Below are 112,981 nucleotides of genomic sequence, written 5' to 3'. Positions count from 1 at the left end.
GGCAATATGTTTTAGGGCATACTTGATCTAAGGTGATTTATGTTATCAAAACATATGCCGGGAGGCGCGGGTTTACACGCCTCATCTGGAGAAAGGAAGCTCATTACCATTTTTATTGTGTCGGAGGACACTGGCCGCCTAAACAACTTGCAGTGATGCGGGAAAATTATGTTATTTCATTGTATTTTTCAGGTGTTTAACACCACGCAGCTTGATTAAAAACTTGGTCAAGCTATAAATATTTACTCGCCCTGTGCTTTCGAGCAAAACCTTATGCCATAACATTACTTTGCATAATCTTGAAGTACATTGAGCTTAAAATATTGCCATTATTCTGCTTAAAAGCCTTGAAAACTGAATACAGACGTCAGGTTTACAGTGATTCTCTCTCCAATTCAAAAGTTTTCTCCAAACACTATTTGTATTCCCTGCGCTTTGTGTTCTTCTGGCCCCCGTCCCGCGCAGGTCTGCCTCATACGCCAATTAGCGTGACCAGGGCATCTGACCACTGCACTGTGCTTAGCATACAGCCGCCCATATCCCACTGTCTGACCCCACCGGTGACCTGATGTCATACAGAAGCCGGGAGGAACTTCTTCCCTCTGCATAATTCTGCGTTCTGCTTACTACAGGATTTAAGCTGCTGTTGTGTTGGTTGCACACGAGGTCACCATTTAGCCTGTATACAGTAGCTGTATGCATAATCAAGATGCTTCCTTGTGTCGTATGGGAAGGATAGATGGTTATCGCTGATTTTGTTTTCCCTCTTTGACTCCCCACAGCTTTCCACACTCTCACAGTTTCGCATTTTCGCAAATCATAAATTGACTCCACGGCTTTTCAGCCTGTAACAAGTAGTCATCTGTAAAGTGGCGCGCTGGAGAGCGTTCACACAGACATTCGCCATCTCATTGGTGAATTCGTCGTGTTTGTGTGTGTTTGTGCATGTGCGAGCATGTTGTTTTTTTTTTTTTTAAGGAGGAGTGTGGTGCAGTTGCCCTAATTCTGTTCCCTGCTTGCTTCCACTCCCACATGTCACGGTGCAGTCTGCCACCGCCGGCGTGGTATCTATCATCCAGCACAACCGTCATCGTGCCGGACAAAAGGCGGGCTGGAGTGGGCTCAAAGCCATTTGCATTTTTGCATCTCATTTTGCTCATAATTACGTGGCAGTGTAAGCAGCTCTCCCCCATTATCTCGCCTAACATTATCAGTGACGTCTGAAACGCACGTTTAAATGTCAATTATTGACTACAAAGAAGGACTGACCTTTGAAAGAGCACGTTCTCTCTCGCTCTCTTTCCCTCTCTTTCTCGCTCCAGGTTTGTGTCTGCTTTTCTTTATTGCTGGTGCTAATGATACCGTGCTTTCTTTTTTCTCTTTTAAACCCCAGTTATTATTGCCACACAAGTTTTTAATCACATGATTAGTGAACCCAAACACTGTGGTTGGTCCTTCTCTTAAATTAGTCATTCTCTTAAATTACAGCTGATCTCCACCAAAGTGCACTAAAAGTGGCAAAGTGTAACCACTGAATGTCTTGTTGCACTAAGATATTCTTTTTTTTTTTTTACAGTATTACAGCCTACAATACCTTGTATCTGACTATGTTCTTATAAAGAATATAAATAAAACATATATTTTCTGACTTGAATGGTTAAGTCATTTCAACTTAAATTACATTAAACTGACTTAAAAAAATGAGTTGAATCTAGTAGAACTTATGAAAAGGTTGAGAATTGCTTAACTTATTTTGATGAGTTAAAGCAATGTAAAAACAAATGGTGTCATAACTTATCATATATCATATTTGTTACAGTGTATCAATTAAAAATATATAATATGCCTGGTTTCATAGACAGGGCTTAGACTAAGATTAGGCCTTATTTAAATTAGGACATTTAAGTAAATTGTTTAACCTTGCCTTAAAAAAACAAACAACAACAACAAAAAAAAACCTTTCCTGGTGTGCATCTTGAGACAAAACAATGGTTTTGAAACAAGTTGCTTTCAGTTAAAAGAGCTCAAAACATGCATTTTAATCTGGGACAAATTTAAGTCTTGGCTGCGGAACCAGGGGTATGATTTCTACATTATTTATATATAAACCATTTAGAAATGATATATGTATACAGTCATGTGAAAAAGAAACCACACCCTATTGAATTGAATTTCTCTCACATTAACATGATACGCAATGGAAAACCAAGTGCATACACGCCACAGGACATGTTTTTTTTTACCATTAAAAGGTTCATATAGCGGTACCTTAATGGTTCATATTATTATAAAGTACTAGTAAATGTACCTTTTAGGGGTAGAAAGTTTTCCATTTGAGAATACTGACCACATGACAGCTCTTTTACCCTTACTTTTTTTTTTTTTTTCGTTCTGATTTTGTAAGATATGATTCGTTACTGTTAAGGTCACAGTTATACACATATCAATGTTCCATAGAAATTGTATAAAGACAAAAGAATAATACTTTGCAGTCATATCTAGAGTGACAAGTCAAGAGGTATGCACCGCAGTTTTCAAATGGGTCTATACTGTAGATAACATCCAGCAGCCTGTCTATTCCAGTTCTGCTTGGTTTTCCGTTGCATATCATGTTAATGTGAGAGAAATTCAATGAGTTTCCAGTATCTCCATCTTCATTAAATATTTAGTATTTTTGCTATGTTTATGTCAGTGTTACAGACCAACAAGGAATGTTTCATCTGCAGTTTCCTGCTGAAACTACAACGTGCCTATCATTTTATTTATTGAATTTTATTTATCTTAATGCATATTTGTGTCATGACACTCAAGATTAAGCAAAAGTTTTTGCTCATTATAAGTAAACCATAGGAGAAAAATTATATGGTAGTCTAAATGACATATTTCTGATGATAATGATAATTCTGTTCAATTTAACGAAGAGTGCAATGATTCTCTTTCACATTGTCAACTGCAGAGCAGGCACACCTCGGAAATGTGCCCTATAGCCATGCTAACACGTGTTTATTATACCATTTTATCTCTATTACAGAGGTGCTTTCACCTAGGTTTGTTATTAACAGGCTAAAATGTTACAAAATGGGCACCACTGTGCCGGAATCAGGAGTAAATTAGCTAAGAAGTGACAGCCAGTGGTGCTAAAGGAGTTTAACAAACAACTAGCTCATTCTAATTAATGGAGACACAACCTGACAGAATACATTTACATTTGATTGGACCTGTTGCGAAATGAGAGGCTCCTTATTAGTCTTCCTCTTACCGAGGATGACATTAATTGCGGTTTTATTCCAGGGCTGAATTCTTCGCACTTTTCCGGTGCATTATTACTGCAACATCCAGACATGGAAAATCAAATAAATCACTTAAGCCATCTTATTAATTAAGTCAAAATAAGAATGCTGGAGTTAATATATTCCGTGGAAATACCTTGGGACCGACAACTCCAACTGATGCTTTACTGTCTAAAGATACATACGTGTACCTTTTTAATCACATCCATGTTTTCTTCAGTCAAGACTTAGATTTCTTACCTTCAGCTAAATATATCAGAGTGCCATAACAACTCTTTTTTTTTTTTTTTTACCTGTTTGCAGGTATGTTTTGACTTTTCTTATGGCAAAGTCTGATATAAAAACATGAGATTATAAAAATAGTGATGCATTAACTAATGCACCTCTTAACCTTAATTTTAAAATCTTAATAAGCACACAAAGTCAAATACATGGTACCTCATAGTGTTATAATGAAAACATTGGATGCAAATGTCTTTTGCTGCTAAAGATGCTATGATGAACCAAATGCATCAGTGCAAAAATGATAATTTGCAACTAGCACCCAAAACGTAAGAAAACAACAGCTAGCTACACATTTTCAAATTAGCATCCTGTGTCTTTAAACCCTGACCCTGAGAATCGCTACTCTGAAGCTTCACAGATGACAGCAAATGCCCCCACCCAGTCTCCGAGGACCAACACTTGATCCACAGTTCCTGCAATCTTTCCCTCCCCTTTTTGGCCTTTGGGCATGTGAAGACCCCAAGCCAGCCGTGCTTATCTGACCCTAACCTTGGCGTATGGCAACCTTGACCTGCACCTCACCCCTTTCCCATCCTTAAAGCTACATCTGTTCATGCCTCCCTGGGACACCCAAGTGGTTAGCTGGATTGAAACATCACCTTGAGGTTCCATTTGTTTTCTCTGGAGAGGTCAGCTCTGGGTCGTCATTAGGACTGAACTTGATCCTCCTCAACACGAAGAGAGATCAGTGGGTCGGTACAGAGCGGACACAGTGAGTCACGGGGCTAATCAGTGGTTATAGTGTACTGTTGTGCTGAAAGGGGGGAAAAAACAGCAAATTAATTGTGAAATGTATATATTAACATACAAAAAACAGTAGAGTAAACATTGCTTTTTGATACTGTGCAAAAATGTAGTATAAAAGAAGCGTGATTGTGTTTCCCGCTAGCCATGTGGCTACCCAAACCAAAGCCATTTAAATCATAATTGTCAAGATGCAAATCTTTTCCAATTATCCTCATTGTCACCGTTTTTTTTATCAAACCATTAAAATGTCATAGAGTACCTACAGCCTACAGCAACAACAATACTTTTCATGAGAAATAATGCATACATTATTCCAGGCTTTTCAATGCAGTTGAGCTTGCTGTCATTTTGCCACCGGTGGCTTGTCCCGATACGATAGCTTGATTGTGATGCCCTTTATTATTTTGTCGAGTGTTGCAGCAGTTCTGTGATTCCTCTGACCTTTTCATGAGTTTCATCCCCCCCTTTTTTTCCCCAGGAACAGAAACCTAAGTCCATGCCACATGGTAATACCACAGAGTTAATATTAATGAGCAACACAAGGAATGTCAGCCTGTAATGGATATTAAATTAGAGAGACTGGCCATTGATTGTTAACTGTGCATGTTCAGAAACCACTGCCTCAGGCGGGATGCCATCCATTCTGTGACTGGTATTTTGATAAATCATAAAAGACTGAGTACAGGTCATCCCCCCACAACCCTCTGCCCCCAAACCCCTGCCAAGCAGATCAAATTCAAGCCAAAGCATTGCTAAAGAAAGATGGCTTTCTTTCACACACAGCGTGCTTGCATGGGAAATGAATAAATACACAGAAAGGCCTAAAGCGGTATCATGTTCACTAAGTACTTTTAAATGTACTTTCGTTCTCTATTTCAATCCCATGGTAGCATGTAGCCTCCAAGGGAAGGGACAGGGTAAAGGTTAGAACTATGGAGCATCAGAACTTGACACAGGGCATCGCTCTCTTTTTCATTGTCTCATCGTCTTTCCCATCTTTGCTTTCTCACTTTAAAGGGAAAGTTCACCCAGTAATTAAAATTCTGTCACCCTCATGTCATTCCAAACCAGAACACAGATGATGTTGTTTTTGGACACCATTGAGTTTCATTGTGTGGATAAAAGCAGTTGAAACATTTTTTTCAAAACATTTTCTTTTGTGTTCCACTGAACAAAGAAATTCATACAGGTTTGGAAGCAACATGAAGCTGAGTAAATAATGAAAGAATATTTGCTGTAATATTTTCCTTTGCATTATGATTTACATAGTGTCAAGTCATAATGAAAAATATGTGGTTATGCTTGAAACATTATCGTCTTATATTTTGGTTATTTTATATAGAATATTGAGAACTGCATCCTTTGTATATAACAATACCAGAATGGACATAAAAAAGAATAATAATATAATAACAGGCTTCTGATAATGGCTACTCACACAAGATTAGCTTTCATATACATCAAGCACGCATATATTTCTTGTAATAATAATCTTTACCAATGGCGACACGGGCTCCTTCGTCGTGCATCTACCTCAAAGCCGTATATGAAACTCCGATGCTTTATGCATTCTATAATCCTACACCTTAAAAGGTCCACTGCATTTTTTTTCAGAGGGATTGAATATGCTCTCCCCCTCTCCATAGAGGGGCCTTGGTATTTGTACGGCCGATGCGACCTTTCTCTCTGGCCTCTTAGATTAGGTGCACAACATGGAAAATTGTGCTTCTGCTGCAGTCCATAAATCATACTGGCCATCTTTTCCTTTCCCTTTAAAGAGGTATGTAAATACCAGTGTACTGGCTAGGTAAACAAGACTAACCCCTGCACAAATGGCTCGAAAATTGAAGAAAAGCACCTTATTTTTCAGCTGAAATTGCTTTTGAAGCCCCGCACTGGCGCATGGGATGGAGCAGGCCGGGAATGATTTGTGCTTGCTGTTTGTGTGTGTGTGTGTATGTGCTTGTGGAGAAGGGGGGATAGAAAATGGGCTGATGATAACCACACTCAACACAGCTCCTGGGCTGCCGGACTTCTTACAATGATCAAAGATATCATTGTTGTATATTATTTCCCCCATGAGGACCCCAAATATGAGTTCCAGTATGCCACAAAAACAGCACATGCTTAAATCTATACACAGTGCAAAGATTTTGCTCACAAAGAACCTAAAAGACAAACCAGCTTTGAATTTGGCTTTATCACAGATCATCATATGAACGTGTTTACCTCTGCAAATAGTCTGAGCAAATAACATTTTCATCTATTCATTTATAAGACAACAGTAAACACAATTTAAAGGAATACTCTTGGTTCAGTTAAGTTCAGTTTAATCGACATGATTTGTGGCATTATGCGGTAATATCACTTAAGTTGTAAAATTACTTTACATAGAAAGGGGTAGGAAGTGATTGGCCCCATTCACTTTGATTCCAAATATTCCAACAAAAAAAAAAGAATACTTTGTGACACAAGTGACAAGTGCTATCAATTGAAATTAAGATTAATAAACTGCTTATTTCGTAAATAACTGCTACAAGAAAACATTCATGCATTTGTGAGCTAGGGTGAAAAGTCCTTCCTTCAAGTTCATGAAATGCATTTGAATTTGTAAACTTCTTGTAGAGTCCAATTCTTGAAAAATCAACACATAACAACAACAACAACGGTTAAACCTAGAACATGAAAATAAAGAAGGAAAGAAGAAGGGGGAATGTCTATATCTAAGAGAAGGGAAGAATGACTGTAGCTCCTGGCGATTAGACAAACAAATTAAGCTTTCTTACATTTTGTCCTATTGTTTGCACAGCTGAATGTTGTGGCCAGAGCAACTTTGTTTCTGGCCAGAAGCATGGTTCACATACTTTCTGAATTCACACAGCCTGTTCTACAAAAATCATTGTGCCCCTCCATCACGCCTCATTCAGCGCCTGATACTAATTTGATCGGTTTCACTAAATTCATCAAGACGATTCTCCTCTCTATCCAATAATGCCTTTCTATAGATTCGAATCAGTGTCAATATTCTTTATTGTCTTCTAGTAGTGAATGGACTTCTTCTGGCAACAAAAGGGCACAGAGGGGGTCTTGATCTGGTCAACATGTTAACCGAGTATAATGAGCAAGCCAGGCGGCGTCCTTTGGGCCACTCAGCATTATCGAAGCCAATAATAGCTCCGACAGAGCCACAGTTTCAAACGTGAAACAGAGAAAGAGGCAAAAGCCAGATAGGAAGAAAGTATGCTGAAGATGGTCTGAATAAAGCATACTGGCTTCCCCAGCAACACCGAGCAATCTGTCCCAAGAAGAGAGAGGTGCTCACAAGCTCTGATTGTCACAGGGACCGACTAATTCCCAGCATCTGGTGCAAGCTGCTGCCTTTGCATGGAATCGGCAGAGCCACGCCAGCTTGGCAGCGCAGTGTGTCAGACGGGCAAGCGGTTCCCCCATCATGCTATAGGCTGACTGGACGGCGACCGCTGGGTGAACCATTTCATTTCAGCATGGTGGACCATTGATGCCGTCAGAAGTAGGTCCTGTTATCTAATCAAACAGCACTGGTCAGCAAGGATGCCAACTCCCTAAATCCAGGACCGTCTGTAGAACTGTGGGGGAGATTAACTGTCACAAGCTGCGGTGTACTACATTCAAAGACTTCATTGGTTTTAAGAACCACTTCTTTTTTTCCCACCTAAGATGTATACTTGCAGCAAACGGGCATCAGAGCGGCCTTCTTGTGGAGTCGGAAGGTATCAAAAGAGACCTCACCAGGCTGGCTTTGAAAGATAGCCGTTTTTCTTTGATACGCACTTTGCTTGCCGGAAACGGCAGCGTTTCTGACATCGGCGGCAGAGTGCGAGATAGAGGCACGGGGGAAGCCACTTGTCCATGATCAAGGTGTGAGAGGCTAGAGATGGCTCTTTGTCTGGACTCTCTGTGGAGCACAAAGGAGAATCTGTGAGAGCATAACAAACAAAGACAGTCCGAGACATCTCCCTCTCTGCCTGTCTCTCTTTCTCGCTCGCTCTCTCCCCTCCCTCTCCCATTGAACAGAACCTAATAAGAGCATGGCGTCTAGAATTACACCGCTGTGTATGTGCACCTCATTACGCCATGAGAAGCAGAGGCCTTCCCGGAGCCCAAGAAAGAGCTCTGGGCACTTTTTTAATATTAATATCCCACTCTGCCGCCATAGTAATGATATTAGGGAGCTGGCGGAATTCTCCACCCAGCTGGACATGTTAATTGAGAAGGCAGGATTTAAAGGCAAAGTTCACGTCGGTGCAGATGGTGGGACAATACAGGATGGCAGACCTAGGTCAGTGTCATTCCCAAGCCATACCTTAATGGCTCGGGCTGGGTTTTCTTTGTTCGCCTGAAGTTTTGACACAGGCCGGTCCCTGAGATACCGAGAGGTCTTTAGGGTTTGTGCTGCTAGCTTTGTGTCCTTGACAGAGGACTACATCCTCAACTGGATGTATAATAGCACCAATTATCATAACTTCCCTCCATGCCATGTCACTAACAATTGCAAACAGCCTGACTTTTATAACCGGATGAGGTCTTAAGGGTAAACTGTAAATGAGGGATGCAGATTCCTAATGCACTCCACAATCCTCAACACATAGGCTGTGAAATGCGATAATGACACTATGACTTTAGAATGTCCGCCATGTTTTATTGCTTTCAGTACATCCTTCACTAAGATTCTGAGATATTTTAATCCAAATGTCCAGAGAGAGGTCACAGCAGTTTATTTATACTGTACATGGACACAATGTGTCCTCTAATGTTAACTCCCTGGGCACAAAAGTGACAAATTGCACCAACAAATGGCACTAAATCCTGTCTGAATTGTTTTACGCACTGCAGTCAGAAGCCACTAGGAGCTGCTTTAATACAGAGTGGATCTTTGCCCTGCAGACACACACCTGGGCGTCCTCTCCTGCCATTGCATTTACTTTTCACTGCACATTAGATAGGGCAGGTAGTAATGCCCTTGGAGTCCATAGCCAAGAGGACACAGTTTATCTCATATAACTACCTGTCCCCAAGACCGTAGAGCTGTCCGAGCAAATAAAATGTCACAGTAAAGGAATACGTGTGTGTGTGTGTGTGTGTGTGTGTGTGTAATGGATATAGTCTGTAGATGTTGGTGGTTCATATCCTACACACACACACACACACAAATAATAATAATAATAATAATAATAATAATAATGATAAAATTGTGGACAGTGGTTTTACATGTTAGAAATAGATTTTCTTATCTTTAGATTTATATATAAACTCTATTCAAATACCTTGAGAAGCAGAATTTAGCAAACCACAATAAATATATAAATTATATAATCAAAAAATGATATCATTTAATTATTTTTAATTTTTTACAATTTTATAATTTGTGTAAACTCTTTGCGAATACTATATGTAGCACAAATATTTTGCAGTTAGTTATTAATTTGGTAATTCACAGCTCGTTTTTAATAAAAATGGGCTGTCTATGCAGTAGAAAGGCAAAACATTTCTGAAGTCATTGCTCCTTTTCTCTTTTCTATAGTCATGTAGCGATGACATTCCCTTTTGCCAAAAACTTCAAAACCCATAACTCACTTTCGATTTTGGTGCCACCCCTCTGTTGATCCGACTGCCCACCCATGGGCGAGAATTCAAAAATGTTTTATCCAAAGCCCTGAAGCAATCAAATGTATTTTGCTTCATCTGGCAGACGTCTGCTGACAACTAAAAAGGGATATCTGGGTGCAGGTAACACAGAGAAAGAGTACACAATGTTCATTTCCATACACTACAGAGACTTTAACGATTCAAAATCAGTGATTCTTTAACTAACAATAGCCCACACTAGCATGATCAATATGCCTTCTTCCTTTTTTCAACATTCTGTAGGAAGAAATTGTCGTGACTAATTACGACTCTGGCATAAACAGTAACTGCTTTTTGAAAGATGCAACATTAAATTGTACTATCCTGACCTCAACTTATGCATGCATTAAGCTTCACCACAATGACAATATATTTTAGCTATTTTAGATACCATATAACTCCTTTAAATACCAAGATACACACTTAAACATCAACAATTATACCTCATCTTGATAACAAAATGCATGAAATAACACTTTATTACTGCATCTAGTATCCCTATCTTCTACCCAGTTCATCAATTCTAAACACCACAAAGTAGCCTAAAATGAAATGAAGTAAATTAATTGAATGCAATTGAAATAAGTAAATGACAAAAAATAAGGTTAAATTTTTGAGTGTACAGTATGTTGTTGATGTCTGTCCTCATAATCACAAGCTCCACTCTGCACTATAAGCTCCAAAACAAAACATTGAACTCTAACATATCTTCCCGGTTTTTATCTTGCAAACACAATACTTAATTTTAACATTTTGGCTCCCTGTCTAGTCTCAAGCAAAGCATGCATGCTGGAAACCCAGTAGCAGTACTTCTCTCCTCATTGGACACAATTAATTTAGTCCCAACATAAATGGATTAATTCAACTTTAATTGGTAACACTTTAGATTAGGGAACACATTCACTATAGAAGTTTTTTTTTTCTCTCGATAAACTCCTATTTCTTCTTATTGATAGTAAGTAAGGTAGTTGTTAAGTTTAGTTATGGGGAAGGGTTAAAGGATGTAAAATAATATGGTCATGTAGAATAAGGCATTGATATGTGATTTATAAGTACTAATAATCAGCCAATATGGTAATATGCATGCTAATAACCAACTAGTTGAATAGTGTTCCCTAATCTAAAGTGTAGCCTTTTATTTCAAAACTGTAAGTGGATTGCACTGAATGACACTAAGAATCGTGATCCATTTGCTCATTTTATTAAACAGTAATCTGCTAAATACATTTTAGGCTGAATGGAAACAGACATAGGGAGGCCCAAAGTAAAGCTAATCAACGCATATTATCAGCATATTTTTACTTCCACGTTATGTTTTGACCTCCCCGAGCACTACTGTTGTCAAAGCAGTACTAGGCCCTCAGATCAGAGTTCACTGACTTCAGGGCATATGAGGAGAGAAGAGCAGCTCTCTGCTGTAAAGACAGTAAATAATCTATACTGTTGCACAGATGGAATCCCTCTAGTCGGAAGGATACTGTCACACCAAACATTTACATCAAATTAAAGACATTCTCCTCCCTTTACAGCCACACCGGAAAGCAGGTGTCTGCTTAATAAGTTGGTCAAAGATCAGCAAGTTAAAGGTTGAGGCCGGGACCGGTGAGGGAAGGAGGTCATGCTGCTGGTTGGAAGCTAGTGAGATCTGATCTCCTTGAGTCTGGAGCAGCCTAGCCACAAGGTCATCCATTAGTGCTCCAGCTCCAATGTTGCAGTAGCATCCACTATAAATTTATGGCCCACCCTTAACCTCTTCAATACAGTCACTGACCCGCATAGTGAAGATGCACCCCCTTGAGGAAGAGGGAGCATATTGTATTATTAACATGCCATTGACGGCTTGTCAACTTTATCGAGTTCACTTGTTCTGCATGGTTGGTTTGGAGCCTGAGCTTTTAATTCAAGATATAGAAATTCCCATTTTTATTAGATTAAAAAAAAAACAAAAAAAACCCATCAACTAGCCTACAACTTCTAATTTCAAAGGGGCATGTCATCTGGCTAAATGATGATATCATCCTTGATGCAAATCTTGTGATGCATCGGTTCTAAATTTTTAGAGACGTTTGTCAGTTTCTCTAGTCAAGTCATGGTTCATTTCTTGTAAAACACTGTAAAAACGCTAGTTTAAACCTGTTAATTAGTTGTTGTTGTTGTTTTTTTGTTATTTTGGTGTCATGTTACCATGATTTTTTTTTTTTTTTTTTTTCAACGAATGTCCACTGCTGGCAAGTTTGAAGAACCCATGTGCAGTTTATTAACAAAAACATCGACAAAATGTACAAAAAAAACATTTAGCATGACTTGACTTGAACCATGAACTAAACTTGAACAGAAACATGAACTCACCAACAGCGTGTTACATGAACAAAAAAAAAGACACAACAGAAACATTAGGGCTGTTTAAATACAAGGACTAAATATTAACAAGAAACACCTGTGAACAATAAAGACGATCAACCAATAAGAACATGACAATATTAACACTAGGGAAGCACAATACATGATCACATGACGGGATAAGGGAATCACATGACAAAACTAGGAAGCAAAGGAACCATGACTACAAAATAAAAGACATGAACCAAAAATTATGTTATTATGGTGGATGTCAACTTGCCAGTCAATGTTAAAGGTTCAAAACACATTTTAGATGCAATGTGGCCTTACTAATTAAGGGCTGTTGGATTTACCAGTTTAAAAAGTATTTTAAAATGTATAGGTTGTTCAGTTAATATATTTGTATTGTATTTTTACAGCAACCACAGCTGCCAGTATTTTGTGCACAGTGTAGTGTGCCTTTTCTTGGCATTTTCATTTAAACTGAAAATAATCAGACCCACTCATATCTGCAACATTAAAATGGCTTAGAGTTTTCAATTAACATGCTTCAGTACAGTCTATGTTGAAGGAAATATGGCAAAGGGTTCAAAATTATGATAAAATAGAAAGATTGTCCTCAGAGTCTAACCAAAAACAATGCATTGCTTTACTGTCGGTAGGGCAGTATCTGAAAAATCACGCCTTAAACTGTGACACATTTCACTTCTTAATAAGGAAAGGATGAAAAAGCTGAGACAAAAGAAGAGGAAATGTCATCTGTGTCAAGCACTGCCTTTAAATAGGACCTTCCCATAATCCTGGTCTACTCCTCTTGTCTCATAGCATTCCCAGGTGTCAAAGTCGAGCGTCAGAAAAGAAATTAAAGTGACAAGGTGCTGGCAGGAGTGAAAGAGATTTCGCTTCTCACCCCTCTCAGGACAAGTGAAGAGCCATCACCTCACCTGAAAACAGGGCTCTAATGAAGCCAGTCACACCAGAAGTTCTCCCGCGCTGCTGGCTTCTGACTGCACCCAGGTCTGCCTGTGTCATTTATAATGGGATCTGCTATTGCACAAGTCCTGATTCGACGGCTCTCTCAACGTTTCCACAGGCTTATCAAGTTGACACAGGTTAATTTTGCCTTGTGCTTGTAAAAACAGAGACTTCTAGGTGTTGTGGCAATGTAAGGCCACTGTCTTTTTTCTTTTCTTTCTTTGTCTTTTGTCTCTTATTTAAAACGAGCAATAAGTCGAGATGAAAAGGTGTCATATCAGAGACAGCTCAGTTTCTTTTATTGTAAGGGTCGAGGTAATAGATAGATAGATAGATAGATAGATAGATAGATAGATAGATAGATAGATAGATAGATAGATAGATAGATAGATAGATAGATAGATAGATAGATAGATAGATAGATAGATAGATAGATAGATAGATAGATAGATTTCACAGATTTCTTTTTTTTTTACAGTGGATGGATGGATGGACGGACGGACGGACAGACTGACAAATAGATAGATAGATAGATAGATAGATAGATAGATAGATAGATAGATAGATAGATAGATAGATAGATAGATAGATAGATAGATAGATAGATAGATAGATAGATAGATAGATAGATAGATAGATAGATGATGGATGGATAGATAGATGGATTGATTCACATATTAATGTAGGCCTACTTGATAAAAATACCCTGCAATTGTACTTTTGGTATAATAAACTGGTAAAGTGTGCTAAATTGTAACAACTAATTTTGTACTAAATGCACTTTATTTGTGATTAGTAGTGCTGAAGTACAACTAAACATATACTAATGTATACTTGATTGTGCTAAAGTGGAACTATTGCAAGTATACTTAAGGTACATTTTAAATATCATGCATTTAAAGACTGATATCATACAATCCTTATTAATAATGATATTAAAACATTTTAGGCGTAATATTAAGAAATGTGCATAGTGCAATAAAGAAATACTCCAAATAAAGCTTAATTATACATTTTATGTCAATTTAATGTATATGAAATAGATTTCGGCACTTTTTTTTTACGAGGGTAGATATAGACATTATAACTCATCCGCACTCATACATAATCTATCGCATCACACTTTCTCTCTGAAGTCTGTGGGGAGGATACATTCCCACACACTTGTAGTCCCCTCTCCTCTGCAGAGCTAGACCTTTCGGGCAGTCTTTCTTCAGGACCCACCCCCTGTGAGCATGGCTGGTGCTCCCTTTGTGCAAGCTGCTCTCTCCCCGCTTCAGCCCTATATCACACCGCCAGCCATTCACTGCAACAATCCCTCCTCACGCCTCAAAGAGGACTCCCTCTCTGCTTTTGCCAACCAATTAAGAGCCATCTGGGCCAGGACAAATTGGCATAAATTTCCCAGAATTATTGCACTCATGATAACAAAGTCATGATAATAATTGTCAGTCAATGGCTAGGTAGAGGTTGAATCGTTTTTGGGGCTGTAAAATTCTTAGGACTGCAAAGATTTAAACATCATCCTGTACTGTATGTACATGACAGCATGGCAGGGTTGGCTTGATATGGCCCTGTTACTGATGCTCTAGAGGGTCAGGCAATCCCAGTGCTGACGTTGAACAGGGAGTTGAGAACAGCAGGGTTCAGTCCTCGGGTCACTGCAGCTTCAGAAGTGGCCGGCCAACTTTGTCCTTCAGGGGAGGGGAGATGGTGACAGATTCTGCTGGTGTTTTCTCAAGGTCCACTGAACCCTGCAGCAAAGATTGCAAGCCGAGTCACACAAAAGGGAGACGGCAGCGAGAGAGGGAGCGTTCGCTCAGCTCCACTTCACAGAACTCTAAAAGAGTGGAAAAAGAAGGGAGGAGAGAAGGGCTGGAAGGGCTCCAGTTTGCCTCAAGACAAATAAAATCCAGCCCCAACCTCGTGGTGGCACTGCCAAACCTAATTTTCCTCCACTGGATACAATATGTGCTTGGCGGTGTGGGGGAAGGGAGGGACAATGCACTATACACTATCTCTTCTATTTTTTATTCTTTTGAAAATCCAATAGCGCAAAGCACAATTGCCTCATTTTATTCTCAATTAAATACAGAAGGTTAAACTCAGCAGTAATCAAGATGGCCATGCCATGGCACATCCCAGCTGTGGTCTTGGAGTGACTGGACAGTGATCCTCTCCAACTGAACCCCAACAAGCAACTGACCACCTGCAAACAGAGCTACAAATAATGACACAGACGATTAATTCTGGACATGGTCATGGATGAATTTTCAAACTGAATCACTCTTGCTATTTTATTTTAATTCAAACTATTCAAAGAATAAAACAACACTCTAAAAATGTTGGGTTGTTTCAACCTATGTTTGGGTCAAATATGGATAAAACAAAAATGTAATCTGAAAAGATATTATACATTTTTTAGACAAAATAATGAATAAATCTAACATTATAAAAATGTGTATCACATGCATTATTTAATTTTATTTAATTTTATTTATTCATTTAAAAAAAACATGTTTGGCTAAAAAAAAGTCTTATTATTAAAAAAGTCTCAAGTTGAAATGTTTTAACTTAGTAGTCATTAACAATAAATCAGTAAGATTACTGTCAAATTTAACTTAACTATGATATGAAAATGACTCTGAACAATATTAAATGAAATAGTATTTTATATAAGGATTTATATTTATATTTAATTACAAAAGCAAAACAACAATGCCTTAGCATTCCTAGTGCCTAGTGTAGTTCCTCTCTGTGGAATAAAACTGAGCAGGAGTCTGATGGTCTTTTGTTGTTGTTGTATTTCTTTCCCATTGTCTACTTAATTTTATACACAGCTGTGGTCTTTTTAATACATCAGCCTAAATATCTTTCAAGGCATTGTATTTCACGTTCTGGTAATACTTCCTTTGCCATGTCAACCACATGGAGCTTTCCTTTACGGTATTCTTTGGAATATACAAAATTTCTGAAAAGACATCATCTTTCTCCCCCCCCCCCCTCAAAAATCCCTAACACACACATTGAATACAAATACATCCCCCCCCCCACCCCACCATACCTCCCACCTTTTAAAACTGGCTCTCTCCGTTAGTAATTTTTGTCAAAAGTTGAAAATGTCTTGATTTAGTTGTCTGGCTGTTCCGGACGCTTTGCTTCCCTGCTGGGCTAATGTGAACAGGACGTCCTGCTGGGAACCAAAGAATACCACTTCACGGCAAGCCGCATAGCTGGCTGCTTTTATTTATGGGGCTCCCTGAAATGAATGGGTATTAGTGTCCAAACATTTCACCATGCTCCTGCAGCCACACACAAAAGCCTCTGATTTCCAGCAAATCTGCACTTATTTCATTCAAGCAGACTAAGCCAAAAATGAAAAAAGGAGAAAAAAATTCATAATGACTTAAAAGACCTTAGAGAAGGGGAAAAAAGAATAGACTTCTCTCACTCAAAATGATTGAGTTGAGAGAAATCGAACACAAAACACCACTTCATTTCACTGCAACACAGTTCACGTTCAGATGGAGAGCACTGGCAGATTGTTGAGCTTACGGTCTGAGGAAAACCAAAGAATCTCTGCCCTGTGGAGCTCCGCCAAGTAAAAGTAGTCAAACAGGCTAGGAATATTATGACAGCAGGACATGAATTTTTGCTGTAACTTAACACTGCTCAATCACCAGTTTTTCCAAAAACACACATGCAAAATACAGCATACACTTCTGAAGAAACTGTAAACAGGGGTGTGATGACATGAATCTAAATTCACTGAACATTGCATCTTATTGCTGTACTTGGATTTCTAGCGTCAGGTTTGGGTGAATCCCTGAAGCCTTCAATGTTCCCAGCTTGGACTCATACACCTCATCAGGCTCAAATACTCTGCTCGGTTTACACACCTCATCTGTCATCGCTGCCCTTCTGCAAATACGCCGCTGACATTTGGAAAAAAACTATGGCATTCACCCATGTTATGGATTTTTGTTGATTATAGCTTTCTGTCCCCCCAGATTGCAAGAATTATTGACTGCGTGCGCCGGTGACTATTTACACAGCTTTGCTGCCCCTCTGCACCACACGATGGCTTGTAATGTCCACCGGGGTCTCATTTTTATTTTCTCATCCGTTTTTCGGTATTTTCTGCCAGCTTACATCATGTAGACCTTATTTTCTCCCTTGTTTTTTCTCTCTGTCTTGTGCGCTGCCACCAGAGATCAGCGTTAGAGCAAGGAGGTGGTCAGCCATGTCACTTAGATTGCGATGTGATACTCTCGCAGCCCGTTGGGTAAATGCCCTCAGCCTGAACCTCCTCATTGTCCTTTAATTTCGAACGGCAGCTCGGTTTCACTCGCCCGCGTAATAGCCCATAGGTTAAAGTTCTGCTCCTTTTCCTTTCAATTTACATCTTTTGCGGGCCCTGTCTCCCTGCTACATGCCGGCTGGTTGGTCCATAGCTGTGGGCATGAGAGGGGCTGCTATGTGTGGGGAGTCTGGAGCTTGTCGGCCGCCCACTTCCCATCTTTTTGGAGGGTCAGTGGAGAGCAACTCGACTTAATGGGTCAACGCGAGCAGGCCCCTCCCTTCTCTGGAGGGTTCGCCATGGAGCCCTCCATTACAGACTGACCTCTTATCCACATCGCACAGCCACAGCTGGGCTCTACTGAGCTGGAGACAGAGCTCTGCCTGATGCCTCATTAGATCACCAGAGCCTAATAGAGGATTAGTACTCCTTACTACTTCCTCACACACTGCTGTCTTCTCTCTCATTTGTTTGATTCCCTTTTTGCCTTCTCCCAAGCCCAGACTTACTCACATTTTCACTCAACTCTCCCTTTCTCTGCAGCTTTGTTTGCAAAGAATTTGCCCTGTTCCTCAAACCCTGATGTATGTACTTAGAATAGAATAGAATAGAATAGAATAGAATAGAATAGAATAGAATAGAATAGAATAGAATAGAATAGAATAGAATAGAATAGAATAGAATAGCTTTCCTAACTCAAAGAGTAGAGTGTTGGCGCTTGCAACATCAAGGTCATGGGTTTGATTCCCAGGGAAAGCAAGAACTGATAAGAATGTACTCTGAAATGCAATGTAAGTCGCTTTGGATAAAAGCGTCTGCCAAACGCATAAACGTAAATAGAATTGAATTGAATAGAAAAAACAGAATAGAGTAGAATCGAATAGTCATCACATTGTTTGTTTGTCAATGCTTCGAGGTGATTTAATTTAAATTTTTCAATTTAGTAATAGAATCAGTAATAGAATTGAAAAGAACAGAATGCACTGCAATTCAAGTAACAGATTAAAAAATAATCCGAAAGTGTGCCAATGATTTGAGCTTATTTTTTTAAGGAACATATTGGGTTCAGCAGAGCTCAGTTGACGGCACTGGTGGAATAAGTAATTTCAACTCACCAAGATATGGTAACACTTTATTTTAAGGTGACATACAGTAGTTACTATATGTAAACAGTAATTTATGCTTAATTACAAATAACAGTTACACTTTATTTTAAGGTGTCTTTGTTACACTGTAATTATACATTTAAGTACTGAGTAATATTAAGTAACTATAGGGTTGGATTTGGTTTAGGGTTAGTTTAATGTAATTATGCATAATTTATAGTTATTACTATAGTAACTACATGTAACATATGTAACAATGACACTGTAAAAATAAAGTGTTACCCAAATAACTAACTCTAAACCAATCCCAAACCCTAATCATAACTCTATAATTAGTAGTTAACTAATATTACTCAGCATTTATTTAAGCAAGTACAATGTAACTACATCACCTTAAAATAAAGTGCAACCAATAATAATAATAATAATATTCTGGTTTGGTGCTGTTCACTAAAAGTAAAACTAAAACTATTTAAAAAAAATGTTAATTGAAATAAAGATGAAACAAATTAAAATGTAAATATAAAAAAAAAAAAATTAATACATTTTAAATAAAAACTGAAAACTGAAAATGTGAAAATAAAAGCAAATTCTAAATATTAATTAAAATATAAGAGTATATAAATAACACTGAAGTGATTTGGGGTGAAACCGTATATGCTAAAATGCTCACTGTTGAAAAAGTGTAATTTATGACAATGACATGACAACGTAATGACTAAAACCCTAAAACAACTTTACAGCTCAAATAATACTTGAGTATTACCATAAGTATAAATCCTCCAAAATTAACTTTTTTTTTTTTTTTCACTTTAAAAAAGTACTTCCACAAGAAAATGATGGACAGGCCAAAATGATATTCTTTTAAAAATCAACAACTTGCCACGAATGCTGTTGATTAAGCTTGACTTGTATTGAACCCAGAATATTATTTTAAGTTGTCATTCCTGCATAGAGAGAGCAATTGAATAGAACACAATCTATACATTAGGAAGAGTCTCACACACATCTGAGGTTCTGCCCTCAGCCCTTTGAGCGTCCCTGAGTTTCCTTACATTTATCCAAGCTTTGACTGTGGTTAATACACAGTGGCGTGACCCATTTGCTTGTGTCCCAACGTTTTGAAAGAGAAACCCCATTTACCACAGTGACCCCGGCCACCTTCATCCCAGTCATGGCTGAGCAGAGGTGTGTTGGTTGGTGAGCTCTGTGAAAGAGAGGAGACCGCGGCCACACACAACCACACACAGGTAAACAGACAAAACACACACATAAAGCAGGGAACAGGCCATCTACATTCTAAACTGATTCCCCCATCACGCTGCAATTTGTGCGTCACCTTGGGGATTTAATTCATATTTTATGTGCTATCATGACTTGAAAGAGGAAATTGTGTCCCAGGGCTGCTGATGGAATAGCGCTTTCTCAATAGAGCTGACCCTGTGTCATTGAGGTTTGCTGCTTTCCTGCATGCTGGTGATTTATTTTCTCTCATCTTTCTTAAAATCAAGACAACGCAGAATGAAACCCTACAGATTTATTTTGATCATTGATTTCTACTTCTCCTTCTCAACTGTTCTCAGATAACAATGGAAAAGTGGAATCAATGATCCATAGGAATTTATATGAAGAGATACATTTTAACACCTTACATTTTTTGTCTTTAGTACCATAATGAATGTCTAATTATAAGTGTAAGAACACCATAAGTATTTGCATCACTAAGTAATCTACATAACAAAGTCAGGTATTGTTATGCTTAAAGAGTAAAAGGTGTTAACATACCAATAAAATGGTGCTGTGATTTACTGTACACATTATCCCACATCACATCAACAGGTGTGGCTGTCCGAGTCGATCATTAATCTGGTGTTTTGTTGCTTGACAGAAACATAGAAGGACACTTTTTTTTGGTAACTATAATAACTAATCAGCCAGGCACAACAACAGCTTCTGACTGCTGAACCAACTGATGCTCAACCATTCAGAACTACCAGATGAGAACAGAATGGTGAGAAAGATAAACACAGTTAGTGTCTCTGAACTTGCTATAAATATCTCAAAATTATATCTCATTTAATCTTGTGAGTGATACTGATGGCTATGTGAGTATTTAAAAAAAATCTTATAGCAGAAAACATATTTTATTCATGCTGCAACGCATGCCTGACGACAGGAGGTTAAATGAAATGAAAATCTAGTGTTTCTTGTCATTGGTTTCCTGTACTCTTCCTATTGTGTCCATGTGAGTTTTCTTTGCTAATTGGTTTTTAGATTATATTCCCTAGTGTTTTGGGTGTTGAGTACATCTCTGTGTTAATGCTGGTGTTGTGCTAGTCTCTATCACAATTACTCCTCGTAGTCTTTTCATTGGCTGAGGAAACTTTTTTATGGGTATTCTATTCAAAGTGGGATTAGAACTAATAGAAAATAGCTTTACAGTGTATTTATCATTCATTAATTTCACATAGTAGCCTATTCACTGCTAAAATTGATCAAATTAAACATTTCCCTATTTTGTGTTTTGAGTTAGCCTTCGGTTAGCAGGCTAACAGCTTAGCCTACTAGCTTAGTTAAGTTAAAGTTAAAGTTAAAGTTAAAGTTAGTTTAGTTAGTTAAAACCATTTAAGATTAGCTAGAACAAGATATCGTGATAACATATGTTTTGATCAGGCATTAAGAAGGTGGGTTAGGCTCTTGCTTCACACAGCCTAGTCCTAGTAGTCCTCGGATCTTATATTGAACATTTGTTCCTTTTAAAATAAACTGCACTTGGGTTCAACATTGTCTTGCTATCTTCAGTGCTACAAATGGCTGATATATTGTCAAATGATTTTGAATTATTAATAATTATTTTAAATTTGTAAAATATAACATATTGATTTCTTTTGTTGTTGTTGGTAAAATGACGTGCATGGCAAGGTTTTTGCCTTACATTATGAATAAAGACATATTAGCGATGCTTTTTCTGTGTGTTGTTTATGCCTTCTGCAAGTTAGATTATTATTATTTTTTCAGTGGCAGGGACAAAATCGATATTTGACGCCTACGTACATTATATGTATTAAGTACCATAAACATGTAATATGGAATTGTGACATGGCTTAAATGAATAAATTTTTAGCTAACTGTGTGATTTGTATATGTACATTTCTGAAATACATATCGTAGACAGTTACCTCTGATAACATATTGTAAATTGTAATGCGGACTCTGTAAAACTGCTTTGAAATTATGTGTATTGTGAAAAGCGCTATACAAATAAATATAACATCTACAGTATTTATTGATTTTTTTTTGTTGTTGTTGTTAAAACGCCATGTGCATGGCAAGATTTGTGCCTTACATTATGAATAATGCCAGATAGGAGATGCTTTTTCTGTGTGTTGTATATGCCTTCTGCAAATTCGGGGATGGAGACAAAATCAACATGTCCCACATGCAAATGGCGCCTATGTACATCATGCATTATATGTCTAAAGTTCCCCAACTGAGATGGAATTGTGACATTGTTTAAAAGTCACTCAATCGTCCGATATACTCTTGTAATGACAGCGATTGCATTGTCTAACAGCGTAAAAACACAAGGCATAAAGAAAGAAATAATTTGCTTTCAAAACAAGCAAGGACATGCTTTTAGAGAGCTGTCAGATGCAGGCTGAGGAAGAAACGGTGAGGAAGAAAGAAAGCAATTGGGAGAGGCAAGAGAGAAAGAAAAAGTGAAACTGTGTAACAATCCAATTAAACTCTGGTAATGAGGTCAGACATCATCTCCAGTGCAAGCGATATCATTACATGGGCTGAGCAAACTGCTCCAGCTGCCATGCCAGCACCGAGGGATTACGAATCTTCCACCCCGGAACCTCCCTCCGTGACTTTTACCCCCATCCGAAGAGAGGATGTTCCCCTGGCCTGACCCTGGCAGGCTCCAAGGGGCCTTAGCTTCCCCCCTACGCACCCACCTCTGCAACCCTGGTGCCAGTGGCACCCACAGCCCTGGCGGTGGGACGGAGGAGGGGGGCAGGGGCCACCATGTGGGAAGAGCCTGGGCTACGCTCTCACAGAGACAGGCCGGCACCACAACCCAGTCGCCCAGCCAGGCCATCTCCGCACAGCTCTATACTGCTTCAGACAGCTCGCCTCTGGAGAACAATGACAAACTGTGACGGCTTATGAAAGAAAAAAAGTCGACAAAAAACAATAGTCTGCACAAGAAGAATACGGAATTTGAGCAAAAATATAGTTTTTCTGAATCGCTTCTAAACAGGACGGATGTGAAATGGCCAGTCAGATGTTTGTTTAATGCTCTTTCCTTTTGTGTCACATCGAGTTTGTTGGGTCACTTGCAGGAGTCAGCCTAATTTGTCCTTTTTTGGGGGTCTGCGTGTGGGTTTTGTGCTGTTCACCTTCTTGTCCTGCAATTACTTTGAGGATATCATTTTGACATTTTGCCAGCAAACAAGAATTCTTCTGTTCTAATTTATATCAATTAGTCGGGGGACAGTAATTCAAGCTGACAGTTCACTGTATCTTGAAAGGCTTGCAACCATGTACTGGTGGCAGTGCTGCAATGCAGCCAAAAGGCATCCGTTCCCCCTCCAACTCTGTTTGTCATTCCACTACGAAGAGTTCCAGGGCTAAAGCGGACAACGGCAGCTAGAGCCAGTACTTTGATAATTAGTTATTGATTGAGAACAATGCCACAGCGCACTCTAGCATATTAGCCAGGCGCCAGCGGGTCGCGACATCGGGGGCACGCATCAGGAAACAAAGGCTAAAACATATCTGACTCTTCGATATTTTCTTTTTCTTTCCTTTTCCCCAAGCATGTCACTGTTCGGCCAGTATAAGGTCAAGAGTATTAATAATGAAGCATTAACAAGTATCCAGTGAAGAGTGACTGAGTGAAAAACAAGTCACTTTCAGAATTTGCTATGGGCATTTGGGCCACCGTCGAGATTATTTTTAAAAATCACAAAAAACACAGGCCTTAATAGCACTATTTGGACGGAAATTGTGACATCTATAAACATTTAGCATGACTCCATTGATAATAAATTAATTAATACATTTTTAACACGGTTACATGTTTAAGTCATTTCAACTTAAATTACATGAATTAAACTGACCTTAAAAATGAGCTGAATCTTGTTGAATTGAAAATTGCTTAACTTATTTTGGTGAGTTTAAGCAATGTAAAAACATATGTTTGCATAACTTACTGTATAAATGTAAATAAAATGTGTTTATATTAGAATGGCATATGTTTCATTTTCATTGCATACCTGTTGCTGTCATTGTGGTATAGTTTATGCAATTTAGAGCTGCAATGGACCTTTATGTGAATAATGTCTGTGATACAAGCCTTCACACTTCAGAGCTCAGTGCAACTGTACAGCACTTGGCAGTGGTCAAAAAGTTGTAGATTGATTTTTGTCGATTAATTCCTGCTTCCTACATGACACAGGAATTAAATTGCCACACAACCCTGGCGTTTGTCAAAAAAAAAACATCAGGTAATTCGACCAGAAATTTTCTTGCAGGTGGTGACAGAAAAACACAGATGTGTCCAATATAGATGCCAATAAAATAACTTACTACCCCCTGAAAATTACCATCTGAATAGGGCTTTAGACTTTTTAACTGGAAAGATAACAAAAACAATTAAATTGAATTTAATGTAAATATAATTGTGAATTGTTTTCTTTATCCTTGCACAAAATTATGCAAAATAAACAAATTTGTGTCACACTTTAGATTAGGGTCCAATTCTCACTATTAATTAATAGCTATGACTTTTCCCTCAATAAACTCCTAATTACTGCGTATTAAGGTAGTTGTTAAGTTAGGTATAGGGTAGGAATTGGGTAGGATTAAGGATGTAGAATATGGTCATGCAGAATAAGGCATTAATATGTGCTTTATAAGCACTAATAAACAGCCAAAATCATAGTAATATGCATGCTGAGAATTGGACCCTAAACTAAAGTGTTACCCACATTTTAAAAGATTCAAAGGTATTGTGTATATGTTTCAATGCCACTATAAAATAACTGCTTATGCTTTGTCAATTGGCATCTAATAGGCGAGGGGCCGTTGTGTCCACCCCACAACACCCCACCCCACCCACGCCCTGTACAGACGCACCTGGCATTAAACTGGTGGGGCGTTGGTGCTGGCTGAACAATGGAAGACTGTCAGCGTCGACAGCAGGGCACGGCTTGAGCCTCACCGCACTGACAGCCCAGGCCTCAGAGGCTAAACTGCTTTGCTGGAACTAATTAAACAGATGAAATTACGACATGAATATGCAGATGTTGTTTACATTTTACCATATGGCATTATCTCAGGTAATAGCGGATGGGATAGAGAGGTGTCTTCCTCGTCAAGGCGAGAGGGGACAGACTGAGAGAGCGCAGTCCATCAAGACATTCTGTGCAGGGACGAGACAGAAAAAAGCTAATTAGTAAGCTGAGGCACAAACGCAATTGCACTGAAATACTTTGCTGTCGGAGCAGTTGTGCAGAGGGTAGCATGTCGTGCATGACATGTCTAAGCGTTAGGCGGACCTTCCTTTAAGAACCAAAACTATTCTGCCTCTCCTCTATGCTTTAGAGAGCCTCCATATAGCCTCTGTACTGTAATATAATATATTATCTATAATATATCCCATCTGTTGTTGTTTTTTTTTTTTTTTTTTTTTTTTGCCTAATTATTATATATGGAAAAAGCTAATAAATACAATTTATATTATATTTAAATTCATTTTAGATTTTAACATTCTAGTCATTTTTTTTATTTAATTATATTATTATTATTATCATTATTATTATATTTAGATTTCTAACCCTTAATATAATATATAATCTATAGTTTCTTTTATTCAATTTGTTTTAATATTTTCTCTTTTCATTTTAACTTTGTATCTTTTGGTGTGTGTGTTTTTGTCATTTTTATTAGTTTTAGTTTTTTCCCCTATGTCTATATAGCTTTTATTAATTTTTATTTTAGTTTTACTTTTTGTTATTTTAGTACATCATGAAAATGTTTCTTTAGTAAATAGTTGAAATAAAATTTCAACTATTTCAACTATAAAAAAAAAAAAAAAGTTTTTTTTTTTCATGTTATTTTAATTTCAATTAAGTGTTTATTATGGTTTTGGTTTTAGTTAACTAACACTTTACAATAAGGTTTCGATTATTAACATTAGTTAACTACATTACTTAACATGAACTAAAAATAGAATAGTACTTCTACAACATTTATTAATCAATGTTAATATCAACATTTACTAATACATTAAAATCAAAAGTTGTATTTGTTAAAATTAGTTAATGCACTGGGATGAACAGTTATATTTTATGTTAATATAAATAATTATATTATATTATATTATATTATATTATATTATATTATATTATATTATATTATATTATATTATTATAATATATTATATTATAAAATAATTATATTATGTATTGCTTATTGTTAGTTAATTTTAGTTAATACATTAACCAGTGTTGACAATCGAGACCTTCTTGTAAAGTTTCACCAGTATAAACCCTGCTTCACTGAGGACTTTTTTGAACTTACTGCCATCACCAAGAGTTAGATGCTGACAGTATACACAGGAATGATGTTGGTCTTATTAGCTTTTAAAAACAGTGCATTTTCATATAAAAAGGTGAACCAAAAGATGCAGCACTTATGCTCTCATCTCTATGGAGATTGTCCACATTTTTAAATGCAGAGCTCATAAACATCACACCCTTTTGACTTGCATACCTGGCAACACAAAACCCACAGCAAAAAAAGTATTTTGAATAATGCAAAACACAGCACTAGTATGAGAATAGTTGACCCTTTGTTCACAGACCTGGTATTTAGAATTAAACTGGCTCTCTCAGTCTCACAGTGTTTGTTGAGCCTAATGCTGGCTCCCTGGGAGAGACTGGCAGGAGGTTAAGAGGGAGAGGGCCAGGCGAGGTGAGCAGGCTGAGGAGAGCGGGATCATGGGGGCCAGCTGGAGAGGTGATAGGGAGCGTAATTGTGCCCGCTGTGTGGCTGGGGCGGGGGCGAGGGACTGGGTTGAGGAGCTCACTAGAAAACGAAAGGGAGGGGACTACTCAATTACCTGTGCTCCCACTGACCTCTCTCTCTCTCTCTCTCTCTCTCTCTCTCTCTCTCTCTCTCGATGGGCAGTCTGAGCAACAATTTGAGTGTAATTTATTAACTTTTCTTGGCAAATACTATTTGTGCATATAGTGTTCTTATTGTAAAACTTTTTTAAATGTTTGTTTTATTAAATGGTATAAAATAGTAAGACTACAGTGTAAAAAATATTTTTTGATGTTGTAAATAAAACAAAGATTTGAGTATATTATACAAGAAAAAATAAGTATAGACTACTTCAAGTAAATTTCATTAAGAATACTTAATGTAGTAAGTAATATCAATATACTAGAAGTACTTGTTAGTGTGCTATTTCAATACTAAATTGCCACACTTTAGAAGAATACTTTTAAGTATACTTTAAGTGTAACAGTATAGGAAACTTTGACTACACAACTAGTTTACAACTACGTTTTCTTTTCATTTGTATTGCAACTATATTACAAGTGAACTTGGTTACAGTAACACTTTATTTTACAGTGTCCTTGTTACATGTTACATGCACTTACCATAGTAATAACATCACATTATGCATAATTATATGCAACTAACCCTCAACCAAATCTTAATCCTACCCTAACCCTATAGTAAGTGCATATTATAATGTGTCCCCATTACAATGTAATTATACATGTAAGTACTGAGTAATAGTAATTAACTACATACTTACTATAGGTTTTTTTTAAGTATACTCTTAGTAAACTACTAGTTTAGTAGTTTTATACTGCAAGTATACTTGTGAACTTAACATCATACTTATAGTTTACTATTTATATATTATTTGTGCATTTTAAGTACACTACTATGCTCCTATTTAGATATTAATTTTATACTTGAAATATACCTTTAACTGTTCTTCAAGTAGATTTGAAGTAAATTCCTATGTACACTACCAGTGCACTACACAAAAATTAAGATACTCAGAATTCTTTTTATAAATCAATATTTTCAAACAATGTAAGTTTATAAGACAGTATGTCAAACTATGTGTAAAAAGTATTAAATAGACCACTCAATCAAAATAATCAACACAACTACAAGCCACTTAGAATACTTGATTATGCTTTTAGGTATCTCGATCAAAAGAATGAGTACAAGTATAGGCCAAATATAGACTTTTCTCAGTATAAATCAAGTATACTTAAGTTTATTTCTGAGAAGTACAAAAGTAGACTGCAAGTATACTTGATAATTTTCAGTTTAAAAGAAGTATACAAGCACACTTGAATAAACTTTTTTCTTGTGTATGGGATTCTACTTTAAAATGTTACCTTTAATTCAGTGTGTTAATTGTCGTTTCCTACAAAGTAAATCCTACACCAACTTTTTCATATTTTCAATTTGATCTTGATCAAATGATCCTGATTAGCTGCAGTCACTCTCAAATTGATTTTTTTTTTTTTATTGAAAATATTTTTTTATATATAAGCACAATCCTCTCACTATCACATGTAACGTGACGTCTTGGTTTTCTAGCCTTTAAATTATTTTAAATAAGTGTCTTCGAAAGGACTCCTGCCGTTCGGGTCGCACTCGGGTGTTAAGTCAATACTTCACGGCTGCGTGATGTCTTAATACACTGCCTGTGTTGTTCAGACAGGAAGGCCATGCGTGTTGGAGGAAGGCTACAGCTCCAGCTATTGTGAAGCTGTCATGCCTGCCCCTCAAAAGCAGATGAAGCCGTCAGATTATTAATATATGTATGGTGACAGGCCCCTTCACCCACCCCCTCCGAAACATCCCACCCTCACCTCTTTCGGAGTCCCTCAACCCAAACCCAATCAAAAAAAAAAAAAAAAAAAATGCTCACATTCAAAGCGAAGGGGCGAGAGGGTGGACTCCGAGGGTCATAGGCCAAATAAATTTTGAAAGCAAATTCTTTTTCCCTTGCAACCTGTTTTTTGCTGCTGTCCACTCCCCTTCTCCTGTGTCCATTCAGCCACGACTTAAAGCTGAATTGGCAGCCGCTTTGAAAGTGTCTGGCAGCGGGGTGATCTCAGGGAGTTGTGGGGCTGACATCTCTCTGAGCGTGTGTATATGGCAGGGTCAGCCATCGCCGTGACTCCTAGGCCTTCGCTCACTCAGCCGCTACCACCAGTCAGTTCTGGGGAACTGAAATTACAATGTGAAAAGCTGGCGGACTGCAGGCATTCTTCACCCCCCATGGCATTTCTCCTTTCTCATGACAGTTCCTCTGAGACTGCTTTTTTCTTTCATGTTTCATTTTCTTTCTCTTTCTCTCGCTCTGATTATTTAACAACATAGAAACAGGACTGCCAGGGAGCGAGACGCTTGATTGACAGCCGGAGGGAATACTGCAGTCAGCACAGGGTTAAATTCGATTTTCTGCATGTTCACTACTGTTGTCTGGAGGCATTTAATGCCTGTTGTGAGTCTTTTTTTTTTTCTTCTTCTTCTTCTTTTTTTTTTGATGGATCAATTATCCGTTTTAACATGAAGTGTAGCTAGAAACCAAACAGATGAAATGTGAGACACCTGTCAACATTTGCTATTAGCAGGAGGAAATTGAACTGATCCAATGACAGCTAATTCATTCTCTGTTCCAGTCTGTAATAGAAGCATTAGCGAGTTTGAACGTCTAAAAAAAATGCAATAGATCGGAATTAAAAAGCAGAACTTGGATAATGACCCAGGATGAAAATCTTGTTCATCTGGAAATTGAACCAAACAAACAAATAAAGATGATTTTAGGTTGGTTTTATAAAAAAAAGGAACTTTTATAATATAATATAATATAATATACTTGTAAAACAAAATATTTTGTTGTGTAATTTAATATGTGTGTGTGTGTGCATACTTTCTATTTAGCTAATTCATTTTAAAAAAATTATTTAGGTAATAATTTACTATATATAATAATAACTTCATTTATTTATAAACACTGTAAAAAGTGAATAGTTGGATCAACTTAAAACAATTACTTCAATTGGTAACACCTAAATAAATTAAGTTTTCTCAACTTAAATTATCACGTTTTATCGTGAAAAACGTGATCATTTAAGTTGAGAAAACTTAATTTCTTTAGGTGTTACCAATTGAAGTAATTTTTTTAGGTTGATCAACTGTTCACTTTTTACAGTGAACTGAATACAAATCAAAATATGAATTTCTTATAATAAATATATTTATGAAATGATTTAAAATGACAGAAACCACAAAATCATCTTTGTTTACCTGCATTAAAAGTTATAAGTGCAAACTCCAGATTGAAGTGCATGCCATGTGTTTGTGTATAAGCCGCGTGGGAGAATCTTAGCGGGATAAGCGTGTATGAGCCTCCATATGACGAGAGAGAGAGATTCATTGTGATTACGGATGGCATAAATTTACTTACTCTCATCGGGAGAATAAGAGGGAGGAGATGCTTCTTAATTTCATCCCAGGAATACACAGCGCTGTCCCTCGAAGCCTTTGAAACAGATCCGCCTGTGTCAGGGCCCCTAGTTCTATGCGACAATCTCAGACTTAATTTAAAGATCAGTTCAGGGTCCAGAATGTGCGTGTATGGAACGTGTGTAATAGATAGAGCCGTCATCCCTCAGATGTTTGGAGGTAATCTTCAGCAAGGCTTGGTCTAGCAGGCCTCTACTCTAAAGGGATTGATGCAATGTCAGCACCTTTGGCTCAGGGGTCACCTTCTCCTCTAGCCTCCTCACTCTGACAAAAGCGCATTTCTCTCGTACTCTATCTCCCCCCATTCGCTCCTCTCCCCGCTTTTTATTCCTCTCTATTGAATTCATCGGCCGTGGAGGCAGCAGGCACCTTCATTTGAGACGTGAATGAAACATTTTCATTAAAAGAGGCTGGAGCATTCCGAGCTCGGAGACAAGGCCAAAGCCCGAACCAAGACAATGACGATTCCCGAAGATTATTTCTCTCTCGCTCTCTCCCGTCTCTCGTACTTCTCAATTTTGCCTGCTGTCACTCCGTCTGCCGAGTGGAAGGCTGATTGAAATCAGCACTGTGTCAGGGCCGTCATATCTCGCGCAGACATAAAACATGCAGGACCATAAATAAGCAACAGGCTACTGTCAGATCTTCCAACCCCGGGGGCCGAGGAGAGAGAGACACGGGAAGGTTAGGGCTCTGGGGGGTTTGCAGAAATGCCTAACCACTGAAGAGTGTTGCGCAGGCTTCCCAGAGAAGACAAGATAACGTCTATCGGGTTATCGCCCGGTTCAAGTCGCTCCTCGGACAGCAAGGCCGTTGGGACGGGTTGTCAGGGAATTTGCGTCCTTGTTCTCTTTCTCTCTCACGTTGGGCGGCATTTGTGCTTTGTTCAGGCAATAAAAATGAAACAAACACAACGTAAAAGATATTGATCTTCAGCGGATAACCTCTGTCAAGCTAATTAGCAAAACCAAAAAGAAATCCATATCGAAATTCATCTCCAAAGAGAAAAGTCGCCATACACACACACACACACCCTTTTCAGCCAATGAACGCTCTCCACTTGTTAATGTAATAGAATACCACTGCTCTGAAGGGTGTGAAAGAATAAAATTACTCGCCCACACAACCTCTCGCGAATTCTACCTCGCGCCCGTACTCGCAGGCACAAGAAAGCTGTAAGTGGGATTTTCTCACTTCAGCAATGTGATATAATTGCTGAGCAAAACATCCAGTTCGCTCAGGTAGCTAATGGTCAAGAGACGGCGGCGATAACGTGATGAAGTGCAAAGTCATAATCACGTCCGCTTGCCTGTCTCAGACGCTGGCTTTAAGACACTAATAGGACTCAAGAGGGACTGAGCGTTCCCTCACAACCTGACTCAAACCTGTTAGCACAGTTAATGAGCAAAGTTAGCAAAGCTCGGACCGAGGGGGCCGAGTCGCACTTCCTCCGGCCTAATAAAGCGCTTCCTCTTTAGCGTGACTGACAGCAAAAGTAATCAGTTGGGGCAGAACATTTTTCTACAATGTCTAACAGTGACAGCACCGGGCTTAATGCAATTTAAGAACGATTACAGACAAATTGCGACGGTACACAGAGATTTGGGCATTTAACATAGCTTAGCCACAGATGGCGGAAAGTTTCCTCTGCGGCAGCCCATTGTTTACTTGCGGCAGTGAGAGTAAACTTTTCTTTGTGGATGTGAGCCCATCTGCCTGTCACGGAGGACTGGTGTAGGCTACGTAGTGCTTCTCGCTGCTCTCCCTCTCCCTTCCCTTTCGCTCACAGGCCCGTTCTCCTCCATCTGCTTGCTGTCCATTGATCTGCCTACTCAGGCATCAGTCTGTTTAACATCTGCTACAAGTAGCTCGAGCTCAGGTAACTAGCTCTCCGCTCGGCACCGCTCATTGATCTGTGTGTCCACCTGCGTTAACATCTGTTCCTCCATGTCTTTTGTCAAACAAACATCCACTTTTTTGCACCGACAACTCTCCCACCACCTCGGCTCGCCGAAAGTTTCGCTCCTCGGATTGCGCGAGACGATGGATTGGGAAGGTCAAGCACCTGCTTGAAGGAGAAAAATGGCTGATGTCTTTGTTTGGGGAAGTATTGCTCACATGGTTGATCATTTATTCGCAAACTAAAAAATATTGAAAAAATCAGCATGGTTCGTGATTAGTCTGAATGAATGTATTAGCAAAATAACCTTTTGCCTATATGTAAAATAATTTTGAATATGCTAGTGAAGAGTCACAGGTGCCTTTCTTCAAATCTGTTTTTATTTAGAGATCAAAGACGTCATGCATATTTCACTCACAACTGAATTCATTTCAGTGTCATGTAAATTCTGGGATTTCAGTTGCGGCGTAGCAGTTTTCAATGAAAAGATCCACCCTCTCAATGCAGCGCAGGTGTGTGTGCCGCGTGCAAAGATAAAGCCATTTTGTGTGTGTGAGGGAGTAAGCCAGGCGTGCAAGCGGGGCATCTTAAAATCTATTTAGAAATTTACCTTGGCAGGCGTACACTGCCAATAGGAAACACTGTTGCAATTTTAATTTGCTCTTTTGTAATGACGGGGCGTAGGTTAGTTAATTTCAATTTCTGATTTCAAAAGCTATCAAATAGCGCTCAGATGAGAAATCAATTTTCTCAGCTGCTCAGGCTTTGTGGCAAAAAAGCCTCCTGCCATTGGAGGACAGACTATCACATGACCCAGCCAGGGATTAGTTCAGTAGGCCCATGTTGCAGCCACCTCAATTACAGCCTGCCTCTTGTAATTTACCTTTATAACATCTAATTCCCAGACAGAACTCATATTTAATTCATGAAAGCCTCCGCAAGAGTAATTGTAAAATAAATTGCCATAGAAAATATCAATTTGTGACTACAATTTTTATTAGGTATGCTAGAGGCATTCAGCGCCCCTTCATTTTGTGGTAAACAAAGAGAGGAGAAATGCAACCCTTGTGCCAGTTGCCGGCAAGAATAGTTTTTTTCTTTTCTTTTTTTTTTGTTGAGCCGAAAATGATTTCAAACAGTGTACTTGAGTCACAATCATGCTCTCGTTCTACTTGTTTGAGAGCAGATTGGTCATTTGTGCTGCATGTGCGCGAATTGATTTATTGTCATATAAATTGCTGCGTTCTTGATGGATCGAAGATAAGATGTTAATGCAATGACAATGAAAACAATATATTCAAAGTGCACAGTGAATTTTTTGGAATCTACGGCAGAGTGAAATCAAAGTTTCCCGTTCACATTAGTAATTACATAAATGCTTTATTCCTTGCTCAAATAATGTACTGCTGGACATATGTTATTTGCACCTGAATGGTTTTATGACATGCTACTGTAAGTCAATGAAAAGAAAGTACAAAAAAGTTTGGTCATTAACAGAGGTGTAAAAAGAAAGCATTTTTTTTTTTTGCATAAAGAGCTTGTTAGATTCATTGTATGTGGCAGATGTCTTTATGCATGTGCATTACTAAACCTCTACTATCCTTAGGTTTTATCAGCTTGCCTCCCCCATGTATAATTATTTGACTGTAAGGTTACTCCATATTGTTACCATGACAACTGTTTGGGTGAGGCCTCTTCCTCTTTCAACCTCAGCTGTCATCTCTTTACCTAAAAGCTTTGTAATTGCTCTCATTTGCATACTGCAATTAAGTGTGTTAGCTCACAGCAAGACAAATCAACCTCTCCTCTTAGATGTGTGGATAGTATAATTATATTATCATAGGACATCAAAAAACACATAATGTGAAGATTCCTAGCCATTCATTCCTTCATTCCTCTATTCATTTATTCATTCATGCCTTCATTTGTCCAGTCATCATTTATCCAATCATTTTTTACAGCTCTCTTTCTGAACGTCCTTCAAGCTAAATAAGGTCTAAACATACAATACAGTAGCAGATCATTTAACAACTTAAATACCAAATGTACTGCGTTGGCTAAAATTTTATATATATATAGAGATATATATATATATATATATATATATATATATATATATATATATATATGCAGTTTCATGTTTTATATTAAAATACACACTAAAAATAAACTTATTTAAAAGTATATTTTTTAATAATATACATATATATATATATTTATATATATATATATTTTTAAATAAATATATATTCAAATAAGCTTTTTAGTATGCATTTTAATATCAAATATGAAATTGCACACATTAATGAACCATCAAGCATGTGTCGGTCTTTATTGTGATTGTAAGGCAGAAACATTTAGTTGACCCACAAAACACTCAATAAACTCATGCTCACAAGACCCTCTGACATGCCTGTCAGTTATGATACGAGATCATAATGAAGGTTCTCTACAACTAACATGAACCCCCCACCCCGGTTTCATGTATATTACCGACTTGAATTCACAAAATAATTTATTCTAAGTACAGATTTCAGCCACAACTGCGTAAGAAAAAAAAAAATACAGAGAATGTTATTTCTATAAGACATTTTAGATGAGTTTCTTTACAGGAGAGTTGCAGTTTGATCCCCATTACACCCAATTATGAAGCTTCAAATAAAACACAAAGAGCCGAGTTAATTTCTTTAAATAGCATGCGATTCATTTCTAAATGACAACAGGAAATTTACATTTACAATTTATCTCATAAAACATACTTTGAATGTTTTATTTTGTTGTGAAATGTAAAAATGAATTAAATGCTATTATTTTGCATTTCATTCTGATCAAAATTAAACGCATCGGATAAAATGACAAATATCGTCTGTAAAATGTTGGGAATTAATTGCACTAAAAAGGAAAGGAAAACAAATGGCAGGAAACATGCCATAGCTTGATATCCTTTTATAATTGTCCCCAGTGCTATTGAGGTAAATAACTCCAGGCAATTGCTGAGATGTGTTATTATTTTTTAATAATAGTGCACAGAAAGCCCACACTGGCAGTCAGAGGTGAGGTGAGCTGGAATCCCCGGATGCTCGCCTCATTTGCAGTGTGCAGGGAAGAGGTCACTGGAGCAGCTCTGCAACTCAGACTGCAGGATTCATTTGCCTTTTGTTCAGGTCTCAGTGCTTGATTAAAACGCTACTGTATTTTCTCTTTATATACTTGACAGAGACAGAGTGAATGATATGAGTCTCGGAGAAAAAAGAAAAGAAAAGATGATGTCCTGTAGATGTTATCATTTCTGTCTCTGTCTGTCTCTCTCTTTCTCTAACACACTTTTTTCTTACATTTATCAAAGCAGCCGAAGTGCATTGGCATGTTAATTTCTGCAATGCGACATTTATTGGAAACAGATTTAAGTGGTGGTGTCTTTGAAATAGAGGAGAAAAAAAGTCTGTCGATATTAAAGGTGAAATTCATCTACGAATAATAACACTAATAATAATAAGGTAACATTTTAGTGTAGGGTGCAATTCTCACAATTAACTAGTTGCTTATTAGCACATATTAATGCCTTATTCTGCATTCCACAGTTTACATCCCTTAATCCCAATACCTAAACTTAACAACTACCTTACTAACTATTAATAATAGTGCTGGGCAAAATAAAAGTTTGTGTTTACATAATATATGTGTGTATGTGTACTGTCAATAATTATTTTGTATATATAAATACACACATATGCATGTATATATTTAAGAAATATTTGCATGTATATATTTTTATAAATAATTTATATTATATATAAATATTTTATATATAAATAAAAAAAAATCTTAAATATATACATGTGTATTTATATACAAAATTATTATACACAATACACACACACACATATATTATGTAAACAAACTTTTACTTTGGATGTGATAAATCGCCATTAATCGTTGCCCAGCACTAATTAATAAGCAGTAATTAGGAGTTTATTGAGGCAAAAGCCATAATTAATAGTTAGTTAATAGTGAGAATTGGACATTAAACTAAAGTGTGACCATAAAAGGAAATAATAAAAAAATACAATAAAAACACAATTATGTATTCGGCGAGAAAACAATCAAGCAGTTGAATTAATATCTGATTTGCACACAGTACTTTAATTGAAAAAACGACTAGTTTAATAGCAAATTACAGAAAATACTGGATGTGCTGTTCGCCTCTTCATGGCAGGTTCCTTGCGTTTGTGGAAAGCATCTGTTTATGTAAATACACAACGCATTAAATGAGCGGCTGATATTTTCTTCAACAAGCAACAACATGCGACGGTATACGCGTTACGGAATGTGTTGCTGATAAAATGTGTGCTAATGGAGCTGTAAAAGAGACCTAAAGCTCCTTGTGTGCCAGTGTGACACAGAGAGAGACGTGTTAGCCCGGTCAGACAGGAGCTTGTTTGCCTAGGAGTCTCAGCAGAGCCTTGGAAACCAGCTCCCACGGTGGGGAGAGACAATGCAGTTTGAAGCGGTGATTAAATGGGAAGGTTACAGGTCCTGGGCCAACCACATTGTTTTTCTTTGCCGTAGACCCAGCGGGATTCTAATGAAGAGCTCTTGAACTGCCAGTCAGGCGAGCTGTGACAGTGTTTCAGGCGGGACGGTCCTCTCCGGGCCTTTTTAGAGAACACACACACACCTATGCGTAAGGGCAACGCACACAAGACTCGCATATCTTCATCTATGTATGCACACGCACACACTCGCAAAACACACAGGCTTCTATTCAGTGATGTTCTTCGTCAAAATGAAGATGTCACTCATGTGACCTCACACAAATCAGCAGCTGTTCATTTCTGGACTTCACCGACTGGAACGAGACGAAGCCACTGAACGACAGCACAGAAAAGAAAAAGCAGAGGGAAGAAAAACATCTGATATTTGCAATATGTGTTTTGACTTTCAAAATTGGTGTATCACAAAGGTCATATTTTTTCTTCTAAAACTTGTTTAGTTCTGAGAGCTAACATATGGTACATCTAACTTACACAACTTAAAGATCCTTCAGAACAAAGCCAGGAAACTGATATAGGTCAGGTAATGCAACAAATGTTTGTGTATTTCGAAATTTTACGTTTTAAAAAAGCAACGTTTACTAAGCTTGTACCAAATATCAGAAAATAAAATAACTTTTAAATTTCACTTTTTATGAAAAAAAAAAAAAACAAGAGTAGAGTAGGCCGTTTACTCTAACTAAAAATGGAAAACTTTACGCGATTTGGCCGATCATTTACTGACACCGTTTTGGGGGCCTGAAAATGCAAACTTTTGAAAACAGGTTTCAGAGTGCACGTTTTTGAAAAAAGTCTCTGTGTAAATCACAAAAACATGAATTTGTGAAAAAGGTGATAGGTGATAGTGTTTCTTTACAAAGTGACATTGCCAACTACTGGCCTGGCAGCGTAATACACCGTTTTTTAGTCGTTTTTCTGGATCCATGTAAACGGGATCGTTTTGACAATGTTGCCATCTGTACATGAAAAATGCAAAGGAAAAACTTTTCCATTTTTTTTTGTTGTCGTGTAAATTTACACTTAAAGCGACAGTTCATTCATAAAAGGAAATTCTGACACCATTCACGCATGTCGTTCCAAACCTGAGAGTGATAAAATGAGGAAATATGGTATCTTATTGTTATTGGTTTGTGAACACCAAAAACATGATCTCTAAAATATACAGTTAGAAATAAAACAATAAAATACAATTTCTAAATGTCTAGCTTTCAAAGAAAATAATTCTTTAAGTTTTGTATTATACTTTTATTATTCAAATTACAAAAAAATGGAGAATCAATTTCTGAAAAGATATTCATTTGAATAATTTAAAGACATATATCACAACATATTATTCCAAAACAATATATGATATTTTATAATATATTATAATGTAACTAATAATAATAATTAAAGTTTTATTATAAGCTTTATTTTTAATAATAATTTCTTCTGTGGAAATGAACCGTTTTTGTCTATTAAGTGAAAGTCAATACAACATTAGCCCTCACTGACTTTCAAAATACTTTCTATTGTGTTTCACAGAAAAGTCACTCAGGTTTTGGGACAACATGAGGGTGAGTATCCCTTTAAACACTGCAGAGTAAATGCCATCAGATGCCACAGATTCTTCTGCAACACTTTTATTGGCTCTTTTTCCCATTTAACATTTTACTTCAGATTTCAGAGGGTGCGTAAAAGGGGTATGTGACAGCCACACCAAGATGGTCCCCTGCCTCTCTCTCTCTCTCTCTCTCTCTCTCTCTCTCTCTCTCTCTCAGGCTCCCCAGGCAGGCTGGTCAAGCAGAAATGAGCCCCACATCAATTTCCATTTGTATTTATCCAGCCCATGACCCTGGTCTTTTCACAATGCTGCAGGAGCCACAAATTACACCCATCATAACTCGCAGTCTGACTGCCTGCCGCTCCCGCTATCAGAAAATTAACATGCTTATGTATCAGCCAGGGGTTCAGAGTGTCACGGCACAATTATACAGTCATGCTACCTGCCTGGCTGACTGGATAGGGCCTGGGGCTTGGCACATGACACACACACATTCCTCACTAGAGGAATCCTGGAGGGCTGTAGTGTCTATCACAGAGCTAGTTAAGATAACTTTGGTTCAGATGGCTGTGCAACACTATCAAACATCACAGGAATCTGCAGAGTGCTTGCAGCAATGCTCATGTAACAGCAAACATTCACGCGTGCTTATCGCATTATTGCATTGGGAGGGGGCGGTGGGCATCAAAGAGAGACAGGAAGAAAAAAAAAAAAGTGATGCTAAACAATCAATTTGTGAGAAATGACAGTTAAAAGATGTGTTATAGAGCCTTCAAATAGTCATCTGGATAATAAAGCTAGACCGAGATACAAAAAGATACTCAAATTCTGTGATCACCTCTCATAAGCTATCGGCTTGCTTTCGGGCCCCCCCCCCCCCCCCATCATCCCCACCCGAACGAAAAAAAAAAAAAAAAAAACAACACAGAGAAAGCTTCCGTGCTTGGTACCCCGGTGTGCTCCGAATGTCATGCCATTAGAGGCTGTGAAATGAGGTGCCACTCATGAGTGATTATGCTGCTGGGAGAGGAGAACATATAGACCCTCACTGTCTGGAGCTACCACTGCCTAAGCCTCGCATAAAGCCCCTCTGATAAAGGGACACACACCCGCTCACACTCACACATCTTCATCTCACGCTGATAATGTAGGAAGAGCGCTTTCTTTCTGAAAACTTCACTCTAATCCCTTTCAGGGCAGCTTTAAGTTTAATGGAAAAGTTAAAGTGTGTGTGTGTGTGTGCATATGTGAGGAAAACTGAGGTGTGAGTGATAAAATGTATTGGGAAAAAACTGATGAAATATGGTAGATAGATCTTACTGTTATAGGAAATATGAGTGAGCAGAGAACATTGTTTGAAGTCTTGGTTTGTGAACACGAAAATATGAGCTCTATACAGTTACAACTACAATATAAAAACAAATTTTTTCTCAGAAAATTTGTGTTATGGATGTTTGTTATTTGAGCACAACTTGGGCTTTGGAAAGGCGCTATAAAATGATTATTATTATTATTACTAAAAGTGGTTCTAAAATAAAATACAAAATTTGAATGTCCAGTTTTTAAAGAAAATAATTAAGTTTATACTTTTATTATACTTTTATTATTCCATAACACAATTGAAATTGTTAATAAAAATGAAGAGAACCAATTTCTGAAAAGACATTCATTAGAATAATTTAATGGCATATCATAACATATTATTCGAAACATATAAAACAATATATGATATTTTATTATTATTTTTAATGTAAATAATAATGATAATAATATGGTAACACTTTACAATAAGGTTTAACATTAGTTAACTACATTAGTTAAAGTAAGAATGAACAATGCTTTTACATTTACAAATCTTAGTTAATTTCAACATTCCTAATACATTATTAAAAAAAATCGAAACTAATGTCAACCTGTGAACTAACATGTATTTGAATCAACTAACATTAACAAAGATTAATAAATACTGTAACAAATGTATAGCTCATTGTTAGTTCATGTTAATTAATACATAAACTAATGTTAGCAAATGAAATGAAGCGTTACCAATAATGTTTATTGTTATTATTTTGTTTTTAATAAAACGTTACTATTATTATACATTTTACCAGGTTCGTTCACTTTTTTATGCTTCTAAGCACAAACACGGACAATGTGATTTTTATCTGGCAACATATTGCTTTTGAGTCAGTCAGATTGATTTCATTGTTATGTTGGCAGACAGGACGCCGTCCCCTTAAGCACTGATGATAATAATAAGCTGTTCACAGATATGAGTTTATTTATGTTAATATCTTTCAAGAGAAGATAAATAAGAATGAGATATCATGAGACAAGATTTTGGCTCAAATATACTCTTGTAAAAATGCTGCATGTCATTTAACAAAAGCATATAAATGAATGCATTTTTTTTTTTTTAACTTAACTTATGATCAAGGGAATCTATAATCTGGAATCACATTTAAAGGACAATCACATTAAAACATTGAATGGAACACTTGATTTGAACTGATCTGAAGAAAATCTATACTTTGCCTGGCTAGTTAAGCACAAAAAAAAAGTTAAACAGCCTCAAAATGTCATCATGCCATGCTGTTAGCTGGTTCTGATGAAAGACCGTCACCATGCTCATCTCATTCCGGTCTTATCTTTCACTCCGAGTCTGCTGCCCGGCACAAGCCGAGTGTTGTGTCTCCTTTTATCCCTGCAGAGGGAATACGCACAACCCTCACACTCTATTGGGTATTGCAGTGTTGTGCAAAACATTGTAATGTTTCAGCACAATAACATATTGCAAGCAGCCATTGTCCATACAATCTGCGAGATCCGCTTGCCCGCATTGTGCTTATTACTCGGATCGTGAGGTATGAACTTGGCGTGACTTACAACGTAATTTGCAGTCTACACTGTACCATGCACATCTCCTCACTCCCCTCTGCTCTGGCTCCCCTGACAGAGTCAATAGGGGGCATCCCTCATCTGTCCAAAAGACAAACAGTAGAATACTAATTAGATCTATATTTGTCACCACTGCTAGCACTTGCCCACACACTCACAGAGCTTTCTTTGTCCTCTGAGGTTGTAACTAGTCGTGGTCTGGCAAACCCCTTGAAGACCAAACGCCCTTTACGTCGACTGGATTTCACTACTTTGCTGTGTGTGTGTGTGTGTGTGTGTGTCCTCCACGAGCTCCAGAGAGAAGGAGCAGACCCTCTGCTGACGCTCGCTGAGTGCAGCTCTGCTCAATCTGGGGTCCAGATGGCTTCAGGCTTTGGACAGGTAGCGGAGGCAGTGAGTCTGAGAGTCGAGTAGTCAGGCAGAGCAGATTCCCTCGGCTCATCTTAATACCCTCTTGTGCCACAGCCATGGGCAAAGGCCACAGACAGGCCAGCGGCCCCTAACCGAGTCTCCTCTCAGTCTCTGAGTCCGGCCCACTAATTCTGTTGCTTTTTCTTCTTTTTCCCTATCTCAAAAAAATTTGGGAAAAATCAACGCACTCATTCAGTGATGCTCATGTGTGCATTAAAAAAAACTAAATCAACCAAATTCAACCAATTTAGGGGGGAAAAACTATAAAATAATCTACATCCAATACAGGGTAACACGTTATAACAGCATTAATAATCATTATCAAATGTTATAATGTTTAGTTAATTATTAGTTAACATACAATCAGAAATGTCATATGTATACAAGAAAAGCATATAAATATATTCATTCATAATTATAATAAAAGAAAAAGCATTTAAAGCACTTATTTGTTAAGCAGAATTCAATTTATTATTTGTTAACATAAGACAGCAATTTAAAAATTATCTTTATATTTTATATTTTTAGTTATTAATGATTTTGAATGAATAGTCGAAAATATTTACGACTGTGTTACCCAATGCATTATATTATATTATATTATATTATATTATATTATATTATATTATATTATATTATATTATATTATATTATACAGTAGTCAACATTTGAAGTGGATCATAAGGATACATGAATTTTGAACAATACCCATTCTTGTCTTAGGACAACTTTGATGAACTTTTTTGATCCACTTCAAATGTTGACTACTGTATTGTATTGTATTGTATTATACTATATTATATTATATTATATTAAAAAGAATGCAACAGACTGTATATAATATCATATCAGATTACTTAAGTTTGACTTTTTCTTTAATTGAATAACAATAATTATTAGAATCTTTAATAAAAGTAAATAACAAAAACAAACAAAATGAAAAACTAATTTTGTCCAAGTATAATTTAAAAATACAAAATGAAATAGAAGTACATTTTGACTATAAAGCAAGCTAAACTTAGTTAAAGTCTGTAAAAACAAATGTGATACAAGCATTAGCCCTCCCAAAGGCTCGATTTACATGAAAGCAAGTGGATGCGTCATGGGCCCTAATAGAATATTTTGCTTTTGGCTGGGCTTGTGTATCCGTGTGGCGTGCATGTGTATGTTTCTATGGCGGGCTTTAATGGGTATGACTGGCAGGGAGACTCCTGCAGGATGTGCTCAGCGAGGTGAGACTGGCGCCACCCTTCCACGCACTCCACGCTCTCTTGCCTCCTTCTCCTTGCTCTCCATCCTCGTATTATATAAAGAGTGGCAGCAGGCAGAGTGACAGACTGCCCCCAGAGATGACACCTGTCACAGAGGGGAGCGCTGCTAATCTACAAGCCTCATTTTGTTTGAACTCTCTGTCACCTCACTGTCAAATCCTCATCTTCTCAGTCACTGCCAGCGTCCCTCCCCTCGGCCTCTCTCTCTATTGCTCCAGCAACCAACCCTCCCCCACAGCCAACACCCCCAGGCTTCATCGCCCATGCTACCGGTACTCTGACCAACATCACCCTGTGTAGACACACACGCACACACACCGATCACTCCTCACCGAATGCACAGCAATATGCACGCCATCATATGTGCACACATTCGTGTATTACATGCATCAGGATGGATTGCTATTTTAGTTGACGTTTTTTCTGCACATGTCTGGTACGGTGTTGATGGGGTCAGGATTGTCTTGTCAGTCACAATAAGCAAGCATCAATGCACAGAATACTAATTTACCGGCGGTATCAATGCAGATTTACAACTACAGAGCTTTTTCTGTTCCAGCAGTGTAGGCACAATTACAGAATTGATCATTTTCAGCATGATCAAAACAACGACAAATGATAACACTGATTGAAAAATGATTTAAATAGAACTGGCGGTCTGTGTAGCGATCATCCCAACGCACTTGCATTAAACAGGCTGAAGTGCTGTGCATACTGCGAGATAAAGCCCATTCATGGTAGCGAAAGCTAGTGTGCAATTGCGTTAAAGAGTGTGAATGACCGTGCTCTGAGGCCGAAGTCTCAGTGGAACAAACCTCTCCACCCCCTGCTCAAATATCTGTTTTGTCCCTTTTGCGTCCAGCCTGTATTATAATTATAATGTAATTCATTATGTCTCCGCAGCACATGGCACAAAGGGGGGAGTGCTCCCCCAAAGTCCCTCCTTGCTGTTCAGGCTGACCCAACACGTCCCACCTCACCCTTCCCAGGCATAAATGTAGCCTCACCCCCCCCCCACAACTGAATCATGTGTCCCTCCCTGTGTTGATTAAGATATCAACACCCTGGGTGACAGCTGTGTGTGCAGGCCCATCTCATAAGGCTCGCTTTGAGGTCCGGACCAACGGTAGGTGCATCGCGGATGTCCTCGGATCTGTTAGAGAGAAACAACAGAGTCAAACCAACTGTGAACCACTGGAGAACAAATAAGAATAAAGAACAATTTATGGTCACACTTCAGATTAGGGTCCACTTCTCACTATTAACTCTTGCCTCAATAAACTCCTAATTGCTGCTTATAAATAGTTAGTAAGGTAGTTGTTAAGTTTAGGTATTGGGAAGGGTTAAGGGATGTAGAATATGGTCATGCGCTAATATGTGCTTTGATAAACAGAAAATATCCTAGTAATATGCATGCTAATATGCAACTAGTGAATAGTGCGAATTGGATCCTTAACTAAAGTGTTACCTAAAAAAATATAACAATAATAAAATAAAGCAACCATCTTCAGAAAGGTTTTACTTTTGGAATTAGCGCAAGCAACATTACAAAACACAATGTATATAATCTGTATTGACAGGATCCAATCACTGTGAATGCACAAAAAAAAAAATATATATACACATACATATCATACTAAGGTCCAGTTTGGGCTCCAGTCAACGTATTCAAAAGCCACCCATTAAGAGGAATTATCTTTTCGAGACACATGATTGTGTCCCGAAATTACTTTCTTTTGGAATGTGTTGGGCTTAATTAAATCCTTTTTGCTGAACAGGATGCTGCATTTTCGACAATGGTGAGGCCGTTCCCCATTGAACATAATGGTTCTGAGGTTAAATTGAAGGTTGTGTGAATTCTGAAGAGAGCAGCTTTTGCTGTACCCGGGAGGGTGCATTCATATTCAAATGGTTGAAGATGGACATGTACCCGGACTAGAGTACATGTATGCTGTGACATTAAAAAGATCATAATGCAACAAATGAAATTATAACTGCCTTGCAGTCACTGAATGCACCACGGTGTCTACAGAAGGACACAGCAATGCATGAAATGAATGCGTGATTTATTCACAGTACATGAGATATAAGCAACAAACGTGTAGGTAAGCACAAATGTCAGACTTTACATGTTACATCTCTCACGCAAGCATGCACACGCAAAAAAAAAAAAAAAAATGTAAATAAGCCATTATATAGGATCACAACCTGTCGTAGCACTATTAAAACTGAAATCAGTACAGGTCGTATAACACGTAACAACATGTCTCGGCAGCATAATAAGTCTGTTTAAGATGGGAGCAATGACTTATGGGAGAGTCGCTCTTTCCTCCAACATCAATCCACCATTGCACCTTCCCAATTAACACCTCGCCTGGCAATCGTTCGTAGGGCATGAGGCTGACTCCCCTGGCACCCGCTACCTGTCTCAGCTCCTCTCAACACGTGCCCACCTTCAATATGGAATTAACAGTGCAACTCACCCCTCTCGGACCCAGCGTGCCTCAGATTAAGCCTGTGCGGGTCTGAGATACGCCAGCCCTTCTGAATGAAGGTTCCTGGGGGTTAAGATTCCGAGTGCAACGGGCGCCAGTGCCAGCTATTGTGCCGCCATTCTTTTAATAATAATTAAACTCCTGTATGAATAAGTTCTTAACTAGAACCCTCCATCCTAATTCCACTTCCAATGAACACCTGATAAGAGAATCATTTTTATGGCCACCTGGGTCCTCGAGCATATCACACTTGATAAGACCTTAATAAATCTAATAAGTTGTTGGAGCTTAGCAAGGGGCCTTTGTGTGACAAGGGAAGTGCTTTTCCATTGCTTCAATTGAAAATAATGCATTTCCATAAACACAAAGATGGTGCATTTTATCAACAAGGATCCAGCAGAGATCTTATCATTGAATCCCCATTTTGTATCAACACACACACACACACACACAAAAGCTTTTAAGATTTGATTAATTGCAGGGCATTGTGTTAATATCAGAGGCAGATAGATTTACCTTCACCTTACCTTTACCTTCAAACATCTTCCCTCCATCAGACAGATAAGGATTAAGATTCAGGTCAGAATTCAGAGCTTGCAGTCATTTGGACTAAAAAGAAAATCCCTTGCACTTTACACAATATAATTATTTTCAATAACATCGTTTACAACAAATAGTAATAAAATAGTATTATTAGTAATACAGTAGTGACATTGTGGCACTTTCTTAAGGTTACCCATTTTACTCGAATAAAACGTGTCTGTTCATTAAATATGTGATATGCTGAAATTTAAAGCGGTCTTCTCTGTGATTTCCTGCTTTATGTTTTTTTCACATGACAACAAAACGTTTAACTGCATGTTGGTTATGCCACATTGCCGGATTCTGCAGACAAAAGATTTCTAATAATACAGTATTTTAAATCAAAATCGTTTCATTGCTTTTTTTAATAATAAAAAAAGAGAGATTATGCCAAATTACTTATGTCAATATGATTTTTTTTTAATGTACAGTTTTTTATTTTCAATTTAAGAGCCACAAAAATTGATTTGAATTCAGAAATGATAGTGTATTCAGGTCATTCTTTTTACACAAATTGAAATAACTTAATAGATCCCGAAAAATAATACTAATAGCATCACATGACCCATATATAAATTGCTTTTGATATCACCATAATTCTTGTAAATTGACTAATGAAACATTAAAAGATGCTCACTGCACCAGTGCTTCCCGTAACCTTTACAAGAGCACTGGCCCTGCTGGATGCCGATTAAGAATTTCAGCGATTATATGACAGTTGAGATGTCACAACTTGAAAAAATTTATAGCGACTTAATACCTGAAAAAAAAAAAAAAAAAAAAAGTCTTGTACCTGCCGGAAATTGATTCACTTACTTGTTGTATACTTGTATTAGAACATGTAATTATTTTTCTACCTCACTCATGCTCATAAAATGGTAAATGAGAATTTTTCCTGATATGGGTTTAATAAAAGCACACTTATTAAAATGGTAATTTTTTTATCTAATGTTTAACTGCACATATTGTGGATGGTATTATGATTGCATTCTCTTTTACTTTGGGTTTGACATCATTAATCCATCTACTTTCAGAGATATTATGAAGTGAGGATCTGACACATGCAGCTCCCTGCTGGAAGACACCATCATAAATTCAATTTCTAACCACACTAAATAGGCAGGTGAACAGCGGTCAATTACAATCTGTGATCATCTACATTCATAATTCATTTCAGCCACATTATAACAGTTTTTCAATTTAGTGCTTTTGTGAGTTGCAGCAGCAATTAGCAAAGCAACTGATATAAACTCAATCACTGCAGCTTGATGACTGACGACTTAAATTAGATTCATATCTGCGCGTCAGTCATACAAGTTCCATTGGCTTACTATTTGTAAACTTCAATTATCTGATCATCTGGCATGAATCAAAAGAATTGAAATATGTTATAGGTCAGGAGAAACATTTCTCCAGCCAACCTGTAGGCTAAATAAACTCAAGACTAAATTGCAAAATAAAGCGATATAAAAATAAATAAATTAAATAGGCTATCAACATTTCTGCAACCAGCCTGAAAATAAACTCAAGACTAAATTGCAAATAAAATGATATAAAAATAAATAAATATCAAAATTGCTCTAGCCAGCCTGAAAATAAACTCAAGGCTAAATTGCAAATAAAACCAAAGAACATTAGAAAACTATGTAAAACTACAATTAAATGCATGGCAAAATAATATCATGAAACTGTGAAATCCCTTGCATGGTCCATAAGGCTCTTGAAGCGCAGGTCATATAGCATGAGAACTAAGTGTCCCTTTACCCTTGTGAAATAACAATAAAGTGTACAGTAGCCATGTTTCTGCTGGTTAAATCTGCTGCACACACACTGTGCACTGTTCAAGCTTGATTGACAGGAACACATAGTGAGCTATTAGCTGATTATAAGTACAGGCTAATCCCACATTTGTCAGTTTCCAGCTGATGTCTGTTTATGGAACAATGAGGCCCAACTCTCCCCTTCTTTTCTAAAAAAAGAGCGGACCGCAATCTCACACACCTGTAACACGAGCGAACACAAGCCACACGCTGGCATACGCTCTCACACGCCGCACGACACACATATCGAATAAAGCCATCATGTACTTATTAGAGGATGGGTTTGGCACAGCGTGACAGCCTTTATACAGCACTGTCTATTAAATACTCCCACAAACGCTACACGCGAACTTTGAGAGCTGCGCAAAAGCCCTCTCACGCACCTCTGCTTAAGAGATGTTTTCGGGTGTTCAATTCAGATTCGAGACATTTAAAAAAACATTGCAGGAAGAAAAATTAGGTAATATGCCCTTGACATAGTGACTGTGGGTTATATGAGGAAGTTTGTTTGGATATGCGTTTAGGATTCACTAAGTCAATTCTCATTTATAAATATGACAAGATGGATGACCCTGTCATCTATGATGGCAGTTTGTATATTCTTATTCTTGTTCAGTCTTCGACACTGAGATGAGCGCTGGCCTTGGATGTTTCACCTCTGTATATTCTTTTTAAAGATGCATCGCAAGGAAGGATGTTCTGGTGTTGCTTTTCTTTGTGCAAAACCACATAGCATTCAGATTGAATCTTGCCCTAATTCTTAATCTTTGATTCTGGACATCGAAGCTATAAATAATGCATTTACGATGTGCATTAAGAGGCCCATCGCTGAACCGCCAGAGACAACAAGACACACAAAGGTTTACCAACAAAAAGAATCAGATCTACTTTGACGTTAAAGTTCTAATACATTCCAACATATAATTAGGTTGACCTAAGATTATTTGCTGTGATTTTTTTCTTTCTTTTTCACTCTAAGATGGCTTATTATTTTTGCAGAGAGGTGTTTCAGGCCTACTGGGACCACTTAAAAGTTTATGCAGAGCACCGGCCAAGTAACACAGAAAAAGCCTTGAAGTATACACACATAGCGCCTTTTCTCTGAGCCTCTCAGGCCTGGCCAGGGGGAGTGTTGTTGGTTTATGAGAGGGAAAATAGCCTGAGCTTCAGCAAAAGTGAAACAGGATTAAGGCCTTTGTGACACACACAATGGTTAGGGGAATTAGCAATAGTTGTAGGCACTTAGAGGGGCTCTCACACTGAAGCTTATCCCAGATTTTGCACAATAATCATTTGAATATCAACAGTGTTTTGCAACTACAGCGCTAATGTATAAACTTCTCTCTTTTGCGTTAGTCCAAATCCCCCAGCTGATGAAGCCGTTGCAAACTCTTGGTCGAAATATCTCCAAAAATCAATGTTTGATTTGATTCACATTTGAAACTACTTTACTTTACAAGCCCATATTTTATATCCATCTCATGTTTGTGATCCTATTTTCTATATAAACATTTAAAACTAAATAGAAACTTTCTGCAGGTTGTCCGTACCGTTCCAAAGATTTTTTTTTTTTTTTTTTTTGGCTTATAGATAATAAATCATTAGGTTGGTGTGTGGAAAGTATCAGTGGGACATAGTGTGGAGTCTGTTGGCATCTGCTTATCTGCCTCATTAGACTGTCTTTTACGGGGGCTGGGAGGGAGGCAGCCATTGCTGTTAGCAGGGAGCTCACAGAGGGGAGTAATCCTGCACTGCTACCTCTCTACAATCACACTGCCATGCCTGGAGGAGTGTGATGGTTTCAGATTTTTTTTTTCTGAGAAGAGAGAGAGAAGTTGGAGTGAGTGAGAAAGAGAGCGAGGGAGAAAAAAAAAGTATTGTCTATATCACAAAACATTGAGTGAGATCAGCGGACTTGTCAAGAGGCCTTGGCTTGAATATGAATGATGAGAGAAGAGCAGGGTGGTCCGGGTGGCTTGGGCGGAGGCGGGCGAGAGAATAAGCCCAACTGTCCCTGCCAGCCTCACAGCAGGCAAATCAAACACAGTTGAGACACCTCCGCTCAAACTCTCTGATGACAAAATAAGAGAGGAATGCAGCCGGATTTCACACAGGCGGAGGGAAAGCCGGCGTTCACAGCTATCCGTATCGTCCTCTGCGGTGATAATGGCGTTGAGGAAAAGTGAGCGTTCGATATTTTAGAAAAAGTTTTATGGTTTTGTCAGAAACAGTCAAGTGTTACTCAATGGCGACAAGTAGCTAACAAAATGTGGTTTTGTTTAATCCGTCAAGTAAATCAGTTGGGTCAGCTACAAGTGAGACGTGACGTTTTCTCGGCCCGTTCTAAATGAAGACATTAAGACACCCCACACACACCCCCCCCCCCCCCATTCGCGCAACCTCCCCGGCCTTTCCCAATCCCCGCAGACTTGTTCAATTCACTAGAGTGTCTGCATAGTTCCCTCATTCAACTGGATACAATGATCCGCAAGATGAATAAAGTTATCTCTGGGGTGAATGGGATGTTGCTGAAGGGAGGAGACAGGGAGGACCCAGCGGGGGCCTGAAAGAAGCCCCGTTTGAGGGGCAGATCTGAGGGGTCGGGACCCAGCTGCCTGGCCGGGTGAAAAGGACACCAGCGGGCTGGACAGGCCCAAGGAAACAACAAAACAAATCCCCTTCCAATAAAGACATCCCACGCCGAACTAAACCCGGGTCCTACCGCAAAAAAGTTGCTGATCACTCACATTTCACACATTGAAACTTTGCTCTTTAGGTTGAGTGCTATACATTTAAGTCGCAGTCAGCTAGTTTTTCCCTCCACTTTTGCGAGGGGGGGGGGGGGGGGGGGAGGTACCACAGCCAGACTAGTCCTAGTTAATTTGATGAGAACAACAGGGCTACAAAGGTAGGAGCTGTTTCGAATTCTCCATTTTTTTTGGCATTTGGATAACTTTGGCTGACTATCAGTTGTTGTCACCGTTCTGGCAATGTCTAATGTCTTTTGTACTCCGCTCAATGTTTTTGCAGCAACAGAATGTCAGGTGTCTTGTAGAACTTTCCCTCGTTATTTGGGGGGGAAATAAAAAATGTTTTCGAAATTTCTCTAAAACGTAAAAAAGAGCTGATAGTTGCTAACATTAGCGATAAATCTACCTTTTTGTGACCCACGCTAGCTTTAATGCCAACAGTTGTGTTAAAGTTGTTTATTTATGTTTGAAAAAAAATCCTAGACCTACACTATATGTCTCCTATTGGTTAAAAAGCGCATCAATTGAAGGGGGTCACATCTTTTCTGGGGTTACACTATTTCCTTGATGGCACCGAATAGCTCTAAGTTGGAATTTGCAGGGGGTAAGTAGGATGATAATCAGGCCATATTATAAGGAATTGATGGTTCATTTTCCCTGTCAGCAGTAGCACTGCCTCGCCCAAAGATGTGTCGACCTGTGCAGATGGGGTTCAAAGCCAATTTCCATGTTAAAAACTCCACACGCTCCAAAAATCCCCTCTGAGTGAGGGCTTGCTGATAGGAGCATGTGACCGCGCTATCTGTTCTAGCGTGCATCTGTGTCAGCCACTACTCAGAAACCCACCACCCCGAAGTCTGCGAGTTTGCATGATAAGACGTGGTAATACTACAGATATTTTATGCATACGTCGCAACAGAGTAAATTAGCAGGTAATATTTTTTTTTTGCGTTCGCGTTGGACTGTCAGATCACAAAGACTGGCTTTGTGTGCGTCGCTTGAGTAATAGACTAGGGCTGTCTCAGCTATTGCTTCAAGATTTTTTTCTTATTACATCTCATTTATTTCTTTTCTGTTTTAACTGCCCACATCAAATGTGAGCCAGGAGTCCTCTCGCAGTGATCCGGCTGCCAGAAAATCAGCTTTTTCTCATTCATCATCTCCAACATTAAAACCCAATTGCCTTCAGGCTGCTGTATTTTTTTGTACGTGTGCAGTTTAGATGCAGAATAAAACCTGAGGAAAGAGAATAAAGGCTCTGTGTGGACAGCACAAATTGTTTGATGAGTTATGAGATGAACAGCAGAAAGAAATGATAGTGCCAAGTAGCATTGCCTGTATCCCGAGGACAGGACAATCTTGCTTTTTTTTATCCTGGTGTCTGCCAGATCATTTGTTTTCATGTGATTGAGGGAGGGTATTTTAAAGCTAAGCTCTGTATGTAATTATCCGAAACCCAGATTCCACTAATTTTCGCATTGTGTTAGAACTCGTATCTTAATTGCAATCACACATTCCTGTACGAAAAAAAAAAAAAAAAAGAACCAGACCAGATTTTTTTTTTTTTTTTTTACAGACTTTGTCAAGATTATTAATATCAGAGAGAGTGGCATAATGGTGTCAGTGCAAAGGCTCCTGTCTGGCTCCTCAAGCTTTACGGGAGATATTCCGGGAAGATAACATTATCCCAAAACAGACAAAAGTTTGTCAGTGTACACTGCAATGCTTCGCCTTTCTCACCAGACACGCTGCAGGTAATGAGATAGCGGTGTGATGACTTATTAAATAGAGCAAACCTGCTGCTTGGCTTTTTCTCATTACCTTTTCACTCTTTTTTTGTCCCCTTCTCATCATCAACCCTTGGAGCCAATGAGACTTGTGACAAAGCACCCACCATGCAATTCTCTTTCCTTGCCTGCTTTCATCAGGCGATTTGGTGGCGAAATATGAAGCCGATTTTATCTCGCTTTATAAATTCACAAAAGGCCCCTGGAGTGCCCCCGTGGAAGACACAGCGCATCCCAACCATGTGCCATCACTATCGCTGATCCCCTGCAATTGATAATGCCACCTCTCCTATTTAATGATTTGACAGGCATCAGACGCCAGTCCAGCAGCCACGCTGGGTTTTTTTTAATATACTTTTCTTCGTGTCATTGCCTGTTTACACAGAGTGGGTCAGAAGAAAGAAGGTATCTGCTCCATCTCCCTCTCTGAATGTGAGATTTATATTAAAACTGGGCTTCTGTGCACCCACTCTGATGCCAGTGTGATGCTATTCTTTGTCCTAAGGATCATTTTTTTCTCCAAAATTCTAGGAAAATCCCTCGTTTACCTTACTCACCTCTGCTTTAAAAAAAAGTCATTCAAACATATTTTTAATATGCCTGCAACTAATGATGATAATAATTAAAAAATAAAAGAAATAATGTTTGGGTAAAATATTGAAATTAGTATCACTAAAATGTGTGTTTATCCGAAAAACGATAAAATCCGAATCTTTACTTTCTAGTGCAAATACAAGAACCCTTAATTATTTTAAATATAATCTGTACTGTACTATATCTACCACCCTTTATGAAAATAGCAAAGGATATTAGTGTTGTTAAGCTGGAAGATAATGAAGTGAAAGATGAGTCGTAATTAATCATAATAGAAATAAAATGAAATGTTATATAAAGATGAATGTAAATTGAAATCTGATGTGAATTGTATCAATGATACACTGTACCGTAATATATATTTATATTTTGATATACATCAAATTTTATTTTATTTTATTTTTAAATGCTGGGGTGGGGAAATTATATTCTGCAATTGTATACAGTTTTAATTCTGTATTGTTCTTGGGAGATTTATTACAAAATGAATAAACCACAGAGTTGGAAGAAAATTATACTAATGCACAGGCAATAATTATGCAGCATGTTTTAAAATGCTAATTCCTTTTTTACATTAAAAGTATGTTGAAATCTCACATTAAAGTTCAACATTCTGACTTTTCACTTTAATTATTCACTAAGATGAATCAGTCCAAGTATCAATCATCTGTACAGTATAATATCATGAATATTTACACACACACAAAATATACGTGGGCGGTGTGGATAGGTGTTTCCAGTCTTCTCTATCTTACATTATTTGATCTACTTTTGTCCCTTTTATATTTCTTTCACAATAATAGATTTCAATGTACTTTTGATGTCAAAATCTCAGAATTTGAAAAGCTGTCATGACAACTAAGCAGGTGGCACAATAATCTAAAATAAACCATGACAACCTGTTATCACAGTAAAAGTTGGCTCTGACAACAATCATCTCTGTTGATCAATAATGTAAAGGCTTACAAAATTGATATGCAGCAACAATTTTGAATTCATTTCATTTTGGGCACTTAGGTAATGAGAATTTTTAACATCAGCACAACAAAGTCTCCAGGATACTAATAAATCATTCATCACCTAATAAGTGATGTATTATTTATTGGTATTCAATTTTTCATGTTTTGGCTTTATTTTAGGAAATTCAGAAATACATTATTTATTTTTGACAGCTTTTGTGAATGTTACTCCTCTTTAAATGTTATTGATTATTATTATTATTATCATTATATAAAAACATGGGCTTATAGGAAGAGGTGGATTATTGAGTTGTAGCAGTGAACACATGGCTGTGCAAATTAACTTTTCCCCCCTGTGCTTTCTAGTAAAAGCCAGGCAGCCTCCCCCCGGGGAAGGAAGTCAGCAAGCTCCTTTGCAACACAATCTCTGGTTCACAGGGTTCCAGTTTGATCAGCCTTCCATGTAAGCACACTACTCTTGATACTCATTAGGTTTCCTTCATTAAAAAAGTTTGATGTTTTTCACAATTCCACGTCTTTTATCAACACGTTGAAACGGTTAACTCTTTCGCTGTTAAAAAAAAAAGAAAAAGAAAAAGCCCTATGAGCCTATATATCTAACATCAGGGAGAAAAAAAGCAATAATCATTGTCATTATCACAAATCTGCTCTTGGTCTGTTGGTCCTAAATAACTAATTTAGCTGCAAAACAGCTTCATCTATTTTGCCTATTCATTATTCTTCCCTATCATATATCTAAATACAGATCTTCAGTTTATAACTGACAGCTTATTACCTCTGAACACATGCTGATAAATTTAATTCCAATGAGTTAGCTTCAATTTTCCTATCCTATTACCACCTAATATTGCACCATGAGGGAAAACACTGAGCTGATAGAAAATCGGTGGAAGAAAAAAGCAACAAGGAGAGTGAAAATAACAACATGTTTTGATGGCTAATATTACATTGATTTGTTCTTTAGTTTGATGATCAAATTATTATTATTTACCTATTTTAATTCATTTATAAAAAATTCCTTATTTTAATCAATTGAATAAAATTAAAATGATTTTTTTTTTTCTTTATTTCTGTTCAATCTGATGTCTGGTAAGCTAGCAGTTGGATCTCTCTCTCATAGACAGAGCTGTCATTCTAATTTAGATATCATAATATATATACTCACATTGTTTTTTGCTTATAATATATAAAAATAAAAGAAACTGTCCAGCCTTATTGTTTCACACAAGCATCCTTTCGTGACACTTTGTTGTAGAGAAATGCCCTCATGAGGAGCCACCCTCTCTGCTTTGTGACAAAGGACAAGAGACTTCTTTAAAGAAGTAGAAATGCAACTGAAACGCATGCCATCAGAAGAGAAAATATTATTGTGCTTAATGTTTGAAACATAATGGCACACAATGCACTACAAAACTAATAAGCCTCCTTCAGCATATACCCCCCACGAAAGCTGCATTTAGAGCGCTGTCGGGTCTCTTATTTGCCAAAAATAAATAAAGGAGCTGCATACTCTTCTTTCTTTCTTTCTTTCTTTTTTTTTATTATTGCTTTGATGTTGCCCTGAATAGCACTCAATTAACAATGTGGCTAATGAGCCCATTAAGGATGAAAGAGTTCTCAACAGGTATGAGAGGAGGATGCTGTTCTTGGAGTCTCGGGGCTCAGTGCTCAGTGCAGCAGGAGTTGCACACTGCTCCTTTACACAGGCTCTAGAAGCAAAGCCCTTGTGCTAATATCAAACAGAGAGAGGAATTACAGGCGTCTTTTCTCAGCACACTTCAACGACAGAGTAAAATAATCTTATATCCGGGCAAATATAAGTCGAAGCCGCGGGATTTCTACATTTATTTTGCGCGCGTCGTAATATGTCTGAAATAATTAGAAGTTGTTTTTAAAATAAAATAAAAGTATTTGCGAATAGTTTAACCCGATAAACGACCGAATCAGGAAAATAATGATTTACGCAGTTAAGCTATAGCCTGCGTAATTTGCAAATAAAGAATGGCTTGCGATTGAATATTAAGATACAATTTGTTTATTAAAATAGCGGGAAAACATCGTGCCAAAACTGTCTGCTGTGTGAAATGACACTTTATTAGCTCGGCGCAGACTACGTTTGTTTTCTTGCTGTGATAATATCATGTTCATTTTATTTTCTCCAAATAAACATAGCCTACGTGCTTGTATATTTACGACCTTTAAATTTGTGTCTCAATGTGTGAATGTAACCTATTTATTCAGCCCACGTGAACTTAAAGACATAAATAGCCAACGGATGTTAGTTATCTCTTGAGCGCAGATATGATTCTTTAAATAGAGGCGCGTCTGTCTGCCTGAAATTTGAAAACAAAAATATATATCTAAATCAAATTGGTTTCATCAAATGTACTAAAATAACATATGATCTTGCTGACGTTGATGAACCACCCGCTGGATTTTGGTATAATCTAATTTGTGATGGTGTGGATGTTTGATGATGTGTGTGATGGTAATGACATTTGATGGATATATATATATATATATATATATATATATATATATATATATATATATATATATATATATATATATATATATATATATATATATATATATATATATATACTATTACTTTTTGAAGAAAAGCTTGACGAGCCTTGGACTGTCGTTCTGTTGTCCCTGTCCATCAATCAGATATTATTATTATTATACTATTTTATTTATTTTTTAAACTTAAAAAAAAACTTTTTTTATATAAAAGGAGCAAAGTGATGATAATGATACTTGTATTGGGCACATCGATGCTTTGTTGTAGTAGCCTAGTAGTAGTAGTAATAATAATAATAATAATAATGATAATAATAATATACACATAAATGCCAAATTAATTTAAAATAGACAATTGGAAATTGTTTAGTTATTTTCAAAAAAAAGGGCAAAACACAATTTTACTTGTTTAAACACATTTTATAAGTTTATTATATTGGGGTAAATTCTGGGAGAGGAAACTAAATTAGCTTCTAAATTATTAACAGGAAAAATTAATTAAAGACACAATAAATTAAAAAAATTAAAAAAATAGTGATTCTCCTAAACAATCCCAAAAATCACATAGCCTTAAACAACTTTCTTACAAATCTCAATTACCCGTTTCAACACACCACTGCCACCCTGTTTTGTTCTTTCCTTTGATACCGTTAATAATTTGTACATTATAAAAGTGACATCACATAAGTTAGTATTTAGGTTTGTTAATAATGAACCTTTACCTTCACCTGCATCAGATCTCTAAAATAAATGACGGAATAGTTCGCGTTTGGAGAACACTTAGGAATAAATATTATTATCTTTTTATTTATTTATTTTTTTCTACAAAATCCGCGTTTCATTCTATTTTCAGATTTTGCGTCCATGATGACCCTAATTAGTATCGTTTAAAAGTTTCAATTCTCAAAGGCGGGAATGTTAGAATGAAGTTGTTTTAGACGAGAGTTCAACGGTTGTTTCTATTACGATGCTTACCGCAGTTGTCCATGTTACTGCATCTAAAGTAGGTTCTTCAGATTTGAAAAGATATGGTACTCTCCTCCCCATCCATCAATGATGTTACAACCTAAATGTTTATATTAAAAAAGAAAAAAAATGATATAACGAGCAATCAAATCAAATTATAAAGATATCAACCGACTAATTGCATTTTTATTAGCTTGTGAATAAGATGGTGCTGTGCCAAACATTGTGTGGTGACAAATGGACTGATGCAAAGGATGGGGCCGGTGTCTGACCGAATGGGGGGCCCCAGTAAACTGATTATGAAAATGTGCAGGGCAGCACTCTGTTTTAAACTCCCAACCTCAGCACTTCAGCTTGAACACATCTCTCTCTGAATGATTTTCCACCATGGTGCATCTGCAGGCGTTCTCCTGGATGCTTTCCAGCTTTTGTTGAGCTGATGTGCTTTATTATTAACGGAGTTTATTGTATTTAACTACATGTTTTGAGTTAATCTCGCTTGAATATGTATTCAGTTTGGTCTGCAACATATTGAATTGTTGCTTTTTTGTGTTTAGTGGGTGTTGTGTTTATCAAATCATTGCACAGTTTACATTTCATGGATTGTTTACAGATGGATTGTTTAAACTTGTGGGTGTGCCTGTTTACTGCCATATTTTGCATTGTTCTGATTAGTCCATGTACTAGTTTTTTTTATTATTAAGGAATCTTTTGTAAAAACAGATTCTACTAGATTAAGCCTGCATGCTTTGAATGCAACGCTATGCATTACACAGACATTCACCACCAGCATGCAATTTTCAGATTCAGCCTGCCACTTACTGTACATTATCGTGTTCCCTGCTTTCTGAATAGACTGAATGGAAAAGGTACAAGAGAAAACCAAATAGCAGCATTTTGCTTTCAAAATAAATACACCCATCTGGAGGAGTAACAACGCAAATTATATGGAATTCGCTGACATTGAGAAGCTAATAAATAAACAAACTGCTCGAATGTGGAATAAAGTTATTGAGATGTTAAACCGGCACGTCCTACGGAAGTTTCCGAACGTTATCTGTCGCTTCAGCTCGATGATGGCTCGAGGTGTTTGGAGTGTGAATCTGCTTAAAGCCGCCAATGCAGACATACGTGGCATATGCTAAATACAGATAAGAGTGTTATTTAATAGATCTGGAGAAAAGACCCGTCCACATGGCTCAATGAATGTGCTTTGAATGTGCTTGATAAGTTGGCTTAAGCTGAATGAAGTATCCAGTGCAACACTGAGTTGCTGTTTGAGCTTGTGACAAACTTGCTGTTTAGTTAAGCCTGCATCCAGGGGAGGGATTAGAGAAAAGCCGTCAGGATCAGCCTCTGTCTCCAAAAAAATTCTCATCACTAGTAATTGCATACTCCCAAACAGGGCCAAATCAGCTACTTAAAGAACGGAAATAATAACGAACGTCTTTTCGTGGGTCAGCGGTACTATGGTCGAATCTTTATAAAACAGCATGGCTTGTGTGCGTGAAGATTTCCATTTTCCACTTCCATTACGGCTGTCTTACTTTGCATTTTCAATTGCATATTCATATAAACCACACCAGAACGTAGAAATATTCCTCTCTCTTCATGAAACATGCAATAGGCTGAATGTCACATATTAATTAGTCTTATTTTTACCCTCTAGTTTGCTCACTGATATTCTCTCTAACAATTGAGTTCCCTAATAACTTTTGACTGAAAATTCAATTTCAGAATTGGAAAGTGTTTGGGGCAAATGAAACATATACAAGAGCGTTTTCTCTTTGAGGTCTTTAACGGCTATGGAGTAAAGAGGTGATGAGAAGGGCAGCTAAGCCTCTTTTAAGCTTCTCAAACCTCTTAGAGGACTGAAGCTTCTGAGGTTTGAGCAGCTATAACGGGAAAGACTAGCAAGTCCTCCAACGACATAAGATTGTTGAATTTTGTTCATTTCAAATTCCTTCTGATGGTCAAACTATGAACATTTGAATTCCTAGTTTGCACCGATATAAAGTAAATTAAAAAAAGATATACCATTGCAAAATATTAACTTTAATTTATATATTACTTTGTGCCACTTAGGAACTTTAAAAAAGTATTCAACAACTTGGCTACCAGAACTTCCCATTAATCAGGCCAAATTGGCTCTAAGGTATACACGTTTTTGGGGGGTGTAGAGAGCCATATCTCTGAAGCAATGCTGCACATTTCTGCAGAGTTTCTGGCATATGAGCTGTCTTGTCAAATCAGCCTGTCTCAGCTTAGCTTCTTTAAAGTCACACTATTTCAAATGGAGCCTTATAAAAAAGGAAAGAGCAGTCTGATTTGCAGGAAGCCTCGGGCGATGGTTTTGAGGAGAGCATGATAAGCAGGGGGTGGGCGCACACACTGATCCATTTCTAAAAGATGACTCTGTGAGCGGTTCTGGTAGAGCTGTTTTTTCTTTTTTTTGGATACAGGCACCCTGTTCTCTTTGAAGTCACTGTCACTCATGGGAAGGCGGTGAAGGTGATGCACTGGACTCTTGCATAATTCTTCAGTCTTTCTTACCAGAGGGGCTGTGCAGGCTGACTGGAGCATATGTCACAGCGGAAAGCAGCAACATCTAGTAACGGACAATGAGATATCAGAGGTTTGAACCTGATTAAAGGCTTCAGAAATATTTGCCGTCCAGCCTTTTAGTTCCAGCAGCTATATCATGTCCTTTCCTCGCTCAGTCTTTCTCTATTTGCCTGCCGAGTTTCGGAGAGTTTTTTCCATGCAATATTCACACTAGCGACTAAAATAGTATATGGGAAATGATACATATTCCTTTTTCCATGCAATATTCACACTAGCGTCTAGAATAGTATATGGAAAATGATAAATATTCCTCAACAATTAAACAGCGAAGTAAATAAAGTATAAAAATGCTGGGTTGTTTCAACCCATGTTTGGGTGGAATGTGGACAAACCCAATTGTTGGGTTTAAAATTTAATAAAAAAAATTTAAACCAACGGTTGGGTTAGTCCATATTTGACCCAAACATGGGTTGGAACAAACCCAGCATTTTTAAGAGTGTTCAATATAAAATTCAATACATAAATAGATTCTACGGTCAATAAACCAAATCTCTGTTTTGAAACAACAATTAAGACATGTGAAATGTCTTTATTTACATTCAATAGATAATTCTGGTCAAGTGACTGCTCAGCGGTCTGGGCGATGGCCTTTGACTCCACTGTGCGCGGTTAATGAGCTTCAGTGACTTCTCCTCAGCTCCCCTCATCTCACATGCATGAAGCCTGTTAAAACAGACTGTTAAAGATATTCAGCTCACCACTTCTATTTCATTAAAAGCCAATAGCAATACAAGACGGTAATCGAAAAACCAGAACCAGCTAGACTGTCTGGCTGAGGAGAATTCCTTACCGTGAGGAGCTGATTATATTTCTTTTCCTTTTCTTTTATAACACAAGATGTGATAACCAAGTGGCTGGAGCTCAAAATGCAGCGGCTGATTAATGCGCTTTGCTGTCTTTAATGTTTGTTCAACTTTGAAAGTATTCACTGAAGGAGAAAAGTCGGTAACACTTTACATAAGGTTAATTAGTTAACTACGTTAACTAGCATGAACTAATAATGAACTTATACAGCATTTATTAATCTTTGTCAGTTAACATTAGTGAATGCACTGTGAACTAACATGAATGACTGTATTTTTATTAACTAACGGTAACAAAGATGAACAAATACAGTAACTAATGTTTTGCCCATGTTAGTTAATACATTAACTAATGTCAACTAATGAACCTTATTGTAAAGTGAGTCTTTCTTTGAAAAGTCTTCCCATCCTTTCTATGACTAAAATGATCAAATCCGTTCGCCATTGTTACTGAGGTAATGTTTGTTTAAAAGAGCCAATTATTGACTCCTCATAAAGCCCCAGATATTAAAAGGCAGAGTGGTACAATCCGGACTTATAGTAATTTATTCAGTAATATGGAGATATGCGCGGTGCTTGGAAAATATGTCAAAGGGGCATCTCTTTCACACCCCCACCTTCTAATAAGGCAGTTCGGCTGGCCTCAACTGTAATATATTTTACCAATAAAGCAGCAGCAAAGCCCGGGTGGCCTTTTGACCAAGACTGAGTACTTGGAAAGCAGCAGGCAGTCACTGCTAACTAGGCCGTTTCCTCTCTAATATTAGCTACCTGTCCCCTTGGCTCCGCTCGACACGGAGAAGGGCTTAGCGCTTGATATTTTCATTTGGGCTCTGCCAAGATGCAACACCCCTGCTTTAATCTTGTGTTTGACGTTAAGCTCTGTGTCACTGAAAAAGCCCGACTGAACTTCAACCTTGGGGTGGTGCTGTCATACAAAGATGATGTGGCTGGGGAGTGGCAGCGCCTGGTCCGTCCTTGACCCCAACTATTGGCCAGTCGAAGCCTTTCCCCTGCCCTTTTTCTAACCAGGCCAACGCACTGACAGGTGAAAATTTAGCACTGAGGGCTCAGAGCCGGGCCTCCCTTGTTCTGCCTGTTTCCGGCATAGTGCCACAGACAAAGCGTCGTCGTGATTTTCACTTGAATGGGAGAGGACAAATCCCCCCAAAAATGACCAGACTTTGACAGCCATTGACCTTTGAACTCTGTCACGCACTTGTCATCCACGGGATTATGGACAGTGATGTCTCTATTTCGATTCAAATGCGCAAGTTTGAATAAGACGTCGCAATTTGCGCGATCCGGAGGCCTTTGTTAGAAAGAGTGTGTCACATATAAGAACAGAGAGACAATGATAGCGAGAGAAAGGCTTCATTATGGTACAGATGTCTCCATTTGACAAGCGGCTGAGAATGTCTATTAAAATATGGAGAGGATAATTGTTTTAAATGAACAAAATTAATATCAGCACTTTCATTGCACATAATGGCACTGTTAAGAGAGGTACAGTGGCTGAATGATATACACATCTTCACAAACAGTTAAAGCACTCAAAAAAAAAAAAACATACGCACACATTTGCACACAAAAGGTGATACTATTATACCGTTACATAAGCAGAGACAGTAAAAGACTGGCACAGAGTCAGATCTCCCATGCTGAGCGAGACTCCATCACAAAGACAAGACAGGCTTTCCTGCTCTATGATCCCTCTGACAGCCGTTCTTTCTCTCACACACACAATCACTTTGCCTCTTCTCCCTCATCATTTAGTCGGCAGCCCACCTGACTGATGCCGGAAAAACCAATTGTTCGCCATAGCATCAATGTCAGTCTATTACTCCATTCGCATATAATGACAGCCTGTCCTTTTGGCACAGATTATAGTGCTCTGTCTCAAAGCAGCAAAGTGTGGAGTTTCCCTGACCTGCACGGGGATGAGTGTAAACACCCTCATTTAGTCACCAAAACAGAATACATTTCACTGATTAGGGAGTCATTTTCTGTCAAACTAATCACAGAGCGCTTGGTACCGGCATCAGAAAGAGAGTGCATTATTGATCTACTCAGCTGAAGCACATTGTTACAGAATGCGTGTGTGGGGCTCTTTATCTGAGGCAGGAGACGATTTGGTGCGCGCAAGCAAACATCACAACAAATGCGGCTTATATAAAGTCTATTTACCACACCAGACGTAAATATGCATTTTTTTTCCCCACACTTAAAAGATAAAGAGGAAGGGGGGGAAATGGTTTCGCTGTGCGAAGACATAATGCATCATTATAAAGTATAGGAGCGCAGGCAGCGAGCGGCATTCGGGAGTCATTACCGAGCCCCGGGTCTGCTCCATTTGCCATGCCGCATATGTGAAGCCTTTGTGGAGGTACTACATAAAAGTAATCTACCATTTCAGGCATGACTTCCACTGCACTGAAGACAAACCTGTGGGCTTTTCCGTCATTATCAGGGTTGACAGGTCCACCTGAAAGAAAGCTTTTTCCTCCCTTTCATTTGCGCCGTATAGATATTGATTGTAATGGGAGCAAATTTCTCCCCGTCATTATCATGCTGACCAATATCAAAAGACTAAAATGGCGCATTTAAGAGTCTCCTGCATAGCAACCGCAGATAAAGCACATTGTCCTGACCCTCATTATACGCAGCCAAACGGCAAGCTGCAAGCGTCTTTGATCAGCCATTTGAGCCTGACTGAAAACTGCATGTTCACCACCACAAAGTATCTCTCTGAACCGACTAATTGAATAGAGTTGGCCGGTTCTATTATGCCGTAATAAAGAAGTCAGCATATTTCCACAGGTTGACCCTAATCATTGGAATGTGTGGTGGATTTAATTACCTCCACTGAAGTAACCAAAAATATGGCGGAGATCAAGTGAATTATGCCCCCTTTCTGATATTGTTCTCTATACTTAGAGCTTATATAAGAAGGTGACATGAGACTTCAGTCAAAACAAAAGCCAGAAGCTACTAATGAGACTTGTTAGTGATGCTAATTTATGTAAATGTTATTAATTACAGACACCTATCTTTCATCTGTGCCATTTGGCGGAGAAGTAATTAAAAACAACAATGAGAATCCCAGTAGTGGAAAAGCAAACATGATCAAAGGATTGCACAAGGAATGGAGAAAGACCCTGTTCCTGAACTACGCATTGCCATGGGCAACTAAGGCCTCATTAGAGTCAGAGACATTTGGTTGATCACCAGTTAACCTGATTTGCTTCTATTTTTTTTTTTTTTTTTTTTTTTCATTTTCATAAAGGCCTCACACCTCACCGCCATCTCCTCTCCCTCTGATTGACAGGGCTTGCTGGCAATCTGCGTCTCTGTTTCGCCACAAGGTTATAAAGGCCTCCATATGATCAGTTACAGTATTATGTCACCAAACAACTTCAAAATCGCCCCATGTTGGGCGGAAAGCCACGGCCGTCTTTGTAGCCCTGCAGAAGGGCCCTTTGATAGGAACCAGGGCAGGAATTGTGGCATGTATCATGTGAGCTGAGGTAGAGCACTGGAAACAGATACGGAGAGATCAATAGTCCTCTCTGCTGTGCCAGCCCTCAGGATATTGACCCAGTCTCCATGGAGGACCTTCCATTTTAAAGAGTTCACTGAAGATAAGAGCTACTAAGAGGAGGAGCCCTTTAGTACTTTCGCGAGCTTGCTTATGACCATGATTTCCTCAAGACCTCCAAGGTATTATTGCCACCAACAATAAAAAAAGACATATATACATATATATATATATATAGATATAATTTCCTTTCTCACAATACATCTTGCCATTGCTTCGGTACGCCATATTTCACACTTGTTTTGTACTTCTGCAAAGTGAGTTATTTTCCCCCTTTTGTTTCACATAATTATACTGTAAATTGCTGTTAATCACTGTTCTACTTCAATAATGAAGAGCAGGAGCAGGAATGGGAGGAGAAACTTTGGAATACAATACAGAAAATGAAACATGAAATGAATGGGATCCACCTTCCTGGCCCTTTCCTCGCTCTGTAATTTGTGGCATTTAATGGAGGAAATCATTGTGATTTTGTACAATAATATGAGATGGAAAGTGGAGAGAATTAGAAGCAAAATCTGTTTTTATCGTGAAATAAAACAAGACTACAAATATTCAAATAATTACACCATATTGTCTTTTCTTTCATTTTTTTTTTTTTATACTTCCAATCACAACTTTCTTGTTATTCCACAGAAACTGGAACTTAATCTGAATGGTGATGTATTGCTTAAAATAACAATGAAATGCGTTTTCAACAGAAAGTGAACCACACAGAGAGAAAAGGAAAGACAGAGTTTGATGGTGTTTTCCTCACATAGCTACCTTTTATCAGAAAGATCTAATTCACAGCTATTATTTATGAAGGTAGTGAATGGTCAATGGTAATAATTAAGATGTGTAAAAATAATAATGGTAATAATTTAAGATGTGTAAAAATAATAATAATTACTATTATTATTAAAATAACCTAACGCAACAGCAACATTAAGGTGAAGAGATAGAATTTGACTCCATTTCCAATGGCTTGGTTCCTCAGAAGGCATTTCAAAATTAAACCATTTAAGGAATTTATTATAATTGTATCGTCTTTACTGATAACTGATAATTCTGCACTCAAAAAGACTTGACCCCTATGAAAGGCATTAATTAATTTCAGCACATTTCAACCTAATTCAAATTTTATTTCTACATTAATATTGTTACTTTGGCCTTCAGTATATATAGATTGCAAAAAAATATATATTATTGATAACATTTTGAATTGATGCACTTAAATGTAGACCTACATCTTTGCATCATAATAAATGCATTCTTGAAACTTTCTCAAGTTTTATATTGTCATTTGTCAAGTCAAGTCACCTTTATTTATATAGCGCTTTTGACAATACAGATTGTATCAAAGCAGCTTCACATTGATAACATGAAAATAATACAACAAAGTTTGTTTCTAGAAGAAAATTGCAGAAGTAAGGCAGATCAATAATATTGTTGAATATTAAATATTAAATTTGTAGCATGCATGCACTGAATATGTAAAACCTATTTAGAAAGAGGAATAATTATAATAAATAAAACAGTCCAATGAGAATGCAAGGGGTGAAGGTTGTGTTTAAAATGGGAAATTAGCTACTCATCCCAATATTATTCTACCCACAATAAAAGCAAGTCTTAGGGGTGGGTCGATAAAGGATTTTCCAATTCATTTTCCTCGGCTCTCGAAGCCAGGCTCAAATCTAACCATTGATCGCACTGTTAATCCATAACCAAGCTCAATCCACCCCCATGGAATGTATCACAAAATAAAACCGATAATAGGCAAAGGATCTCTTGACTTTCCAAATAACCGGGAAAGAGTTAAGCACAGATTAGGCTTTGGTTCATTTAATATACACTTACGTACCTCACTAAAAGCACTCAGGATTGACACCGCCTTGATTTACCATGCTGCACTGTTGGGTATAACAGTAAGTGTTTTGTTTGTGGAGACTGAATTATTCCTAGAAAACGTTAGCACAATTGTGGCAAATACTCTATATCCTGCAATTTACACTATTTTGAAATGCAAAAGTGAACAAAAAGCCTCTAAATCCACATGAGTCCACATTATTTTTTACTCTCCTCTGTTTTTCTTTTCCAGCTGAGTGACCTCCTCTGTTGGCACAATCAAGATCTGACCCCAGACCAAGAGAGTTCAGCTTTTGTCTACTGCCCAATGACCAGCAACAACCTTCCCGGACGATGAAAATGTCATACAGGTCTTCTCTCATTGTGAATGATGACATGGCATCACCTTAAATCAGTGCTATTAGTTCCTGAAGGAAACAAATTGTAGTCAAATTGTTGTTATTCACTCTCTGTTGCACTATTAATGGTACCTTTTAAAACATGTTTCTTCTGTGGCCAATATTAATTTTAAATAAGTGATTTTGCTTTTTGCTCTTCAAAGAATGTGCTAACATGATTTAAAAAAATAAAATAAAATGCTTTTTAAATTAAGTCATTATTGTTTTAACAGTTGAATCTTGATCATATATATGTATGTGTGTGTGTGTGTGTGTGTGTGTGTGTGTTTTCTAATATCTGTTGTTCAATGAAAGTGTTATGATTAAAAAGGGCTTGCAAAATATACAAACACTCAATTTTCACCCTTCTGTTATAATAGGAAGTTAATAAAAAATAGATTCAAGGACACACATTTTATCACAAAAAGAAATGGGGGGCCTTTGTCTATAGATATTTTTTCTTCCGACAAGAAACATGTTTCAGCAGCTCCTGACAAACGTATGATTGATCCTTGAAAATGACCCAATCCAAACACAGAAGCTGATAATGGTTTGAAAAGATGGCTCTATTATGGGATAGTATTTCATGTTGTGGAGAAATTGCTCCTAATGAGCCTTGTTCTAAAGGCCTGCAGGCCTGCCATCCCTCCCCTTACTCTCCAGACCTCCAGGGGTTAGTGTCTGTGCGTCAGGCCCCCATTGTTGCCTGCCGACGGATAATGTCCTTATTAATTGTACCTCTTTGTAAGGTGTCAGCTGCAGCCTTCGATTGAGACGGATGGGTCCTCTGGAGTCTGCTCTCTGGCCCTCTACTGCTAGCCTATCTTTAGACAGCACACAGGTGCACCATTTCTCATCCTGCAGCTCGGCACTTGCCCAAGGCACTCACTGTAATATGACCAACATTTTATGAAAGAGGAGAGAGAGAAAAAAAAAACATGAGAAAGAGAAATAGTGAAGGTTTAAAAAAAAAAACTGTGTGTTTGCATGTGTGAAGGTTAATATGGATAAGCTGAATAAATTGCTTCAGTAAACATCAAACGCAGGGTAATGAACAATGCAAAATGTGAAGGCAAAATTAACCAAAATCTATTGAACATCAATTAGATGTCGTCTGGCATGTCTTTTGAAAATGGAGACAGAAAAGGTTTGCGACCTTAAAGTTGGTAACTGAAATGTATTAAATTAGTTCTGACAGGAATGTAGTCTTTTATTAGTGACACTGAAATGCTGACAGAGAGGAGATAGAGAGTGGGAGTTATAAACACCTTTTACATCTGTCAAAGTGTGCAGCATCTGATGTTTCAGGTGAAACGCAACCAAACATCTCAATCTGTCAAAACTAACCTTGTTATTTTTTATATTTAAAAAAAAAAAAAAAAAAAAAAAGTGTTATGTACAGCTGAATCAAAAAGGTTATGTTGGTTCTTTTTACTATTGTATTCTAAAGGTAACATGCAAAACAACAATATAATGCTTTAAAGGGAAAAATCATACATGCTATTACAGTTCATAACAACTATAATGATTTACTTGTGTATTGATAGTCCTTTAAAAATTATATTTTAAAGGCGTTTTAAAAGTTTGTCTATGAGAAAAATAAAAGTTGAGAATATAGTAAAGAGGAGCCTTTAATCTGAAAAATAAATAAATAAAAAAGCAGCCCGTTATCCTTATGATGAATGTATGTGATGGCAAGTAACCCCAAGTACTGATGCGGAGCAGGATAAGGTGACAAGGTCCATCGGTGTGGTCCAGACTTTTCATAATTACCTTCTCTGCTTATCTCAGAGGAAGCACTTGTGCTCCTAGAGTATATGGGCCATAGCTACACTGGGACTTCCACAACAAATGCCCTGTCCCATGGCAGTACGCCATAAGCCACTGTCACTTACCTGGCCCATTTATCTCTGTAATTATGCTCACCTGGACTACATGCCTGAAACTAATTTAGTCATTAGTTTCAGTGCAGCTAGTTCCTGTTGAAAGTCAGCTCTGGAACTTCATGTATCCCCCAACAGTTACTATAATCATAACCATTTACTCATGAATATAAACAGGTCACTGGTCGTGCATGATTAAGCACAGACTGGAGGCGAGCAGGCAAGTATAAGCACTGCCATCCACCGTGTGATGTGCTGCTGTAAACTGTATCAACAGCTTGTTTACATTTCTCCCTCATATTTGAAAGAACAAATTAGTTTGCAGATTTTCGTCAATATTGGTATGGAATTGTGCGCTTGAATAAGATGCTTGTGCTGCAAAATGTAGCTATAGCAAGAATATGCCATGAATAATATAACTAAATGCCCGTTTACACTAACGTTGCGTTAATAATATCCACCATAAAATAAAGGTCTACTTACTAGCGAGTCCACACACTTACGACACAGAGGAACGATATAGTTTGATGGAACGATGAAAACATTGACAGCAAAACAAAAGTCACGTTAAAACGCAAACTGCAGCGTTCACAGCAGCAACAGGGAACACGTAGGCCTACGTCATAGTTCAATATCGTTTGTGTGTGTGTGAGAACGGGCATGGCAAAATGTTCCACTTAAAGAGAAACTGAACTAGACTACAATAGTTTTGTGCTTTGTTATTGGATAATGTTAAAGGGATCGTTCACCCAAAAATGAAAATGTCATTAATTACTCGAGAACGCCCTCGTTCCAAACCCGTAAGGCTTTAGTTCATCTTCGGAACACACATTAATGACGGAATTTTCATTTTTGGCTGAACTAACCCTTTAATAATAGGCTACTAAGGTGATGGGTATGCTAATAGAGAGCAAAAAGAATAACAGTAAATTTCATTAAAAATAAATAACTAGCCTACTTTAGGAATGGCCTACACAGAATGACAAACCAAATTACCTGAATGAATGTTAATCAAGGAGATCTCTAGAATCCTTTAGAATTATCAACCATCAAGTTCAAGACCTAAACAGTAGAATAAGATAGTTCCGATTTCAGAGTGCTGGACTAAACACGGCCGAAAAATTTTAAAATAAAATTTAAAATTGCAACAAAGTCAACAACTGGTTTGACGGCATGAAGTCATAGTTTCGGGAGAATTTGTCATGTGAATGAACGCCGGGGCAGCGGGCGCTTTCGAGAGTCATCCCGAACAATCTGCCACTAGTGAGACGTGTAGGTTAGCCACCTTTTTCAATGCGGAAGTAAGGTGTTTCCTGTGTGAAAGTGCGAGACTTCCGATTCGCCGTTAGAGAAATAACGAGAATCAAAGTGTAGTAAAATGACAATACATTAAAAATAATATGGTAATAAATACTAGTTTGAAGCTGCATAACAAGCTGTTTTGTAGGCTACAGCTAAAAATAACTGGAAGCGAATGACACTGGAAGCCAGACACAATAAAATTACAAATTGCGCCCAGCGCTTACCTGAAAAATAAGGTAGCCTAGATACAATAGGCCTAACACTCTAACTAAGAATTAAATGTTGCTTTAGAAAACTATTTGTAGTAAATGGTTACTTTTTAATTACTGGTGACAGGTGTAATAGTATCAGGGACTAAAGGGTATACTAAACCAGCTGTTTTCAAACTTAAGTGTGAATGCTGGTGTGCTGCATATCAGGTGAATTTAAGAACAGTTTGTTGGTGGGCAAAACATGTAACTTAATATTTCTGAGTTGTCACACCACAAGTGCTGCACAATCTGTGCAGTCAATTCATAAACAAATCATTTAAAACACTGGCATCTGAAATTTAATACTTCCCTACTAGCAGGCAAAAACATGTGACAAAAGAAGTGTGCCTAAATTCACAATAGCTAAATATAAAAAAATAGGCAAAAAGTCCACGGATGACCTATAATTCCGGCGAGATACTATCCCATGAGGCCAAGGGAGAGGTTTTTGGAATGGCAGTGAAGCGATGTACCTGCCGCTGGTAGGTCATGTGATAATGTCAACAGTATGTCCAAATTACATTCATACAACACACATTCATACTATATAGAACATACTTTTTTAAAGTAATTACTTATTCAAAATAAGTACCTTCTCAAGAGAGTACCAACAACCCAGAGTTACCAGATGATTCATTCTTACGAATAGAATTCTAGAGCTACTGAAAAAACTAATTTACCATCAATGTTGATGCTTCATTAAATAGCCGTTAGGATGCACTCATTTCCTGCGCCACCAATAAATAAATTATATAGTCATTTTCTTTATCTGCATACCTCAAATTCATACATTTGTTTGTGTTTGTTTTTAAGCCCTTTGTGTTTACCTTTAATAGGTAGGTTGGACCCTTGCTTTGGAGAATAAGATGGAAATGGGAATGGCTTGTATCCACCATTTTTGCTGAAATTCTTCACTGTAATGCAATCATATAAGGCCATATGACTATGAAATTGTGAAAGGCCTTTCACGTTAATCACTAACAGAAAAGAAGGTCAGTAGCAATCTTTAGGACTACTAGAAGGACAGCTTGGTGGGATAAGAAGACTAATAAACTTATTTCCCATCAATAAATGAACCCTCTTCTGAAGACTATATTATTTTAATAGCATGTGGCTTTGAGACTGGTGCTAATAAGTTAGTAGTAATGAAATATCTTTTTCATTGATTATTTTGGTTTGTTGAGAAAACAGTTAATTAAGTGGATTGAAGCCTCTACGAGATCACCAGCATTAACATCAAATCCTTTCCTCCTCATTAAAGGCAACACAGTCAATTTAATTAATGCATATTAATCCCCACTGATGCTCATTTCGGCTTTAGGAAAAAAAGGATCCACATAGCAGGGCTAGCTTGACTTCAAATCACTTTGTTTCAAACATGCAAGTTTGATCGTTGCCTGAGTTTGTGGGCACCACATGGAGGGGCCCCCATTTGAACATTCTGCAGCATTTTGTGTGATCTTTCCCTGAGCTAATTAAAAAAGGGGACGATTAATCACAGATTTCCCTTTTCAGAATGTATGGACACTGGACCACATCAGCCTCTGGATATTATGATGTGTCAATAACTGCTATACATTACACTAACCCCTAAGCTAAATATGCTCACATTAAAAAGCGACATAAATGCACCAAAGACGATAAAAACTATTCTACGCGCTAAACTGCCTTTGCATGCCATTCAGCAAGTGCAGCTCACCTTTCAAATATTTGTATAATTTCAAGCTGCTTGCTATGTCAAGCCTTTCCCTTTCCTTTGACTAGCTGTGTCAGAGGTTATCCACAATGCCCTTGGCTGTGTTTTCAGAATGAAACACTCTCTTGCCAACACATTACTCCCACTGGCGATAGTGAAAAGCAAATAGCTGCTGCCAGTGGTCAAACATGACCCAGGCTCCTTTTCATGGACATTGATATGCAGCAACTGAACTTAAGTGGCAAATTTTGTACTCTCTTGTGTTTTTATCTCACTGATAGCGAGCCTGTTAATGATCAACAAAACATTGGCATCTGGGATTGAACCGAAAATGAAAAGAGAGTTGATCCCAAATGCACCCTTTATAGAATTTCATATCAGTCAGACAGTTTGCAAGAAATGATAAGCAAAATAATGAAAGGTGACTGTGTTGATGTTTGTGTAAGATCATTTGAATCCTTTAAAAAAAAAGAAAGTATACGTGCATAAATAATATTGTGGGTCATTCTTCAATCCAGCAATACAACACATTGGGGGAAGCTTGTCCCTCAGTGCTTCCCTACAGACCACAGCTCAGAATTGCACTGATACATTTCACCTTAATAATAATTTATGGAAGAGTGTTTGCATCTCTTGATAAAAATAAATTAATTATTCATCAATTACAAATGTAAATTGTAGCAAATGTTAGCGCCATCTATTTCACCTATGTGATTGTTGCTGATCTCTGGGTTATTATCATTAGCTGCTTGAGGCAGGTGTCAGTACAAGCATGACCGCTTTTTAACATTTGCTCCTAACTGACAATTATGTGTTGGCATCACTGAGCATATCGCTAGATGCAGAGCTTTACAAAAATATGAAAACCTCCCACAGAAACCTTGTTTGCTTTACAGAAGCGGGGCGGCGCAAGCTTGGATGAAATGGGAAATAAGGCATGAAGCAAGAAAGGAGGGGAGCAACCAGCCTCAGATTCCATTAAAAGAGGTGCTGCACTTTTTTTCCAAGTGTCAATTGTTTTTGTGTCTCTTGAAGTATAGATGATGTTTGAATTCAAAGTATTAAGTCCTGTGCCTGCTGTGTTAAATTATGGTCTGTAAGCAACGGGGTGGGGGTAATCAATGGCAATACAACGGCAGTGTGTAATGTGTGAGCTCCTAGCAGCAGGGACACTGCTCTGTCCCCTCAGCAGGTTAAATAAATATGACAGTGTAAGTGAATGCACTAGATTATATGATATCATTGTGGAATCAGAGAAGCGCTATTACACCTCCTTACCCACTGTGAGGAGCGCTGATGGAGTAAACTTCAGACGATCCGCCTGCATACACCCAAAATGCCAAGAGGTAAAATAAAAATATATAGCTGTGTAAATTGAAAATATGGATTACTGTGATCATGGACAATCGAACTAAAGAAGACATACTCACAGTAGCTATATTTCATTTACTGGTGTGCTTTCAGCCTGGATTATCCAATCAAGTGGAGCTGTGCTGTAGAGGACTGACATGTTATTTAATGTTGAAATGCAAAGCTAATGTATGAATACTTCACAGTTCACACACGTTGTGTTTTCATGTTTTGGGGACTTTCCATAGACATAATGATTTTTGTACTGTACAAACTGTATATTATATCCCCTTACGCTAACCCTACCCCTAAATCTACCCATAACAGAAAACCTTTTGCATTTTTACATTTTCAAAAAACATCACTTAATATGATTTATAAGCTGTTTTCATCCTTTCATGTCCACCCGTCCGTCCGTAATGTCCACAATTTCAATGTATTGAAAGTAAATTACACATCTGTTTTAAATCTCCCCAGTGCACATGCTTATTTGTAACTTTTGAATGGACAAACACATCATTACAGGATGATTTGACACTGGAGTCGGAGAAGTGATTTGAAGATTCTGCCCAATAATTCCTTTGATGGCGGGAGTGATGTACGATGAGATCGATGAGACATCACGGTAAAAGAGGCATATGCAGGGAGAACAGCTGTGGAAAGATAGGTCTCCGCCACAGATAAAGGTTGATGAATGGATGTGCTATTTTCAGGTTGACCTGGTGAAATGACAAAGCTCAATTAGCTGGCTCTTGAATGTTGCTGAGCCGGTGGTGGGCAGGCCGTATAGTAACCCCAGAGCACTGATCCACTGCAGGTATTGATTAAGCCACTCTCTCAGCCTGCAAAAGGTATCAAACGAAGCATGTGTGAAAGGCATTATCAGTGACCACTTCAGATAACCTGATACAACCCGATACAGCCTTCTCAAAGGGTTGTAACCCCTCTGCCCCTCTGGCTGTCATTATTTTACAAGCGCTCCTCCAATCTCTTCTCTGTTTTTCTTTCGCTTGTTCCTCTTTCACTCTCTCTCTTCCTTTGTACATGGATCTCATTCTATGCTTTTATAGTCTTGTGTCTCATATTAGCTGTGATGTGAACGTTGAATCTTAAAAAATAACAGTATCAGCCTTTCCTTGCGAAGATGTTTCTCAAGCTCAGTCTCCTCCGTTGTCAGCTGTCTTGAGGCGTCTCTGGGGCCTTGTTGGTTTGCAAAGGTCTTAGCAGGTAGATGTGGTGTTGCTTGTTTGCCTGTTGGAGAGACAAGTGTCAGAGGTAACCCCTGAACCTCCATGCTACCGCTCAAACAGATTATGAAGACTGATGTAACAAAGCCCAGTGGAGATTGTGCGGAGATAGCAAGAAAGCAATAGAGAAAAGGCAGAGAGACACGAAGGGAAAGAGAGTGTTGTCGGCCTGAGGGCAGAAACTGATGCATTGCATGTTAGTGTGTTTGTGTCATAGCAAGATAATCAGCAGTCTCTTGCTAATTACATCTGATGCTTATTAATTGAATTAGCTTATGAATAGTATAAATCATCCAACCTCACCACCTATTGTTTACAATAATAATTAACTGATGTAAAGAAATAAATTACAGGAATATTTATTATAAAGTTAAGTTCAATCAACAGCACCACAAAAATTAATTTGTACTTTTCTCTTCTTTTCTTTATTTTCATTTTTTTTTTATCAGGATACAGTCAGGCAGTGGAGGTGAATGGGGCCAGACTGTAAATGTTAAAATTACTTGCACTGTTAAACCTGATGAGTTAGTTCAACTCAAACCGTTTGAGGAAACCGATTGCCTTAAATCATTTAAGTTTATTAACTCAAACAATTTAAGCATAAAAAAAATATTTGATTTGTGTCCAAGTAATATATGTATGAGTACATTAATTCATACAATTAACTTAAAACTTTCATGTAATCTCAATGTGAACACTTTTATTAGTATAAACTTAGTTAGCTTTAAAAAGTTAATCTGCTAACATACTAATTTGCTAACATATTAGCAATAGTATGTTATATAGAAGCACTTGCTGTATGAGCGCAACAATATAAAGGGATTATTTGCTCTACCCATGATGGTAACTATCATAAAGCCAACATTAACAGAAATTCTTCCAAATTAGCATAACAAAACATTAATCACTACTAAATATCACACTTAACATTAATCTTACACAAAAAAACCCATTATATTACACTTAATTTTAGCATTTACTCTCCCTTTCGAGTGCCATCGGCAAAGCATGCTGGGAAATAGACATCCCAGCCGTTTCAGTTAAACTTAAGTTCGTCTAAATTAAAATAAATAATTTAATAAAACTCAAAACAATGAAACAGTTCAGTTTACTTAAAAATATATCAGTTCTGTGAACTTGAAAAAAAAAAAAGAAAGTGCTAAATACTCATAAAAATTAATTTGACTGAACTAATTTGTTTAATTTAAGTTTGTCCTACTCAAACCAATTAATTATTTTGAGCGTTAGGGTTTACAGAAAGCTTGTCTCTGTAAAGTTCTATCTAATAACTTTGTCACCATAACCCCTGCAACAGCCACAAAAATGACGAGAACAACTTTACAGCTTTAAAATAATAATCTTCACATTTCTGCTGTAAAATCCTTAAAAAAAATTGGCCCCATTTGCTCACCCTTACATTCAAGAAAAAAAAAAAGAGAGAGTCTAAATTATTTTTCATGGTAATTATGCTACAAATGCTGTCAATTGAGATGAACTTGTATTGAACCTGGAATATTCATTTAAGCAAGAAAAAAAGTAATAAAGATGGGAAATGGCCTTTTATATTAGCTGCTGAATTCAGCTATAGACTGATTGAATAGCTATTGTATACTAGTTGGACAGTTACTGGCTCGAGATGTCTTCTTTCATTTCCAACCTTTATTTTAGTTGTTGCTGAGCTCAGTATTTCATATGGAAATGGCATCTCTGCCTAAAGAGAAAAATCCTATTTATTTTATAGTCTCAGACTAAAGCGCATTACGCATTCATATAATTCTGAAGCGACTACGAGGCAGACATCCACTCTCGTTCCATATACTGGTAATTATATGAATACTCTGCATACTCCCCCTTTCTCTGCTCTGATATGATCTAATAACATGCCACAAATTATTGCATGCCTGCCTAAGCCTGGCACATGTCTGATTGCTTAGATACATTAATGTGCCTTCATAGAGCTTTTAGAGAGCTTGAAGAGATGCAATTTGAGAATGTAATGGGAGTGGGTGCTTTTAGCCTTGGACATGTCGCTTACTGGGGCTTAGGGGCTAGCTGACATTTGGAGGCATGTGTTCATTGTGAAAGCTTCATATGCGGCGCGCCTAATGTGCAGAACGCAAGTATTGTAAATTTCCCATGCACACCCTATTCCCACATTAAAACCAACAGCGGAATATCACAAAAGCATGTTTTCTTACTGTCTGTCAGAGAGGCTCATCATCTTCTTTTTCAACTGTGCCGGTCTCTTTTCTCTGGCGAGAGAATGGCCTGAAAGGGAAGGCTTGATGCCAGGTATTGGTGACACGGCAAGGGGAATTTGCTGCCTTTGCCACAAAAGATTTGGGGAGCGCATTTGCATAAGGTCAGAGCCTGCCTCCCGATGGAAGTTGTGCAGCATCTCCCGTCTCTTAGCAACCCTCTTGCTCTCTTGGTCCTTGCGTTAAATTGACTGGTCCTCTCCTTTTCTTCCTTTTCAGCGAGAGGCTCACAATAAAATGCCACCCTCCAACCTATGTCTGTCACCCAGAAGGTCATCCTTCTCTTTTTTCCCCCCTCCCCACTCATTCTCTTTGCAGAGCTTTCATCTCCAATTAAACGATGCAAAGAACATTTGTTTGGTGGTCATGGATAAGGAAACATTTTCTTTTAATTTTACTCATTTTAAAATATGCTGAATTTTTTCTAATGAACGAACAAATAATAAAGGAATACACAAAGGAATATATCTGGGTTTGTAATGATTCCGTTACAAAATGGGAAATCAGAATATCCATTGAGGGGAAATAATCATTTGCAGGACAGATGAGAGGGGAAAGGATGTTACATCCCTTTTCCCTCCTGTGATGGTGGGGTAAAGCATGGGTCGAGAAAGGATAAGAGCAGTGTGTTGACAGAAATTGCTTGGCTTTTCTGCCTTGGTGGTGGGAGGGGGTGAAAAGATCCAGATGCTGAGAAGCTGTGTTAATAGAGGGTCAAAATTGGACAATAGTATCCATCACTGCTTTCAAAGCTGCCTCTGTTATCCAGACCAATTTCTGACTGCTCAATCAAACAGAATTGGAGGGATGATTCAATTACTATGGTTTTGGCATGGCAGTGGCAGTGGCACACCATCATTTCCAGGGCACTTTAAAGACTCCCTCTCTACATCTTTGCGTGTCCTGTATGGTGAATATTTGCTCTCATGTAAAATGCTGTGGAGTATATAAATGAATGACTTCTGATGAGGTAATAAAACGTGGTAAACAAAGAGTTAATGACAAGAAATGAGTCTAAGGAGGCAATCTTCAACATAGATTAAGACCAGACAAGCTGTGATTATAATTATGATAATGTGATGATGTTGATAGCAGAGATGATGGTGGTGGTGGTGATGATGATGATTATGATTTATATAATGAAAACATATAGTTGCATTTGAAATGAGATTATTCAAGCTTTGCTTTTCTATGACCAAAACATCAGATAAAGTCGTCTTAATTAGCCTACAGTATATTTCATTAATTATCTCACGTTTCAGACAGGTAAGGATTTGAAGAACATAATCATGGCCTGCTTAAAATATAAATTGATAAAGATAAAAATAAAAAATCGGGGTTGATTTACTAAGCGCTGCGTCAGTCAACTCACACAGACGCGCTTGTCTGCAATGTTAAAGAGACAGTTCAAATCTAGGCTACTAACATTGCAAAATTGTTTGAACGAAATTGCTCAGGCATTTAGTCATTTTTGGTATGTTTATAATATTGACAAAATGATCTATGCTGATTTAAGTTATAACAAAACATGCTATAGGCTAACTTTATTGTTGTTAAGCATTAATATTTGTACTACTATTATTAATCATTTTAAAAAATCTACATCTGGTCTAACATTTCTATATTTGCTGTTTATCACCAAAAAGAGGATGGGGAACGTTGATTTTGAAAAAGTAAGTTGATTGTCAATCTAAATTGATGCTCACAATTTAAACGGTCCATTGGTGTCGGTGGAATAGGCTCTCTTTATTGATATTAATTTACACAGTTTAGAGACAAGTGGTGGATTTTTAAACTACTTTGTTGCAGACAACTGTAGGAATATTATATCAAAGTTTGAGAGACTTGGTCAAAAAACAGACGTACGGAAGGAAATAAAATGTGTTTCAATGTTTGCGCCAATGTCGCTGATGAAAATGCTTATAATGGTGTATTTATTATCCTGTTAGTAATAGGGAACGCCGTTGTAGTGGTGAAAACTGTTAAGCGAGTTTTTTTTTTTTTTTAGTACAAGACTATGGTGTTCGATTTTGAAAATTATATTGACCTATTTGAACTATTTTCCTTTCCCTTCTTAGCGTGTGCATCCCAACATCCCGCGTTTTAAATGAGCAAGAGAAGCCATGAAGAACAGTGAGATGGAGAGTGCACTCAGTCATGCTGGCAGAGGTTGAGGGCAGTCTGAATTGTTGGCAGAGAGAAGGGAAGCATTAGTGTTCCTCTCTTGTACTTAAAGGTGCTGTAAGTGTCCCTGAACAGCTGTTAGCCACAGTGTTACACCTGTGAAGTTTGCTCATGTGAAAGCTGCTGGAAGGAGGGCGGCAAGCAGCCTGAAGTCAGAACAGTGACCCCTTCAAATTTTAATTAACTGCGAGCAGATGCAATGAAGACAAAGGTTCAATAAAGGACAAATTGGGAAGCATGAAGAAAGGAGAGAGGGAGGTAAAGAGGTGGGAAAACATACATGCAGCCCAATCTGATCATTTTGCCCTTTAAACTTAGTCCGACGGCTTCACGAGCCACCCACAAATATAAATCATGTGTCTGGTCTTTAATTTGAGAGCTGGTTTTAGAGAAACAAGAATGTTTAAATTGCATATTTTAAAAAATGTTCACGTAAATAACTAGGGAACCGATAAATCCGATGAACTTTGATGAGGGGAGGAGGAAAGGTCCCAGTTAGAACCAAAAAATATCAATCAGACGTCATGAGAACTTTTTTGAGTTCTACAGTGAACTTTTTATTGTCTTATTTCTTGTTTTCTGTTGGGCCTTTTATTATTAGTAATAATAATAATAATAATAACTAGCCTATGTAGCCTATGTGTGCTATAAAGAACCTGGAAATGGATCCGATGAACTTGACATGTAAAAACATTTTAATTCTCCAAAAAAAATCAATGCAGGCCAAAGATGTTTGATAATAAGAGTTTTCTTGATGAAGATAAACATTTTTAAGGGTGTTGCATGGGTGGGAAACGACGTCTCGAATGCATGAAATCAAAACAATAAATTCTAAACATCGACGATCTGACAAGTTGTATATTTTAGATCGAAACTTTAATGTAAAATATCGTAGTGAATTCTTCTACAGGTAATGTATCCCGTTTAGTACACATGCAGTGCACTCCCTGAGGACATCCACCTGTCTGACAGCGCGTGACCTGCTTAAATGACTATTACACTGCGATGATCATGTGATGAACACGTGAAATAAAAGCACATTCAAATCAAATGAATGCTGCACTCATTCTGACACTGGGAAATGGTACAGTAAGATTGTGTACGCTGAGGTAAAACAAAATGTCTTACGGTATCAAATTGAGGGAGAAACAACATGCTATTTCATCGTGTGTATACCCAAATGGAACATATGTTTACTGGATGCCAATAATTGTAGTAGCAATTGCAAAAATAATTATTACCTAGGCTACATGTTAAAATGCATATTTATATATAGCCTCTAATTTTGTATCACTCTAATCTGTTATTATTGTATATATATGAAATGTGACTGAATATTGTCCTTTTTACGAATAAATATTTATATAGCCTAAATGAAATGTGACTTTTAATTATTGTGACTTAACAATTTGGCTACTTGGTTTTCTGTAATGTCGAATTACTTGTCATTTTAAGTGCCTTGATTCTCAAAACGGACTTTGACTAGCAACGTTCGGTGTCCCCTATTGACTTCGTTTTCATAATTGCGTTTGAAATGAGTAATAAACAATATGCCATTATTGCCATAGCCACTAGATATCACCAAAAGCCTGTGAGCATAACATATTCAGCTGGGATATCTCATTTTGATCGATATAAGAATTGAGGAGTGATGGGCTTCTAAAATCGAGTTCCTAGGCGCGATAGCTCATGTATAGGGGCCCCAACATCTCCCAATCTGCGCCTCAAGATTGTGATGATGGAAAGCCCTTGGACTTAGAGAACTGATTACATCAAAGAATCCCACGCTTATAGCTATCATTTGAAGTAATCTCCAGCCCTCTCCGGTCTCCCTCCTAAACATCCAGCGTTTCTCATTCCACTTGTCATTTTCCCAATGCTCCTGTCTCTCGTCTGCTCGTCATAGCCTGTAATAAACTGCCCTTTTTGTACGGAGTTAAAGTCCAAAGGGCATCAGATTTATTTCCAAATGACAGAAGAGGGGACAAGGGACAACCTCATATCAGTCCTTCTCTTTCTCCCTGAATTCTTCCATTTCTCCTCACAGACAAAATCATCACACATTGCCTAGAAGCAGTTAACAATATTTGCTAGGCCTACATAAAAGTCTATCTAATAGTAATCTGTACAGATGCATAATTTTACTTTTCAAAAAGAGGATGTAGCTTATGTCCTAACCTGTAGTTATATAGGCTTACAATAATCAGTTTGTTTTACGATTATCATGCTCTTGACATATTACCCATGTCTTTCAAAGACTTGAAGAGAATAAAATTGCACCCCGCCTGTGACTGAAATATCCCAAGCACTTAGAAAAGAAATAATGCCATTACAGTTGTAGGACCCCCTGCTATCAACACCATCTGATTCAAAATATCCTTTTTTTTCTATCTTTTTCTTTCTTTCTTTCTGGCTGTCAAATCGATTGATCGCGATTAATCGCATCTAACATAAAAGTTTGAGTTTAATATGTGTATATTACATATATGTATATGTGTGTGTGTGTATATATATATATATATATATATATATATATATATATATATATATATATATATATATATATATATATGTGTGTGTGTGTGTGTGTGTGTGTGTGTGTGTGTGTGTGTGTGTGTGTGTTTATTAGTGCTGGGCAATGAATAATCGCAATTAATCGCATCCAAAAAATAAAATTTGGTGTTTACATAATATATATGTGTGTGTGTGTGTACTGTGTATAATTATTTTTTAAATATAAATACACACACATAAATGTAAATGTTTAAGAAATATTTGCATGTATGTTCTGCAAATATATTTATACATAATTTATATTATATTTAAATATACATTTATCTTAAATATATATGCATGTGTATGTATTTATATATATAAAATAATTTACACAGTACACACACACACATTTATTATGTAAACACAAACTTTTTTTTATGTGATTAATTGCGATTAATCGATTTGACTGCACTATTTTTTTACTAATATACATTAGTAGCCTAGCCTAATATATATATTTTTACTAACGTTTTGGTTAGAAAGAAAAGAATAAGCTTGATCCTATAAAGTGTAGGCTTCAGATAATCACTGGCACTTCTCACACCTAATCTTTTTTCTTACCCGAGCACCACCAGCACACACACGTTTTGATATGTCCGCTGTATCACAACGCTGTAAAACATCTGTGCATGTGCTTCTGTGTGGGCAGGACTTCCACCCACCGTCAATGACCTGCAGTGATTCCTCCTGGACCTGCGCCACACAGAGGCTGTAAAACATGGGCTCTGGCCTCTTGAATCGGCTGCTCTGTGTTCTTTTCCTTGACACTGCCATTCCAATACAACCACATCTCCTTTAGATCGAACCTCTGTACAGACGCGCCTCCCCCTACTGCACTTGACCACTATACAGGCAAAGTACTGTCGAGCCACAAGCTGTGACACAAATCCAGATCAACGACAGTGCTTTTGCTCTGTAACATTTCCTCTTATCCCACTGCAATGTAAAACCAAAATATTGCTTGTCGTCGTTAAAGAGGGTCAAGATTATGGTGAGCACAATAACTCAGGTTGTGTCCCCTAATTAAGTATTAATGCGGCGGCAACAGGAGAAAGAGATATACTTTTACAACACCAACCGCTCAGCCGGTCTTTTCTTCCCTTCCCCCTCCACGTATGGCTCTGCTTTTCCCAACGGCAGTGAGGCCATCATTTCATGCACTTCCAGCAATGATATCAAAAGGTTTTTTGGTCAAGCCAAAGAGAGGTCATTCTAATAATACCCAAGGTCATTGGTGGGAGCCAATGAGTCTCCCAGTCATTTTTCATTTGTTCGTAGAGTTAACGACAGTTGCAGGGGGACGGGAACTTGGAGCCAGTAGCCATGTGATGTCACAGACACATGCCAGGGGATTATAAGGGCAGGCAGGGGACAAGGCCTGTGGATTTAAACAAGTAAATATAGGCTTTTTTTTTATTTCTTCTTAGCATATAAATAAATAAATCAAAATAACAATGTTTTTCACTATTAAAAAGGCAGACAATTGAAAATAAGAACTATTAAAAGTATTACATATTTTACCTCATCTTGACACTTTTTGACAGTTTTAAATATGATGAAAAGTTTAGGTTCATTTAACTGGAAGCAGGATTTTTGCAAAATGTATTTACTAAGCTTAGTTCATCTATTCTATGAAGACTGAGTTTTAAAAAATAAAAATAAAAACACACACACACCAGATATTTGAAATGAAAGAAATACCAACCTTGAAATGTGCTGGACCTTGAAAGGTTTTCCACTATTCTTTATTAGTTTTTCCCACAACAGTTACATCGCCTTGTCATTAAAGTAGTGCATATTTACATTTATGAATAATCATTTGAAGCATATCGTATGATTTATACACAGCGAAAATAGCCTGTATTTGACCAAAATTCCAGAATTGTCAGCAAGGTGAATGTTTATGCTATGGTTGTCAATGAATGGGATGCTAAATATCATTTTGGCTTTAATACAATTTTCCCAATAAACAGGCAAGAATAAACCTGGTGTCCTCCATGATTCCTGTTCTTTCCGACAACAGAGCACTTGAATGTGACGAGCATTTGACGTAATCACAACTTCAGAAGTGGGAAGTAGGAAATTGCACGTGAAGGAAGCATAAAGCAAACTATAGTGAAATGATCTCTGTAAGCTCGAAAAAAAAAAAGCATATACATGCACTAATGTGAAACACACAAACCTCACAAGAAAGATTATTCCATTTAAAAACAGATTTCCATTCTTCACTTTTACTTTTGGTGGGCAGTTAATGTTTGTTGGAGTTGCAGTTGAAGTCCATGTTATCCCGGTGTTCCAGACGGTCTGTCAGTTCCTTTTGCTGCCACTGTAATGACAGCATTGACCTAATTGTTAGCAACCCGGCACATCAGTCATAGCCCTTGTGCATAACTTCAGCTCGTGATAATGATAAGGAAAGGAACATTTTGACAAATTTCTTTTGAGGAATGATCTGCACTCCGCTCCCCTCTGCTTCATTGGTCTTCATGTAGATAGCTCTGTTCCTCTAGCACAAGGTCATAGAGTGTAAATATGAATTGCATTTTGCATTACTTCCAGATGAGTGAAGCTGTCAGACAAATAATACTAGCTTTCAGTCCTGCATTCTGCCACTTCTCCCCCATTTTTTGGCCAAGAGGTCACGGGCAAATTGAAAGTGGCAGCTCGGCCAGCATGTTTGACAGACTAATATTGTTAGAGTACCCTGTCATAGCCCAGATCAGAGCTGCACAACACATACTGTCTGCAAGGGGTCTCCGTGTTTGAGCTGATGGAACAACTCCAGGCAGTCCCGAGAAAGACTGAGACTGCGTCTCATTCCATTTCAGGGTACATTCCCTAATTAAATGGTTGCAAACTTCTTTATATATAATTGTATCCTTTTATCTGAATGCCTTTAGGTCACCTTGTCCAAGTAATCATTGTTACATTGTTTCATTAGACCTTAAAGAGATAGTTCAGCTAAAAATGAAAATTCTGACTTGCTTCTGTAGAATGCAAAAGAAGATACTTTGCAGAATGTTTCAACTAACCCCTTCAACTTTCATTGTATGGACAAGGACATATATATATATATATATTATATATATTTTGAGTTCCCCAGGATAAAGAAAGTCATAATGAACTTTAGTGTGCTATGGTGCTCAATCATTGCAAATGGCATATCACTTAGCAGTCTTAAAAAAAAATTTAAAAAAAATAAAAAAATTTTATATATATATATATATATATATATATATATATATATATATATATATATATATATATATATATATGAAGTATTCTTTTAGATGATTGTCACAGTGAGGAGCACAGGATAAAGATATAGTTCACCCAAAAATGAAAATGTTGTCATCATTTACTCACCCTCATGTTGTTCTAAACCTGTATGAGTTTCTTTCTTCTGTTGAACAAAAAAGAAGATATTGTGAAGAATGTTGGTAACCAGAGAGTTGACGGTAGCCATTGACTTCCATAGTAATTTTTTTTTCCTACTATGAAAGTCAATGGTTACTAACATTATTCAAAATATATTTTTTTGGTGTTCAACAGAAGAAAGGAATGATGACAAATTTAATATGTCTATATGCAACGTTTTGATAGAACTCTATGTTGAAATAATTTAAGAACATGCCTGGACAACAAATTGTTTTTGTTTTTTTTATGTTTGCCTAATGTCATTTTGTCACTTCTTATTCAGCTGCTGTCCATTATCACCTGCTTTGCTTATAAATAATGTCTCCCGATAACTATTATTTTATAAAAGCAGGAAAAAGTAGCCATGAAGAACAATAACTTTACTCTCAGTCTTTTCTTCTTCTCAAGGACCCTTGATAAAAAAAAGTGAAGCAGCATGAATATGTGGATGTCCAAAGACCGTAATGATTATAAATCTATGGGGGTTTACATGTTCCACACCTCCAACCAGCCACAGGACCGATCAAAAACATGCAAAACATAAAATAATGGCACCTGTCACTGGTTTAATGGGAGATATGCTGCTTGAGGCTGAGAAGGGGGAGGTTGTGTGGGAAAATGAAAAGAAAGAAATTCCTACTCAGGAGTGAATATTCGTATCAGTATTGTCATCTACAATAACAAGAGGTGTCCATTTCACATCATTCAAAGTACACTGATGTGTGTTAGAAGTGATCTGGACGACATCTTAAAGAACACTGGAACATAGCCACCCATTCAACATGGGCACAAAAGATGTAGACATGCTCAGGCTGGCCCTGCAGAAGGCTCTCTGATGTTATCAAAATATCAAAAGTAAGTCGTGCACAAGAGCTTTGACAGGGGTCAAGGTCTATGTCTACATCTTCACATGTGTCAGTATAGGTCTGGGTAGGAGACCTATGGTGTAAATGGGCTTCTACGCCTGTCATCCCCTTAATAGACTTGTCAACCAATGGCACAGCCCGAGGAGCAAAGCTAGTGGCATGTTGTGCAAAGAACATATGCGAGAAGGTGTCGCGAAGTCATTGAGGACGAAACGTTGACCATAAAAATAAGAGCATGGCGTCAATGGATCATTTTTCAATCTTACCCTGTTTATCGTGTAGGCTATTCACACGGGAGAAAGAAAAACATTTTCTAAAATCACTGTTAAAGGATAAAACCAACGAACTGCATTACAAGTTTAATTCACAGCACTATAAGCGGCTAAAAATGACACGCGCAAGTTGCCTATTTTTCCCGCACTTTTTCGAAATATTTACAATTTCAGGTGTTTTGGGGTTATTTAATGGTTCAGCGAAATAAATAAATAATAAGTATTATTATTATTAATCCTATTATTATTTTGTATGTTAATCATGTCCACCATACCTTCAATTTTATTTTTTATTTTTTTATTTTTTTGTGTGTGAAAAATGACAGTGAAAACAAAATAGCCTACTTCATTTGTTTTTTTTTTCCCCCTCTCTCTCTCTCTGTAGATTGTAAAATGGCTTATACAAGAAGAAGAGGTTCATAAATCAAACCTAGGGGGTTAATTCGTTTTTTTGGCTTTCTTGGTCGGAATTTTCACTTACTATATATGAACGATATCGAGTTATAAATGGCAGATCTGCTCTGTTCCTTCTCTGCTTTGTAATTCCGCTATAATGATAGTCAAAATACCTCCATGTAATCTGTAGGCCAGTTATCAATCATAACCAGACTATATTTGATTTCCATGTAACTTACGGCTCAAATTACAGCACATCGGTTTTTTGACGGCTGCCCTTTATTTGATTGTCCTAGGGCAAACAATAACTGATACAGAATTATATATTTAAAAAAAAAAACATCAGGCAAGTATGCACTTTTTGGAAGGGGTGTGCACAAATTCACTAACACGAGCTGTCCAGTGTTGCGTATAAGTGCATGTGATAAATCATTTCGTCATTTTAGTTAATTAGATTGCATTCAGAGCTTATTTTTGTGCTCTATACTTTTCACACTCTTCAAACACCCACACAGACTCACTGAGGCTCAGCATAATTAACCAGCTATCCTTTAATTGTGTTATAGGCACATCGCTTGTAATATTAAAAATGATCATCTCTGTTCTCTACTGAGCAAAACACGGATTCTCTCTCGTCTCCCAAAATGTCTCTGTCCAGACCAATCCTCTGTTCGTCATGAATTCTTTAGCGGATATCTGTCTTATTCTCTCACTCTGCCTCTCTCTCTCTCCCCCTCTCTTTTTCTCTCCTTTATTTCACTGATCTGAGCTTGAAATGCGAAGGCAGCACAGCACTAAGCCTTCAAACGTGTGATTTTTTCAAAGGATCTCTGGAAGCAATCTCAGCTCGCCTGACCCCTGACAGCTGCACATCTCTTTATTTCTCTCTCTGCCGCCACTTCATTTGGTAGAAAAGCTCTCAGATTCACACCTCTGTTGGTCAGCACAAGCGTTTAAATGTGCATACACATAAAACGCCATATAGAGAGCACACATTATAATTATTTATAATGAAACTGATAATTATTACTTCTTGCTTTGTTTTCATTAGCAAATATGAACAGTTTACTGGGTTGAGTTCAAAGCTTTAAATAGTTATACCACGTAACTTTCAAAAAAGTCCCGCCCCCACCCCAAGCATCGTCATATATTGCGTATAATCTTTAGTAAATTAAGTGCGATTTAAAAGGAGGGTTCTCTTCAAAAAAGGAACTGAGGAACAAAAGTGGACAAAAGTGCTGATGTATTTTGATATTTTCCAAACAAATACTATTTCTGAGAATGAAAAAAATTGGGGAAATTTAGCCACTACTGGCCTCAGTTCCAAAACACTTTGATGAATATAACTAAATAAGTACAATAGATGTACTTAAAATACGGTCTCACAAAAAAAGTGATAAAGTGTCATTTTTAAATAAATACAAATTGAGTACATGAGCGCCTCTTTTTCCTCCAATGGCAAATTCAAATCTGCTCCAGTCACTTATTGCATATTGCATGAGAATAAAATCCAAAATAGCTATTTTACAATGCTTAGACCTCAACCCAGGTGGTCCACAAATGCAACAATTGTTTGGAATAGTCATTATAGTGAGGATTCGCATGCAGAGGCCATTATAATAATCTACATTGCATGCCATCAACTTTTACAACTTTCATCTTGGGCTATTTTCATTCATTAAATCATAATTAGCCTATTTATTTGATTACAATTAGTCTTTGGCGTCTCGACTTTCAGTAGCATTTCCTGGTATTTCCGTGTTGGGGAGATAAATCCCTGGAAATTCTAACGAAACTTAGTTCAGCACCCTTGGGTCTGACAGCTCCCATAACGACACACTTCAGTTCTGCTTCATAACGTATTTCTGCTCGCTGAGACAGGAGCTTCGTCTTTTCAAGAGAACCTAACGCAAATAAAGGTCATGTTAATTGTGTTGTCTCGGAAGTGCTGAAAGGGGAACTTGAGTAGCCTATATTATAAGTATATTATATATAATTAAAAATATGTCATTTTTATATTTTACTATTTTTTTATTTGACAGCAAAATATTAGCCTACTTAATACTTTTGCAACTGACTGTAAGCAATTTTAGCCAGCCTTCTGTTTCTCGATTTAACAGTTTTTGGTGTGTTAAATGTTTAGTGCTTCTGTTAATTAATTTAAAATAATATGTTTTTCGTTTCTTCTATTGTTGCCATTAGTGAAACAGTTTCATTTCTACATTCATATAAACGAAGTGCACAATGACTTGAGTATTACAGTTAGTTTGTAGTATAGTTTTCCTCCCTGTTTTTAAGTGTGAATATGTTGTGGGACCCTCCCTCTTTTGAAATGAGACTGTAGTCCCTATCATTAGATCGGATGGCAAGTCTTTATACAAAGTGTTTTGCATAATTATATACCAAAGCCAGAATAGCAACCCTCAAATTTTATGGGTCACATAGCATCCACAATTGCCACGTTATTGTCCTCCGAAGTCTGGCCCAACGAGTGACAAGGACTGAAAAAAAAATCTCATCTGCCTAATCTAAGTTTGGGAGATTGAATTTTCATTCTTGTAAAAAAAAAAAGTAAAGAAGATTATTTCCAAACTGACAACTTGTTTACATTTAGTGATAAAGTTCAGAGAACTGGCCAAGACATGGGGACGTGATTGAAGACTGCACATTCGGGATACAATTCGCAAGACAGACCGCAAAAGCCAGACCCAGATCCTAGTGTTATTGAGTGTAATGGCAGCATAATAAAGCTCGTCTGATATAGGCTACTGGGTGTATAAATAATAATAATAATAATAATTATTATTATTATAATTATTATTATTATTATTATTATTATAACATGTTATTGCAAAATACTTTCTGAAATAATTAATTTCTAAAGTAACACCTGGTATATAGGCTATAATTTTGTATATAGGCCTATACAACACTAAAAAAGAAGGACATATTTTAGAAATGGCTCAGTTACATTAAAGTAATACTACTACTTCTACTATTACTACTACTACTACTAATGATAATAATAAAATAATTAAACTCCAGAAAACATTTTAGGATTGTTGTCGACAATGAAAATTCAAATAAGCCTATATATGTTGATAATAATAATAATAAAAAAAAAGTCTAATAAAAATTCGCTAATAAAAATGCATTCGTTTTTGCATTCGTTCTCAAATTTTATGAGACTTGGAAGTTGCCAGTCGACATGGAGTGGAGAATAGAAGGCAGCTAAGAGGAGAAAAAAGAGTTCAGTGGGTCGATCGTGGAGGTTAATCATATTTAGAAATCTGCTCTCTTGTAAATTGTGTACATTTGTACCTAAAACAAACCGCGTAAATTTACATTACAGAATTTATAGACAAGGAAAAACAAAAACAAAAAAGGGAAACATAGCCTATTAGAAAAGTTTGGAAATTAAAATCTTTAAACCATTTTTTAAGCTTATAACAAAGTATTACCAGATATAAATACTACTACTACTTCTGCTACTAATAATAATACATTTATTATAATAGGGCATTTTTATAGGGAATCAACTGTACATTTATAACGCTTTCAATGTATGTAATATAGCGTTACATTTCTTTATTCGTCAGTCTTTTTTTTAATTATTATCTAGTGCAAGAAATGTTTCTACCAGAAAAAAACTGCTTTTACCAAATTCCCAATAAAATCGGAGTCATCCAATTGTCACTTATGATTCTGTTTATTATATCACTATAATAAACAGCATGCATTTCATTTCCTAAATCCCACAAATCATTGTATTTTTCAAAAGCAAAAAGATAAGGAGACATGCAACAATACACATCAAGTTATTTGAATTTGCAAACACAGGGGAAACTGCAGAAGCATAACGAACAACGTCAACAAAAAATATAAATCGCATTTGCAGTGAACTAATAAATAAATACAAGTACATGAATTGGAAAGGAACGCAAAGGAACCTTTAAATATAGAAATGGTCTTTAACGAAGCATATAGATTTACAGTATTTCATTTAAGTACATTTTTATATCTAAAATTAAATGGAGTGATAATCAATTACAGATAACAAATTACAGAATATCTAACAAATACAGTTTCTTTTTATTCATGGTACACGATGCTCACAAAAAGGAAGAAAAATAAAGAATAATTCATGATATTTTACTTGATATAAAGAAGCAGTTTGATAAAGTTTTGATAAATTGTGTAATATATATAAACATAAACCAATGAAAAAGACAACGTCTGATAACTTCGACTTGTCTGACAAAGCCAGTGGGTAGTAGCCTAGCATTTGACAGATGAACAAAATAGCGCCATCTTGCTTTTAAATGTGAAACAGCAGCCTGAGTGAAAAAGATTTCTGAATAAACGAGAGATGTCTGTTGCTTGTGCTTTTGATGTGCATAGCAAAACGAAACGCAGTTCCAAAGCCACTTTTCAGATTTTCCTATTTTGCTCTCTAAATTAATACATATTAGTGTTAATTATTGCTTCTTTTTCCTTATGTGCACTTATATTTTCCTACACTATAGAGCTTTGTTTTCTTTCTCTTTCTTCATCCATACTGAAGTCGACAACATGCTTACCTCTCTCAGCATGACTGGCAGCAGTGCTTGAGAATTTAATGCACCCGTGTCTTATTGTTCAATCCATGCAAGGATTGTAGCTGGAGGGGGCCGCTAATGATCTTGAAAAAAGAAACAGGGAGCATGTGTCTCCAGAACTGACATCGCCCGCTATCATGAAAGCGATGGCGCGGGTGTCTTTCTAAGTAGGCTATCAGTGTGCACTCAGTGTTCAGATGTTTAGGTGTACAGTACATCTCAAACTCGAGCTGCAAGCCGCACAAAATTCGACATGGGACAGGGGATTGTTTGTATAGCCTATATGTATATGTACTGCATAGCCTATATATGAACTAGCCTATTCAAAGGTGAGATCACAATCACAACAAAATGTCTAATGTATTGAAAAACAAATGTCTCAAAAGGAAATTAATAATAATAACCAAGTGATAAAAAACAACTTTTCGGGCTCACTTGATTTTCAAACTGTACTTATTTCAGAAAAAGAGTGTCATGGTTCTTGACGGAGAGATCGAGAAGAAAGAATACCAGCCATGAGTCGAGGACAAAGATACCCAAGGCCTTCGTCGCTCGGTGTGTTTTTACACTGCTGTATCGTTGAGAGGATTTGATATTTGCATCGCGTTGGAACACGCATTTTAGAAATATATTTGAACGGTTGAGTTACCGTGAAAGGCGTTGTATGATCCCGTTGTTATCTGCCTCTCATGTTTAGAAGAAGATTTTTTTAAATAATAATAAATAAAATCATAACGTCACATCAGCTGTAAACTAGTACATTTTATTATGAATTCACGCTTTGTCTGATCACAAACGCCTTTCATCTGTTTTTGAAGAGCACATTTGTTGTCAGAAACTAGGGGAGAATTCTTTTTGTAAACTGGTGTCTGTTCAGTAGATGAATACTGTTTATAGGCAACAATAATTTACACTATTCGTGTGTTCAGAGGGTTAATAATACCGAGACCCTAAATATTACAAAACAAAAGTAACACACTGAAATATAGTTTCAATAATAAAACAATTCTCATAACATCATCAAACACACCACCACCAATAATAATAATTTTTATTATTAGCATTATTACTATTGTTGTTGCTGTTTTGTTACCCCTAAAACGCCTTCATAACAATGACTAATGTTAAGATAGCATTCTTATAAACTGACCCTAATCGAACATTTAACAAATCATTCTGCAATTCTCGAACGCTCCTAGAAAAACGTGCATTCATCAGCAAATGAGATGTTGCAGAAAATGTGTTTAAACATACGAAATGCGTTTATCAATTATAGCGTTCAAAACAATACATTGTATTAATTAATACTAACTACTGTAAAACGTAATTTCCTTTAGAAATTATTAATATCAATTATTTGTTACCAATGCAAGAAACAGTTTTGCAGTTACTAGTCAAGCCAAAATCCAAGTCCTGTGTATTAGTTTATGGTACTACCACTTTTCTCAGTTTTGCCTCCCTCTCTCTCTCTCTCTCTCTCTCTCTCTCTCTCTCTCTCTCTCTCTCTCTCTCTTCCTATTGGTTCCTCTCACACGCTCAGAGTTCACTGACTGAGAGACTGACCGAGTTCACCAGCGTTTAACTCCAGCAGACACAGTTAGCACTAGAAGGCCGCTTTACACAGGTATCAACTTTTCTTGACGTTGATCGGTAATGTTTTCCTTTTTATCCTGATGTCGAAGTCTTTAAATTCAGGCATTTCATAGTCGGAAAAAAATGATAGGATGTCACCGACTTGGAGCGTTGCTAAAAATGGGCGCTTTAAACAAAGGATAGCCTAAATGTTGGATCCTAAATGAAAGGAGCCATTCGTTTCAAGATGCCAGTCAAGTTATAGGCCAGGCCAAATGAATATAGCCTACATTGTAAACACAAAAACGGTAGCCTATTTTTAGTTTAAAAAGGGGGAAAAACTAAAACTTAGCCTAAATATAGGCTATATGTATACAGTCAAATTTAAGCTGTGTGTTCATATACGACGTGCATTGGTGCAGTTATTACTTTTTTAAACGTCAATGTTAATATTTGTTGTCCCTTTCGAGGGTTAGGCCTATTTCACTTACGAGGGTGCTTAATCGGGGACGAAATATTCTGAGGTTCATACACACTGTTCATCTAAAAATCTACTGAATGTTTAGCGCATGAGAGTATGCAGAACGCTCCGGATCCGTGTGTTTCCTCAAGAAACAGTGAATGAAAGTCATTGTAAACACTTGTGGTATAGACAGATGTCTGAAAGGAACCCGTGCACTGGGAATGCTAATGAATTAAACTAGAATTAACCCGTCCATTTGAAACTGTACTAAAGATCAGTATGTGATCTGCTCCTCTGTTCCCAACAAACTGATAGAAGAGAAGAAGAAGAAGAAAAAACTTTACCATAAGCTTGTGGCTTAATTAATGAAAAAAAGGCCTATGTCTGATAAAACGGAAATAGTTTAAACGCCATTAGTGACACTAACGCGTTATTGTGTTGATGTTTATACTTTTAATGTCTTCTGCGTTAGTTCATTAGGTTATATTGTGATCTTGGTAAGAATAAAATTAGTCAAGCATTCTTAACCCTCAAGGATATGACTTAATATTGTATAAATGGGGCAGACATTTTCGTGCAAAAAAATAAAATGTTTTCAAATAAAAATTATGTCAGATTGTTTGTATAGTCTATGTAGTGGTGCAATCCCTCCCCTAACTTTGGTACATTGCAAGTTATTCTAAAATAATTGATCATACATAAAATCTGTAATGTTATTGATTTAATGCTTGTTTTAACTCCGAGTGAACAGACTACACTTCGAAGCATCTCACCAACCCCCTCAGTCTCTCCCTTTGTGTTAAAGTTGGCTCAAGGTCTCGGGAGGTCCTGGAACTGACAGTTCTGTGAATAGCGGGTAGATGGCACAATTTTCTAACATTTAGAGAGAAACCCACCGAGCCGAGAGCAGCAAGTCTATTTTAAAGTACTTTATTCAACATAACACAGACAGATCGACCAAAAAAAAAAAAAAAAAAAAAAAAAAGGAAATATAGATATGGCAATCGAGCCTTACGTTTTGAGTAATATTTGTATTGCTCCATTTTAGCTTAAAAAATAAATAAAAATAAAGACAAGACATAGGCCTACAGACCCAATTATGCATTTGGCGGTTTAGTTAAAATAAATAATGGTTATTAATGTGAAGAATATACAAGCGTTTAGTTTAAAAAAAAAAAAAGAACTAAATATCGCTTTTATTCCAGACTATAGGCCACATTCGATTATTGTTAGATTTATTTTTAATAGCCCCGTTACAGAACATTCCAGGCAATTTGCAGCAAAAAAAAAAAAAAAAAAAAAAAATAGGCTATAGATGACGTCAAACAAAAGTTCTCTAAAGTACCTCATTATTTGAAAAGCCAAAACGCTAAGGGGTTTTCCTCCTATTTATATAAATCTGAGAGCTAAAATTATGGACAGGTCACCTCTGTATTCACGACCAAATCTTAGCAGGGTCAATAAAAATAATGAAACAGAAATATGCTGATACTCGAGTGAGGTGAAAGAACAACACAGACGTTAAATTTTTCGAAGGGAGTGGGGGTCTATGCTTTGCTTATTATCGCTGCTCTTTGGGGGTCGCTATGGAAACCAATTGCTGGCTCTTCCTTCGTCGAGCTCATCATAAGAACAACACAAGCGAGCATATGATAGCCTATCTCAACGCCATGATGACTTTTGCTAAGGAGTCTAACAGATCGTCGAAACCACATACACTTAGCTTGAAGTCATAGTAAGGCTTAGGCGAGGTCTGAGAGGTCATCGTTAACTTGATTTTGAAATTAAGTTGAAAACCTCCAAGACAAACAGTGTTATTAGCAACCGTACCACTGTTAAGCCAGATAACTATGCGCTAGCTTTTAAAATGAGTTTATATTTAATTATTTTAGAAATGCAGACGATAATGGACGACGGTAACCGACGATTTCAATCCATCATGGCCGGGTTGAGTAGGTGGTAACGATTCCTCAGAGCCTACATCATCAAACAATAATCACTTTATGAAAGAATAAAGTCATGTTTCCCTTTTTCTTTTGTCAAATCAACTTAAATAATTAATGTGGTTCAGATAACATAATATTTGGAGTTTCTGTTGATTAAACCAATCTCCTTCATTCTGTTAACTCACATTTTTTATTTCAATGAACTCAAAATGTTAAGGCAACCAGGTAACTTACTTTTTTTTAAAAGTTAAACCAACAACATATATATTTTTTACAGTGCCTGGAAGAATGTCGACGTGTTTTACTCGTTTAGTTTAAAATGTCTGTTTATAGACATAATAGAAATGTTATAGAATCAACGGAGAAGCGGTTAGGAATCATTTGTTGTTGGCTCGATTGGCCAGCCATATCCCATAGTACTTTTTCCATGAAGAAATAAATAAAAGTGACATTGTACTGAGGGAGACCTCATTAGTTCGTTGTCCGACGCTAATAAAAGAACAGAAGTGCAAATTATAGAGTTCACCCTCAACACACGCTCTGTCAACTAAAATCAAGCCTGTGAAGCCATGATCCAAATTACTACTAACCTGCTCTGGTAAGCCTATCAAAGCAAAACGAGCATTTAAAGCGAACAAACTGTCAATTCCTCTTTGACAAAATATACAACACAAGATCTAGTGCACGGTGGAATTTGTTGCACAGACTTACATACTGGAATTAGTTTTTTGTTTTTTTTAAAGCATGTAATGCCAACTACTAATAGTATCTGGAGTAGTTAATAGGTCTCATCACTGTGTCATAATTACAAGCCTTCCTCTGCTACATGCATTAGCGCTCTCATCAAACACACATCCTGGACCACGTTTAAAACAATAACAAACAACCATCAATCATTTCCGGTCATCTAAACAGGCCTTTACCAATAGCCCCGCAACAAATAAACTTACCAGGATTACGCTAGGCTATAACTCTTGCCCTCCCGAGTTTAAGGGAACTCTGAATCTTTACTGATAAAGTAGCTAAATAAATAAATAAATAGAATTTACATGGAATATAAATAGCGTTATATAATTTAATAGCTACGCTGTTATTGTTATTATTATCATTGATGATATTTTTTTATTATTATTACACAGTTGGGGGAAACAAATAAATCAATGGTGGTAGTGGTCTGATTATTATTTCTCAGCCATCATAAGTTACTTTAGCCTATCCTCAGATTGTCTGATCAAAACTTGGTGTCTTTGGGTCAGGATGTTACTTTTTATTTTCTCAAAGCAATACCCAAGAAGTAGAATTTGTAAAACGAAGCCTGCAAATTCATTGTATTTTAGGAATAGACTAACGAGTTCGCAATGGTCTAGTTAAATTGGGCTAAAAAAGAAAAGTAGCCTACGTTTATTAAGTATATCTCTGAATTTTAGGACTCTTGGACTCCTGACAAAAACTTTAACACGGTTGCTGTTTAGCTTTTTTTTTTGGGCCCTTGGTGTCGATTGAGGGGCCTTTTCTCCCAGCAATGTGGTTTCAATTACAAGACACCGCTTTGCTCCGGGGAGCCGTATAGCTTGCGTTGGATTGCAAGACGCCATATTGACTCAACTAATAGGACACCAAGTTGAAGGCGCAGTTTACAGGATAGCTTCACACGCTTGGTGTCCTCTATCAGATAGCCCTAAATGTGACATATAAAATACTGCTTTCGAGGTAGAACAAACAGTGGGCTGCATTTTGTCATTTGTCAAGCTTACAACAAGATGGCATTTCATTTGACATGTATTGAACGTCCAATGTTGCATTTCATCGCGACTTCAGTTCCGACGTGCCAGTACCTGCTCTGAGAAGATTTTATGTATTTAGATTGGAAGTGATACCCAACAAGGCAATGAGCAAGATCATCTGCGCATATACACAAAATCTATACCTGGTAAGTAGGGATGACATGATACTTGAAATTTCCTTATTTTTTTAATCAAAGATGGATGAATGGTGATGTGTAAAAAGTAAAGTGTTAGAGGGCAAATCAAAGCGATATTTCACACTTGAAGCTGCAGCACTTTGCACGTGTATTTACATAGCCAAATGTAGACGTAACCTGGACAATTTCCCATGCCAAACCTCGGAGTTACTCTCGCACCCCCAACCCTCTCTCTCTCTCTCTCTCTCTCTCTCTCTCTCTCTCTCTCTCACACACACACACACACACACACACACACACGCACACACACACTCTTTCTGAAACATACTCCCGTAAACCCAAGACAGAGCATGATTTGAGACAGAGCATGATTTCACTGTCCGATAGAACAGACAGGTTTGTCCGCTAGTCATGAATAACACAACAATGAAAGCCTTTTGATTTCAAATTCATAAATTATAATTTAATACCAAGAACAAATTTACAGCAGAATGCTTGTTTACAATAAGCTAACACAAACAAACAAGAATTGTTTTCAACTATAAACTTCCACACACACTCACGTATATCACTTGCAATTAATAATAATCAATAATAATAAAAAAGTATCTATACGTTATCAATACCCTGCAGTAATATATTTTATATATTTATATAAAAACGTGGGTCAGTTTAAACTGTTCATAATTACAATCATGTATCATTCACTGGTCCATATGTGGCAAAGAACAGCCCAAATAACTGTTCAATCAACTACACAATATGATCCCTTTTTATCCAATCACAACATGGTGTCTTGTGTGTTGAAGAAAAGCCTCAAAACAAGGACGAAATTGCAAGCTTTCACACATACACACACAAGGCATCTGTTACAGACCGAAAAGGAGCAGAACACCAAGTCAAAATAGCCACCCCTTTCCAAACCAGCTCACCCTGTTAAGTGTCAACCTATCGTCGAACGTTTTTTTTTTTTTTTTTTTTTTTTTTTTTTTGTCTTTTTAAATACAAGGGCTAGTGTACTGAATGCACAGATTATATCTATACAGTCAAAAACATTTACATTTATATATATATATATCAAAGATAAAATAGGTTAGCGACCTGTGGCCATGCATTCACAGTCTAAATACATGAAAAAGAAAGGAAGGAAAAAAAAAAAAAACATTTGTCTTAATATGTATGTACATTACAACCAGAACTTTCAGTGCTACTAGCTAAGTCTGTCACTCATTTGAAGACATTTGTATTACCGAAAAAATTGGCAACCACAGTTTTATTCTTAATCACATATACGTTGTATAAAGAAAAAGTCCTTGAAATTAATTGACCTATATTTACAAGAATACTGCCTCTACTTGTGTTTTTTTCCCTCAAGTGAAATGAACAATTATAAGACTTTGTAAATTCTAAGCGTGTTCCCCATGGTGTATAGACTTCAGTAACCGTTAATAACACATTTGCGCTGTACAGGCACTTTAATGCTTTCAGAGTTGAGGGACATTTATAGGGACGTCTTATTAATACTGCTGCTTTATCATTAAAAGAATGATGACCCATCATCTCCCCCACGTTCAAAATACAGTTTACTGTGGCAAAACACGTTAGCGAGAATTCGCATGTGCGCAGCTTAATACATTTGAAAATATTAAGTGGGGGTCTCCTTAACTGTAAAATCAAACACTTTGTTCTACTATTTGAATTACAGGCTGTTGACCATCCCCGAATCCAAAAAAAAAAAATAAAAAAAATGGAGACAGGTCAAAACTTTCAACAACAAAAATAACCGGTGACATTTTGCAAACACTTTTATGGCGCATATAACTAAATTATAGTTTTGCTCCTGCATCCATTTCGGGAGATTATGATTTGGGGGGTGTCTATATCAGGCAGAAGAGTGGTATGAAATGATGCATTACTAGTGCTCTGGCATTTTGTGGATATAAGTTTGAGTTGATTATGAAAATAATCCCTACTCTTGCTCATTAAGGGACATCAATAGAGTAAGTGCGCTTGCAGCATTAAGCATAGCCTATATTGCTGTGGATTTAGTTTTAATTCTCGAAGAACGTCTTTACATTCTGAACTGTTTTAGAAGAAGCCATGGTTATTAGAAAAACAGCAAAAAAAAAAAAAAAAAATTAAAAAATTAAAAAATTAAAAATAAACAACTGCATACTACAGAATCACATAGGCCGGTTTGGAACCAGAAAGGAGAAACAAAAACAAAACAAAAAATTACAAAAACAGCTATAGATACATGGACACAGGACAATATAGCAATTTAGAAAAAGAACTTTTTTTTCTTCTTCCTTAATCTTTCCAAATTGTCGCTTAAATGCACTTTTTAGTTTTGCTGTCCAGAAAGGATTATGAAAATCCTTGGATTATTTTCTTTCGTCTTTTTTCTTTTGTATTAATTTTAGTGGGTTATTTATTTCTTCATTTTTGTATTTTTGTATTTATTTATTTTTTTTTACAAAAACAACAAACAAACAAACAAACAAACAAAAAAACATTAGAACCAACTGTTCAGAATGACACAGGGAGCAATCTCTGGATTTCGAGGCTTCACTGAATGTCTCAATTTTAAAATTCACAGTCATTGTATGAAAGTCTTTCTTCGTGAAAGTAAACTCGTGTAACAGCCGTTTCCTTCTACAAAAGAAGCGCTAACTATTGTAGTCACAGCCCCTTTGATCACTCCTTCTGCCTACTGAATCGACATGTAAGGCCAGTTAAAACTGCTCCCCGACAGCAACATATCCCTGATGAGGGTTTCAATTGGGGTTTTACCTACCAATCGGACGAAAAATAATTGCTCTATGACCGAAGACGAGACTGTACGGAGAGAGGGCAAGCGCAGTAATAACTTCCCAAATCGAGTTGGCTGGTTGGGATACTGGCTCCGAACGTACTCCTCCAGAGCGCACTGGGACTTCTCTTGCAAACTTTCCACATGGGCCACATCTGACAGGCCACAAGCATCTATAAGGAATGGAGAGATAATCAAATGTGTATTACATTAACAGCACACCTGGACAGTTCATTTACAAAACGGCAAGCTGTTCTACACATAGGTTGCTATTTTATTTAAGTAGCCTACGCTATTACGTACAGCACAATACACATCATATAAAAAATCACATGTGCCATTCGAGCTAACTTTAGTTTACTAGAGATACAATCAAACTCTGGAGTTGTGCTGTTCGTCTTTTTTTATTTTATTTTTTATTTTCTATAAAAATAGACCTAATTGAGTATGCATTCCATTGTACGAGTAACAACATTTTTAAAATCTTTTGCATCTTGATGCATGTAATCCCCATAAAAAGGACAATTTGGGTCATAATATTATGGCAAAAAAAAGAAACACAGAAGGGCAATGCAAAATAATAATAATAATGTTAAGAAAGACTAAGTGCTAGCGTAGCCTATAATATCTGCCTTATTTTAGAACATTTATAGACGCTGCGAAACCTTAAGTCCTGAACTTTTAGACAATATTGAAAGTTGTTTTTAAAGAACGACAACAAACTCGAAGAGCAAGCTATCCACAAGAGGTGGTAGAAGACTGTAAGTCAATAAAGCGATTGCAAAACGCTGCCCTACATGACATCAACTTTTAAAAATAGCATGTTAGGAACAGTTCCGTTGATATTTTTTATTTTAGGTTTTGATTCATTAATATTTTATTGTTGTAGGGAACATTGTCTGTAAAGAAATCAAAACAGCGTATTTGCATACTGTGGTAATAGCCTATTTATTGTGCAACTGGTACTAAACCTTTCCCAGTCATAAATTTCCGAAAGAATATATTCGCCATTAAATCTGTAAAACTTTTTCGCTTTAGCTCTCTGATACACAAATAAAGAAAGGAAGTCGGGGTCATGACCCAGTTCTGGAACGAGTCCAGCATGTGTCTTGGATCCCTAGATCATCCTAACAAAACAAGGAAGAACTGTGAGCTTTTAACAACGCACAGAAATGTCCTGTCGCCCCTCCACAATAAAAGACGATTAAACAAAACTTTGGTGTTTATCGCAACGTGAATATATCTATCAATTTAAACGATCGGCTCCAGTGTGAAGCTGGGCTGTGATGTGTGTAAACGGAGCATTAGGCCTTTCTTCCCTTTCCTACAGCCTCACCCCCTCCCTTCGAGATGACATCCTTAATATCTGTCATTGCAAATAAATAGAAATAATTGATTGCTCTTCAATATCATATTATGTTGATGTATTGTGAAACTACAACAAATTATGATTAAAGCAACAATTTAGACTTTGTAAGTCGATAGTGCTCATTTTCTGACATTATTTGTATTTACATTTGTTTTTATCAAAACTAGCCTACGTAATAGGCGCTATAGGCCAGGCTGTATCTTCTATTATTTTTTACGCGTATAAATATATTTTTTAATGCATATTTAAAAATAATATTAATATGAATATTTTGGCTGTCACAAAATATTCATTCTGTCACCATTTAATTCTTAAAAATAAAAGAAATTCTTCAAGTGTTAAATAAAACTGCAGTGTTCTATTGACGATACGTCGATGCTTTTAAAACATTTTAGTAAGATGAAATATTTTTATATTTAGTAAGTTTTTTTTTTTATCAGAGAGCTCTAAAAAATGTACACATACGTATCTATTATGACGTGCACATTTCAATACTTAATGCTATCAGATAAATAGTCTGAAACTAGCACGTGTATATACTTTCTAGATTTTAATTAAAAGACTCCATTATCTTTACTGTACAAACACAATAAAATAGATGATTAAAAACAGATGTTTTGAAAATGAAAACTTACCTGAAGTGAATAAAACGATGGCCTTTAAACAGCTGTATTCAGCAGAGTCAACGTGCAAAGCTTTGAGCTTTTCTACTTGTTCTTGGAAGATCCTAATGTGGTCCATAAAGGCGACCACTCTGTCCGCAGACATGGGGGAGGCATGGAGCCCAGCCGCCGCCAGAAGTGGAGCCACATGGAGCGGCATGGAGCATTGAGCAGCGTTGAGCACAAACAACTCACTCCAGGTCAACCTCAAAAGGGCAACCTGGTCGGTAATCTGGAGGTCTGGGAAGAAGGGAATATTCCTGGCCCACTCTACCGCACTAAACAGCATCCTGGCTGCCAGTTCACAAATGTTCTCGATGCCCATGATGTTGTTGGGCTGCATGCATTGACTGCCATACCGAGAAGTTGGGTAGGGCTCCGCTCGTAGTAGTAGAGAGATATATCCGGATAAGTAGGAATGGCAGTGCAGTGGGTCCCCATTTGTCAAGGCGAACTGACCATGGTGTGGCTGTGTGGGTGGCATCCGTCCCCTTTGCACGGCTGCAGTAAAAAGAGAAACTGTAGATATTGATGCTTGAATTCTACAACAACAAAATACAGCTTGACCTTGTTTTTAGTTCACTTGTGGTGTGTTGTTATCACACAATTTAGGGAACTACACCAATAGCAATAATGTAATCAATTAGACTAGGCTACTATGTCACTTGACACGTGCAGAACTTTTAAACTAACAAATTGGCCTGCATGATTTTACCGTTAAGTGAAACTATTTAAAGACTAGGCTATTGATATGCTTACAATAATGTTCTGCACCGTCCACTATACACAAAATAATTATAGTCAAACCCTATGTTTAAATTAATAGAAAAATATATTTTGGCAAATGATTCATTTTAGTGTACTTGTACATTAATTTGTGTTTACGTTTCACAACATGAGCCCAGTGAATACATGCACAAAGAAAGGCATGAATGCTAACCCTTAACCTATTTAGCTAGCGACATAGTCAGTTCTGCTATCTATTGAGAATCTGCGAGCGAACTGGGTGCTTGGCGGAACGATTATTCGAATAAATACTATAAAAGCGCAGTAGTGATTATTATTTACTTTTCTCCTGGAGATGAGCGATGTCGATTGTGGTCTATCTGGAGACCCTAGCCTAGTGTGTGTGTGTATGTGTGTGTGTGTGCGTGAGTGTGTGTGTGATTTTGACGCTGCCTCTCCATACTCCCTCGCCATAACTGCACGGCATATTTGCAGTGATATTATTAAAAATCAACACGAATGACCATATTTTCGTCGGCGAATAAAAGTGATTATCAATTTAACGTTGCGAACATGTAAAATGCGAAATAGAGGCTGTTCATTATTCGAGCATTAAGGGCGCCGTGATAACGCTCAGTCTCGAGTGCTATAGGCGGTTCCTTCGCGTGCAGTGGTCGGGCAGACCGAGAGAGAAGAGTCGGGGACAAAATACAAGGGGGACGTAGATTGCATGCATTTAATACAGCTAAATACAAAAGACAAAGACAGCAGTAAAACAACAAAATTCCGAATACCTTCCCGTCTCATGCCAACTTTGAGGCATTTTTTGAGGCGGCAGTACTGACACTGATTGCGATGGTGCTGGTCAATGGGACAATTCCTGTTGGCACGGCATGTGTAAGTGAGGTTCCTTCGTACGCTCCGTTTGAAAAAGCTTTTACACCCCTCGCAAGTGAACTGGCCATAGTGTTTGCCGCTGGATTTGTCCCCGCAAACCACGCACTCTATATGCTGTGGCTGCTGCTTTTCCGACTGCGTCGTCTGGTTCGTCGGGGTGGACTGTGTGTTGTTGTTCGGGGGTCCTTGAACGGGTGTCTGAGGGGTCGGAGGGGCAACCTGAGAGGCCGTTAGACCCAGCTGGCCTGGTTGAGGGGTCGGAAGGGATAGTCCTCCTTGGGCTTGCGATGAGAGGGTGCCCTGGGTCTCGGCCACATCGTCCTGGGAGCCTCTCCACACTACCATTGCCATATCTATCAGTCAACGTTAACAAAAACTTTTTGTTCCCCGTTTTTGGTTTCGGAATGCTTTGTTTAAAAAAAACAGTAACGAAGCACGGTGCCTTTATCACTTAGGAAGATAAAATAAATAATTCAGGATCGGCGCGGTCGGTTAGAGTCTGAATGTCCGTTCAAAGTTGCGTACCGACGGCAAACAGCAGTCTATTTCTCGACTGAAATAGCGTTACCTGACATGTGGTTAAAACTGAAGCAAAGACGAGCCGAGCCTTGCTCTTAGAGGCCAAGTCCAGGGGCACTTGCAGTCATCCATCCAGTAAACCCATCAAGGATAAAATGGAAAATAAACACGGCGGAAGAAGATATGAACAGAGCAGAACAGATAACTTCACGCGTGTAGCGACGTTCGCACGCACAGAAACACGCAGCTTTCAAAGATAGCCTACTTGCGAAGCGCGAGAAGTTCCAGCGTGAAGTCTTGAAGAAAAACCAACAACTGGCCAAAAAATATTGCTGCTTCTTCCTTTTCTTCAGATGAGGTAGCGCTAGCAGCCGCGCGCAGTTGCAGCCAATGCTCGAGTCAAATATGAAGTCAACTCTCCGGCAAGCAGGACTGATAATATAACAAAAAGATCACAACCTATAGAACCTCCTTCATGCGCGTAAAAATAATAAGAGAGAGAACAGAGAATCAAAGTGATCAAATATGTTAAAAAGGGGGAGGTTAGGAAGTGACTGCGATTTGTAGGCGCTGGGCTGGCAGAATGCTTTCTCTCTGATCAGCTCACTGAGCTCTCTATATAGTGAACTTTGACACGACTGCTGCAACTTAGCACACGTTACCATGGTGATGAGTTGCCATATATGGAAAGTGACTGTGTTTGACTGGTCAGAGCTCACGGACCTCCCCCTGAACCCCATTGGCTAGTCGGCACTTGTGCTACTTGGTTCTTTGCCAAAGCCAGGAATAAGGGTCGAGGAGCCGCTTGGTCCTAAAGAGAGTAGTACACATTTCGATGCAAAATCATCGCAATACATGTGTTCAATATTTAGATTTATTTCAAATAAAATCCACGATTGGAATATCTGTTAAAATCGCTTTCCATACTACAGAGGTCCAAGGCTTTACAAAATCAATATTATGGCTAATTCAAAATTCTTAATTAAAAATAAAATAAAAAATAATAATAGGCTACATTTTCTCTAATCTGGCCACTGAATGATATTAAATATCTCCGGGATAATAATATTTCTGTTATGATATTTCACATTTTCAATGTGTGTTACGTGTATTTTTGTTTCATTTATTCTATAGACTGGCCGCATTTGGTCAGATCCCAGATCCCATTTATACGCATTAACGCCTCGTTATAAATCATGAAACTGCAAATAATTTATCAAGTCAATAATGCACTGACAAATACATTTAAAACAGAGACAGTCCACGAGGGAACAAGCAATGTACGCGAGAGGCTATTGATGCAAGTTCGCACTGTAATCAAGATGTTAAAGATAGGCTATGCGAAACACTACTTTGTAAGAAACACAGAGACAGAAAAAAAATACTAAATGAATTAACAGTCAACAAGAGTCAGAGTCATTGGTGCAAGCTGTATTTCTGTGAATAATCTGTTTGCTTCATTTTATCTTAATATAAAGACCTCACATAGGCTATTTACATTGCGTTTATTTTATATACCAATCCATTAATTAGCCTATAGTCCAAAATACCAGTTATATTGGCGTAATACTTAGGCTATTATATTATCTTTAAGTCTTATACGCAAGTCGACTGACTTAACGTGCATATAGTTCCAAAAGAAAAAAGAAGAAAAACGAAAAGAAAAAGGAGATGATGATTATTGACGTTTATATTGTTAGCTACACAATTTACAGTATACTTACGGAAACTAGCATTAATTGTCACATACCCTATGTATGTATTCTCATCATGACTACTAGCAATAAAGTAGCCTAATGAATATTAGTCGTAACTTATCATTATAATGCAATGATGTATAGCCTATGTATATCGTAAGCCACACGGCTCTCAATAGCAACACTAAGTTATTTATGCAGAGATGCAGCATTCAATGTAGGCTATTCTCATACAACAAAAGAAAATGTAAGGATCACTGTGCTTTTAGGGCCTTGACTCATTGGCTACAGATATCTTAGTGGAGTTAATAAAATATCCCATAGCTTCCTCCAATTGATAACTGGGTTTAAAAAACACTCAAAACGTTAAAAAAGCATGCAAACATGAGATAAGAATGCTGCTCATTGAGAAAGCAGAAGCCCAGAAGTCTTATGTTAATTGCCATAGATGTTCGCAGGGAGCCTCGGGTGGTCAGATGAGGGGTCTCCCTTTTCGCTCCTCGGGTTATAAGTCAGAGCACTTTTTAAAGCTCGCTTGTAGAAGTCTACCTTCTCTATCATCAGGGGTTGTCAGAGTTGGGTCCACTGAAAAACGTACAGTGCTAAATCACTGCATATGCTGCCTCGGAGGAAAAATGCTGAAGACTGGACGTACAACAGTATATGGGCGCCCCCTAGCGTTTGGATTATTTCTGCCTGAATCGCTCTTTAAGGTGGAAGAGCCATCTTAAATGGAAACTACATCGGTAATCACATACACCAGAGTAACATGCGCCTATTTTAATCTGATTAATGCTTTTGAGATTTCCTTCTAATTGACTTGGACGTTGCAGAGGTGCGTTTGTAAGTCTCTACCGCACATTTTCTCCACAGTGTTGTTCACGCACGGGAGTATCGCAGCGTTTCGGGTAATTTTGTCCAGTTTATTGAAACGATCAAAAGTGAGCACCGTGCCTCATCTCCGACCATTCAAAAGCCAGTATGTGAACAAGACAGCCGAAAGCAATAGGCTACCGCAGAAGTAAATCATAGCGTACCGATGCAAAGTGGATTTTACCCCAAGATCAAGGTGAGTGTTCATATTTTCACACTTTATCTTGCGGACGTCTCGTGTGCTTATCATTTTCTTTTTCAAAGCAAGAATACGACTAGTAAGGACGCACAGACAGACATGCATGCAATACATCAGCATCACTTCTTAAATAGCAGCAAAATTATAAACAAAGACCAAAAAGACAGGAAAAAAAATGTACAAACTTGCGATGATTAGCCTATATAAGTAATAAACGGAGAAAGAGTTCCGCTCAAGGATGCGTTTGCTGTAGACACACTGTCCATTTGAAAATAATTTTAATAAATATATTGCGAATGAATTCACAACACAAGAAGCAGCAGGTTCACTTTAACATATTCCAGTTGATATGTACATGCTGAGTGAGATTTGATTCCCAACAATCAACATACCAAATGCATATGATGTTGATTCTTCTTCCCCGTGATGCATCCTCTCCTAAATGAAAAATATACTTAGTCTTCTCTCTCTGTGCGAATTAACGCTCCACTGACGGATTTATACAGAAAAAAAGCGGCTCTCTGTTTATTTGAATGATTACTAAAACTTTATGGAGGGAAAAAAAGACAAACCGACAAGAAAAATCTAACTTTTCTGCGGCGCTTGAATCACATTTCAGTATTTAATACATATCCTAATAGAGTCGTGTTGATGACTTTGAAGATAGAGATTTTTTTGAAAAAGAAAAGAAAAGAAAAGAAAAAAAAGACAGAATATGCTCTTGTGCGTCTTTTTCTTTTCCACAGAAGGTAAAAAGCCTCCTTAGTGCAGCTGCTTTGTGTGGGCTGTGTGATAGAGAGAGGGAGGGGGTGAAGTCAGGAGAGACACCTGTCTGTTTATGTGCAAACTAGTAACAGTGATATGCCTTTGTCGTCTTTTCAATGGTTAAGTCCAACGTGAGGACTTTATTAGATCAATGAATTTCAATAATTGACGCAATAAACCTTTCCCCTTATGTAAATATTGTTTTAATATGGCATTAAGTTCATGAATAGACACAATTATAAGTCTACAAGAATGCACATAAAAACATCTTATCAATAAGGGTTTGACACTCAGGCCACTGGTGTAACACTACTCTGCAGTCGTCAGCCATCTTATAGACTGCATTCAATTATGACAATTATGATTAGACAATTATGGTTCAAGTAAAGAAATCCAGTCCATGTCTGATAGGTTTTAAGAGTTGCTATGTGTGCAAGGCGCTTTAATTGTCTATTCTGCTAAGAATATACACAATGGAGAGTCAAGTGACCTATTGAATGGATAATCGAACTATAGATAGATAGATAGATAGATAGATAGATAGATAGATAGATAGATAGACAGATTAATTAATGAATGAATGAATGAATGAATGAATGAATGAATGAATGAATGAATGAACATCTCAGTGATTTAAAGCTATGGCTAGCAGCATTTGCACGTATAGGCTATAACGCCGTAAAGACACATTGAATTATATGATCCAGTTTTAATACGGAGGACTTACATTTGACACCTTATAACTATCTAATTAAATGATGTACCGTATTAAAATACCAAAAACAAAGTTTTAATTCCCCCCCCCCCACACACACACACCCCACACCCACACACACCTTTGAAAGAACACAAAATAAATGCAAAAGCCACTAGCAACCGAGTAGAAATGAATCACTTTGCGCATCAAAATAAATCTGAATGTGCTGAAGGAACTTCAACCGTTTTCAAGCAACTTGATGTTGATCACTAAAGTGCAACCAAAGTCGTCCTGGCACATTTATCATTGTAAAACGCACTGCAGAAGAAAGAGTCCTCACACACAGAGCTCAGCAAGCGTCCACACACACAATAGCGCTCCCCCATCGGGACCTCCATCGATTAGGACGAGACACTACACTAAATATTTACTGATCACACACAAATAGCAGGATCTTTAACGATTTTCCATGGCTGGGACGCGAAGAAAGGGGCAAATCACTTTATTATTGTTTGTAAAGTAAAGTACGCACAATGGGACAGGAGTGTGTAAGATGTGACTGCTGTAAGAGGAGTTGTACGCGATTAAATCGATAGACATTGAATAAGCAAAGCCATACAAACCGCAGCAAATCTCTTAGTCGTCAGTCGACTATTACTCCTTAAAAGAAACATTTATTTGTGTATTTTATTAAATAAAATATAAAATGTTATACCGAACATTAAAATAGGCTACCTTTTTCAACGTTTTTTCTTTCTTTCTTTTTTTCCAGTTTTTATTTAACACACAGTGAGCGACATTTATTCTACTCATATTAAGTCACGGACACGACGTGGTAATTCTCAAAAGCGTTGCGAGCGCAGGTTTAGGCGCAGGTGTCTATTGCGCTTTGATGGTTTGGAAGAGGAAAGTTCACCCTAATCTTATCGCTCCCTCCAGCGTATCCTTCAAGCATGAGATAGAGGGAATCTGACCCTCGGGTCACTGAGATCCCGGCCTGATTAACCCTTGCGGACCCAGTACGGAGCAAAGGTTAACCAGGCTAATCAACGTGAGGAGACTGATTAAGGCGGATGATCAGAAGTCAGATATGCATAAATAAAATTTACCTTCTGAAATAGCTAATTATTACGGAAAACGTAACAAAAAGTACAATCGCATCTCACAAATTCATAAATTAGGCTATAATTGGATGCATCATGCTAATGAAGAGCTGACATATTTAGTCTACAAGATCACACCAAGACGTAACACCAGTCTTAATATTTTTATTTATTTATTTTTTATTTATTTATTTATTCTTTTTAATTATTATATGATCGCTATTCAGAATACCCTTTGCATGCTTGTGTTTGGGTTGATCAGATCATTGTGGTCCTGCATGGGAACACTGCATATTTTGTACGTCTCACTTATGAAGGATTGAAAACCACCGGATCAGAGGCTGCGGTTTAAAACGTGTTCAAACGAGCAAGTAATAGACCTGTCAGCTGGTGTGGTTGCAGTCTATGGCACATCTGTTGTGACGGTGAAGCGTTTTCTGATATTTCGCAGTAATTAGCAATCACAATTATTTTGGCAAATAGGCCTACATTAGCGATTGCAAATTAGCCGGTTTTATTTATTTCATTAGATGTAAAGAAAGCATTATCCACTTATTTTCAGACTGATTACACTTGTAATACAATGTGTGCATACCCACATTTCTTGCTTTGAAATTTGTAATAATATTTCTGATTATATTAAGCTATTAGTAAGCTAATTTAAACAAGAGGGTAATAAAAAATATTCATAAAGCTACTGAACATTTTATTTGTTTTATTTTATTGTAAACAATTTAAGTAGAAGCAACATAAATAGAAAGCTTAGTTCTAAAGCTCTAAAGACAGTAACAGAAAAAGACTTGACAGATAGTATGATTATTATTATTTTTTTCATAAATATGATTCTAATATGTGGATGTGGTCTGAACTTTTAATTAAGCAAATACAGATTATTCCTGCTGGCACTAGTTTACTGCTCAGTTCCACCTGTAATTTTACTACTAAAAAGGGAGAAAGACACGTCATCATATTCTCAATACATTAATCCAAAATAATACAGAAAACTTTTGAAGTATTTTCTCACGCAATCCTGCCATTTTTATTGTTTGTCATTTAAAAAGATCTTAAAAAAAAAAAAAAAAAAAACTCCCCTTGACATATTCTTCCAACTCATTGAAGAAAATCTCATATCGGTTACGGGCAAATTGAATAGGATTATGGTTTTATTCTCTACAGAAGCCTGGCTCTCTGCCCAAATATGGTGTAATTTGTTCAGCATTACCTTCAGTCTTAAAACAACACCATTGCCCTGGGAATTCAGAGGACTTAATGCTTCTTCACGGGACAAGAAGTTCTCCCAAGTATTTGACTCTTTAAGACCAGAATATGGACCAATTGTTGCCAGAGTCCATGAAAAAAAGATATTATGGAAGTATAGCCTACGCCCATATAGTATAGTCTTCAAAATGTAACATGGGAAATCGTTCAATGTCCTTTTATTATTTCTTATAGTTCAGTACCAGACTGCAGCGGATACTCATATGACTCAGAGTCAGAGATTCCACAGGTATTGCACAGGCATAATGTAACCATATAGGTAAAGGGTCATACACTTTTAGTGTAAAATATAATTCAAAACTAAGTTTTGCTCTTCTGTCATTAATCTGATATAATGCACTCGCTGTATTTGACAGGGGATTATGCAGATTGTTTGCCATATCCAGCCAATCTTGCAGGCAGTATATGATTATGAATGAAGATTTTGAAGTGATTATTGCTATTTGTATTCCGTTGGGTGGGTTGTTGTATGCATGGTATGGCAATATACCATTAACACAAACATTTAACTTTATTCATCTACTGAGAAATATATACAAATATTTCTCAGAGAGACTTTGGTTTTACAAGTCATGACTAAATATCAAGATTAAGGCATTATTGGACGGTTCACAGATTCAAATGGGAGGCTGTAATATCTATAATGGGAATTAACATCTTATGGTTAGATTTGACAAATTTTATGAAAAAAAAAAAAAAAAAAAGCTTAATTTAGTGGATATATACATTTAATCACATTATTGACAATTACATTTTTTATCCAAAACACCTCGTTGTAAGTGTGTGTGTGTGATTGATTGATTGATTCAATAGGTGCAGGTTACCTTCTCCCTGTCTATTTCTGTTTGCCCTAAGGGCCAATCTAAGAAGCCAGCAGAATCATGATAGAGCGCAAAGTTCGATTCTCCAATGATGGATTACAGTGTCAATTTAAACAGCGAACGCTTAATTTGTTTCAATAATCTCTTCTTAGACTGAATGCCAAACTTCCGTTTTCCACATCACATCAAAGTCAAACACCCTGTGTAATAAAAAAAAGTGTGATGCAAATAATATATACTATTTTTACATTGAAATTAAATAGTTCCTTTGTTACACTTTACAGTCACATACCATAAATAAATACAACAAGATAATAAATATAGGTGTAAAATACAAGTAGCCTTATATGTGCTCACTGAAATACAAGAAAAAACAATGTTGTAAAAATAAATGTTTTGCTATTGATGACTTATGATCAACTGTCCGAAACTCTAGGTAGAATACGCCGTTCTGGCAGACTAGCTGTGCATTGTCTCAGACCTCCGCAGGACTGCGACGGGGCCAGAGGACACGGCCACTGTGAACTGAAGAAACTGAAGAATGCCGAGAGGTGACATCAACACCAAATGCATGATGGGAGGAGGAACTTCACGCAAAGATTCCACAATGACAAAGCAGGGAAGGTAGGCCTTCATGAATGCGTTTGAGCTACTGGAGCAACTAACCTGTATTCTTTTATAGGCAGATGGATCATTGGTCAGCTGACAACCAACTGCTCGAAATCAACTATGTACGTATTGTAATTCTGCACATACTGTAATGATGTATGATTAAATAATGCACCTGAACAAGAATGATGAATGAAAAAAAAATCTTGATGAAATTAGTAGAAATGTTAAATTATCAACTGTACAATAATTTCTGCCAAAAGCTCAAGAAAATAAACATGGGTCCTGTATGCATGTTGTTTGTTATTATTAAATACGAATCTAGCACACATAATCTTCATAGTTGTTCTATGGGTATGTTTTTAGCTATACGAGAGATTTGCCTTCATACCTTTCTTATGAAGTCTACAGCATTCCAAATTAAAATATTAAGGTTTAGTGAAAAATGAAAATAACACAACATTGGTTGTAGTACAGCTCTAAATCTTCATTAAATGTGGAGCTGTAACTGACATTTTTATTGCAAAAATTACCAAGTTTCCATTTCTAAGCTGTTGCGAATAGTTATAGATAGATATTATTTTCCACACGCACTCTTCTGCATTTACTATACCAGTCTGGATTTAATCACTGGCCACTAGACTAAACCCAAGTTATTAGGGAATATAAATGTTTTCAAAAGTAATCAAAGAAGAAAAGAGATGGAAAAGACAGAAGGGGGGAGAAAGAAAGAGATTCAGAGTGTATACTTGCTTTCTGTAATTGAAAGCAGCTTGTTTTCTAATGTGGACTACTGAGACATTGGTAAAGGTTTTAAGTTTGCCTTTGCAAAATATGTTATGAGAAGTTTCTTTCTTTATATGAAAGGTGGATTAAACAAATGTTTGGAGTTTTTTAAAAAAACTATTAAAGGCTAAAGTCTTCACATGGAAGTCTTTGAGAGAAAGCTTGTGCACAGCCTTAAATTTAGACTCATATATGTAATCTTTTACCAAAACGGAGTCTCACGCTTTAATTGTTTGACCATTAGAGTAAATAATGTGTGCAATGGCTGAACTGCTAGTGCCACTTTCACAATACTAAAGAAGACTTTAAAAACTAACAAAAACTGTATGAATAATGTTATTGACATCACAGAGGATCCTGTCACTCATCT

General features: G+C 37.3%; 1 protein-coding gene and 1 long non-coding RNA gene across 9 annotated transcripts in view; both read right to left on the bottom strand.

The window, feature by feature from the left end:
- Positions 1-4,257: 4,257 nt before the first annotated feature.
- LOC307160628 lies at positions 4,258-69,615 on the bottom strand. Of its 3 annotated transcripts, none has more exons than XR_013821578.1 (3): positions 69,500-69,615; positions 67,359-67,508; positions 4,258-4,329 (listed from the first exon to the last, which is right to left on the bottom strand). It is a non-coding gene; the product is annotated as an uncharacterized lncRNA (long non-coding RNA). The 3 variants fall into 3 exon arrangements; XR_013821579.1 differs by lacking the exon at positions 4,258-4,329 and adding an exon at positions 66,269-66,650; XR_013821580.1 differs by lacking the exons at positions 4,258-4,329; positions 69,500-69,615 and adding exons at positions 66,269-66,650; positions 68,394-68,479.
- A 25,171-nt stretch (positions 69,616-94,786) lies between these two features.
- The window catches only part of nr2f2 (nuclear receptor subfamily 2, group F, member 2), a 278,032-nt gene continuing 259,837 nt past the window's right edge, over positions 94,787-112,981 (bottom strand). For 2 of the 6 annotated variants that reach the window (XM_079875073.1, XM_079875074.1), the window contains exons 6-7: positions 101,615-102,142; positions 94,787-99,783 (exon numbers count right to left, since the gene is read on the bottom strand). In XM_079875073.1, the coding sequence (XP_079731199.1) occupies positions 99,509-99,783; positions 101,615-102,142 (803 nt within the window). In that variant the 3' untranslated portion in view covers positions 94,787-99,508. Of the gene's footprint in view, positions 99,784-101,614; positions 102,161-103,161; positions 104,429-106,944; positions 107,322-112,981 lie in introns of those variants that run through there. The other 4 variants (XM_079875072.1, XM_079875075.1, XM_079875070.1 and 1 more) reach the window with 4 other exon arrangements.

This window comes from Squalius cephalus (genome assembly GCF_949319135.1).
Source record: "Squalius cephalus genome assembly, chromosome: 6".
Taxonomy (NCBI): Eukaryota; Metazoa; Chordata; class Actinopteri; order Cypriniformes; family Leuciscidae; genus Squalius; species Squalius cephalus.
The sequence above is the reverse complement of the archived record's forward strand: the minus strand, read 5'-3'. Positions and strand labels throughout refer to the sequence as shown.